At 41.4% G+C, this 119,385-nt stretch overlaps 1 protein-coding gene, 1 long non-coding RNA gene and 1 pseudogene across 4 annotated transcripts; 1 reads left to right on the forward strand and 2 right to left on the reverse strand.

The window, feature by feature from the left end:
• Positions 1–41,110: 41,110 nt before the first annotated feature.
• LOC148120985 (uncharacterized) lies at positions 41,111–59,811 on the reverse strand. 2 transcript variants are annotated; one of them, XR_015738883.1, is made up of 6 exons: positions 59,503–59,811; positions 58,361–58,440; positions 56,983–57,086; positions 52,695–52,839; positions 41,891–42,054; positions 41,111–41,799 (listed from the first exon to the last, which is right to left on the reverse strand). It is a non-coding gene; the product is annotated as an uncharacterized LOC148120985 (long non-coding RNA). The 2 variants fall into 2 exon arrangements; XR_015738882.1 differs by lacking the exon at positions 59,503–59,811 and having other exon boundaries at positions 58,361–58,998.
• Positions 59,210–113,512, forward strand: Cnot6 (CCR4-NOT transcription complex subunit 6). Of its 2 annotated transcripts, none has more exons than XM_048451286.3 (12): positions 59,210–59,385; positions 74,528–74,641; positions 96,914–97,100; positions 98,474–98,559; positions 99,881–99,985; positions 100,075–100,143; positions 101,599–101,756; positions 102,506–102,660; positions 103,356–103,510; positions 104,433–104,663; positions 106,376–106,578; positions 109,526–113,512. In XM_048451286.3, the coding sequence occupies exons 2-12, from the start codon at positions 74,530–74,532 to the stop codon at positions 109,736–109,738; spliced, it is 1,674 nt and encodes a 557-aa protein (XP_048307243.1). In that variant the 5' UTR covers positions 59,210–59,385; positions 74,528–74,529; the 3' UTR covers positions 109,739–113,512. The 2 variants fall into 2 exon arrangements, with proteins under 2 accessions (XP_048307243.1, XP_048307252.1); XM_048451295.3 differs by having other exon boundaries at positions 99,881–99,970.
• On the reverse strand, positions 76,662–76,994 carry LOC125411552 (protein BEX3-like; annotated as a pseudogene).
• Positions 113,513–119,385: the final 5,873 nt, after the last annotated feature.

Consider the following 119,385-nt stretch of genomic DNA (forward strand, 5'->3'; position numbering starts at 1 on the left):
TCCCATCAAACGTTCGTGGTGAAATCTGATTCCCATTGCAGAGGCCTTTAGAAATGGCAGGCAGTAAGAAGTGACAGGCAGTAAGAAGGACAAGCAAGGACCTTAAGAGTTCTGAGGTGAAGCTACCCCTTACTTTCTCTCTGCCACACCCACTCTCACCCTTCCATATTTTCACTGTGCTGCTGTGCAGCAAGGGACCCTCACCAGGTGGACTGCCTCATTTTCTTTTCTTTTTTTAAAATATTTATTTATTTATTTATTTATTTATTATATATACAATATTCTATGTGCATGCCTGAAGAGGGCACCAGGTCTCATTACAGATGGTTGTGAGCCATCATATGGTTGTTGGGAATTGAACTCAGGACCTTTGGAAGAGCAGGCAATGCTCTTAACCGCTGAGCCATCTCTCCAGCCCCTGACTGCCTCATTTTCAATGTCCAGCCTTCAGAACCATGGGATGAATAAACTTTTTTTTTTAAGGCATTCTGTTATGACAACAGAAACTGATGAATTCTTCAGGCAGGAGCCCTGATCTCTCAGGGACAGAGGGACCTAAGAAACTATGAGGTTTGATTGGATAGACACACCTCCCTTTTGAACATCATGGGGCCTGAAACCTGGGGCAGAAAGAATGAAGCCGGGATCAGATACTAGATATCGATTAGTAAAGAATGAATGAAGGTCACGTCCCTCTGACCCAGGGGCTCCAGAAGTAGCCTGTCCAAAGTGCGAGTGAGGCTCTGGGTCGGATTTTCAGTGCTGAAAAAGAAGAAAGAGGAGGAAAATGATGGGAAAGGAAGAAAAGGGAAGAGAGATCTGCTGTTGTCAGCATCCTACCAAAGGCTCCTAGAACGACACTTGCAGCCGAGACTGGGCTGCATCAAGAGAAAGTGAACACACAGGCCAGTGGACTTTGCAGATGTGAGATGGTGCTGGGTAAGGAAGGATTTGGGGTGTATAGGTGAGTTCTGGGCTGGGAGCTGGGAGGAAGCAGGGAGATGTCATGACAGCGTGCATATGCCACATTTAAATTATCCACCTATCCATCCATGGACACGTGGGTGACTTCCCTCCTTTATGCTGCTGTGAACACGGGTGTAAACATATCTCAAGGTCCTGTGTTTGATTCTTTGGGGTATATATCCAAATAAGAGGGGACTTTCTGGGTTGTGTGTTGGTTCACTTTTGAGCGTTTTCAGGAATTACCTTTCTGTTTTCCCATGGTGGCTATGCCATTGCTTCTTCCTATTAGCAATACATAAAGGCTCCCATTTTTCCTAGTCTTTGTTAACATTTCTTATTTTCTATTGTAAGTTGTGGTAAGTATTGCTCATTGTGGATTTCATTTGCATTTCTCTAGTGGTTAGTGATGCTGTACCTGTTGGCCCTTTAGATGTCTTTTGGGGAGAAATGTCTATTCCAGGCTGCCATTCATCCTGCGCTCAGGGTAGTCATTGTTTCTGAGTTGGACTTCCTTTGTTATATACTCTTCCTATGAATCCTTTGCCAGGCATTTGGTTGGTGCCCATTTCCTCTTATTCTGTGGGTTGCCTTTTTACTCTGCTGGTTGCGTTTCAATGTCTGTCAAAGGTTGTATATTTTGGAAGAAAATCATTATGTCCATCAGGCCCATAAAGCAAACTCCAGGACTTTCCTCATTCTCAGGTCCCCTAGGCAGAGATGAAGGATGAGGGTAAAGTTACCACTAATCAGCAAATGTAGGATGTCCTGAGAGGGGGACTGGGTTAGAGGTCAGCCACAGGACTATCAGCGGTGGGCATGATGGGAACACAGCCGACCAAAGGAACAGTCAGCTCAAAAGTGTAAGGGGTTTCCGCTTAGCTTAGGCTCCCTCTATTGTCTCCCTGGCAGCCTTCAGAGCAGACAGACTTACAGGAATTACATGACCATTCAGGGAAACCATAGTCTCTGTATTCCAGTTAGAAACCCAGGAAGTTGACCGGGAGAGGGGATTGGATGTGAGAAAATCTTGATGAGATCACATTGAGGAAGGGGCTAAAAAATAAAATCCACCCAACCCCCATAAGTCTGTGTCATAGCTCAGACTCACTCAGCTGTCCAAGCCTGGATCTGACACTAACATCAAATCAATGGTGTTAGATCTTCAGGGTAAAGACACCATGGATGCCCCAGATTAGACACTGGGTGGGACACCTTCAGCACACGGATGCCACCACGGATGGTACACCACCAACACATGGTGCCACCATGGATGGTACACCAACAGCACATAGGTGCCACCACAGATTGTACACTTACAGTTCATGGTACCACCATGGATGGTACACCTTCAGCCATGGGTGCCACCATGGATGGTACACCACCAACACATGGTGCCACCACGGATGGTACACCACCAACACAAGGTGCCACCACGGATGGTACACCACCAACACACGGTGCCACCATGGATGGTACACCACCAACACATGGTGCCACCACGGATGGTACACCTACAGTGCACAGTGCCACCACAGATGGTACACCTCCAGTGCACGGATGCCACCATGGATGGTACACCTCCAGCACACAGGTGCCACCACTGCAAAGGTTTTGAAACCTGAATTGACACCGAGGGGTAGAGAGGTGACTTGGGGTTAAGAGTTTACTGCTCTTGCAAAGGACCCAAGTTCATTTCCCAGCATCCACATCTGCCTGCCAGCTCACAACTCCAGCTCCAAGAGAACGTGAAGCCTCTAGCATCTGCTGGCACCCGCACTTACCTGTGCACATATCCACATGCAGACATATGCAGAGACACATAAAATTAATAAAAATAAATTGAAAAAAAAAACCGACTAGAGGTTGGAAATACAGCCTTCAGAAAGTGGATAGGAGCCAGCCGGGTACAGCACAAAACCTCAGGAGCCTCTGCAGCAGTGCTTCTCAATCTGTGGGTCAAGACCCCCTTGGGTCTGCATATCAGGTATTTACATTATGATTCATAGCAGTAGCAAAGTTACAGTTATGAAGTAGCAGTGAAATAATTTTATGGTTGGGTCGCCACCACATGAGGAACTGTATGAGGGGTGGCAGCATTAGGAGGGTTGAGAACCCCTGCTCTACAGGATATAAAGAAGACTCAGTTCCATGACACGATACTCAAAACGTCCTAGAGGTAATAGGTATTGGTCTTACATATGAAGAACTCGGGAAAAACATCTCCTAAGTCTTAATTTCTAACTGGCATGTAAAGGCACAAATTATATGCAATAATGGGTAGTATTGTGATGTTTTGATACGTGCGTTGTGTACCGTTGGACTCAGTGTGAGCATGGCTGTCTTCAGTTGTCGGCTGTTTCTTTGTGCCGGAAGCTTGCACTGCCCTTTCTTAGGTAACAGTGCCCAGGGAAGAGTCAGCATGGGCACCCATCTGACTTCAGTGCCCATTCCGGTCACCTGTCCCCATCCCAGCCTCTCTGGAACTCTCACTACCTCGAGTAGCCACCACCCACTCTCGGCCTCGGTGAGACGACCTCTTTTGCTTTCCATTCCATGTGTGAATGAGATCGTTCCAGGCCTTGTACCTCCGTGCTGGGCTATTTCAACATCGCACAGTGATCTCTAGCTCCACCTTCTCGTCACAAATCACATCTCATTCTTTATGACAGATGGCCCAACTGGGAGAAGAAAGACGAAAGGAGCGAAGGGCTCGCCCTGTCTCAAGTGACTGCTAAGGAGCAGACCAGGTCTAGGCTAGCTTTGACAGAACAAACATTAATTATGGCCACCCACATGCTCTTAAGCACGCAACGAAAGTAGCTGAAGACTGAAATGATCTGACATTTTAAAAACAGCCCAGGAAACCTCATTCCACAGCTCCAGTCCAATTAAGATGTTGTGTGGGTGACTGTTCCTCACTAATCATTTTCTTCTTAAGAAAACCTGTTGCTGGGGCTGGAGAGATGGCTCAGTGGTTAAGAGTATTGCTTGCTCTTCCAAAGGTCCTGAGTTCAATTCCCAGTAACCATATGGTGGCTCACAACCATCTGAAATGAGATCTGATGCCCTCTTTTGGCCTGCAGGCAGACACACAGACAGAATATTGTATATGTAATAAGTTAATAAATAAATAAATATTTAAAAAAAGAAAACCTGTTGCTTAGGCTATCATAGCTTTTGCTTGTTTTATTTTCCCCCAGTTATATTTTTATAAAATTTGTGCATGTGTGTGCAATGTGGCGGCCAGAGAACAACTCTCCTAGAAGTCATTTCTCTCCTTCTACTCTGTGGGTCCTAGGTTGGGCTTGAACTCAGATCACCAGGCTTTGTAGCAAGCTCCTTTTCTGCTGAGCCCTCTTATAAGCCCCCTTATTTTGCTTTGTAGAAACTGATTTCTACAAACACTACAAAGCCTCCTCAGGACTAGAACCTAGACAAAGGGCTATTAGTTTAGGCTTACAAAGTGCCTGAAATCAAATCTTGGATTTATTGTTCTTTTTTTAAAAAATTATCTGACTTATTTACTTTCTGTGTATTAGTATTTTGCCTGCATATATGTATGTGTACCACATGCGTGCCTGGTGCCCACAAAGGTAAGAAGAAGACATTAGATGCCTTAGAACTGGAATTAAAGTTGGTTATAAGCCAGCATGTGAGTGCTGGGAATCAAAACTGGGTCCTCTATAAGGGAAACCAGAGATCTTAACCACTGAGCCATCTCTCCATCCCCCCTGGGGTCATCACTCTGGAGTCAAACGTTAGGGGGCAGAGGAGAAAAGCCAGGGAGCCCAACAAGGCTGACTTGACGCCCTTGTGAGCATGTTGAGGAATCCAATGGGCTCTGATTTGGACATTTTGACGTGTCTATTGATTTGGCTTCTCCTGGTTCTCTGCCTGGGGATTGAGTTCAAAGTTTTGCATATGCTCATGTCAGCTCCGGTGGAGCACTCTCTCTGCTCTAAATGTTCCAATTTCTGTCCGTCCTGGCTCTTGGCTTGCCTCTGGCCCTTCTCCCTCTGGTCTCTCTGTCTGGGGACCTACCTCGGACTTCATTCCTCACTTCACCTGGCTGTTACACATGTAGAACCAGCGAGCCTGCCCTTTGTAGAGGGCTCTTGGTCACCCAGGATGTGACCAGCACCCAGCTTCTCTCGGATCTCCCTCACCCCCCCCCCCCCCCCAAAGACGACGTCCACAAATCAGTCGGAAGCAGTCTTGAGAATTCGCCGCCCCAATTCCTTCAAACTGTAATGTCTAACCTACTTTTTATTATAAAAAGGATCCGGGAATGTTATTCCTTTGCGGTCACTTTAAGAATTAACCACGCCCACCCCAGCCACTTCTGACCGCCCTCATCGCCATCTTTTCTCTCTCTTGTGTTTGTCTCTTGTTGTGTGTACATGTGTCTTTGTTTTTCTCTACGCTTCTCTTATGTCTCTCTGTTTTCCTCTTCTTTAAGCAATAAATGTCTCCCTCTTCTTTAAATAATACTATGTGCTGTGAGCCTTTTATCCGCCGTAACCGCCCGCCTGACTCCCCCGGCCGCATGGCGCTGCCACCCTGGAGATCTTGCAGGAACCCACAGCCATCCTTGTTGGACTAGAAGCTGCTCTGCGGGCTGCCCAGGGCATCCCATCATCATATTCTTTTTAAAGAACAATAGTAACTTCCCAGTAGTAGAACTTATGGACCAACCCTTCAACACATAGACGTCTTCATACCCAAACTATAGCATAGGGTAACTTAGAATATGAAGAGGCTCATTTGGCTCCTGAGTCTGGTAACTATAAGGTTACAACACAGCGCGGGCTTTCTGAAGAGTCCTGAGAGATGGAAAGAATCTGCCAGGGGGAGGAGTAAGTGCACAGGCAAAGAAGCAAGAAAGTGAAGGGACGGAGCATGGTCTCATGGGAACTTGTCCACACTGAGCAGACCTGACCCACTACTAGGAGGCAGCGTGAATACGGTCATCAGGGTTGAGTCCATGACCCTCTTCCCACTAGACCCCACCTTTTAAAGATCCTGTCACCTCAACACCATCACCCCAGGGAACAAGCTTCCATGAACATCATACTGTTTCCCAGCAGTATCCCATTCTCTACTTTGGAACTGAGCACCCACCAGATTTTAATCACAAAGGTTATTTCTGTAAGGCTTGTGGATGATCCAGTCATTGGTTTCAAGTTTCCCAGCAGACATCTGGCTTGCTGTACACCTTCCTCTGCGTATTGCTCACCCTCCTAAAAGCCACAGGATGAGAGTCTACCCGCTGTCGTACTTTGACCGCCATAGGCTCATATGTTTGAATGCTTAGTCATCAGGGAGTGGTGTTAGGAGGTGTGGCCTTATTGGGATAGGTGTGGTCTTATTGGAGGAAGTGTGTCACTGGGGGTCAGCTTTGAGGTTTCAAGAGCCCAAGCCAGGTCCAGTAGTTCTCCTCTTTCTACTACCTGTGGACCTGGGTGTAGAACCCTCAGGTACTTCCCCAGCACCATGTCCGCCTGTTTTCCACCATGATGGTAATAGACTAAACCTCTGAAGTTGTAAGTCAGACTCAATTAAATGCTTATTTTCCTTCCTTCCTTCCTTCCTTTTTTCCCCTTCCTTTCTTCTTTTCTTTTCCTTCCTCCCTCCCTCCCTCCCTCCCTTCCTTCCTTTTGAGACAGGGTTTCTCTGTAGTTCTTGTCCTGGAACTCACTCTGTAGACAGGTTGGCCTCAAACTCACAGAGATCTGCCTGCCTCTGCCTCCTGAGTGCTGGGTTTAAAGGCATGTGCCACCACCAACCGGCTAAATGCTTCTTTTTGTTTTTTATTTTTATTAATTATAATTATTTTTTAAAGATTTTTTTATTTTATGTATGAGTGCCCTATCTGCATGTCCACCTTTATGCCAGAAGAGGGCATCAGATCACACTAGAGATGGTTGTGACCCACTACATGGTTGCTGGGACTAGAACTCAGGACCTTGGGAAGAGCAGTCTGTGCTCTTAACCACTGAGCCACCTCTCCAGCCCCCAAATGCTTCCTTTTATAAGAATCGTGGAGCCTCCTGTATTCGTCAGTGCTTAGGGCAGTAACCATATATTGGACCCAAAGGTCTCTCCAGCTTCCCTCTGTCCCTGGCGTGACTGTGAGCCTAGGAAACATCCAGGATGAGATGACAGCAGGAGCTGGCACACATTTCCTGAGCAGAGTCCTTCTCAGAGTCAATCATCCATTGGTATCAGTGGGCATTGGTTCTAAAATGCCCTACAAACACCACAATCTGCAAACACTCTAGTTCCTTGTAAAACAGCATGGTATTCATATGTACCCTATGCACTTTCTCCTCTATGCCGTTCCTCTGATGCCTTGCAATACCCAATGTCATGGAAATGCTATGCACATCATTGCTGTATTGTGCTGCTTTTATTTCTAATGTTTACTGTCCCTCAACCATTATTCTTATTGCTCTCCCCTCATAGTTTTTCAGTCTACTGTTGACTGAATCTGTCGGGGTGCAACCCATGATTACCATTATTGCTGACATAACCTGAAATATGCAAACCCATGAATATATGTGTCTGGATCCCCTGACCGCCTCCCCAAGTTCCACGCCCCAGAGAACACCTTGTTTCTCCCTGCAGGCCTTTCCTCTGCACTACGCCCACTTTGGCACACATGAGGCATCTCTGCTTATGTATCACGGATAGTGTAATCTGTTCGTGTTGATTTTCAGTTCAGTGTTTCTCACCATCCGCCTGCATGACTGAGGGATGCATACGTTGGTGTGTGGCTGCGGTGTTCCTCAGGACAGACAGTCTTGGGTAGTCTGTCTGCCGCTGGCAGCTCTGGGTAAGAGTCTGCAGCTCCATTCTGCTGTGGGCAGTGTGCGCATTTGCCCTAACACCTGTATTATGGGATGTAGTTTCCAGGAGGGTGATTTTAGGAGAGGATGTCTCTGAGAGGTGGTGGTGTTCTCATGAATGATGCTAATCCCCGTGTGGAGACCCCAGAGCACTTCCATGCCCACACCCTGACACATGAGGACACAGGAAAAAGATTGCCATGCATGGAGCAGGAAGCCGGCCTTTATCAGGCACCCACTGCATGTATCTTCCTAACCTGGACTTCCTAACTGCCAGAAGTGTGAACAATACATTTGTGTGGTTTAGAAACTACTCAGACTATCTTAGTCTGGACAGAGAAATGGACTAACACACCTTCCCTGGGGTCAGGTGGCTTCTTGTTGTGTGATGTTTTACTCTTTTGGGTTTTTGAGGGGACCACCACCCAGCTCCCAAATAAACCACACACAAAGGCTTATTCTTAGTTATGAATGCCTGGCCTTAGTGTGGCTTGTTCTTTGCCAGCTTCTTTTAACTTACATTATCCCAATTACCTTTTGCCTCTGGGGCTTTATCTTTCTCTATTTCTGTGTACCTTTCTTTACTTCTTTCTCCATGGCTTGCTGTCCCTCGATGTCCTCTTCTCCCTGTTCTCTTGCTCCTCCTCTCCTCAGTTCTCCTTCTATTTATACCCTCTGCCTGCCAGCCCCTGCCTTGCTATTGGCTGTTCAGCTCTTTATTAGAACATCAGGTGTTTTAGACAGGCAAAGAGTCACAGCTTCACAGAGTTAAACAAATGCAGCCTAAACAAAAGTCATACACCTCAAAATCATATTCCCCAACAGCTTCTCCTCCAACATTGTGAGCTGCCTCAAAGCCCCAGCTAGCCCTTTGCTTTGTCCACAGCCTAGCCATCTGCCCCTCTGCCTTGCCTTGCCTCTTTAGATCTCGGATCCCACAGCTCCGTCTCCAGCAGCCTTCATCTGGATACCTTGACTAAGTGGCCAGGCCTGCAGTCTGACCTCTGTGTTTTGCAAGGTATATTTATTGACTCAAGGACACTGTTGCATGTAACTATATCTTTCGGGAAGACACTTTAAAGGGCAGCCAGAGTCAGGTACATAGGTGCACTGCTCCTGTTTCTTGGTCACCACAGTCCTGAAAGCACAAGGCTAGCTGTGATTCAGCATAGAACTGAAAGACATGTTCAACAAGGCTAGCACTTGCCTTCACGTCCTGCTCTGCCTTCCCCTGGCTCTGTGCCCTCTAGCGGGCCAGGATCATAGCTGAGTCTTGATTTCCTCCCTGATAAGTGGGAGATAATGATACCACAAGGGTAGGACTGAATAAAGTGACAACTTCCAAATGGTACTGGCTGCTGTTTCTACTATAGACATGCCAGCTTTAGTTTTCTCCCACCACGTGTGGAAAGATTAGATACTGTCATGTGCATTACTTAGCGAAGAGGATAGATTCTAAGAAGTACATTGTTTCATTGTGGTATGAACATCACAGAGTACTTACACAAACCTAGACAGCATGATCTGTCACACACTGAGGGTATGTGGTGTGGAGAGACGATAGACAGAGGTGTGATGTAGCCCATTACTCCTAGAGCCATGATCAACTATACAACACTAGAGAAAAAGATGCAGTCATGGGGCACTACAAACACAGTGTAGAGGCTGTATGCTGGTTTAACCCAGCGTGCTGTTCCACAGGCACACCTAAAATCACAATAGAAAGTATAATGTCATAAATACATACACCTGTAACAGAGTCTATTATTATTATTATTATTACCATTATCATTATAAACTGCATAGTTTCATGTTCTATTCTTATGTCTTTCTTTTTTACATTTATTTACTTGATGAGACAGGATTTTTTTTTTTTTTGTAGCCCTGGCTATCCTAGAATTCACTCAGTAGACCAGGCTGGCCTTGAACTCAGAGATTTACCTACCTCTACTTCCTGAGTGCTGGGATTAAAGGCATGCGTTACCCCTGCCCAACAACCTCGGAGTTTAGCACCAAAAATTTTGGGCCTGAATCCAATGAATTTGCTTTAGAATTGATTTATGGCTTTGAGGATAAAGAGGAGATGGTGAATCCGGCTAAAGGATGTGCAAGGGTAGGTCAGACAAACGGGAAAGAGTCCTGGTGTCTAAGAACACTGGCTCAGTTAATGCGACAAGTCCATGGCAGAAGAGGGGGAAGATTAAAGGAGGATTAAAAAGTAGAACACACAATATTATGGGCATCCTTGGCTCCTAATTCTGTGTAAACAAGGTACACAGAGAGAACCCTTATCTTAGACACAGTTGGGAAAGCGGCTGTGAATTGGGCAAAGACTTTTTTATTATAGTTTTTCAAGACCGGGTTTCTCTGTAATTTTGGAGCCTGTCCTGGAACTAGCTCTTGTAGACCAGGCTGGCCTCAAACTCACAAAGATCCACCTGCTTCAGCCTCCCGAGTGCTGGGATTAAAGGTCTGCATCACCACCACCAGGCTGGGCAAAAGCTTCTTGATTATTTACGGTCATCATGGCATCGCAAAACCATAGGGGAAGTGTCCCTATGAAGTCTGTATAGAGGTGAAATAGTGTCTGGTTTTTTGAAACAGCCATGAGGGCAGATCAAAACTTTGGTTATTTGGTGTGTCTGTTTACCACTGGCTTTTCGATTAGTCTAAAGCATAAGAATGCTTTGCGAGCAATTCTCATTTCTAACAACGAAGAATGCAGTTACTTGCAAAATTTTTCAATTTAGTGATAAGAATCGGTGACAGTGATGCTGTCGTGAAACCACTGCGTTCCACTATTGATAATGAAATCATGTAAGCACACAGGAAAATAATCCGACAATGAGCAGTCTGAAACACAAAAAAATCCTATTTTCTAGTTCTAGAACTGGACTTCTGGGAATGTACTCTGACTTATTTTGAAAGGCAGGGGCGGGGGCTGGAAATGCTCTCTCTGCCTGGGAGTGGCTCTGTGAGTTACGTGTTTTGGCTTGATGGCCGCTTGACAGCAAAGTTCTAAGGACTGTGTTGCAACTTGGAAGCCTGAGCTACAAGCTGGGAAGTGCGTGTGCTGTGATTACAGCCAAGCAGAGGCATGTGTGTCTGGGACCCCCGCCAGTGGAGAGCCTGGAAATGAGAGCCGCTGAGGCTGGGGAGAGAGTGGGGCTGACCTGTGGGAGGCAGGGGATGGGGGAGAGAGGCCTGAGGCCCTTTTGAATCTCTAGAAAAGGTTAAAGCTGGAGCTACACCATCAGGGCTACAAGCAAGTGGGATCCAGTAGAAATGTGTGCAGTGACCCTTGACTGTTACCTGGTGAGAGGCAGGTGGTGAACTTGGTGCTTTTGGCGGTCCGGGAAGACTTGTCCTGACCTTCCTTGTGAGACTGTGCTCACACCGACAAGCTCTTCCTGACAGAGCCTTTCTCAGGGGACTGGGATGGGATTGTGAGAGTGAGTGGAGAGAGGGAAGGGGTGTGGAGTGGAAGAGAAAAGTTTTATTGGTTCCCCGTCTTCACATGCATTATCCCATGTCTCAAAACCTTTGGGGTGAAGCACAGTATACAACCTTTCTTTCCTGTTTCTTCACAGTTTTTGGTAATTCTTCTTAATCCTCTTCCTTATAATTCTGAGACGGGAGCTTGCTACGTAGCCCAGGCGGACCTCGAACTCAAAGTGATTCTCCTGTTTCAACCTCCATTGTGACTTTGGTTTTTACCCTTACAGCTTTTTTGCTTGTTTGGTTTTGGTTTTTGAGACAGAATTTCTGTGTGTAGCCCTGGCTGTCCTGGAATTTGCTCTGTAGTCCAGGCTGGTCTCAAACTCACAGAGATCTGCCCGTGGCTCTACCCTCACAATTTGAACAATGCCCTCTCATGAGCTGTCTGAAGGCATTCTGACCCTCTCGTACATTGCCTGGCCTTCAGACTTTTCTTTGAAATGTAGATGGAAGCTTCCAGGATCCCGACGTTCTTGCCTTTTGCATGCCTGCAAAGCAGGCTTCACGTGGGTAATGTCAAGGTCTTCCACCACCTTGAACTGTCGTATTCAGGGTCCTTTGGATTATGACCGCAGTGGCTTCCGTGTCTGGTGGCTTTCCAGGCTAAAGCTGAGGATAGCGAGCGGAATCCTAGGGAATCCATATGTGTCTTGGCATGGTGAAATGAGTTCTGGGGAATTCAGAGCTGGCCCATGAGAATTCATGAGCTGGGAAATTCATGAGAACCACAGAGTCCCATTCTTCTCATAAGAAAGTATTTCAGATGAGTTTCACACCCTTCACATCACAATGATGGGGTCTGATTTATTCCTAGATACCTACATGGCATTTTTTTTTTTTACTGTCCTGATGCAAATACTTGGCTTCTTTCTACTAGTGCTAATCTCTTCAGAAACTATTTCTACCCTGCCCCAATTTCCCCTCCAACTTCTTTACACTGGCCTCTTCCAATCAAACTGCAAGTTTCTCAACTCTTTCTGCTCTATTTTACCCATCACCCTCAGTGAAAACTCAGCTACAAGTATCTAGCAACAGCAATGCCAGGACCTGAATTCTGGGCTGTTTTGATACATCGTGAATCTGATTAGTTATTTTGTTCCCTTTTAACTTTTTCCATCTACTAATTCTTAGAATGGATAAAATATAGACAGGTTCTTTATACCAGAACAGAGCTTGAATGCTTTTATTTCAGCCCCCCACAGAGTTTTGGTTCCCATATGAAACACACAAACCACAGTTTTTACTCTAATCCTGTTAGCCTTGTGTTCTTTTGGGCTCCTGGAGTTGCTCACTAAACTGAGTTCACTGCATTCTAGGGCTTCTTTAGCCTGCATCTCCAAACCTTATTAAAGCCCTTCCACAAACAGCTCCAAAAGGCTTAAGTATCACATGGTCAGGTTTAATCATAACGGTGACTCTGCTTAGCTTTAACAAAAACACCTAGCAGAAATAACTTACGTCAGAAAGAGATGGGACTTATTCCAGCTCTCTGTTCCAAAAGTTTAGTCCATTGACTCTGGTGTCCGGTGAGGCAGAATGTCATGGTAGCAAGGGTGTGTGACAAAGGGTACTTACTTTATTGCATGAAAGAAGTAGGAGGTGGGGGAGAGAGGTGTGAGAGCCGAGACTCAAACTCAGGTCAGCAGGCTTTGCTTTGGGCACCTTTACCAGCTGAACCATCTCACTGGCCAGTGTCTAGAAAATTTTTGGTGTTATCTCTTCCATGGGGCTAGATTGCATGCTTTCATTACAAGAGTGTTGTATTTTGTTTATCTTAATGGTATCTCATCTGAATGACTGACATTCAGGAAGATACTTTGCCTTGAAGAGTTTATCTATTGCAGCAGGTGTGGACTCGAACCCCCATTTCCTCTACCAACAAGACCAGCGTTTTCTATCTCAGCAACAGTTTGTTGTTAAGGAAATTCTGGTCTGGGAGTTGGAATGAAAGCAGAACTTACAGCACTTGTTTTCCTTGTCTTGAAATAATCTCTGTGGTATTCATATATTTTCTACAATGTTGTTGTTGCCGAAGATAGGAAGATGAAGTCCAATATATACTTCTCTGTCATGGATGGATCTTTAAAATCCCCCCTTCTCTACTTCTCTTCAATAAATGTGAATGGACAGCTAAGAATCATCATGAACTGGAGGAAAGCTTTTTATGTTAAGTTCAGAGACTAAAAACTAAAACACAAACAAGCAAGTAAACCAGCAACTCGAAGGAGCAAAAGGCTTGCGTAGAAAAAAAATAACAAAAAACAAAGAAGTCTATTATTCATATCCTTAGGGAGACAGAACATCTGTGGCCCAAGAACAAACTTTTTATTTTAAAAGAATAAAAACAAAATCAGAAAAAAATGCTTTAGAAAATAAAAATATAACCCCAGAAATACAGAGCTCAATAAAGAAATGGAAAATATGAGGGGAGAAAAATAACCTAAAAAATTTGTAACTCAGTGCCAGAGAGCTGACGTTTAAAGAATTGAGGTATTTAAGGAATAGAGAAAACAGAGGAGACAAAGCTAAAAGATAATTCAATGAGTTTTCCAGAGAACAAAGCAGCCAGGGCTTTGTACACAGGATAAAGACAGCAATGCTGGACCTCAATGTTGGGAAGCTTCAGCACAGCAGAGAAAAGGCATATTTGTAGAAGGTCCTAGTTAGAAAGAAGGGAAGAGTTCTTTTTAAAATATCAACACTAAGAATCAAGGGAGAAAAACCAGTTTCACAATTTTGAGCCAAATTTGAAGCAAGTTTTAATTAAATACAGGCCAGGATGATGGGCTCTGGCCAGGACCATTCCTGAGTTCCCAGGAAATGGTGACTAGTCACATTTTGCTGAGGCTTAAAAAGGCAAAACTATAGGATACCTCCCACCCACATCCAAACAGGGGCAAGTGTCCATCCTGATCTAGTTCCAGCCCATGTACCACCGCCCCCCCGCACTGCCGAAGCACATCTTGTGCAGGTGAGTCAAACCAACACAGGACAAACAGGAACTTAATGTTAACTGTCTTTAATGCGATCAGAACTCTTCACCTACCAGGTGTATCTTTCCTGGTTTGGTCTCCTATTAACTTGCAAGTTGTATTGTTCTTGTTCCTGTATGTGTCTCACAATCTTTCAACAGCACCTCAGAATGATGGGGCTGAAACCCTCCAAGCTCAGATGCCAGCACTCAACAGAAGCAACAACCGCAGCAGAGTCTGGATTACATGCTTTTGGAATTCATATTTTCAAACTCTCACATGCTTCTAGTTTCTAAAGACTAATTTGCATCATGCTCAGAATATAAGGAAGAGAATAATGAAAAAGGCTCCACGGGCTCCAGGACTGAGTCTAAGCTGAGGGGAACCCCAGGAAGATGGCTCCTGGGTGAACACTGGGTCTAAGCACCAGGAACGTCCTTCACTTTGCAGTGGTTGCTCTCTGAGGAGTTGCCCTCAGAATTTTTTTTTTTTTTTGCAAAACTTTGCAGAATTGCTTCCTCTTTTTCCCACACCCAAATGATTAAGATGTCAACCGCTAAATACTCCTTTTTAGAACTGTAGTCCTTTGGATAGCATTACACTGTACGGCGCGCCTTGTCATTCTTTAATTCCGTCAGCTAACGCGTAGTATGTTAATTGCTATGATGCTTAACCTGCAGACGAGTAATATGATTGTAACTAGCATCAGAAGGTCAAGGTCAATTTTGAGGGTGAGGAAAAATAATGGAGATATGTACTAGATCAGTGCTTCTCAGCCTTCCTAATGCTGAAACTCTTTAATACAGTTCCTCATGTTGTGGTGACCCCCAACCATAAAATTATTTTGTTGCTACTTCATAACTGTAATTTTGCTGCTGTTATGAATCGTAATGTACATATCTGCTATGTGACCCCTGTGAAAGGGTTGTTCAGTCCCAAAGGGGTCACAACCCACAGATTGAGAACCACTGTTCTAGAAGATGCAGCTCCTGGCCAGCATGTAGCCTATACGTTTCCTGTGGTTGCCCCTATACATTCTCGCCTTCCCCATAGACACCTGTTTATGTACTTGAGTCCTCCAAGATATGGCTTTGAGGTTGATAGTTCTTGTGCCTTTCAAGGATGGCCCTTGGAAAAATCTATTTTTTCCATCAACTCCCAAGTATCAGCTTTGAAAAGTGATCTGTTTATTTATTATTTTACAAATTTGCATGTTTGACGGCATGCAACTAGACACACTGCATGCACACATGTTTGACGGTGTGCAACTAGACACACCGCATGCATGCAGTTCTGGAGGAGGTCAGAAGAAGGCTTTGGATTGCCTGCAACTGGAGTTACAGATGGTTGTGACCCACCACATGGTGCTGGCAACAGAGCCCTCGTCATCCTGAAGAATAACCAGTGCTCTTAACCCCCGCCCCAAGTACTGGCTTTCGAGAGATGAACATCTGGTTACAGGGCAAGCAACAAGACTGAAGCAGATCTTCAGCTCTAGGAGAAAGATTGGTGAGTTTAAGCTATAAATACATCTAAATGTGTTTTCGTAGAACCCGAAGCAATTTAACCAAGTGGGGAAAAGTTTGAGGATAAAATTAGGGATAAATATGGAGAAATGGATGCCAGTTGCAACCTCCAGTGCTAACGAAGAGCTGTTTTAGGAAAGAAAAGTAATTATGGCAATACATGGTCCAGCTGTGTAATTTACATAGCCACAATGGCATTGCTCCTGAATAGCAATCTAAGTCAAACAACAAGAAAACTGGAGTGCTAAGGGCGGTGTGAGGGTTTGGAGTGGAGAGAAAAGAGATAAAATTTTATGCATATTGTGGAAACGAAATAAGATTCAAAAGGAAGCCAACAAGAAGGAATCACATAAGCAGGGAATTTGGAAATATGAAAGTTAATGACAAAGGATCAATGAGACAGGTCTAAGAATAAATGGAGAGACTGCTGCTCTCGATACGATTTGTGCAGGGTTTTGTCTTTCCATTGAGCATATACATATATACATATATACATAGCTCAGTGCTGAACCTGAAATTTTTTTTTTTTTTTTTTGGTTTTTCAAGACAGGGTTTCTCTGTAGCTTTGGAGTCTATCCTGGAACTAGCTCTTGTAGACCAGGCTGGCCTTGAACTCACAGAGATCTGCCTGCCTCTGTCTCCCGAGTTCTGGGATTAAAGGCATTCGCCACCACCTCCCGGCTCCTGAAATTTAAATCCAGTTATACTGGGATGAGCACTTTATATGCCGAAAGGGTTTTTCCAGAGTCTGATCACATTTTCATGGTATTTGCTAGGCAAGTATTGGACCACTGAGCAACCTTCCCAGCGAAAGGTCCTGTCTCAAGGGACTAAGATGGAGAATGACAGTTTCCTGCTGAAAGACTACACTTCCCAGATTCCCTTTCGGACTACGGAAGTCGCTTCCACCCCCTATAAAGGGCAGCGTCCCATCTATGTAGACATTTTTTTTTTTTTTTTTTTTGGCCAGCCACACACGTGAATGGTAAAAGTGCCCCCTTGCCATGAATAAACATGGTCCTGCCTAAGGTCTGGCCAACCTTCTCTTTCTTTCCACCTTTTGTCTCTCTCTATATATATTCCTTTAATAATTTAACATATGGTGCAAAAACCTGAACTGAGAAAACTAGTGGCTGAAGCTCAGCTGTGGACAAACTTCCCTGGCTCTCATGTGCTCCCAGCTCCAGCCGAGAGGGCCTAGTAGGGCTTTTTTGTAGTTGTTTTGTTTTTTGGGGGGGTTTTAGTTTTTGGCTTTTTTTTTTTTTTTTTTTTTTTGAGACAGGGTTTCTCTGTGTAGCCCCTACTGTCCTGGAACTTGCTCTTAGACCAGACTAGTCTCAAACTCAGAGCTCAGCCTGCCTCTGCCTCCCAGAGTGCTGGGGTTTAAAACACATGCTACGCCCCCACCCCCATCTTGGGCTTTCAGGATGCCTTTTCTTTCACTTGCTTGCTCTGCCTTTTCTCTCTCACCTTACTGTCTTGCCCTGACACAGTCTGACCTTCTAAGCAGGAGGGCATGCAGCATTCAACCAGAATACGCCGTGCAGCATAGCAGAACACTGGTTCAAGGTAATCCATTGGCCTTAAGAGATGCCCTGGCTAGGTCTGGGAGCTCACTGGAGCTTCCTCTTGTCTGTTTTAAGACCTGCTCAGTCGAAGACACCACCATCTGTGAGAAAGTTTGGCTGAGAATTCTAGTTCTAGAAATTGTCCCCTGGCCTACCACTCAATTAACTGAAAGCCCTGAGAACCTTCCACCGGCCCTGTGATTTCTGAACCCTGGAACTGTAGAGGTTGGGGACCCCTCCCCCCTGCTTGCTTTCCAGGTGCATTTGGTTGTTTTGACACTTAGAAGACACTCTGCTTACCTGGATGTTGATTCCTGTTTTTACTTTGCTCTTGGGCCCTGCCATGTGTTTCAAATTTGGACAAACTGAATCATACAAAAAAAATTGTGATATTCTGTAAAGGTGCATTATACAAGGATTAGGAAAATAAGGTTCCCAGTCTCTCCAATGGACTATTTTTATGGTTTAAAGTTTTATTTTGATGCTAAAAAAGTCTTCAATTAAATCTCCAATTCTATTTTTTAAGGCTCAAACTTGACAGGAATAAAACCGTAAAAATTCTAATCTCATAAAAAGTACCAGTTTGTAAACTGTTGAAGATAATTTGGTTATTCTGTCAATGTCGCCTACAGATGATCAAACGTTTAATTGTGATCAGAACTATGCTTTTAGTCATGCTAAGGACAAATGTAATTTACTTACAGAGCAAGATTAGAGGGACAGACCAATTTATATCTCCCATTATACATACCTCTGTATATGTTGACAGAATTAAGCTTGAAACAACTCTGTCAAAATAAGTTTAAAGTAAACTTCAAATTTGTTTAACGTAAAATAATATTCAAAATCAGGCATGCTAAAAATTATTTATAAAAGATTTAATGCTTCAGCAAAATGGATTAAACTTATAATACACTAGTCTGGCAGGAAACCCCTAGGCTCAGTGTTCCCTTGGATGGAACATCTCATCCCACCAGAGTAAGTTGCAGGTTAGCCTCATGAAGAGACAAGGAGGTGTGGGAGGTAAGACCTGCCAGAAGCCTGCTGCTTTTACCTCTTCTTACGTGGGTCTGACCAGCTCCAGCCACATAGGCCAAATCAGAAAACAAGCCAAAACAAAAATGCTCCTATGTAAAGATGAATTACTCCTCATGTCTCCTATGAGTGGGGGATGGGTGCTCTTGCCCAATGGAAGACCTCACACCCACATCCTAAATGTCTCAGAGAGGCAAATAGCAATTACTCTGCCCTCAGTAGTTCCTGAACTGAGGATTCTGTACACAGAGGAACCTGGTACATAAGCCCAATAAGGGACCCGCATGCTAATTCAGTTGGTCAAGTCCTCTACCCTGGCATTCAGTTCTTCCTCTAAGCACGGGCGCATCCCAGGATCCACACCTTAATTACCCACGTTCCCTCATTAAAGGAGGATGCCAGGAACTCTGCCATCAAACTCACAACTTCGGAAATTTATTGAGACTATCCATGAGGTATCTTTGAAAGTGGGTTTCATATCTGTAGAGTCAATGATAATTCTATTAAGTGATATCCCAAGCTCTCGGGTTCTTCGGGAAGGAATGTCTTAGTTGAAGGAGATTCTCTCCGACTGGGCTCTCCTGTGGTGCCCTGACAATACAATCTAGTCTCCTCCCAGCTAGAGAGCTCCAGCCCACCGCCTGCACTCTCACCTTGAAGCCCACAAGGAATAGAGTTGTCTATAGGCTCCTTTGTTAGTTCGGTCCATGTTCTATGTAAGTTATTTATTACAGATTTGACAGGACTGACTGCCGTCATCTTTCATGTTGGTTGAGTGGATGGAATGAAAACACTGCAGATAATTTTTTAAAGGTTCTGTTAATAGGGTTAATTTAGAAAGCTTTGGAAAATGAATCATTTACTCCTGGCATGGGAGTGGCTGACTCAGGTAGTAACTAAGGAATTCTAGAGAGCAACTGTGTCCTGCTGACGAGAAGACAGGGCAGTCACTGTTCCTGGAAGTACTTTTAAATTGAAAATTAAAAATCATTTTTTTAATTTATCGACTCTTTGGGGATTACACATCATGCATTCCAATCCCGCTTATCTCCTTGTCTAAGAATCATTTCTTTTGGGAGATTACAACTGAGAATTAAATTGTCTTTTTATGTAGCCTGACAATATAAAATACATTTACTGTATATAGGTATAACAATTTGATATTAGCAAAAACATCTATTAAGTCATGTTCCCAAATACCGGATATGGTCATTTTCTGTAATAGTCCAAATTTTAAAAATTTTACTTTATCAAACTGTTTCTAACCAAATATTGTGTTTTACATGATATATTCTGATTTTGTTGATTAAATAATAATGGGTATTGCTAATATTAGAAATAAATATACAAAGTTCATCATAAATGACAGCAAGGGATATCACTTAGACACTTTCTGTTCAGAATCATTCCTTAGATACTAACTTTAACTGAATTCTCTTATAAGGCTTCGGGGTGCTTGCTCCTTTCACAGTTTCTAATGTAAACAAGCAGCTAATTATCGTATCCTACCAACTAGCTACTTCATCCTTCTACAGAACTCTGATACCTAGTCCAGCCAGTAGTACAATTGCATTTAACTTTACGTTAACTGTATAGTTAACCTTGTGTTATGTAAGATTTCCCTCGTTAACTTTGTCTCATAATGCTCCTCACAAAGTGGTTAACAGTTATTGACTTCGGACTTATGTTCAGAGTTTTTCCCAACTGTTAACGTTTTTTCATAGCCTGTCTTAGTCAGGGTTACCGGTGCTGTGATGAAATACCAAGGCCGAAAGCCCCTTGGGGAGGAAAGGGTTTACTTCACTCACAGTTCTGTGTAACAGTTCATCATCCAAAGCAACGAGGGCAGGAATTTAAAGAGGGCAGGAACCTGGAGGCAGAAGCTGATGCAGAGGCCACGGAGGGGTACTGCTTAGTGACTTGCTCTCCAAGGTTTATTCAGCCTGTTTTCTTATAGAATCCAGGACCACCAGCCCAGGGATAGTACCACCCACAATGGTCTCTTCCCTGATGAATCACTAATGAAGAAAATGTCCTACAGGCTTGCCTACCATCTGATCTTAGGGAGACAGTCTCTCAATTGAGGCTCCTTCCTCTCTGATGATTCTAGCTTGTGTCAAACTAGTCAATTCACGGCCCCTTGGAGGGACCCTCTTCTGAAGCATTCAACATGTTCTGTCAGCCATGATGCAGTTATAGGGATGGTCAGAGACCGAAACCCCTAAAAGTAGGTCAGGTGACCTGAAAAAAGGACTAATGGGCCTTGATTCAACTCATCCCCCCCTTCTTGCCACTCAGAACTAAAGAAGCTGGGCTGAAGCCTTCTTTGTAAGAACTAATCTGTCTTACCAGCTCAGATCAGCTTCCTATGTTTCAGAACAGGCTTGACCCGTTGATTGCCGCAGCACTCCACAATTTAAAAAAATTAGATCTGACTACAGTGATGGGATTGGTGCTCTCCTTTGAGAACATGCTGCTTCCAGGCCAACCAATCCTATCTAGTTTGAAATTGGGCCTAGAGACAGGGAGGGATCAGAAAAATTCAACCACAAGCTTCCAGCCTGTATAGGCTTCCGATTCCCGCAAACTCCCGCTCCTCCCCTGGAGCACGCCTCTCTTTCTTATTAGTCTCACACTTACGTTTTTACCCTGTCTTATAAATCTTGTACTTACTGAACTTCACGCTATACCCGAGCAAAATGTCCCACGTGAGCTCTCCCAGAGCTCTCACGCTACAGTGGCCCAGTTTGTTCCTGATACATCCGCAAAGAGACCTTGTGGATGCCCCAGAGAAACTCTAGGTGAGAGGGACCTTCATTGCTTTCCCCCGGGGCCAGGTACAGTTCTTTACGTTGGTCTCTTTTCATTACGTTTCCTTTACGTTATTTCTCTGGTTCCCCCCCCCCTTTTTTTTTAATGTTCTGTAGCTCCCTGCTACTTTTGCTAGCTCATTTTTTTTATAACAGCCCAGGTAATTGGGATAAAATTGCCGTCACCCTGAATCAATTCTGGGCCCACTTTCAGCAGTCCGCTCCTTCTCTCCTCCTCCGGCCCTTCTCCTCCCGCAACTTTCCCAGCAAATCATCTTCTTACAACCCTCTGATAATTATTTTCTAAGTCTTTTTAGGAAAAGAGGGTGGCAATCAGCTGGTCCACTGCAGCTGATGTAAGATAAGACTCTGCCCTCTGCCTTTGCAAGCTACACGACCAGCCGGCTCCTCTTCAATGGACCGAAAACTACTCCCTCCGAAAAAGAGCCTCCTGAGCAGAAAATAGCACTAGCCCTGCTCTGCATCTTTCTGTTACTGCAGAGCTAGGAGTGATCATTTCCTGCTGATAGCCTACACTTCCCAGTTTCCCTTGCAGACTATGGAAGTCATTTCCACCTCTGTAAGGGTCCACATCCCATCTTCTGTAGGCATTTTGAACATCTGCACATGTAGGTGATAAGAGTCCCTCCTTGCCGTGAATAAACATGGTCCCGCCTAAGGTCAGACTAAGTCTCTCTCTCTCTCTCTCTCTCTCTCTCTCTCTCTCTCTCTCTCACACACACACACACACACACACACACACACTTATGCACACACACACAATAAATAAACAAATAAATAGAATTGAGCATTGCTTTCAAAGGTTTTACTAAAACTGGAAGTTTTGAGCCAATTATACACAGTGTTTAAGGTTCTTGCCAGGCTCCTCTCTAGAGTTGTGTCAACTCCACTCTAAGCACTGTGCTATGACCTGGAGTTCTGCCACTTCCTGAGCACTGTGTTGGATTCAAAGCGACACTAGGAATTTAGCAACTCTGCTTCACAGGTCTTCGGGATTCCAGGATCCAGAGGGGGCCCTTGCAGAAGCTCCTGGGGTGTGTCTCTTTAAAACACTGACCCTCAAGCTGGACCTTAAAGAAGAAGGAAGAGTTTTCTGATGAAGAGAGGAATTTTCTGGTAGGAAGTAGAGAAAGTTATTGTGAGATTTTGTTTCTGTTTTTTTTTTTTAAACTATGATATTCATACTGAGAAAACGAGGGTTCCCTCTTGTGGTTTTCATTAATAAAGGAATTTACAAATGGACTCAAATGGAACCTTGCCAACAATATTATTAGAGTTTAAAAGAAAAATCCCAGGGCAGGCAAGCTGCAAATCCCAGCAGCTGCCTATAGGAGGGAGATAGAGAAGAAAGAGAAAAGGCCGTGCCATTTGAATTAAGCTGGCATGGACGCATGGTGGACACATGGTGGACAAGCAGCCACATGGTGGTAATGGGAGCTTTAGAGAAAGAATAAAAAGCCCGAAGTACCAGCAAAGTCATGCTTAGCCTCTGGCCAGTACTTAGAAAGACAGGCAGACCCAAAAGAACTTCATCATGGGCCTGAGGCAACAGAGCCAGGGGGTGGGAACTCTGGGTAGGAAATGTACATTATCTCATTAAAGAGTTTTTCCTTCCCGTCTCCTTAGCATGGCTTCAAGTGAACACGTCTTACTGAGGGTAGGCCCTTGGGCAGGTGATTGACCTGCCCAGTTGGATTAACTCTTGTGGGAGGAGGTGATAGTATGTCTCCACCCAGAGGAGGATTCCATTCCTTAGGCTCAGAGCTAATAGCTTTCCTTTAATGGGCCTTCAGTGCTGCAGTAACAGTGTCAGATATGTTCCCAAAAGGAAACACAAGAGAAGTCCAAGACCTACAAGTTCTAGACACAAGAAGACACAGCGTGCCTCGCAGGCCCAGGTGAGAAATACCAGATTTTCTGATTGAAGAATGGTACTAGAGACAGTAGTGTCACGATCACTGTGTGAAAGAAGCCAGCTGACAAAAAGACCAAAAACCCTTGAAAGTCCACTATATGTAAACATGAAGGAAGGCAGATGCTGGGGCTGGAGAGACGGCTCAGTGGCTTAGACCACATACTGGCCTTGCAGAGGACCTGGGTTCTATTCCCAGCACCTCCATTAGAAGGCTTATAACTGCCTCTAACTCCAGTTTCTGTATCTGATACCCCTCTGACCGCCTCCACACACACACATACTTACACACACACACATACACACACACACGTATACCACACATACACACACACAAGAGATGTAATAATTAAAATAAAGAAAATCGTTTTAAGAAAAGAGAAGGCAAATGCTATGTGACTAACCTATAAGTATCTTGAGGCTCCTGGCCAGGTTCTTTGGGCATATATCTCCCCTCAGCTCCTAGTCCACCCTGTTCTCAGGAGTACTTTCCCTTTCCTAATAAACAGCCTCTATTTTTATTTCTAACCATGTGTCCCTGGTGCAATTCTTTGTCCTGGGATGCAAGAGCCTGGGAAATCTCAGTACTCCCCCGCCCACACACACCAAGATAGAAGAAGTCAGTGAAAGTATGAACCAGAACCTTTATAGGTATGACCCTGAGAAAACTAAGGCAGGGCAGGTGGATGATTGAGGACAGGCTAGATCGACTGTCACTATTAGGATGGTCTCTAGTTGCCTGGTACCTGCCCTGCTTAGTGTTGCCACCTGAGGTATACAAGTCAGATAGAAGAACCGTGGCTTAGAGTTGTTTGCTTGCCTATGAGCTGTGTGCTTCTTGCTAAGCCTTTGCCACAGTTTTCTAGGGTCAGGCAAAGTGGCACATGCCTTTAATCCCAGCACCTGGGAGGCAGGGGTAGGCTCAGCCCTGTGTGATTGGAGTCAATCTGGCCTGCATAGGGAGTTCCAGGCCAGTCAGGGCTAGATGGTGAGACCCCATCTCAATTTAAAAAAGAAAAAAAAAGTGTGTTAGGACCCAGAACCAGTCTCTTTTGAGCCAGAAAGAGGTTTTGTTTTATCTTCCTTTGTATTATTTTGGGTTTTAGTTGGTTTTTATTTTGTTTTGTTTTAAAATGTCAAAACAAAATATGCAGAAAATTTTGGCAATATAAATAGCTTAAAAGCCAACTGGAATTAGCTGTAGTTTACACAGGAAGGGCAGAAAGAGGTCGGCCTTGAGGGAAGGCCACACTGCTCCCTCCTGCCTTTTCCAGACTGCTTTCTAAGTATGGGTTGACTTGGTTCTCCCAGACCAGCTTTTCCCTGAGGTGGGGAGATGCTGGAAGCTCTCAGCTCCAGCATTGAGGGAAAGTGGCTTCTTTTTCCCTCTGACTCTGAAGAGATCTCAGTACTTGTCTTGGGTTGAAAGTTCTCCCATCCATGCAGGCCAATCCCTGTGACCAGAACTGGACACTGATTGAGCCTGCAGGTGTCAAGGGCCTAGTCTATGGCTGGTGGGTGTGGCTTTCTAAGGCTGTAGCTCAGCACGGTCCTACTTCAGGCTTCTGACATTTCTCCTCAAATATCCCTTGCTCCTTGAAGCCTTCACTTACTTCACTTCACTGGTGGTCTTATGAAAATTAGGACCTTTGTTACCCACTAACCCAGTCTTTTGTTTCTCTGTGGCAAGCGCGCCATCTGGCTACCATATTTTTTTAAAAATATTTATTTATTTATTATGTATACAATATTCTGTGTGTATGTCTGCAGACCAGAAGAGGGCACCAGACCTCATTACAGATGGTTGTGAGCCACCATGTGGTTGCCGGGAATTGAACTCAGGACCTTTGGAAGAGCAGGCAACGCTTTTAACCACTGAGCCATCTCTCCAGCCCCCCGGCTACCATATTTTAAGAAGATAAACTTGGGCACTTAGGCAATGAGACACTTCAAGAGTTAACCCATGGTTGTATCTCTTCTTCTACGCTGGTAGAATTCCTTTAGGACTTTAAGTCCTGGTGTGGGATTCCCCTCTGTATGCTGTGAATACTACTGGTTAATAAAGATGCTGTTTTGGGCCTATGATAGGGCAAAGTAGAGCAAGGCATGGAAAACTAAACTGAATGCTGGGAGAAAGAAGGCAGAGTCAGGAAGCCATGGAGCCGCCAGAGGAGAAAGACGCGAGCCACCAGCTGGAACCTTGCTGGTAGGCCACAAGCCTCATGGTAAAATATAAAATAATGGAAATGGGTTAATTCTAGATGTAAAAGCGAGCTAACAATACACTTAAGCTGAACAGTATTGTGATTAATACAGATTTCTGTGTGATTATTTTGGGAGTCTAGGTGGCCAGGAAACAAACAAGCTGCCTCATATTACAGATTGGCACTCCAACATGTACTAGCTAAATCCACATAAAACCTGAGAGGGCGTGGAAAGGAATTCTAGACACTAAAAAACAAAGTTTAGCCTCATTTTGGGGGTGGGTGGGTTATGCTTGCTGGGAGTATGCTGCAGCCTCTCCTTTAAGAGAGGTCTTTCTGATTCAGTGGTAACAAAGCAAACAAACATGCAGTTTCAAAATGGCAGCTTCCTGGGCCATGCTGCCAGCATGAACTCTGGCTCTTTCAGGAGGCTCAGCACTTGAATGGGGTTTGTGGACAGTATGCAGCAAGTTACTTGGTGGCAGCATGGGCCAACTGGTTGCCAAAGTTGAGGTGATGGGCATGGCTCCCACCTGGCAATCTCAGAGGCACTGAATGAACTTCCACCATGTTGGACTGGGCAGAGCCAAAAAGCAAAGCAGTCTTAGTCTTAGTAATGATGGTTACCATTTTAGAAGCTCTCTAGGACAGAAAAGAATTACAGATACACAGTAGGACAGATATATCAGTAGGCAAATGATGAACTGCCATTACAAGGCAGAACAGATCTTCAGATTTCCCGCTTTATGGAAATCTAAATGAGACACAGTGTGTTTAAAAAATGTATGTTGGCTTGGGAGAGAGAAGAAATAGTAAAGAGACAATAAATGTAATATAAAAGAGTACAGACAGTCATAGAGTAAAGGAGTAAAGATAATAAAATAAATACTAAACTTGTAGAAAAAGTAATAGAGTAAGAAAAAATAAGCCATGTAAAGATGGAATATACACAGAGTCTGGATTATGTATATTATTGTGTTGTCTTTGTTTTTTTTTTTTTTTTTTTTGACTGTGAAGGAACTAAGTACAGAGAGACATTTCATTATGGGCTGCTAAATTAAACCAACCTATGTATTTTAAAGGTATCTTGATTCCAAAATTTGTGTCTAAGGATTTGTTACTTTGGAAAAGAGGTTCTGCTTTTGCTTCCACAGAAGATGAGAACCTGTGGATTAATTCCAGACCAATGTGGTTTGATGGACCAAGAGCCCCTGAAAGATCTCCATGAAAACCCCCCCAAAAGAAAATACTTCAGCCAACAAAAAGCAGGAAGCAGTTTGGAGAGAACTATGACCAAATTCCTTAAATGACTGGTTATAAATGTTTATTTACATTTAAAGGGGGATATGTTACAGAGATTTGCATTGATATGGATCTTGGTTTATTGATACAAATTTAAGATCAATTTTGTTATATGTATATTTCTGCTCTTGATTAAAGTATTGTGTTTGTGCAATTTATTTAAAAATGTAATGTATAATTAATAAATACAGGTTAATAGATAATCATCTATAATAGTCAAGCCTGTAGTTATGTTAGTTAGGTTTTCTAGATATATAGAAATATATATATAGTTAGATAGGTATTCTTTGAACCATTCAAAGACTACAGAATATAGAATTTAAAATGTTTAAGAATTTAGGACTTTTCATATTGTGAGACACATCTGATCCTGGCAGCACCAACCTACTTCAAGAGGACGATGGGCACCGAAGAGGCTCCTTATGGTGTTGGTTAGCCATTTGGGTAAGAAACTGCTCTTGCCTGGAGTGCTTGATGCTATGCAGTATGAACGGGACATGCAGGACCCACAGAGAAATGACTGCAGAACTTGCCTAAAGGTGAGATGGTCCTTTGGAGTTCCTGCTACATGAAAGAGTCTGCCAGACATTTTGCAGGACACAGAAGAAAGCAACTAATGGACTGCCATTACAAGGCAGAACAGATCTCAGATTTCCTGCTTCATGGAAAAGTCTGCTGGATACTATGGGTCTGTAGGAAGTTGCTTATAATGTACTTCCTGTTAACTTAGGTAACATCCTTCTGGAGCCTTTGATGGAGGTGAAGAATAGATAGTTATAGTTTTCCTTAGTTATGATAAAAGATAAAGTAGATATAAATATTGTAACTGTAATTCTTGCTTGATACCTGTCTTGTTATATGTAATTTTACTGTGTTAAAGTTAAAGCCTTTTTTTTTTATTTAAACAGAAAAGGGGAGGTGATGTGGGATTCCCCTCTGTATGCTGTGAATACCATTGGTTAATAAAGAAGCTGTTTTGGGCAAAGTAGAGCTAGGCGGGGAAGACTAAACAGAATGCTGGGAGAAAGAAGATGGAGTCAGGAGAAGCCATGGAGACACCACAGGAGAAAGATGCAATCTGCCAGCTGGAACCTTGCCTGTAGGCCACAAACCTCATGGTAAAATATAAAATAAAGGAAATAGGTTAATTCCAGATGTAAAGCTAGTTAACAATGCGATCAAGTGATTGGCCAAGCAGTGATTTAAATAATATAGTTTCTGTGTTATTATTTTGGGAGTCTGGGAGCCAGAAAACAAACAAGTGGCCTCATACTATAAAGTCCCACCTTCTCCTCAGGAGGCAGGCTTCTTCTACTTTTTCTTCCCCTTCCCAGGACAGAAACTAAAAAGCACCCCAAAAGGCCAAATGAATAGCACCAGAAAGACCAGTGGCTAAGCTTGTAGAAGGCACTAGAAGGCCAAAATGTGGGCACTCAGCTGGAGTCTGTAGTGAAGCCATGGCTTCTAGACTCAGACCTTGTCTGTGATATTCCTCTCTTGTGGACTTGAAGCTGGCCTTGTCCTCGACTGGGGACAAGATTATGGTGGGAAGGACATCTTAAGACTCAGAGCAGCCAAGAGAAAGATAGCTGAGATGACAGAGAAGCCCAGGTGCCCTGGGGAGCAGATCCTTGCTGGGGACGTGAGAGAGCAGGTAGAATCAAAGGAAGTGAATGACTTTGTTCTCTGTCCTCTGCCCTACTGCGTCCTCACAAAGACACGGGTAAATTTGTCGTTTTTCTCATTGTTATAACAAAGGGAACCCAAGGAAAGAAGGAATTATTTTAGCTTACAATTCCAGGGTGTAGTGCACCATAAAGGGAATGGCCTGACAGTGGGAGCCTGAGGGAGCTGCTCAGACAGCAGTCACAGGAAGCAGAGAGACAAATGCTGATACTCAGCTTTCATTCCCCTTTTTATTCAGTCCAAGATGCCACCAGCCCATAAGATAGTGCTACCCACATTTAAGGTGGGTATTCCCACTTGAACACAGTCTAGAAACTTCCTCATGGACACGCCAACAAGCTTGTCTTCTAGGAGAATTCAGATCGTATCAAGTGGCTAATTGCTGTTAGCTACCATGAAGGACTCGATCCTAACAGCTTTGTCCTCTGGAAGATCAGCTCCATGGTGACATAGTTTTGTCTTTTTGAGTCACAAGGTTGTCTCAAGTATCCCCAACAGTGTCTTCTTGTTTTTCTTTCAGCTTAGCACCCATACCTTAATCTACTGATATTTTAACTACTGCCTGTGACCACATGGCCCTCAGTGACAGCTCCCTGCCACTCAGACTGCGACCTGACTGACATTGGCTTGGCTGCAGCCACCAAGTGTAGGTTTTAACTAAGTCTCTATCATCGTATTTACCAATGTAGACTCGGGAGTCAGATGTTGGGGTGAAAACCTGCAAGATCAGGGAAGCTGAGAAGCAACCAGGTAACTGCTGACTTTCCTTTTTGGTCACAGACCCAGGAAGAGAAGCATCTCTCCACGCCTCCCAAACAAAAAAGGCAGTGAATCTCTAAGCTCCTCCCTACTCCTTACTGTGTGTATCTCTATCTGTATTCTTGGCTTCCTTGTCCTCTCTGTGGCTAATTCCTGTCAACTAGTCACTGGCTCTGCTCCCTGATCCAAAGTTAATTTTATTAATACAGTCTCGAAGTTTCACAGTGCAATCAAATATCCTGCAATACTGTCCGGCTTCTAGTAAGCCTTTTGTCAACATCTGTGGATCCATTGAGAGCATTAGCAACAGTCTAAGTAACCAACTTGAAGTGGCAGTTGTGTTTTCCTTGGGATGGCCAATGCAGCATCTTTACAGAGCACGTTTAAGCAGCAAGGCTAATCCACAGGATAAACACCTTGATGATAAGACCCAACCTTTAGGTGGAGGTGGACTTCAAGGAAGTTGTCTGCCTGAGTTAACAATGAGATTACTGAAGATCAGCCTCCAGGAGAATTGTGTAAGAAGCCTCCAGTTCCTACATCTACTTCTGTTTCCAGGGCTTCTTGATTTCTTCCTTTTTCTTTCTTCCTTTTCTTCTTTCTTCCTTTTCTTCTTTTTTCCTCTTCTTCTTCTTCTTCTTCTTCTTCTTCTTCTTCTTCTTCTTCTTCTTCTTCTTCTTCTTCATCATCATCATCTCCTCCTCCTTCTTTTTTTTCCTCCTTCTTTTTTTTGAGACAGGGTTTCTCTGTGTAACATTCCTGGCTATCCTAGAATTCACTCTGTAAGCCAAGCTGGCCTCGAACTCACTGAGATCCACTTACCTCTGCCTCTCAAGTGCTGGGATTAAAGGGATGCGCCACCACCAGCCAGCTTCTTCCTTCCTTCCTTCCTTCCTTCCTTTCTTTGTCTTCCTTCCTTCCTTCCTTTCTTTGTCTTTCTTTCTTCCTTCCTTCCTTCCTTCCTTTCTTTGTCTTCCTTCCTTCCTTCCTTTCTTTGTCTTTCTTTCTTCCTTCCTTCCTTCCTTCCTTCCTTTTTTTCTTTCTGGTTTTTCAGTACAGTTTTTCTATGTAACAGTCCTGACTGTCCTGGAACTCACTCTGTAGACCAGGCTGGCTTTGAACTCACAGAGATACACTTGTCTCTGCCTCCCAAGTAATGTGTTTAAGTTGTGCGCCACCATGTCCTGCAGGCTTTCTTTTTTAAAACATTCATTTTTAAATTTACATGTATGCATAGTTTGCCTGTATGTATGTGCGCTATGTGCCTGCCTCATGCCTGCCTAGACTAGCAAGGAGAGATCCCCTGGAGCCAGAGTTATGGATGGTTATGAGCACCACTAAGCTGCCTCTCCAGGCAGATTCAGGGCTTTCTTGTTTAAGCAATAGTTACTACTGTTCCTCTGAGACTGGTCTGTTCCACATGACCTCAAGGCCAGACATATCTTCAGGGATGAGGAAAGAACCCCTGGGTGTCAGAAGTGACCAAGATAGGGAGTGAAAGCTGGTACAGCCCCTTTGGATAGCAGTATGGTGATTTCTCAGAAAATTAGAAAACAACCTTCCTCAAGACCCAGCAATACCACTTTTGGGTATATACCCAAAGGTTGTTCAATCGTGCCACAAGGACATGTGCTCAACTATGTTCATAGCAGCTTTGTTTGTTATAGCCAGAATCTGGAAACAACTTAAAGGCCCCTTGACCAAAAAATGAATAAGGAAAATGTGGTACATTTATACAGTGGAGTACTACACAGCAGAAAAAAATAATGACATCTTGAAATTTGAAGGCAAATGGATGAAACTAGAAACCATCATACTGAGTGAGGTAACTCAGACCCAGAAAGACAAGTATCATATGTACTCACTCATAAGTGGTTTTTAAACATAAAGCAAAGAAAACCAGCCTACAAATCACAATCCTAGAGAACCTAGACAACAATGAGGTACCTAAGAGAGACATACATGGATCTAATCTACATGGGAAATAGTAAAAGACAAAATCTCCTGAGTAAATTGGGAGCATGGGGACCTTGGGAGAGGGTTGAAGGGAGCAGAGAAAAATGTATAACTCAATAAAATCAATAAAAAAAGAAGTGACCAATATAGTGACTCCCAAAGGGATTCCGAGGTTGATAGTTTTCCAATGCTGCCCATGTCTCCATAGCACCTGAGTCCTCTGGTGAACTTGACAAAGACCCAGAATCCCAAGCGTAAGATGCCGTACCTTTTGTGACGCTCATTCCTCCAAATGGAAGTGTTCCCACCTGGAGGAGACTCCTTTGGCTCTGGAAGCTCACAAAACTTACAAGACTCTGGCAACTTAGAAAGTCTCATGCGCCCCCATATAAGGTTCCATAAAAATAAACAAATAATTGCGAGGAGAGGAGAGCATTTGATAGAGTTGCACTAAAGTTAAGCAAGGAGTCTAGGGATGCAGTTTTCATCGCCTGTGCTGGGATAGGCCTTTTTGATGTAGCAGCCTTTCAGTTATGATCCAAGTAACCCCTCATCATCCTATAAGCAACCTCAACAAGCTTACCAAGATAGACTTGGCCGTTGTCATCTCTTTGGTCTGTTGTTGGTACTCCATCTGAGGTGAACGGACATTTCTACATATCTCCACAGTAAACTGAAGCAACAGCATTGCATAACCACCCCCTGACACTTTAGGAGAGTGAGAGTCCCATTCTTCAAGGCTCTGCATCAGGTGAAGTCATGTCCACTCACCACTGAGCCACACAACAGAGCCCAGAAGGGCCATATTGTTCAGGAAGCTCCTGGACTTCTCCAGCAGTGTGTGACATGGAGGCCTTCATTACTGACACTGAAGGGCTGTTGATTCCAGGGAGCTGCCTCTTCCCGGGAGCCCAAAGAGGAATTCCAGTCATGCTGCGGAATGCTCCCGGTTGAGGCCCAGAAGAGAATCTATGGCTGGTAGAATAAAGACCCCCCACATCTATTCAGTCCTAATCTTTGCAACCTGTACATCTTGCCTTGTATGGCTTAAAGTAATGTTTTTCAACCTTTGTATCGTGATCCCTTCGGGGGTCGAATGACCCTTTCACAGGGATCACCTAAGACAGCCTTGTATATCAGATATTTACATTACGATTCATAACAGTAGCAAAATTACAGTTATGAAGTAGCAATGAAAATAATTTTATGTCTGGGGGTCACCACAACATGAAAAACTGTATTAAAGGGTCATAACATTTGGGAGGTTGAGAACCACTCGTAAAGGGATTTTACCAACATGATTAAGATAAGGATCATGCTGGTTGGTTTTTGTCAACTTAGCACACAGTTGAGGCACCTGTAAAGAAAGGTTCTCAACTGAGGAAATGGCCTCATCACGTTGGCTTGTGGGTATGCCTGTGGTATGTTTTCTTAACTTACAATGTAGGTGGGAGGGCCCAGCACACTGTGGACAGTACTGCTCCTGGGCAGGTGGTCCATGACTGAGAAAGTCATGGGAAATAAACCAGTAACTTTTCTCCATAGTTTCTGCTCCAGCCTGAGTTCCTGCCTTGACTTCCCCTCAGTGATGGACTGTGAGCAGGATGTGTGAGCCAAATAAATTCTTCCCTAGTCAAGTTGCCTTTGTTCTGGTGTTTATCACAGTAACAGGAAGCAAACTATTACAAGGATCTCAAGATGGAAATGGTCTTAGACTTTGTAGGAAAGCCCTAAGTGAATCATAAGTGCCCTTTTAGGAAGGTGTTGGAGGGAGACGACATAGAGAAGAGAATGTGACCTCAGAGGTAGAAACTGTAGTGAGCTGGCCACAGGATGAGGATTGCTAGCAACCACCAGAAGCAGGCAGAGGCCTGGAACAGACTTTCTAGAATTTCCAGAAGGAAACAGACTTAGTTTTAGCTTTATGATATGTATTTTGAACTTCTTTTTTTATTATTATCTATTTATTTTACATCCCAACTGCAGTTTCTTTTCCCTCCTCTCCTCCTAGTCTCTCTCACCTCTCTTCTGCCCCTCCAACCATTCCTCTTTTGTTTCTATTCATAAAAGGGCAGAACTCCCATGGATATTGACAAAACACGGCATATCAAGTTACAGTAAGACTAAGCACCTGGCCTTGTGTTAAGATTGGGCAAGTCCACCCAATATGAGAAATGGGTTCCAAGCCAGTTAAAGAATCTACCTCAAGACCCAACTATACCACTCTTGGTCATATACCCAAAAGATGCTCAATAATACCACAAGGACGCTGTGCTCAACTATGTTCATAACAGCTTTGTTCATAATAGCCAGAACCTAAAAATAACCTAGATGCCCCTCAACTGAAGAATGTTTAAAGAAAATGTGGTGCATTTACACAAGGGAATATTACTCAGCTGTTAAAAGCAATGACATCATGAAATTCAAAGGCAAATGGATGGAACTGGAAAAAAAAATCATCCTGAATGAGGTAACCCGGTTCCAGAAAGACAAACATGACATGTACTCTCTCATAAGTGGATGTTAGCTGTAAAGTCCACAGATCTAGAGACGCTAGGTAATAAGGAGGGCCCAAGGTGGTGGTGGGGGGAGACCTTGGATCTCCCAGGGAAGGGAAAATAGAAGAGATTTCATGGGTTGACTGGGGGCGGGTGGAGATGGGAAGATGAAGGATCAGGTGGTGGTGGTGGGACGCAGCGTTCTGAAAGGACAACTGGAAAAGAAGCGTTTTGAGGTCAGGTAGAAACCTGGTGCAAGGAAATCTACAAGGATGAGCCCAGTTAAGACTCCTAGCAATTACAGACTACTACAGTAGTAGTCTGAACTGGCTATTTCCTGTGACCAGGCAAGACTTCCAGTGGAGAGATTGGGTCATCAACCCAGCCACATGACCTTCGACCTATAGCCTGTCTTGCCTGTGGGATGTGCTGGGGTAAGGGTAGCCCAGTGATTGTGAGAGTGACCAACCAATGACTGGTCCAGTCTGAGGCCCAGGCCACAAGAGCGAGCCCACTCCTGATACTGCTTGGAGTGCCAGGACCTGGGATAAAATCAAACACAACTTGAGGGGAAAAGATGTCAATGTAATGATATTCTGCTATACTCATAGATTGATACTAATAGTCATCAGAGAGGCTTCATCGGTGTCTTAGTGAGGGTTTCTATTGCTGTGATGAGATACTATGACCACGGGAACTCTTAGAAGGAAAACATTTAATTGGCCTGTCTTGATCATAGTTCAGAGGTTCAGTCCATTATCATCATGGAGGGACATGGTGATCTGCAGGCAGACCTAGTGCTGGAGAAGGAGCTGAGAGTCCTACATCTTACAGGCAACAGAAAGTGGTCTGAGACACTGGGTGGTATCTTGAGCATATATAAGACCTCCAAGGTCACCTCAACAGTTACACACTTCCTTCAACAAGAGCACACCACCTGCTCCAACAAAATCACACCTCCTAATATTGCCACTCTCTTTAGGGGCCATTTTCTTTCAAGCCACCATATCCAGCAACTGGTAGAAACAGATGTAGAAACCCAATAGTCAAACATCAGACCGAGGAAGAAATTCTGCTAAAGAAAGAGAGGAAATATTGTAGGAGTCGGAGGGGTCAAGAGCTTGGTCTTGTGGGGCTCCTAAGTGGGATCAGGGGCTGTCTCTGACTCTTTTTACTGGTTTTGAACTTCTGACCTCAATAACTGCAAGAGAATAATTTCATGTAAGTAACAAACGTGTGGCCATTTATTCTATCAGTCTTGGGGGCTGTGACCTGATGGCCTGGCTGCTCAACTGACCAGGAAAGGACTCCAGGAGAGGCCACAGAAAAATTATCAAATCAGTGGCCCTGTAAACCTCCAGCTCCCTCTCCACCCCCAGGCTGAAGCTTTGTCTACTGAGGGCTGTTGCTAGGTATCTTACAAGTTGCCCTCCTCCCAGATCTCCCAGAGCGAGTGTCTGCCTGTTGGTGTTGCTGGTTTCCAGATGCACTGGTGTCCCAGTTCCCCTGGGGTCCTCTTTGTGGTCTAACCTGGCCGGAAAGACTATTAAGATTCTAGGGAATGATTTAGAAGTGGGGTGGGAGGGTCACACACTGGTGTTCAGCATCCTTTTCCAGTCCAGGTCCAGTACGATATCCTCAGACCCAGACCCATCTGCCATGTCACCTTTCAGAATCTCCATATCTGTCCCTGGACTGTGCCTCCTGGAGGCAGACTGCCCTTTCTGCAGCAGGAGAAGTTGACTTTCATCTTGGGGTAGCCAGCTCCTGCACAGATTAAGATTAGATTATTTCGTGACTAAGTCTGAGAATTTATAGAGAAAACAGGTTGATTTGAATGACAGTTTGGGGGGTTGAAAACCAAAGATGAGGTGGGCCCATCTTTTCTGGGAGTTGGGGAGGATCCCCGTGGCTACATCACAGCATGATAGAGAGCAGAGAAACAGCCGCGTTAGGAAGAAGCCAATCATATGGTATTGCTTCACTTTGTAATGACTCACTAATGAGGTCTAAATTACTTTGACAGACCAGCATTAATCCCTTCTACCTGGCCCCCCTTTTAAAGATGCCACCAACTCTCAGTATTGCAACCCTTGGGGCCAAGCTTCTAGTACATGAATGCTTCGGGACATACTTAAATATTATCCAAATCGTAAAACCTAAACCATAAATCATAAAACCATAAAATCATAGAGCATACCTTGAACTCTGTTGGCAGGGACACGGGGTGGCTGGTGTGAGGACCAGACTGTCTCTTCTTTCCATTGTGATCTCTGGAGGACAAGGACAGAGCTGAGTCTGATCCAGCTTCTGTGTCCCCCATTACATTGGTTTAGGGGTACGCCTGCCTGAGAGTGTTGCATCGGGAGCATCTACAGTCCTTCAGAAAGCTGGTTCATGCAGGAAGTCAGAAGCACCATGTTCCTAGTCTGCTCCCTTCTCTGACCTGAGATTCTGCTTCATCTTCCTCCTCTGCCCACTGCAAGCTACAATTCCAGGCGGCAGGTGAGATGGAAACCTGTGCTTGGCACTGAAGAGCCCCTGGGCCTCCCTAGTACCTCTCCTTCATGCTCCCCGTTCTGACAACTCCCTTGGTTTTCTTGGCTCTGATTCCTGACTCTCTTGTCCCTTTGCACTAAAACCATTCTTCTATCCTCTTGGTCCATGTACAGCCTTCCTGTGGCTTCCCATGATGATGCTCCATTGGGACATGAGTCCCTGGGCTCTGGGCTTTAGTGAACTCCTCTCGGAAACCCAGTGAAAACTAAACTTCAGACAAAGACCCTGCATTGCTTGGGTTAGCAGAGACCCTCTGTGTATCCCAGGCAGCACTGACCGCTGTCTCCAACTTCCAACATGTGCGCTTTCCTCCAGGCCACCTGTCTCTTGGCTTTGAGGCTCTGTGCCTTCTCTACTCTTGTGCGGGCCCCAGCACTACATACAGGTTTCCTTCTGTGCTGTGTGCCTAGTTTACTAAACCCATGGGAAAGAACTCCCACAGTCCTTGATCCCTGCTGATCTGAACTCTGGCTCACTTCAGAGGCAACAGCCCTAGTTGATCGTAGAATTCTCAAGTCAGTGTTTGGGTCTTTTCTCTGTGCCTGGTGGGGGCTTCTGGGAGAGGCCATCTTGCTGGGAACCCCCTATGAAGACTGAGGCTGGGAAGATTCCTAAAGGAGATTGGATGCTGGGTTGGCAGGAAGAGCATGTACATCACAGATGACGCCTGACTCCACTGTGTCTCTTGTAGGCTGCCCAACCACACCCCACATCCCCACCGCTAACAGGCCATCAGGCATGCCTTCTGAGTTGTAGGGCTTCTTGGTTGCATTATCCCGATTGCCAGTTCCTGGTTCAACCACAGGCTGAGAGAGCGACAGCATGGCATGGGCATTCCCTCTTTCCTCAGCTGAAAGGGGCATTGAGAGTGTAAAGGAAGAGACTGTGCCTACTATGCAGTCTGGAGGTGTCCTGCAGCTCACACTGGAGTTCTGTCCTGATGAAAGCATCCGCGCGCACCTTCAGTGCACCCAAAGAAGCCGCTCAGCAACACAGCTGTGGCAGTTTGAATAAGACTGGCCCCATAGGCTCATAGGTTTGAATCTTGGTCAGGGGGTGGCACTACTTGAGAGGGATTAGGTGCAGCCTTGTTGGAGTAAGTGTGTTACTGGAGGTAGGCTTTGAGATTTTCTTTTTAAAGATTTATTTATTTTATGTATACCAGTGCCCTATCTGCATGTATGCCTTTATGCCAGAACAGGGCATTGGATCTCACTACCATCTTAGGATCTCTGGAAGAGCAGCCAGTGCTCCTAACCTCTGAGCCATCTCTCCAGCCCCAGGCTTTGAGATTTTCAAGGGCTCAAGAGTGTTTCTCTCTTTTCCTGTTGCCTGTGGATCCAGACGTAGGACTCTCAGCTCCTTCTCCAGCACCATGTCTGCCTGTGTGCTGCCATGCTCCCCACCATGATGATAATGGACTGAACCTCTGAACTGCAAGAGGTTCCAATTAAATGCTTTCCTTTATAAGAGTTGCCGTGGTCATGATTTCTCTTCGCAGCAATCGAGCACTGACCAAGGCGACAGAATATGAAGGAGTGCCGGTTCCTACTCCTCACTCTGGCCTTGCAGCTGTGGCCCACTGCCATTCCTCAGTGTCAAGAGATGAGTGTGTCTCATGTGGTTAGCCCAGGGAAAGGCCTTTATTCAAAACCCGAAATGTCCCTTCTACCAAATGGCTATTGCTTCCACATTGTAGAGAAGCAAAACATTCCTTAAGTAACGTCACTGCTGAGCTGGGGCCAGCCCAAGCAAAATGTGCAGATGTGAGCTGGTTGTGGATGCTCTGTCACTTGGAGGATGTGAATTGGATCAAGGTTCCCAGATGGACAGCTCTGGACTGAATTCTACCATACAGACCGAGGTGCCCACCTAACCTGTTTATTCTTGGCAAGGCACACCCTGGTGTGTGAAAGGCCATAGACAAATAGAGGGGTCGCTGGGGCTTAGGGTTGAGAGTTAGATAGAGACAAATTCACAACTGGCTCATCCCAGGAGCAATAATAGGCCCCTCTATGCCAAGCAACTCTCTCGGTGAACTTGTAACAACACCTTCTTTCCAGATAGCACTTGATAACCCCATTTGCAGAGTGACTTCTACCCCCTGCCCCCACCCCCCAGGTCTGGAAGGCCTAGGAATTTGCAGCAGTTTCTATGGACAATCAACCCTCTGCCTCAGATTCTGAACTTTAGGTCTTAACCACTTCCAGAGGAGTGAGGCTGGAGGATAGGGGGTTCCCAGACCCCTTCCTTAGCCACAGACACAAAGCATAATAGCTCTCACATATATCTGACCCTGTCTACTCAGGGGGCCTCTGGGAGGCTGCTCAGTATTCGGCTGAGCTTTCCCTTCTGTGTGTTGAGGGAGCATGGAAGGGGCATGTCATCCCCAGGCACCAGGGCAAACAATAAGGGGAGACCCTGCTCCCCACATAGCACTGACTCCATGAATGAAGTTGTGTGTAAGCTGGGCATTAGCCATTCCTGGGTTTGGGGTTTGTGGAGGAGGAGGCTGGGCCTGAGACCCAGACACCAACAGCAGAGGGTGCTTTCAGGTGGGCGAGGCTGCGGTGTTGTAGGGGAGGCAGGGTGTGGTGGTTTGGGCTGGGGCCCGTGATGAGTTTGGAATTCCCCAGGGCTTTCCAGAAGTCAGAGAACTGGGGTGGAGTGGGCTGTTTCTCCAGTCTTGTCCTCCTGTGCTGGCCACAGCGGGGAAGCCCTGGGCGGGTGCTACAGACAGCTGGTACGCCCTGTCTTCAGCAGAGAACTGAGCTGCACTAGGAAAACACTAAGGGGAAAGGAGAGGTATCCTGGGGCTCCAAGATGAGGTCATGCCTCCTCTGCACTCAAGATAAGAATCCAGGGGCTAGGAGCAGGATGGCTCAGTGGTTAAGAGTGCTTGCTGCTCTTGCCAAGACCCAGGTTCAAACCCCAGAACTTACATGGTGGTGCACAACCACCTGTCACTTCAGCTGGGCGCATATGTGTACATGTGCACACATACACATTCACTGTGTGTGTGTGTGTGTGTGTGTGTGTGTGTACACACAGAGAGAGAGAGAGAGCGCGCTAAAGGGATAGTGAGTCAGGAGCTACCTATCCAGCATGGCATTGGATAAAGGCTTGATCGGGTCATATAAGGCCCAGAGGTGACTGCTTTGTGGATATGGGACTTCTCCAGTTGGTCCTTATTCCCTACTGACCCAAAGGACCTGAAGGAGGGGAAGAAGAGGAATACATTTCACATGGTCAGAGAAGGAATGTTCTTTCCCCAGTTTCAGACACAAAAGCTGAGGTTCGGAGTAGGGTTAAAGCATCAGTAGGACGGGGCAAGTGGAAATAGACTTGGAGGAACTCAGGGTTCCCAACCACTGACTCCGGGCTGGAAGAAGGGATCAGCTCGTGTTGGGACAGGGAACAAGAGGGTGGAGAGTTCAGGAAGGTCACGGGGGTCAGAGCAGAGAGGCTGCCTGACCTGAAAAGGGCCCCTGAAGTTCATGTGTTAGAAATTTCATCTCCCAGACCAACCAGATGGCTCAACTAGTAGAGGCTAATCGTGTTTACCTGAGTTTGAGTCCTAGGACCTACATGGTAGAAGGAGAGAATTGACTTCCGCAAGTTGTCCTCTGGCCTCCATATGCATGTGTACATGGGAGTGCATGTTTGTGTACACACGCACACACACACACACACACATACAAATAAACAAATAAATGTTTCTTTTAAACCCCAAATCAAAATCTTTTGACTTCCATGCAGCAGTTTTGAGATGTGGGGTCTCTAGGATTAAGTCATAAAAGCTTGGCTTCCATATATGCATGGATGCCATTACCGCAGGTTGATTCATTATCTTTAGAATGGGCCTTGTATAAAAGCCAGCCCCACCCCCATAGGTTCCTTTGCCCCTCGGCCTTCTGCCATGGAATACAGCTAAAACCCTCATTAGACGTAGGTCTTTCCTACGTCACAGCCTCCAGAACTATTAGCTCTGTAAACGTCTGTTCACGAGAAATGATTCAACACTTGGTGTTCTGCTGGAGCGACACAAAAGGGGCTGCGGCAGAAGCAAGGGTGAGCTCAGACCTGGGTGGGTCCCAGCATGAGCCAAGCTGCAGCTGGCCCAGAGCGCAGGGTCAAGATCAGGGCATCAGAACCAGAGCTTAGGTAGTCCAACAGGACTGTGACTCTGCCCAGAGGCCTCTGAGGTCTCCTGGGTCCAGCCCCCTCCCCCTGACATTTGAGGCCTTCTGTGTTGATATGCCTGACCCCTGAAACCATTCCTGTGGCCTCGTTTTAGACGGTCCAGTCTCTCCTGTCTCCTATAAGCACGTGTCAGCCTCATCTCTCACACGTTACCCTGCCTGAAATAGTCTATTCTTACACAAAGCCAGTCCCTTCTCCAGCTTTATCTCAGGAAGGCCCTCCAGGAAGCTCTTTCTGAGCATTCCAGTCAGAGACACATGGAATGTCTCTGGAGCCTGGAACACATTGGCCAGTCACTCAACACAGGCATGTATTCCAGGATATGTCACCAGGCATCCTGGGGGACACTGGCATCTGCTGTCCTTGTTGCATGGAACTGAGGGTCACAGGGGAGAGACAGACAGTAGCCAGGAAAATGGTCAAACATACCGTCGCAATGCTGACACCTATGAAGATGGAAACACACTGGCCACTGATGTCCTAGAGATCGACTCTAGGACTCCAAATGAGACCCCTCCTCCAAGACTGTCCAGGCTCTGACCTCTCAGCCCACAGCCTGGCCCCTACTGGGTCTGAGCACCTCTCTCCTTGGGTTTGAGCTCATATTGGATTCTCTTGGTCCATTTGGTGCTGTGTGTCAGAATTTTCCTCCCAAATATTCAGATGCTCAAATCCCTCTTCTAAAATAGTGTAATTTTTACATATAACCTGTATGCATCCTTCATATCCTTTAAATTATCTCTACATGACTTATATCTAACACAATACAATGTCTTATAAGTTTTTAAATAAAAAATACACTTTATTTATTTGTGTGTGAGAGCGTATATCATGAGTGGGCACACATGTGCCATGGCATAAGTGTGGAGGTCGGAGGACAATTTGAGGGAGTCAGTTCTCTCCTTCCATCATGTGGGTCCTGGAGATTGAACTCAGGTCATCAGGCCTGTCGGCAAGCACCTTTACCTGCTGAGCCATCTTGTTGGCTTCATAAACAATTATTATATGGCATTATTTAGGAAACAGAGACAAGAAAATAATCTGTGTATGTTGGGGACAGACAAATATTTTGAACATTTTAAATCTAGGGTTGGCCTAATCCATGATGTAGAACTCAGTGTTCTTAGAGTAGGCAAGCCTCTGACTTGGGCACAGAAGGTGACCCAAGACACTTCGGAAATTCCTCAGCTGCAGAAAGCTGGCCCGGCTGGGATGGAGGCTGTTGGCCCAGGGGGAGCGGAAGGAGCTGCTCCACATCTCATGTGCTGAGGACCTGGTGACAAGTTTGAGCTGTGGTCTCAAAGCAGCAGGAGCCACCACTAGACCTGGGAGCATGTAGTCTCACAGCGGCACTGGGAGAACACCTCTCTGAGAGCGGCAGAGTGGGTTGAAGGAGTCAAGGCCGGATCCCAGGACGTCACTTTAGTTGAAGTGGTAATGAGAAGTGGGTGTATTCGAGGTGCAGCATCAACCAAGCTTGGGCGACAAGAAAGAGGAATGCCTAGGATCCTAGCGGAAGTGACCAGGTAGCAGGCAGGCCTAACTTTTTGATATGTTGAAACGTTACCTTCAAAGCAGGTTGGACATGCCTGATACAGCATGCAATCCGCTGAGGGAACCTAGGCAGCAGATGGGGCCGTGGGGGAGAAGTCCATGAGCTCCTTTGGGGATGGTAAGCACGAGATGCCAGTGGGTGACTCGCCGTGGGGTTTGGTAGCTCCGTGGAAGAACCTAGACGGAGCACACGGGTCACCAAGGACACAAGTAGGAAACGTAGCTTATCCTGAACTCCAAGTGTCCCCCATAGCCTCAGACTCTCCTCCTACCACCTCACTCCAAATATCTGCAACACATCTTCAGAATGTGCAATGGTCTGTGCACAGCATCAAGACTGAAAAGTTCTGGTCTAGTGGGATAACTAACCAGGATTCTGGCTGTTGTGAGTGGGTGGAACAACATCATCCATGATAGAGGACAGAGGAGAAGGAATGGGAACAGGTGCGTGTGTGCGTGTGTGTGTAACTATTGAATTCCCTTTAGACCTTTAGAACTCTGCAAGCTTAAGAGCACTCAGTTGCAATGTCTCAGAGGAACTAGGCACACGAAGAACCAGGGATCTGGTAGGAGGTACAGGCATCAGTGTAGCAATGGTAGAATTCTGTCACTGTGACAAACGCCCGAGATGATCAATGTGCGAAGAGAAGTTTATTATAGCATGGACTAGTGACATTTGTTAAAATATACATGCTCTATTGCACAAAATCATGACGAGGATAAATAATAGCGCATCACACACTTCAAAATTGCTAAAGGAGCAGGTTTTAAATGTTTTCAATTTAAAAAATGGTTAAGCATGTGAAGTGATGGATTTCGTAACTATCCCGCTTTAATCATTCCCCATTGTAAACATGCATCAAAGTGTCGGGCTGTACCCTGTAAACACTCAGTTATTATTTGGTAATTTTTAAAGTGTGCATGGCTTTGACACCAAAGACTTGGATTCTGCCTCCCGGGGGTGGGGTAGCCATCATTTTAAAACAAAACAGAAATGAGGCTTAAGCGGCATTAAGTCTGCTCCTTTGAGCATTGCTGGGCTTAGTCAAAGAGGCCAATAGCGCCACCTTGTGGCATTCATAGCGGTCACACCACCTTCCAAAAGGGAGATTTTTCCATTCTTGGACCCAGACTATCTCTTCTAAATCCCAACATTTCTGCAAGAAGACACTCTCACCTTCGTTTCATTCACGGGGAAGGCAAGACGCAAACCGTCAAGAGAACATCTCTAAATAAATCACACACTTGAGATGCTGAAGAGAACTAAATCCCAGCTCCGTTGTCTGTGCCAATGGCTTATAAATCTGGCTAATAAATAAAACCTTCCAGGCAGTCAGTCAGTCTTTGTGAACTGGTGGTGAGGCCCTTGGACCACTCACATGCATGTGGATTTTTGTCTTCCTAAGCAAGCATGTGTTTACCATAGATGAAGACTGGAAGAAGCTATCCAGGACAGGGAGTGACCTGGGATAGTCTCTAGACTTCCCTCCAGGCCTTAATTTTATTGTCATTATTCTATAAGCAATGTCCTACAACAATCAGTTACACAGCAATTACATTGTGTTGGGTACTGTGAGGAATCTAGAGATAACTTAAAGTCTATGGAAGGATATACATGAGCAAATGCATACACACACACACACACACACACACACACACACAAGAACTTACATGCCATTTTATAAAAGAGCTTAAGCATTCTTGGGCTTGGGTATCTGGGGGGTTCCTGTAGCCAATCCCCTACACTATGAAAGGATGAGTGTGCACTTTTGCACACACACAAACTTACAAGCATCAGCAAGACAGAGGGAGAAACACCAGAAATATCTGAAAGCCAGAAACAAACTCTTGAGTGCAACTGACTAGGCTGTGTGTACTGATTTTCTGCTGTTTTCTGAACATCTCACAGAAATGAAAAGTCCAGGCATAAAGGTCCTAGAACTCCTAACACGAAGGAAAGGGGATGCCAACAGTTAAAGGACCCACAGAGATGCGGGAAGTGGCAGCACCCTTGAGATCTTCAAGGCATCCAACCAAGGTCAGTTCTGGCCTCGCGCCCAGCTGCCTGGCAACGCCCCAAAGTGCCAGGGTGGGAGAAAGGTGTCTACTATCTGCAATCTTACTCTGCCCTGTACTGACACTTGTCAGTCAACGAGTCCTAGCCCTAACGTCCTGCTTCTTTCTTCCACATAAATATGAACAGGAGGAAGAGAACCAGCCATTAACACTTGAGGAAAACCAGCTTCCTGAAAAAGGAAGGCCAAAAAAAAGGGGGAGGAGACGGACTTAACGCCATGACCCTCACAGATATGGGGACAGATCCAAAAGTGGGAGAATCAATGGCAAGGAAAGCTAATTAGAGAAAAGCAGTGCCGACTATCCTGTTTAGCTAAGAGATGTCTGCACCTCAGTTTTTCTCTCAGCATTAGTCATGAGAGTTAATCATCAGCTAATTTGTTCCACATTTCCTTGGGTTCATGTTTCATCACATGCTGAAGGGCCTGCGAGTTGATTCTGGGTTCTTTCTGAGTGTTTATGTGTGTGCATATGATGCATGTGTGTCTGGGGGGCGTGCACATGTTGAGATCAGAAGACGACACCAGCTGTGCTGTTCTAGAACACTCTGCCTTATTCTCTTGAGACAGGGCCTCTCACTGGACTTGAAGTCAGCCTGGTAGGGAGCAGGCCCTAGCAAGCCTATCTCTCCCTCCCACAGCTCTGGGCCTACAGACATGTACTCAGTCACACCAGACTATTTATGTGTATCCTTGGGATGCGAATTCGGGTCCCCATGCTCGCACAGCAAGTCGTCTTACCCCTGAATCATTTCCCCAGCTCCCCAGCTCCCCAGCTTTGATTTTTGTTTGGTTTTGGTTCTGTTCAAAGTTACAAATGATGCTGAGATTACATTTAACTTCCTTGGACTTCTGTTTATGGATATTAGTTCTGTTTACAAATTGTTATACGTAAAATCAGGATGTATAATATATATTTATGATGTAGATTAAATGTAATTCATAGATATGAAATTTTAGAGCAGTACTGGTTCCCAAGTTGGGGTGATTCTGTACTCAGAGGACATCTGAAGATATTTCTGGATGGAAGAACTGATGGGGATGTTACCAGCATCCAGTAGGTTAGAGACCAAGGACGTTACTAAGCATTTCATGGTATACAGGGTAGCCCTACAAGAAAGACTTTCCAAAGCTCAAAAAGTGAGAGTGCATGACCCAATCAATAAGTGCAAGTCCTTGTTTCAAAGCTTGAATGAAAGTTCTTTCCTTTATTGTCTGCATAACATAGCGAGTCCCTCGAGACAATCATTCTCTTCAAATATGCATGAAGTTATTACCAAAAATCATTTTACTCAGCCACTGGGACATCTAAGTGAATTAAAAAATGTAGGAGTTATTCTATGTTTCCTTACCATGAAGCAAGAACTGAGAAATTAATACAAAATGTAGATTCCTCCTGCCCCATCCTTATCCTCCTGCTGCAGACCCACAATTCTAACACCGGTAAGAAATTTAAATTTCACAAATAACTTTCCTCCTTCTCTTTCTCCTTGTTGTTGTTTTGTTTTTCAAGACAGGGTTTCTCTCTGTAGCCCTGGCTGTCCTGGAACTAACTCTTGTAGACCAAGATGGCCTCAAACTCACAGAAATCTGCCTGCCTCTGCCTCCCAAGTGCTGGGATTAAAGGTGTGCGCCACCACCACCCAGCAAATAATAAATTTTTAAAGAAGAAACGGAAAGAAAACAATTATTCCTGAAATAATACCAATTAGAGTGTTGGATGTTCAAAGTTCTTGAGTACACTCAAATGAAAACTCAGAAAAAAAATAGTCTTGTGAACTTTTAAAAAATAAAGACAATTAAAAACAAAAGAGATGGATTTTCTTTTACTTGTTGAGAGAAAACAAGGAAGGCAATAGTTACCAAGACAGTAAGAGGAGAAATTTCATAATAATGAAATGAAACTAATGAAATACAAACCAAATGTGACCTCAATAAAGGCTTCTCTAAAATTCCAATAAAAATAAAAAAAAAAGGGAAAAACTCGGATTCATAGTTTGACTTTAAAGGGGGAGAAACATTAGAAACAGAAGTAAGAAATATTGGGGCAATTCATAATACATAAGTAATATGAGGGATGGACTATGAGCACAGGTGCACAGGAAAGGGTTGGGTGTAGAGTTCCGTGGTGGAGCACTTGGTTCTCGTAACAGGCCTGCGTGCCATCTACAGGTCTATAAAAGGATTCTTCAAATTCTGTTTAAGACGGTGTGTTGACTATACTGACCCAATTTCAGTTGTTCTTAAAAACCCCATGAAAAATACAATAAAAGAATCAAGACAGGAGAACAAGCCTCCCCCCAAATAGGGAGAATGCAAGGGGTGATAACAAAAATTTTAAGGCTAAAAAGTAGACACTTGAGTCGTAATTGACTTAGACTCCAGATCAAACAAACGAGCTGAACACTGAGATTAAAACTTCAGTATAGCCAGGCGGTGGTGGCGCACACCTTTGATCCTAGCACTTGGGAGACAGAGGCAGGCAGATCTCTGTGAGTTTGAGGCCAGCCTGGCCTACAAGAGCTAGTTCCAGGACAGCCAGGACTACACAGAGAAACCTTGTCTTGAAAAAAAATCAACCAAACAAAACCCAAAAACTTCAGTATATTGGGTCAAAGGCGATGTCTCAGTGGGTAAACATGAGGAGTATCTGAATCCCCAGCACCCATGGAGACAGCTGGGTGTGGTCATCCAACAGTCCACAACACCAGCACTTTGTGGGTCAGAGACATGGCATAAGGATCACTGGGGCTTGTTGGCTGCCACCCTGGCTCCAGGTTCAGTGACAGACCCTGTCTCAATGGATTATGGCCAAGAGCGAGAGAGAGGCCATCTGACACCCTCTTTTGACCTCTGAACTCACACGCCAAGCACAAATAACACACATATGCATGCACGCACACACAAACACGTATACATGCACACACATCTCTTCAAAATGCATCTATCTGCTGCACTACAGTCAGGACTATACAATCCACCTGCATCAGTAGAGTGGTGAAATCACTCACCATGCCAACTCTGGTTCTTTTGGGAGTGAGTAACGTCCTAAGTGAATGTGTACTGTTCCACAGGGCACAGCCATATCCAGGACTCCAGTGCCTCAGACCCATGGCAGTGGAAGAGCCTTCCCTGGGTGAGGCTAGAGAGACTGAGTGTGAATGCTGACAGTGTGTCGATCTGTATAACCCCGCCTCCTTGTTTAGCTGCACACAACAATCCTCCTCCATGTTCAGCTGTATACAACAGACATGCCGAGCTTCTGTCCTGTTGTGGCTCCTCTGTCAGCACAGCCCACCTGACCTGTTTTTCTGTGCCTGGGTCTGTGTGGCCATACCCTTCCTTCATTCTCTCATAACTCCCAGACAAGTTTCCAGGACCAAGCCATGTTAGGACATAGTACCACTGTTCCACAGTCAGGGCCCTGACTATTACACTATTTGAGGTCACTGTCTTTAGCAGCAATGGTAGCAAAACCTTGGCAGGTCCCAGACCCTACTCTACAGCCAGCCAGACCTGCGGTGGTGACATCAGTACAGCTCTGTGTCTTCTACCCTCCTTACGGTGGCATAAAGAGACCGCGGATTCTTCCTTTCTTTCCCTGAAAGGTCACTTAGGAAAAACAAAGTAGACAGGTGCCTTCTGCTGTCACAGACTATGAGAGCAGGAACGGAATGGGAGTGCGGAATATGAGGTGGCATGGTGGCATCAGAAAAACAAACGAGACCAGGAGGGTATTGCAAGAGCTCAAAAGTCAAATTATCGTCAGAGCTAACACTCACAAAGGAAGGCAGGATGCGCTAACCTGGGTGACTGAAATAAGAGACTTGGTTCAAGGTTCTCTCCTCCAATAACCAAAACAGGAAGGGTGCAGCAGAGAATCACTCACCATACCCAGAACCAGGGAAGCCACGATTTGCATTAGGAATGACCACCTCTGCCACTCCTGACGTGAACCAGATGTTGGGATGAGGTGACAAGGAATCTGAAGTACCCATCGGAAAGGGCATCAGTGGGCACTTACAGACTCTACTGAAACAAGTTTAAAAAAGAAGAAGAAGAAATCTCAGCAAAGAAAAAGCTCTAAAACAAAAAGGGAAATTATAAAACTGGGAAATGCAAGAATCACAACTTCAAGTCTTACAGGACAGACTTAGTCCCATGGAGATGACAAACACCTTGCGACTGGTTTCAGTCGCTCTCAAAACCCTGCACGGGTAACAGAAGACTCCTGAAGACAGACTGGAGGAAGTTACTCAGTCTGAAGAACAGAAGAAGACAGACTGAAAGGGAACAATGTGCTGAGACTTGAGGTACGGCGTCAGCCCTCCCTTCTCTGTGATTTCACTGCCCATGGTTTCGGCTGTCCATGGTCAAGGGCAGTCATTTTAGAGAAAGCGTCTTCAAGAAACAGTTCACAAGCAGGGCAGTGCTGGCGCACGCCTGTAATCCCAGCACTTGAAAGGCAGAGGCAGGCGGATCTCTGAGTTCGCGGCCAGCCTGGTCTACAAAAGCTAGCTTCAGGACAGGCTCCAAAAGCTATAGAGAAGCCCTGTCTCAGTTCACAACTTTTAAACCACGTGCCCCTCCAAGCGGCATGATGAAACCGCTTGCCGTCCTGGTCCAGACCATCCAGGATACAAAGCATCCCCTTTTCATGTCCTACCTGTCTGTTAGTCCCTTAGCAGACATCTTGGTTATCAGATGAACTGTTGTGGGATTGCAGTTCAGGTAACCCTTACATTAACTAATAATGGCTCCAATGTATAAGTTTGTATTATGATATTGTTATAATTGTCCAATTTTGTAGTTAGTTCTTTTATTTAACTCATGGTGCCTAATTAACATTTGACTTATTTATAAATTAAGCTTTACCATAGGAATGCATGTATAGGTGGGAAAACACAGTATATAAACTGTAGTTTTAAGCGTCCATGCTATAAGTCCTGTAATATAACTCTGAGGATAAGGAGAAACTGTATAGAAAAGAATTCATACCACAAGAATTCTGGAAGGCAAACAAGACCATAAAAATTCTCACCGAATGGCTATTTCCTTGGTGAAAGATATAAATCTATAGAACAGGGGTGACTCTCAAATAGGAGGCCAAAGAAATCCATAAGACACATCATAATTAAAATTCTCAAACCCAAACAACTTAAAAAATATTTAAAGCAGCTCAAGAAGAAAGGGCAATTACCTACAAAAGAACAATTAGACACTGGCAGGATTCCCGTCTGAAATGATGGGTAGGAGGAAGTGGCGTCCTTCAAGTTTCTGGACGAACCAAGACCCCCAGACTGTATAGCAGGTCAATCTGCTGTTAGGGAACTAAAGGGGAAGAGGAAACCCTGAGTAAAGGAAAATGAAGGAAAGGTGCTGCTGGCATGTTGGGGGCAAGAAGGTCCTTGTGCCCAGAGCACTTGGCAACCAGGAATGTTAACCACACATGGGCCTCTCTTCAACAGAGGAGATAAAACACCTGTTTTCCCATGCAGAAGGGTGGGAGTGGATATTGTTAATGACCTGGTGACCTTTTGACTCTCTGTGGAGGCAGACCTCATCCAAATCCCCCACAATGGTCATCCCAGATTCTCACTGCCTAGGCCATTATTTTAGCTTCCAGATAATAGAACCCATCCTTAGGGAAGATGCCACATGTACTTTATGGCTCGCTGATCTCTCTGCTCTCAGTCAGAGACCACACTAGACTCTAGGCCCTTCGCTCTCGAACCCATCTTCGTAGTCACATGGACTTTGTAAAGGAGTTTCTAAGGTGTCACACCTTAAGCTTTATTGTGCATCTGGAATTGGAATTGACTGTTGCCTGGAAACCTAGAATGGAACTGATTGTTGCCTGGAGACTTTTCCCAAACTGTACTGTACTGTGTTTTAAATGTGCTGACAATGATCTGCCAGGCATTAGACTCCCCGAAGTCTGATCCAGGTTGATAACACACAAATAAAGGCGAGCGGTGGTGGTGCACACCTTTAATCCCAGCACTCGGGAGGCAGAGGCAGATGAATCTCAGTGAGCTTGAAGCTAGCAGGGTCTACAAAGTGAGTTCCAGGACAGGCTCCAAAGCTACACAGAGAAAAAAAAAACCTGTCTTGAAAAACCAAAAGGGAAAAAAAAGACACACAAATAAAACTGTTACCATTTGAATATATGTCCTCCACAGGTTCCTGTAGTGGGGACTTGATGGCTGGTAGACTTCGGGGAAATACTTGAATCCTAAGGGCTCTCATCTAAGCAATGGGCTTATCTTTCATGGCTTCTCAATGTGACAACATTGTTGGGAGGTAGTAAAAAGCAGGCAGTGGGGTCTGGTTAGAGGAAGTAGGTCACTAAAAAGATATATCTTGGTCCCTTACTCTCTTACTGTCTTCTTAGTCACCACTAGGTGGACAGAGTCCTCTTCCGCATGCTCATGGTCGGCCTCATACCAGGCCCAAGCGATGGGACCTGTAGCCATGTACTGAAACCTTTGAAACCATGCGCCACCGTAAGTTACCTCAAGTATCTTCGTCATGGCAACAAAAACAGGCATAGTCAAGAAAGTAAAAAGATGTAAAAAGATAAGGAATCCCGAGCTGAGAAGGAGTACTTCACCAACTATAAGATCTGTTCCTCCAAATAGAAGAGGGAGTGCTTCACTGGTTTTTAGGGACTGGTTTGACTCTCATACAAAGATAGCACAAGAAAGAAAACCACAAATCTATATTGCTCCTAAACTTATGTAAATACACGCATGAAAACATTGGCAGATCGAATCCAAGAACGTACAAAAGGAATGACATTCCCGGACTAACTGGGCTCCGTCCCAGTTACACAAGATGTTGCAGTACTTGAAAATCAACAAGGAAAGTATATCAACCTAAGCAGAAGAGGCATTTGGCTGAAGACATCATGTATTTGTGATAAAACATTCATGATAAGAACTCTGTGTCAGGGCTGGAGAGATGGCTCAGTGGCTGGGAGCATTGGTTGCTCTTCCAGAGGACCTGGGTTCAATTTCCAGCACCCATATGGCAGCTCACAAATGTCTGTAACTCCAGTTCCAAGGGATCCAACACCCTCATACAGGCAAATCAATGTACAGAAAATAAAAATAAATAAATCTTTTTTTAAAAAAAAAAAAAAGAAGCAAAGGAACTTCCTAAAACCTTGACGGTACAATTCTCAATTTATTAAAAATAAAAACAAAACTCTGTGTCTGTGAGTTGGGCATGTAGCTCAGTTGGTTAAGCACAAGCTTACTGTATTAGTTAGGGCTCTGTAGAGGAACTGAATGGATGAATGAGTATATTAAAGATTTATTTAATTTTATGTGAATGAGTGCTTTGATTGAATGCATGTCTGTGTATTACATGTGTGCCTGGTACCCAAGGAAGTCAGAAGAGAGGGTTGGATCCTCTGGCACTGGAGTTGTGGGCAGTTGTGAGCCCTTGTGGATACTGGGAATTAAACCTGGATCCTCTGCAAGGATAAGTACTCTTAACTGCTGAGCCACCTTTTCAGTCCCAAATCAATCTCTCTCTTTCTCTATTATTAGAGTGGCTAACAAACCATGGTTCAGCCAGTCCAACAATAATTGTCTCCTGACAGAAAAACCTAGAATCTGGTAGTGGGTCAGTCCACAAGGCTGGATGTCTCAGCTGGTCTTTCAGTCTTCACTGGAATCCTGAAGTAGGTTTTACTACGAGCAAAGGAATGCCTCAGCATCGGGTTAGATGGATTTGCCAGAGAAAGCGAGGGCAAGCAGGCAAAAAACAAAACTTCATTCTTCCATGTTCTTTCTAAAAGTTGCCACAAGAAGGTGTCACCAAGATTTAGGGTGAATCTTCCTACTTCAAATGATCCAGATTTAGGGTGAGCCCACTTCAAAAATCCAATCAAGAAAATCCATGATAGGCATGTCCAGCTACTTGGGTTTTAGTTGGTTCCAGATGTAGTCAAGTTGACAATCAAGATTAGTCATCATGTTTAGCGTGCGTAAAGTTCTGAGCTTGAAACATGGAACCACATAAACCAGTGGTGCTGCATGCCTGTGCGCTGAGCACCCAGGAGGAGGAGTCAAGAGGATCAGGAGCTCAAGGTCCCAGCCTGCAAGACTGCTCAGTTGGTAAAGATACTTGTTACCAAGCCTGATGATCTGAGTTCAATCCCTGGGCCCCAGATGATGGAAGAAGAGAACCACCTCTCTCAGGTTGTCCTCTGACCTCCACACATACCCTGACACACACACACACACACACACACACACACACACACACACACAGAGTATAAATAAAAATGTGTGGTTAAAACTAATAACAAAAAGGAAGAGGGCTAGAGGGATGGTTCTGTGGTTGACTTTTTGATGACCCAAGTTTAGTTCCCAGTACCCATGTTAGGTACGACTTACATCTACCTGTAACTCCAGCCCCTGGGGGAATCTGATGTCCCCTCCTGGACTCTGCAGGCACATACATTCATATAGACAAACCTTTCTCTCTCATGAACATAATTTAAAATAAGATAAGATAGGTGTGGTGGTGCATTCCTTTAATCCCAGCCTACATAGCCAGTTCCAGTCAGCCAAGGCTATATAATGAGAACCTACCTAAAACAAGATAACAATAAAGATGTTCAAGACAATCTCTGGCTACACAGCAAGTCCACAGCTAGTCTGAGATACAGGAGACACCATCTTTTTTTTTTTAAAGACATGGGGGAGTCTCAGTGTGTGAAGAACTTACCTCAAAAGCACAAAGGGTCTGAGTTTGAATTCCCAGAAGCCACATAAACACTCAATGCAGTAGTGTTCTTCTGTAATCCAAGTGTTCTTAATGCAAGATGGGAGAAGACAAGAGAATCTCCAAGGTGTTCATGGGCCAGCTTGTCCTGCAGACACAGTGGAGAATAACACAGCTACTCTATCTCACACAAAGGAGAGAACCAATACTAGATGTGTTCTCCAACTTCAGTAACATGCTGTGGCAATCTCACACCCACATTCACACACACACACACACACACACACAAACACATTCCTCACACACCATTACATGTACACATGCCAAAATTAAAAGAAGAGTCTCTGGTAATAATGATTCATGCATGCACCCAGGCTGTCTGGAAGAACAATAAATGCTCTTAACCACTGGGCTATCTCTCCAGGTCCCAGTTGTACATTGAAATAGTGTAATCAGTAGTGAGTAATTTAGTGTGCCTAATGCCTGCTGTTTCACAGCAGTAAATGAGTTAAAGCAGTATTTTAAGACAACTCCAATGAATGTACTCTTCTATGGGATGGAAATGCTTTACAACTGGACAGAGGAGGAGGGTTTACAATATCGCAAGTACACCAAATGCCACTAAATTATACATTCTAAAGTGGTTAACTTTTACACAGTAAGACTCTTACCTTAGTAAGGAAATTGACGAATTGAATTATTTGAGGAGAAAAATGAGCTTCTCCACAACTGAATAGAAAATGAAAATACCTGTTTTGAATTTTCAGTGAGGATAGAGGTGCTGCTCAGCTTCCTGGGCTTGCTACCTGTTCCTAATTTCTGTTGTTGCTAACACTTCAGTTCACGGTTCCGGGTGATAGCCCATCACTGCAGGGAATTCACAGCAGCGGGAGCTTGAGACAGTTGGTCACACTGCACCCGCAGCAAGAAGCAGAGAGCAGTGGATGCATGCATATTGCTGCCTAGTCTGCTTCCCCATGGACAGAGTCCAGGATATATGTTAGGGGATGGTGCCACCCACAGTGGGCAGACTTTCCCACTTCAGTTAACCTAGTCAGGATAATCTATGGGCCTACCCAGATGCCCATCTCTAGAGTGATTTTAAATTTGGTCACGCTGACAATGAACACCAACGTCATTCTGTTCTATTTTTTCTTTTGCTAATGTCATAAAAAAAAGGCTGATTAAGTTATAAAGGGGAAATGTTTATTTCAAGTCATGCTTTAGATCATCTTTGAAGGACCATGTCTGAGAACAGCCTTCTTGATGCCAGAGTCCAAAGACATCTCATGTGTTACAGTTTGGAACTGATACATTCATCAAAAGCTCATGTGTTAAAAGGCTTGGTCACCAACTGGTGATGTTGATGGGAGGTGGTGAAGACTTTAGGACAGTGGTTCTCAATATATGGGTCGCAACCCCTATGAGGGTGCTGTGGGACAATGATCTGTACCCTGTCACTTGTATTTTAAATAAATGCTGATTGGCCAGTAGCTAGGCAGGAAGTATAGGCAGGGCAACCAGGCAGGAAATGGAGGTGGGGCGATGAGAACAGAAGGATTCTGGGAAGAGGAAAATGTCAGTCTGCAGTTGTGACCAGCAGCAGAGGATTCAAGATAAGAATGCCTCGCTGAAAAGGGACCAAGCCACATGGCTAATACAGACAAGAATTATGGGCTAATATAAGTAAAAAGAGTTACTAAGAAGCCTGAGCTAATAGGCCAATCAGTTTATGATTAATGTAGACCTCTGTGTGTTTTTTGGGGACTGAACGATTGTGGGACCTGGCAGGATAGAAACCCCATGAGGGGTCGAGCAAACTTACAGGGGTCAAATATTAGGTATCCTACATATCAGATACTTATATTAAAATTCATATACAGTAGCAAAATTTAGTTATGAAGTAGCAATGAGATAATTTTATGCTTGGGGATCACCACAATATGAGGAACTGAATTTAAGAGTACAGCATTAGGAATGTCCACTGCTGTAGGAGGTAGGGCCTCGTGGGAGAAAGTTAGGCTATTGGAGGCATGCCCTTCAGAAGGATATTGCAACCCCTGTGCCTTCCTGTCCCTCTTTCTACTTTCCACCCACCAAGAGTTAAGTAGCTTTCTGCACTGCATGTTCCCACCACCGGGTACCCTTCGTTTGCCTCTGACGCAAAGGCAACAGGGGAGGCAACATGAGCTGATGCCTCTAATAAACCTCTTTAAAATTTGGTCTGCATAATGAGTTCCAGGCCATCTAGAGCTGCATAGTGAGCTCCTGTCTCAAAACAAACAAATAGAAGGAAAAAAGAGTATTCTTCATAGAGACCTGCCATTTAATTGATTCCAGAGCCAGTCAAATTGACAAGCAAAGCTAATCATCACAGGATGCAGAATCCGTTCTAAGAAACTTAACAGGCTTGCTATCTGCCGGCAACAAAGTCCTTCTCTCAATGTTTAGGCCACTCTCTCCGGCAAACACACTTCAGACTCCCCAGTTCAGGCTCCTGCCATCATTCCACACCTCACATCTCATAACAAGAATGCACCTGGAAGTGCTCCTCCCCCAGGGGAGTATTGATGATTAATTGCTTGTAGGCGTTGGCATCTTACATTTGAGGTGGGAGGAATTGCCAGGCTTTTCCAGCATTGCCCAAACCAAACTCCAACCTCTGCCCTGCACATCCGAGCTGACACCAACGCACCTACCAGTTGCTGGGGCCAAAGCTCTGAAAGCCACACCTGATTGCCCTGTGTCTCTCACTCCACACCTCAAACCCTCAGACATTCCTGGGGGAACTACGGTAAATACTAGTCAGGGTGTGAGTTACACACGAGGAAGTCAGAAAGATGACGGACGTCCTGGTGCTTGCACAGGAAGTGCCCTTCCCCACTGAACCATCTCCCCCCCCTTCCCCCTCTGATATAAATTTACAGGCTCACGCACCTAAAATGGTATCTGGTACTGAAATAAAAACAAATGGGGCATAATATATGGAATGTGATTGACATACTTTTAAAACTTGTTTTAAGATATTCTCAGCACATATATTAAACCTTAGGACACAAAACCTTTAGGAGTTTGGACACCTCAGTGTGACTTCTCATCTAAGTACTTTTGCCTGGGGATAAGCTTGAGGTTTACCAATAATTAATCCAAATGCTCAGCTTTTCAGGGTGTGGCTGAGGTGGGAACCAGGGTGAGATATACTTTCGTCTTCATGCTTCTCTGGTTTTTTTGCTTGTTTGGTTGGTTGGTTGGTTTTTTTTAAGACAGGGTTTCTTTGTGTAGTCCTGGCTGTCCTAGAACTCACTTTGTAGACCAGGCTGGCCTCAAACTCATAGAAATCTACCTGCCCCTGTCTCTCGAATGCTGGGATTAAAAGCGTGTGCCAACGTAAACTGGCACTTTTCTGTTTTTTAAGTTTTTTTCTCTTCCTCAAATTCATGACTAACAATTTTTATTTATTTTCAGTGAGGATCCAAGCCAGAGCCTTGTGTACAATGGGCAAGTACCGCACCCCAAGGTGTCTTCCTCGTCCCTAATAATTTTTGTTTAGCAATGGAAAACTAGCTTCATTCTTTGAAACTGTGACATATATATAAAAAAAGCAGAAACAAACCTGCTGTCTTGACCGCTTCTGGTGGCTCCTTTAAGGTGAGTCCTCAGGGAGCACGTTGAGCTCAGAATGGAAGTTTATAAGGTTTCTAGTGTATTAGACATGGTGCTGGAGAAGTAGCTGAGAGCTCGACATCTTATGCAGGCACCAGGAAGTGATCTGAGACACTGGGAGGTGTCTTGAGCATATATACAAGACCTCATAGTCCACCTCTACAATGATACTCTTCTTCTAACAAGACCATACCCACTTCCACAAAGCCACACTTTGTAATAGTGCCATTCCCTATGAGTTTATGGGGGCCAATTACATTCAAACCACCACACCAACTACTTCCTTTCCTTTCTTTTTTTCTTAAAGCTGTTTGAACTTGATTTTTGAATCAAATGAAGTCTAATACACTAGACCTAGAGACAATAAAGAACATGAGGAAGATCTATGGAGACCTGTAACTTTATAATACCAGATTCTAACTAAAGAAAACTGGCCCTGAGCCCAGAGAAATGCAACACCCTTAGTATTACACAAGGAAAAAGAACTCAGGTTCTCAGTGACCATCCTTGGATACCAAGTCTCCAGTCCTACAGAGGACATGTCATACTTTCAGAGTTGACTAGCTAACCAGGGTCCATATTTCAGGATCACCAGTATCTGGTGTAGCTTGGTTTTCCCTGTGCTTACCCGCTAGAAGAACCATGAATCTTCTGTCACAAGCATTCTGGTTCCTTAGCAGTTCTGATTGTCAGGATCAGCTTTGATGAGCAGTCTTCATGGCAATTTTGTCACTGGAATCAGATGAACAGTATCATGCATTTCTGGGAACCCCAGTATTTGCAGGGTGTGTGCCTCCATGGCCCTGAATACGTCCACCACTCCCTCTGCGTGCACACAGCTATTCATTTGCTCCTGTCCTCTTTTAAACCCTCCCTGGGCTTGTGACTGCTTGGTGGATGAATACAGAGGAAGAGATATACTTCAGGAGACCTGAGCCCTGCTATTTCTTCCTCTTGGAGCCCTGAGTTACCCTGTTAGTGACCCAGGATGACCTCAGGGGGAGGAGAGCATCCGCAAAGTACTCCCAACACAGATGGATCTTTATTAAGGAACATGGAGGTGCCAGGGATCCAACATCCACCCACCTTTGCGAGGCATTGGCATGAAAGACCACAAGTGAGACCAGCAGAACTGTCTAGCTAAGCATCTGGTTCATGGACTCTAATAGAATTATTGCTTAATGAAGCCAAGGCGTTTGTTACACAGCCAGACTTCTTCTCCTTTGGGGGCATACAGTCACTCTCAAACAGGCAGTTCCCCTTGGGCAAATGAATTACAAAAAGGAACCATCTTCTCTAGGCGGGAGCACAGGTTGCCAGGGCACAGCAGTGGAATGGGAATGGCCCAGCGGGATCAGTGGCCCCTCAGCCTCCCCTTTGTATAAGATGCCTAGTGAACAACTTGAGTAGGTCAGGGCTTGGAGGTTATGGAGGAATATCTTCGGGTAGCTACTCTGCACCAGTGCTTACTAATACCTCATGGATGACGGGCACCTGCATTGCGTTAACTTTGTCTAGTGTCCCTTGGCACTAGAAGCCTAGACTGGCACTGCTATCCTGGTGGATGGCGGGCAATGATCATCTCAAGGCAATGCTGGAACCAAGCGTACACAAACTGCTTGTCTTGAACAGAACATCTGCTTCTGGGAAGGGCTTTTGTCCCTCAGTGCTTTGCCCTCCCAGCTCTCCTCAGCCTCAGGCAACAGCCACCCATTTCCCAGACTTCCCTGAGGGATGTGCATTTATTTCTTCCTTGTTAGTTCCTGGAAACCATTTCACCTCATCTTTTGGGCTGATTTGACACGAGGTACAGACAGCTATTGTCCTTCACACTACACCTTACATCAGCAGTGTATTTTGTCTGTCAAGATGTTACTCTTGCCCATACACCATCACGCTGACACAAGACAAGGTGGAGTCTGATTAATCCCTGTGCCCCAAATACCAGTCAACTATTATTCCCTGACGTAAACATCGTTAATCAGCCCATTTCTTTCCCGGTTTACCTGCAACCACAGTTTGCCCAGAATAGATAGACTGTGTAAGCCTTTGAATGCGGCTTTGGATCGTAACTTAAACCAGGATTCTGTAAAAACAAAACAAAAACTGCCTGCTGATTAATTTTTCTGCACAGTTAGGGCAGGAACAATTAGTCAACTATTCAAGATTGAACGTTCCTTCCCCCCCGCCCCCACCCCGGGCAGATCAAGATACTGGATAGGTTAAAAGTCTGAGAGCCTATCTGTGCTTCAAAGTGGCTGACAGGCCAAAGAAAAGAAAAGTGAATGGAGAGGAGGAAAAAAAAAATCAAGGGAAAAGTAGAGATAAAGGTGGACGACATAGACAGCAGCTGAAAGGCGGAGGAACGGCGTTTGGAAGAGGAGGAGCTAGGAAGCATGGAGAAGGCTAAGAGCAAAGAGAGCGGGAAGAGATGCAGGGAGGGCGGGTAGGAGCGCGCTGGGCCGGCTCATTGCTCCGCGACCGGGGGGGGAAGGAGACCGGGTTTAAGCGACGGCCCGCGAAGAGCCACCCCCTCCCGACGCGGAATGGTCGCGCCCAGCAGTATCAGCCAATGAGAAGCCAGGATGTTGGCGAGGCGGCGGTGAGCGGGGCGCTCGCTGGCTGGGGTGGGAGGGGGACGGCGGCCGCCGCCATGATGCTTGTTTGCTTTCAATGAAAACGAGGGGGGCGCGGAAGAGGAGGCGTCGGCGTCGGTGGCGGCGGCGTCGACGGCGCGGAGGCGAAGGCGAAGGCGGCGGCGGGCTCAGCAAGGAGGGCGAGGCCGGGGGCCGAGAGGGCGGCAGAGCGTAGCGGCGGCTCGTGGGGTCCGGGCGGCCGAGGCGGGCGGCTGAGGAGCGGCGCCTGAGGAGGGGGAAACAAAGAGCGGCGGCTGAGGCGGCTGAGGAGCGGCGGCGGCGGCGCTGCAGCAGCGGGCGGGACTGGTATGGTGGTTCCACAGGGCAGACCCCGCTGCACTCACCGGGAGGAGGAGGCGGCGGCAGCGGCGGAGGAAGGCGGCGCGGCTCGAGAGGTGAGCGCGGCCGGCTTAGCCGAGTCCCGCCGAGGCTCTGTTGCCTGCGCTCTCTCCCATCCCCCGGGGATTTGGGAGGGGGGGTTCGTGCCCTGGGGACCCCGAGCGCGCACTCACACACAACTTAGTAGTGCTCGGAGTGACGTTTTTCGGTCCCCCTCCTTGACACCCCGCAGTCTCGATCCCGTCGGTGCCCGGGCCGCGCCCCCGCGCGGAGTCCCCTGGGCTCGGTGTGTGTGTGTGGGGGGGGGTGTTGATTGACGGCAGGGCGACGGCGTCTGGAGGGACGGTGGCGTGAGCCCCAGCTCCTCGGACCCCCGGTTCTGGTCACGCGCGCCCGGAGACGAGCTGGTGTCCCGGGACTCGGGGCGAAGACCGGTGGCAACTTTGGTGAAGTGGCCGTGTGGAGTGGCGCTCTGTGCGGCGTGGAACTTGGCACTCCGTGGACAAACTTAGCGCTCACCTTTCTCCCCCCCCCCACCCCGAGTCTTGGAAAGTCAGTTTAAGGCAGATATTTATTGTTAGTGTGGAGCGGATTACGTGGCCAAAGAAGTAATTCTCAGATGTCGAGATTATCAGGATTTGGCGAACTAATTCCTCGAAGAAATTTTCCGTGGTTTAACCAAAGCTAACCTAGCCTTTTTCATGTTTCAGCAACACCGGTTATTTTCTTTGGTAACCCCCCCCCCCCTTGACTTTTTTCTGCGTTGACGTGATCTTCAGAGGCTGTTCCAAAGCAACTGTAATCTTTGCTTTTAACTGCAAATGACCAAATTGCGAGTGTCGTCTTGTTACCGAGTTGAAATAGTCAACTCGAATTTGAGTTCAGGCAGACCTGTTTTGCAGGTAGACTGCCTGTGTTTGGGATTTTTTTCCCTTGGGAGAAGAGCGGGACTATACATTAAGCGAAAACCAATTAGGTGTGTAATAGAACCACTTTCCACACTTCCTAGCCTTCTCCACCGTTCCACAACAGTTCTGTAGGCTAGTCAAAAGATTGTGAAAGCATAGTTAGCTGTTTGTAATTGCTTTTGAATTTGATGCTTTCTAGAATAAATTTTAGAGTTAAAGTTACGTGGAATTTGTGGTCTAGTCTAATTCTCTTACGATGCCACAAGGAAACTGAATCCTGAAAGAATTATTAGTTATGAGGGTAAATATCAGGCTTTGTGTGTTCATGAAGACATGTTAAGTGTGGCATAGTTATTAAGTGTTGGTTTTTAGAGAAGGAAGTGTTTTAACCAATAGATATTATTTAAGGTAGATAGATCATTGTAGCCGTTTCTCACTAGGTGGACAAGGTGCTTGCTAACATGGACAAAAAGTATGTGACAAAAAGACATTTTCTTGTGTGACTGGTGATATCTCCTTGGAAGTCAGTACTTGTGTAACTTAAATGTGTCTAGTTGCTGGGAATTTTCAGGTTTTTGTTTTGTTTTTTGATTGAACAGAGGTTGGAGTACAGAACTTGTTCCTGACTACAAATAAATACTATACATGCAGTTTTAACTAGTATTTTGGTTAATGTTTCGACATCCCATTGTACCCATGTTAACTTAAAAAAATAAAAAGTCAGGACTCTTAAGTCCCTGCTGTCCTGAAACTTAGAAGTCCTTCTGTCTCTGCCTCTGGAGGGCTAGGATTAAAAGTGTGCAGCACTTTGACTAAGTTTTTTCTTACAGTGCAGTCCAGAAAGGTAATATATATATAATACTGGAGTAAATGTTTGAGGTAGCTTATAGTTGTGTTCTTTGGTCCTTGTGTAGTGAGAGAGCAGTATCTTCAATACATTTGCAGCCCTCTGCTATGTGCAAGATCCACTGGTTAGGAAGCTCTGGCTTAAATCTTCCGTCACTTTGAGAATGCCCACATATAGTCACCTATCTGGTTTTAATTTTTTGAAACCTTATCTGCAAAATCTTTTGTTGATTTACATTTCTCCTTAATTGTACCCATTATCAGGCTATGAATGTAGCCATGTTACAATGAAATATGATTAATAAACACTACTTGTAAGTTAAGTGCTGACTAGACCCAAGTATAATCTATATATGCATAGCAGGTGTGCATTTGAGCACAGTGAAATGCAGTGGAGTTTGGTGTTTGAATAAGTAATTAAAGAAGAAAAGAATATTACTTGAATCTAAGATGGAGGCTGATTCAGGCTGCCTTAATTTTACCCTCTGGGCTTTACTTGTATTTTGTCCATGTATATTTTTCTGTTAAGCTGCACATCAAGGAATAGCATGATGGTCCTGAGGTAGATGATAATTCAGAGGTGACCAAATTCAGTTTCTGCCTTCCTGTCCTGCGTAGGAGTAATGGGTGCACAAAGTGCTCCAAGGAACAGAAGAATGATTAAACTTACAAAGGGTGTGGTGCCAGTTTAAAAAAAGTAACACTTGACTAGAAGCTTGCCAGGTTGGAGATGGGGATCATTCTAAACAAAGGGAACAGTGCGTGTGCTCAGGTATCAGGTTTGAGGGTAAGGCCAGTGGTAGGATGTTACTGAACACTGGAGTGACTTGAGAACAGCCTTACAAAGGTATGTCTAGCCTAGATTGTGAAGGGCTGTGCTTGCTAAGCTAAAAGTTTATTCCTTTCTTCTGTAGCAAAGGAGGGTCTAATTTCTTTTCTTTTTTTAAGCTAGGGACAGAGTGATTTAAAGGTAACTTGGCATCAGTGTGGGGAATAGAGACTGCAAGTAAAATTCAAATCATACTTAAAGTAATACTGAGTTAGTAACTAAGTGTGTTTTTTGACTTAGATGTAGTGTCTGTGGCTCCTTTTGTAATGGGCTTGAAGACTGCCCAATTGCTCTACAATAAAGGGCCTTGTAAAATCAGAATGGCAGTGTTTTGGAAAACGTTAAAAATAGTCAAAATGTGAAAGCCCTAAAATGATACACAGGAAACTTCAGGTTTGTGAACTTTGTTTCTTAGAGGCTCAGGCAGGCTAGAGAACTTAAATGGAACAGTCAACCCTGTGCTCAACTGGAAAATCAAAGCAATCAGGCTGTTGTTAGGATATAATAAGTATTTGTGAATTTTTGGGGGAAAGACAAGAGTTTTTCTTAAAATTCCTGAAAGTAGAATATTGAGACTGTGAAGCCTTAGTTTTTTGTTTTTTGTTTTTTAATTTAATTTAATTTTTTTTGGTTTGGTTATTCTAGAGAGTTACCAGGCTGGTCATGAACTCAGAGACCCACCTGCCTCTGCCTCCTGAGTGCTGGGATTTAAGATATGCGCCACCATTGCCCAATTATAGAACTTTTAATAAAGCTGTTGTTACAGGTTTTGTATGGAAATCGCGGGACTTGGGAGGAAGTGGAATTGGGGTATAAAACCCAAAACGTTAAGAAAACAGGAACATGATAAGACTGGTATAAGAATGATAGGATAAAAGGGTAGATTATTTAATCTACTTTTAAACTAAAAAGCAACTATTAATCTCAAATATTTTACATTGGTATGAATTTTTGTATATTAATAGAAATTTAAGGTTATTTTTGTTATGCTGTATATATGTTTGTACTCTTGTTTAAGGTATTATACCTCTACAGCTCATTTAAAAATGTAATATATAGTTCTAGTTCTTAAAAGCTTTATTACAAACTGTTTAGGATAATTAAGAAATACAGGTTAGCAGTTAGTCATCAAATTTACAGTCATGTTAGATAGGTTTTTAAGGTCAAACATATTTTAGATAGACAGGTGGTCTTCAAATTCTTGAGAGACCTATAGAATATGACATTTAAGATGTTTTAATAACATAAAGCTTTTTATAACAGTGAGACATGTCTGTTCCTGATAGCACCAGTCCACTTCAAAAAAGAATGATGGGCATCAAAAAACCTCCATGTGGAGTTTGCTTTCATTTGTGGCAAAGTTAGCCACTGGGCAAAGAAACTGCATTTACCTGACTACTGATAGTATGCTGTCCAAATTGGACAAACAGGACATAAAGGCAACTGCCTTACTTTGCCATGACAAGGTGAGACAGTCCTTCAAAATTCCTGCATCATAGAAGAGTCTGTCAGATATTTTAGGCCTGCAGGCCGAAGATGGGTACCCCAACGTTGCAGAGGAACCCTGGGGTGACTGTCCAGGTAGCCAAATGTCTCTGTTGATTCTTAGTTTTAGAAGTTGCTTGCTCTGCACTTCCTGTTTACCCAGGTAATATTATGTCCTTCTTGGACCTTTGATGGGGTTGAAGACTGGATAGTTGTAGTTACAGTTTTCCTTAGTAATAATAGAAAGTAAATTAGGTACAAAATTTTGGACTCATCAAGAGAGGATAGCTAATGGAATAGTTTCTCTTGAATTTGCAAAATACAAATGGACTGGACATTGTGAATGTAATTCTTACCTGATAATTGTTACTGTAGTTTTACTGTGTTAGAATTAAAACCCTTTCCATTTTATTTAGACAAAAAGGGGAAATATTGCAGAATATTTGTTTACACTGTGTGAAGAGGTGTCATTGTGATTAGTTTAATAAAGAGCTAAATGACCAATAGCTAGGCAGGAGAGAATAGGCAGAGAGAGGAACTCAGGATGAATCCAGACACATGGAGAGACACCAGCAAGACCCTGAAGAAGTTGGACATACAGTAAAGAGTAGAAGTAACCAAGCCATGTAGCACAACATAAATTAATAAAAGCAGGTTAATTTAAGTTATAAGAGCTAGTTGGGGGAAAGCCTAAGCTAAGCTGAGCTTTCATGGTTAATAATAAGTCTCTGTGTTGTTGTTGCTGGTGGCCCAAAGGAAAGTCGGACTACAATGGTAGCATTTTTTTCATGTTAAATGATTAAGAAGTAGATAAATATTATAATAACTGTGATGTTTAAAAGCCACCTGGTTTGTTTGAGTGGCTGGACATCCACAGAATTGCTGCTTTTAAGTTACTCTGAATTGCTAAGAGAGTTACCTAAAGCCTGAAAAGCTGTGACACCAGAATGAATAGGTGTGGTACACAACACAAGGAGGAGCCGACTTGCTGCTTAATCTTGCATCATATTTTTCTACAGCTCAGTTTCACCTGTGGCAGTTTTCTGTCTTTGTCTAGTGTTTTTTTTTTTTCCCCAAAAGATGAAATAGCACATAAACAAGCGAGAAATTTGCAGTGTGCTCAGGTTGTTCAGTATTAAGTCAGTCATGTTGGAATAAATTCACATTTTTCCAAATAAGTGTTATATAGAACTGTTTATATTTGAATGCAGTATTTGAAAGTAGTATTGTTCATTTCAAAGTGGGTTTTTACTAGTTCAGAGAGAAAGAAAAATGAAAATAAATATATGAGGTTATATGATAATTAGAAATATATAAAACAGTTTGTGTGTCCTTAAGACACACAAATCTAATTTTGCCTGGGAACTTGGAAGGAGTTACTTCAGAGATCCTTGGGCTGCAGTTAGAAGATGAGTAAGGGTGATCAGGCTGAATAGGGTATTTCAGAGAAAGCATCAGCATGTCCACAACTTGGACTATGCAGCATAGGTTGCCAGAATAAGAGCTAGGAGTAGAAGTCAGTAACAGCCTAGGCTGCTTTTCTTAGTGTTAGAACATCTTCCTGTATATGGTGGGAACCCACTGAATTGGGGTGGAGATATGTTGCATATGACATACTTAGGAAGTAGGTAGTAAAAATAGGAAGATTGGATGAAAGGGGTCAGGATATTGGGATTAGAGAGTTCATTTAGATCTTAATGAGAGGATATGAACATCAGCATAGAGGATAGAAAAGCTAGCATACTCTATAATAATTTTGAAAGTACTAGAATTAGTGATAGATAAGCAGTGAGCTGTGGTTCAGAAATTCTTTAACTTTACTGGAAGTATGTAACACTGGGCAAATGATTTATTTTAAACTCTTGTGTGTCAGTTCCCCAGGAAAAGACAGCTTTTATCTTGTGGATTGCTATGAGAATAAGATAATACAGATACCACATAGTGACTGTTTCTCATTTTCTAGATTTTTCTTTTTTGTATGTGTAGAATAATAATGTTGAGTGCCAAGGGCTAATTGTATCAAAGGCTAATCTTTTTTAAGATCTAAGAAAACTGTTTGTTTATATTTTTCCTTGGCTGGCCTGGAATTTGCTATGTAGTCCAGGCTGTCTCTCCTTGGTATTAGAGGCCTGCACCATCACACTTAACTTGAGGGTTACCATTTCAATGCATGCCAAGTGCCTGATAGCCCTGAAAAATAGTAAATGTGGGTGGTAGAGGGATACGGGTCCAACTCAGTTTTGCTATTATAGCTGTTGATGTTGCTTAGTTTGACTTTTTGCTTCTTATCCCAAGCTATCCTAGAAGCAGTATTCTGAGATCCCATGGACAGTGAGAAGGTTCTTTTGTCTGGTTTCGTTGGATTTTTGCCTTCACCACTTGAAGCCGAGATACTAAGTTTTTCATATTCCTTATGAAATAGACAGCAGCTTTTGTGTGTGTGTTTTAAAAACTACCACAACTTTTCCACTTGAATTCACATAAACATTGAGTATGAACTAACTACTCGGTGCTGGACATTTATATTTAAATATAAATAAATTACATGGAATGCTTCCTGTAATAGGTAGGTTTAAATTAAGGTGAGGTTAGTGAATAGAGCAGTAGACCAAATTTTCAGTGTTTATAGCGCGGAACAAGAGATAGTAAATTCCTGTACTTGGGAGGGATAATCGTCCTTTTGGAATTAGATATCTAGCTTGGCATTTGAGCAAAGTCTAGGGACCACATGGTATCTGGGGCATTTCAGACAGAAGCAGTAGCATGTGCAACAGCACAGAGGTTTCTTAGAGAGGTTAAGTGAGCAATGAGATCTGTGATGAGCCCAGAGGAAACAGGCAAGTTATAAATACATCTTACTCATTCTAACAATAAACCTGGCTATCTTTTCTTCATGGAGAGCATGCCTTCCATATCTGCAGACTTAAACCACAGACAGAAAATTAGGGGAAAAATACCTGAATTGAACATGTACAGATTGTTTTCTTGCCCTTATTAATTTTTAAATGCTTTTTGGGGGACAAGGTTTCTCTGTGTAACTGTCCTGGCTGTTTTGGAACTCTCTCTGTAGACCAGACTGGCCTCAAACTCAAAGGGATCTACCGGGCTCTTACTCTTATTCATTAGATGATATGTTGTAGCAACCATATAACACATTGTATTACATATTAGAAGTCATTAGGAGATGGTTTAAAGTGTGGTAAGATAGACGGATCTTGTTATATAAGGTACATCCTGGAATTTGTGTGTTCATTTGGGTTCCTGGAACCAGTTACTATCCCTGGCAGATACCTTGGGATAATTGTATTTAAGATTTTGTCTCAGGTTCACTGAGAGTCAAATGAAATGTTGTTTGGGGGCAGTCAACAAAGATGATACTTAGAATGGATGAAGGTAGGAGGAGAGTAGAACAAAGAAATAAATTTGAGACTGTACAAATGAGTTAGATAAGAACTGAAGGGCTTAAGGCAGAATTGATGAGAAATTTGTTAGCATTGGAGTCTGAAATACTCACTTTTGTCTTAGAAAACTTTTAGTGTCCCCAGTGCACTAAAAGTTCCACTGAGTACGACTCCTGCATGAGGTTTCTTATCTGTTAAGTATGTGATGGAAACCTGCCCAGAAAGAACAAATGTGATACTTTTTTTTCTCCTAAGACTGTCTCAGTTTCCTGGTTCTTTTGCCTCTACCTCTCAAGTGCTGGGAATACAGGCTTTCAGCACTGCATGGGGTAGTATGATGACTTTGAGAATCATGGTGATTTAGGTTTAAAGTCAGAGTAAAAGTGCATAACTAAGTTGAGGTTATAAATAAGTTAGACTGTCTTCCAAGACATCATCTTAATTTATAGAATACAACTAATATATATTAAAACAAGATAAATGTTTTTTCTTTTTTATTCTCATACAATATATCCTGACTGCCTTTCCGCCCTTCACTACTCTCAGTTGTCCCCCCCATCCCTTACTTCCCTTCTCCCCTGGGGTCCACTGCTCCTCAGAAAAGAGCAGGCCATCTAGAGACATTCACTGAACATGGCATAACAAGATGCAATAACACTAGACACAAACCCTCATATCAAGGTTGGATGAGGCAGCCCAGGAGGAGGAAAAGGGTTCTAAGAGCAGGCAAAAGAGTCAGCAATAACTCCACTTGCAGGAGTTCCACAAAATCCTCAAGCTAAACAAGCATAGCATGTATGCAGAGGACCTAGTGCAGACCCATGCAGGCTCCGTGGTTGCTGCTTCAGTCTCTGTTAGCCCCTATGAGCCCTGCTTAGTTGATTTTGTGAACCATGTTCTCTTGGTGTCCTAAACCCCACTGGCTCCTACAATCCTTCCTCACCCTCTTCTCCTGAGTTCCCTGAGCTCCACCTATCATTTGAGTATGGGTCTCAATATCTGCTAGAGGAATCCTCTCTGATGACGATTGGGCTAGGTACCAATCTGGTCTTCGAGCAGGCATGGCGTCTGTGGACAAGATAAAAAGGCATGTGGTAGGCCTGATATACCATAATTTTAATGCAGAATTCCATATTATTTCCATCTTAAAAAATAGTAAAATTCTTGCATTTCTGTGACATTTTTTAATTGTTTATGTCTTAGGAGAAACAATACAACAAATTAGTCTTCATTTTCACCTAAAAATTCTTAAGTGTACCTATGAATGAGTTATCTCTTGTTTGTATTATATTCCAAAAGAAATTAATTTGGGTTGTAGAATTTATAGCTTCAGAGTAGTGGCTTGGTGACTTTTTGTAATAATGAAAAGTGGGAAGTTTTCTTTTGATAAACAGTTAATTTACTTTATTTCTATTTTGCACTATCACTGTTTTGGGCTGGTTGTATAGTTCAGTGATAGAGTGGTTGCATAGCATGCACAAGACCTTAGGTTCCATTCCCCAACACTGTTACTGTCCCCCTATAAAAATTACTATTTCCCTACTTCTCCCATTGAAAGTATAGTTTAGGACTCATTTCTGTTCACCTATATTGAAATTCGTAAACTACTATTGAGTTCTCTTCCTACTGTAAGATAAAAGGCTATATGTAGTGCATTTGATAAGGAGTATTTGAAACATGAGTTATTGTATTCTATTCTCTTATGACACTATTCCAAATGGTCTTTGGAAGATGAATAAATCTTGAGACTGTTCATTGTGGTGGACTTTTTTAATCTCAGCATTTGGGAGGCAGAGTCAAATGGATCTCCGAGAGCTCAAGGCAATCTGGTCTGCATATTGAAGGTCCAGGCTAGCTAGGGCTATATAGTGAGAATCTGCCTACGAACAAATCGGGATGGAGAGCACTTGCTGTTCTTAGAGAGAACTAGGGTTTGGTTTCTAGCATCCATGTAGTAGCTCACAACTACCTATAGCTCCAGTTTGAGGGAATCCAGCACCTCCTTTCTCTGTAGGCACTTTTGTATACACATAAAATGAAAACAAATCTTTAGGAATGGTTTTTGAAGGACATTCAACAGAACTTTATTATTATTTTGTCTAATCTTGTTTAGTGAGTGTATTCATAGTTCTGTGTTGTGGGAAAACAGTTTGTGGTCCACCAGTTAGCCTTAAAGATAATAGCTAGAGTTTCAGTGTGCAGACGACAGAACTAATATTTTGGAGGTAAAAGCATCCGAAGCATGTCATTTTGTTTACTGGCTCTGTCAAAAAGTTTTTTTTTTTTTTTAAAAAAAGGTATTGGGACAGAAGTTGGAAAGATAGGGTAGCATACATCTTTAATCCCACTACTTGAGGGCGATCTCTGAGTTGGAGGACAGCTTGGTCTACAAAGTGAGTTCCAGGACAGCCAGGGCTACACAGAAAATCTTGTCTCAAAAAAACCACCACCACCACAAACAGGGAGAGGTAAGGAAGGAGGGGAGTAGGGAATTCTGAATGATAAACTATGGACTTTGAGTTTATTTATTTTTCTATGATTTATTTAACTTTATTTTATGTGAAGGTGTCAGATCCCCTGGAACTGGATTTTCAGGTAGTTGTGAGCTGCCATGTGAGTGCTGGGAATTGAACCTGGGTTCTCTGAAAGAGCAGTCTGTGCTCTTAACCATTGAGCCATCTCTCTAGCCCTGTTTGAGTTTATTTTTTATGAGAATAGAGATTTAGTTTTTTCTTTTTTTTTCAGTGCATAAGGTGGAATCCATACCTTTGTGTATGCTAAGTAGGTACTCTACTATAGAGCTATATTTCCATTCCAACAGATCAGAAAAAGGAGTAGAGGAAGTGCCATAGATTCTTAGTTTAAAGCTCACATAGGATCAGAGGTTAACTCTAGTTAAGCTTTGCCATTTTAGAGTCAGAAGTATGTGTGATGAAGGATGGCTCCTTAATGTAGTATAATTAGATAGAACTAAGCTGTAGGAAGAATGATTGAGTGGTTTATAGATCAATCATAATTCATATCACCTAGAAGAAATAAAGCAATAAAAATAAATGGCTAGAGTATGATTATATTGCTGTAACATTTTTGTTTTTCTCTGTAGGCTAAAGCTTTCTCATTTATTTTTCATTTCTAGACCTGACTCTGCTTGACACTAAAAATTCTCAGCAGATATTTCATGAATGGATTATTGTATATAGAACTCTCACTTAAGAAAGCTTAGTTTATTTGTATTAAATTGTTTTTGGATTCTGTAAAAATCTATTTCTGGGCCACAGGAAAAAAATAAATCTAGTTTCTCTTTGGTACGGGAGAATTGTCTGTATTCTGTCAATCATGTTTTAAATAAACGCTGATTGGCCAGGCAGGAAGTATAGGTGGGTAAACCAAATAGGAAGTAGAACAGGAGAATGCTGGGAGGGAGGAAGCCCATTCCTCCATTCCTGCCTAGACCACAGAGAAGCAAGATGTAACCTGCCCCGCTGGAAAAGGTACTGAGCTACGTGGCTAACACAGACAAGAATTATGGGTTACCGTAAGATGTAAGAATTAGTTAATAAGAAGCCTGAGCTAATGGGCCAATCAGTTTATAATCTTATGGAGTCCTGTGTGTGATTTTTTTTGAGTCTTGCTGGCTGTGGGGTACTGGGCAGGACAGAAACCCCAACAAGCAGGCCCCCTCATGTTACAGCTCTTGAGGTATTATCTGGCCAAATCCTTTCGTTTTCAGTCAAGGTAAACATTCATAGTTTATCACATTAAGTCACCTGAAGCCTAATTCTCTGCTATTAAGATTGCTATGATTGACAAGGAAGTGGGTAACAGTTTATTTCTCTGCTGAACATTTTTCTAGTTTATGCTCTAAAAGTAGCCCATGGTGTTATTATCTTAGCATTCTTCTTAGTGCTAATGGTTTTTTTAAAATATTTATTTATTTATTATGTGTACAATATTCTGTCTGTGTGGATGTCTGCAGGCCAGAAGAGGGCACCAGACCTCATTACAGATGGTTGTGAGCCACCATGTGGTTGCCGGGAATTGAACTCAGGACCTTTAGAAGAACACGCAATGATCTTAACCACTGAGCCATCTCTCCAGCCCCAGTGCTAATGGTTTTAACCTAGCTTATATTCCTTGCCTTAATAGTATTCATTAGGAGTTATAAAATTGCTATATCTTGTACATTATAGAATTGACTTTTAATTCTTTCATTTGTATTATTAGCTGTTTTGTCTATCTGAGGCAGGGTTTTCTATGTTACCTTGCTATTTTAATATGTATGGGTGTTTTGCCTTAATAAATATCTGTACACCACTTGTGTGTCTGGTAGCCTCAAGAGGCCAGAAAGGACCATTATGTTTGCTGCAGCAGGAGTTACAGACAGTTGTGAGCCACCATGAGGGTACTGGGTTTGAGCCCTGGTCCTCTGAAAGAACAGACGGGGATCTTAATCTTTGAACCATCTCTTTACTAGCCACAAAATCAGGCTCTGTTAGTTGTCGTTCTTTTGTGAAGTAGTGCTTTCCTTTAGCTGAGGTTTGATTTCTCTGTGCCCTTCCTTTCTGAAAGGATAACTAGATAAGCTTTTCTCTCTCTTTTTAAATTATTGTTTTTATTGAGCTGTATATTTTTCTCTGCTCTCCTCCTTTCCTCCCCATTCTCCTTCTACCCTCTCCCATGATCCCCCATGCTCCCAATTTACTTAGAAGATCTAGTTTTATTTACTTCTCATGTAGATTAGATCCATGTCTCTCTTAGGGTCCTCTTTGTTGTCTAGGTTCTCTGAGATTGTGAATTGTAGGCTGGTTTTTCTTTGCTTTATGTGTAAAAGCCACTTATGAGTGTGTGCATATTATATTTGTCTTTCTGGGTCTAGGTTACCTCACTCAATATGATGTTTTCTAGATCCACCCATTTGTCCACAGATTTCAAGGTGGTGTTATTTTTTTTTCCATCGTGTAGTACTCCATTGTGTAAAATGTACCACATTTTCTTTATCCATTCTTCTGTTGAGGGGCATTTAAGTTGTTTCTAGGTTCTGGCTATTGCAAATAATGCTGTTACAAACATAGTTGAGCACATGTCCTTGTGGTACGACTGAGCATTCTCTAGGTATATACCCAAAAGTGGTATTGCTGGGTCTTGAGGTAGGTTGTTTCCTAATTTTCTAAGAAACCGTCATACTGATTTCCAAAGTGGCTGTACCAGTTTGCACTCCCACCAGCAATGTAGAAGTGTTCCCTTTACCCCACAACCTCTCCAACATAAGTTGTCATCAGTGTTTTTGATTTTGGCCATTCTCACAGGTGTAAGATGGAATCTCAGAGTGGTTTTGATTTGCATGTCTCTGATGGCTAAGGATGTTAAACATTTTCTTAGTGTCTTTTAACCATTTCAGATTTGTCTGTTGAGAGTTCTCTGTTCAGGTCTGTACCCCATTTTAAGAAAACATATTCAACAAATAGTGCAGGCATAACTGGATATCAACATGTAGAAAAATGAAAATAGATCCATATCTTTCGTCATGCACAAAACTCAAGTCCACATGAATCAGAGACCTCAACATAAATCCAACAACACTGAACCTCATAGAAGAGAAAGTGGGAAGTACACTTGAACGCATTGGCACAGGAGACCACTTCCTAAATATAACCCCAGTAGCACAGACACTGAGAGCAACAATTAATAAATGGGACTTTCTGAAACTGAGGAGCTTCAGTAAAGCAAAGGACAGGCACGGTCAACAGAACAAAATGACAGCCCTAGAATGGGAAAAGATCTTCACCAACCCCACATCGGATAAGGGGCTGATCTCCAAAATATACGAAGAACCCAAGAAACTGATCATCAAAAGAACAAATAATCCAATAAGCCTTTCTCTTTAGGTTATCAGCTCTCTGGTTTTTCTACATCAGAGCGACTAGTTTGTATACTGGTCTCTCTGCTCCTTGCTCTCTCCCTCTTCTCCTTGCTTTGATGGTTATTATGGTAGTATCTCTGCTATTATTTCATCTACATTACGCTTTTCTGTAGGACATGTAACATCATGTTAATCCCTCTTAGCATTCTTTCTTTGAGGTACTCATATTTTATTGATTGTGCTTTAGTCTATTATAATTGTGATTTTTTTTGCTAAATTATCACTATGATCAATGAAACAGTTCCTTTAGATTTTGCTTTTTGACACTGAAAGATACACTAGATTTATGTATATTTCTTGTATCATATTTACATCTGTCTTTTTGTTTTTGGTAGTTTCTTTTTCTGAAATTTCAGTTGTCTGTGGTCATTATTACTTCAAAAATAATAAGTGGAAAATTACTGAAGTAAGCATAAACTCATAAGCTTTAGATAGCATGCCTAATACTTGTGCTTTCCCACACCCAAGAAATGAATCATGCAGCCGGGTGGTGGTGGTGCACACTTTTAATCCCAGCACTCGGGAGGCAGAGGCAGGTGGATATCTGTGAGTTCCAGGCCAGCCTGGTCTACAAGAACTAGTTCCAGGACAGGCTCCAAAGCTACAGAGAAACCCTGTCTTGAAAAACGAACGAACGAACGAAAGAAAGAAAGAAAGAAATCATGCATGCCTTTATCCCACGTATTCATACTGTATATATTACCAGCCCCTTAATCATTTGCTCTGGCATATTAAATGAACTATGATAGTACCACAGTGACTAGTGTTCAAGTAATTCTTATTTTACTCAGTGTCCCCAAGACAAAATAGTACAGATATTAGCAGTTTGGTGGATACACTGAAGAAAAGTGTAGTATAGAAGTTTGCCCCATATGATAGTGGAGTTTATTCTAAAATTCGCAGTGGATGCCTAAGACTTTAATGGTACCAAATCCTATGTATTGTATGATTACTCCTCATACACACTTATGTTTAATTTCTAAATTAAGCATGATGGATTAATAGCAGATTATGAATTTGCTTTTCTTAAGTTGAGAACTTCTATAAGTCAAAGAAAACACTTTGCTTTATCTCTTTGCTTACTAAATTCTGAGCATCACTGTTGTTGCTTCTTGAGATATTAGTAAATAAGATACTTAAATATAGGCACTATGATACCTTGACAATATATTCTAAATAATTGCTAAGGGACTAATGAACAGCCAGTGTATACAGTGTGGACATACTGTGTAAAAGCATGATTTCCTGGGTCCCACATGGTAGGAGAGAGTGTTTTCTGCAGTTTTCCCTCTGGCCTCTACATGTATGGCACCTGCAGTTTATATTGATTCAGTTGTAGTTACTCATGTGATGTTTAGATTTTCTTCTTTTGGGTCAATGGAACCCTTTTCAAGCTAACAGCTATGTTTTCTTCAATTATCTCATCTTTATTATCTTTCTGGGTTTAATCAGCTGTGTCCTGGCACTAAAAAAAATCGCTGTTTCTAGCCTGGCAGTGGTGGTGCATGCCTTTAACCCTAGTACTTGGGAGGCAGAGGCAGGTGTATTTCTGTGAGTTCAAGGCCAGCCTGGTCTATAAGAGCTAGTTCTAGGACAGGCTCCAAAACTACAGAGAAACCGTGTCTCAAAAGACAAACAAACAAAAAAATTGCCATTTTTACATGGAACTCCTAATTCCTTTTGGTAACAAATTGTATTTAATGAATGATCCTAATATAGGTGTCTGCTTTAAAAAAAAAATGATACTTTTATTTATTTGGTTTTTCAGTATGTACTGATCCGTTTTTTTTCTTCATTTTTTTTTAACAGGCATGCCCAAAGAAAAATACGAGCCCCCTGACCCTCGGAGGATGTATACAATTATGTCCTCTGAGGAAGCAGCAAATGGAAAGAAATCACATTGGGCAGAGCTTGAAATAAGTGGTAAGACATGGAAACATGGATTTATGTATAGAAACTAAAATTATGGTGAAAAGTTAGGTTTTGTAATACTAATATATAAAAACAGCACATATTTGAATCAGAATTTAAATCTCATTGGCTGCCCATTACTTCTACTTGTGTATGCTCTTCCTCTCACTTCCTTAAGATGTCATGAACTCTAAGGAGAGGGATTTTAGGGTTTTTATTAATATGTTCACTTTGTTGTCTTAGTCTGTAAGAGGTAAGCTTATATTTGGAAGCAGTCTAGTTGAAGTCTGAATGTTGAGACTGTTTTCATAGAGATGATTTAGCTTAAGTTTTCTCTTTTTCTTTTTTCCCTTTTTCTTTCCAAGACAGGGTTTCTCTGTGTGGCCCTGACTGTCCTAGAACTTGTTTTGTAGGCCAGACTGATCTCTACTCACAGAGATCCGTCTGCGATTGCCTCCCAAGTGCTGTAACTAAAGGCGTGCGCTACCACCACCTGGCTGGCATAAGTTTCTTAGAGACTATATTTAAAAGTTCTGTAGGAAGTTGGAGAGATGGCCCCATGGTTCCTAAGTATGTACTGCTTTTCCAGAGGACTACAGTTTGTTTGCCAACACTCATTTCAGGATCATACCAGTCCATCCTTGTAGTTTTTGGTTATATTTATTTAAACATTTAGAATAGTTCCTCTACTCTGTTTATCTAATCTTTCTTTATTACAGGTTCCTCCTTCAGATTTTCTTTTTCTTGCAGTTTATGTGTTGACAATCAAGCATTTTGTTTTCCCAACTTTTATTTTTTAGGTTGCATAGTCAAAATGAAGCTCAGTATGTTCTTCATTTTGAGTATTTTCTACAGATGGGCGCATGGGTCCAGAGTCTAGAACAGACCTGAGGTTTAAGCTTTTGGATAGGATTTAAGGTGATATCTCATAGGTGTCATCATGTAGATGGTGCAGTACCTTTCCTTCAGGAACAATGTTAAGACCCGAAAGCTTTCCTATTGCTGTTTCTTGGCCAAAGCCATTAATTCTTTGAGGATTGCAGTATGGATTCTTTTCTATAATTTTTTCATTAGCTGAAATATATTTATAAAAAGTGACATTCTTCTGTTTACCTATTATTGCCTGATTGTCCTAGTTAGGGTTTTTATTGCTGTAAAGAGACACTGTGACCACAGCAGCTCTTATAAAGGAAAATATTTAGTTCAGGTTTAGTCTACACTCAGGTAGACATAGTGCTGGAGAGGTGTCTATATCCAGATTGGTATGCAGCAGGAAGAGAGAAAGGTGCTGGGCCTGGATTGGGCATTTAAAACCCAAAACTGATCCCTCCTCCTCCATCAAGGCCATACTTCCTAATGCCACTCCCTAAACATTCAAATATGAGTCTTTGGGGTCATTCTCATTCAAACCACCACACTGATAAACATTTTGTATAGGAAGGAAAGCTGTCTGTCATTTTTATAGGTGTGTATGCCAGAGGTTGATAGTAGGTGTCTGCTCAGTTGCTCAGTTGTTCACCTTAGTTTTTGAGACTTTGTCTTTTGCTGAAAAACTTCCCAGCAAAACTGAATGTAAGTCTGTAGTTCCTATATTCCTGCCTGTAGCAGTCTTCTCCCATAGCTAACATCTTTTTTCAGTGATACATTTATTACAGCAATTAGTAAATTGACACATCATCATTCAAAGTCTGTAGTTTACGTTAGGGTTTCCTGTGATGTTCTGCATAATGGTATAGAGGGTATAGAGCAGCAGTTAGGGCCCCTTTGGGGTCATATTCCAGATATTTACATTATGATTTATAACAGTAGCAAAATTAGTTATAAAGTAATGAAACAGTTTTTTTTTTGCTGTTTATTTACTTTGTTTTTTCTTTGCAAATGGGCAGTACTGTACTGTTGACAGAAACTTAGACTGAGTGAGAAGGCAATCTCCAATTAGAAAGTGGCAACACAAGACTCACCACAAACATATCAGTAAAGGCATGTCAGGAGAATGCAAAGAAAAAGAATCCATTGGGATCACAGTATAATCTTATAGAAAATGGTGGAAGTCAAGGCATAAGCAGAATTCATCATGATGTTTATGGTGATGAGAAAAGTCCCCATAAGACTATGGGGATCAACGGTAGCTCTCTAAGTTTCCTCCTGATTTCTCTCATCTCTTCCATGAACATTTTCATATGATCTCCCTCTCCACCCAACACATCATTAATCTGCCTATTGGATATGACTCATCAAAAGTTAGGGGGAGGTCGACCAGCCTGTCCTCTTTGGTTCTGGTTGTTTACAACAGGCTGGAGGCAATAACCTCTTCCCTAAGGCTAGTCTTCTGTCAATTCTGCAGGGGCTGCTCCATTTCTTCATTTTTCTGGATCTCTTGCCTTGCCACATAGACTTCTCAATTCTCACTGTAAGATGCGCTGCCGCAACTCTCAGCAGACCTGCTCTGCTCAGTAAGGGCCTGATGCCAGCCCACCGTGTGCAGGGAAGCATGGAGCTGGTGGCCAGAAGCAAGTCTTAATGAAATAATTGTATGGTCAGAGGTCACCACAACATGAGGAACTGTTTTAAAGGATTGCAGCATTTGGAAGGTCGAGAGCCACTGGTATAGAGGCATGGATCCACCATTATAGTATTACACAGAATAGTTTTTCTTCTCAAGAAATTCTGTTTCAGAATATTCATTCTCCCATGCCTGGCAATCATGTTTCTGTTCTCATAGTTGCATTTTTTGTGAAGGTGGAATAATTGGAATCATACAGTATGTATTCTTTTCAGATCGGCTTTTTTTTTTTTTTTTTTTTTTACTGAATCCTATGCTTTTCATGACTCAGTTTCATTCTATTTAGTCCTGAATAATGCCACACTATCTGGAAGTACCATCATCTCTTGCTTACTCATGTCCTGAAGAATATCTTGTGTTCTTGCATGTTTTGGCATTTTTACATACTGCCACTCCAAACATGTGCCTGTGGATTTTGCTAAGGACCAAAGAAGCTCATATGCTAAGAGTATGCTTGGTTTTTACGAGAAACTACTCAAGTGTTTTCTGAAGTGCACCAGAGCGAACAAAAATTCCTATTTTACAGTCTCCTTAGAATTTCTTGTCCTCGGTGTTTTGAGTTTGGCCATCGTGATGGTGTGTGTTGCTTATCTCCTTTTAAATTCAGTTTCTTAATGACGTAGTATTATCTTTTCATATGCTTGTCATTGATATATTATCTTTGATAAAGTGTCTGTTCAGATCTTTTGACCATTTTAAATAAGTTTTTTCCTTTGTTGTTTAGCTTTTAATAGATCTCTATATAGCATAAATAACAGCTCTGTTGCAGTTTAAATGTGAAACGTCTGCCTTTAGGTTCCTGTGTTTAAATACTTGGTCTCTAGCTGATGGTGTGAGAGTTCTGTAGGCTTTAGGAGGTGGAGTCTTGGAGGAAGTGGGTCATTGGGGAAGGGCCTTGAGGCTATATCTGGCTTGGTTCCATTTTCTGTTCATTCTGTTTTCCTAAAAGTTGATGCTGTATTGGCTTCTTGGTTTTGCCAGCATGCCTTTTCTGCTTTCTACCTTTCTTGTCTTTCCTGCTGTACTGGAATGGAGGCCCTAGAATAGTGATTCTCAAGTTGTGGGTTGTGACCCCTTTGACAAACCTCTATCTCCAAAAATTTACATTATGATTCATAACAGTAGCAAAATTACAGTTATGAAGTAGCAGCAAATCAATTTTTGTTGTAGGGAGGGCTCTTGCTTGTTCCCAGCCGCCCAGACTCCTGCAATAATCACACAGAAACTATATTATTTGCAATACTGTTTGGCCAATAGCTTAAGCATATTGTTAGCTAGCTCTTTCATCTAGAATTAATCCATTTTCATTATTTTATATTTTACCACAATGTTTGTGGCCTACTTGCAAGGTTCCAACATGTTTGTCTCCAGTGGCAGCTCAACTCCTTCTTTCTCCTAGCATTTAGTTTAGGTTCCGCCCCCCCCCCCCCAAGCTCTACTCTACCCTATCAGGCCAAGCCAGTTTCTTTATTAACCAATGATATTCACAGCATGTAGAGGGGAATCCTATATCACCTCCCCTTTTCTGTTTAAATAAAAAAGGAAAGTTTTATGTTTAATATAGTAAAATTACATATAACAAAACAGTTATCAATTAAGAATTACAGTTACAACATTTACTCTACTTTTTCTTTTATCATAACTAAGGAAAACTATAATTATAACTATATATTCTTAACTCTGTCAAAGACTAGAGAAGGATATAATATTACCTAAGTAACAGAAAGTGCTTTGTAAGCAACTTCCAAATCTCTAGAATTGACAAAGACATCTTGCTACCTGGACAGTCACCCAAAGTTTTTCTATATTATTGGGTCATTTATCTTCAGCCCACAGGCCCATAGTATCCACCAGACTTTTTCATGAAGCAGAAAATTTCAGGCAGTTTTGCCTATATTGGCAGTTTGTCAGTAGCCCCACCAGAGACAGCGCCAGATGGAACTTTACCTGGTAAGCCACAGCCACGTGGCAATACACAGATTAGTAGAAATAGGTTAAATTAAGATGTAAGAGTTAGCCCATAAGAAACTAGAGCTAATGGGCCAAACAATGACTGAATTAATACAGTTTCTGTGTGGTTATTTTGGGATCTGGGCAGCTGGGAAACAAACAAGTGGCCTCCTACAACAGATTTTATGGCTGGGATCACCACAACATGAAGAACTGTATTAAAGGTTCATAGCGTTAGGGAGGTTGAGAGCCATTGGGTAGAACAATAGCCAGAACAAGCCCATTCTTCCCTTATTAGTTCTTGTTAACAACAAGAACTAATACACAAGAACTAATACAAGTCTTTAATCAGATCTCTTTCCCACTCTGTGTTTTCACTTTGGAGATGATGTCCAGGGCCTCATGCATGTTAAGTGTGTTCTTCTACAGAACTACATCTCCCAGATGTGCCCTTGTATAAATAGCTTCTTTCAGCCCGTGGCTTGTCTTCTTGATAGTCGAGGGCAGACTTTCTTATTTAAATGTTTTTCTTTCTTTTCTTTTTTTTTTTTAGGTTTTGAGTCTGTATATTAAGTTGGGAAGAGCTGAGATTTTTGGCAATATTCAGTCTTCCTAGCCATGAACATGGGCTGTCTTTTTACTTGTTCATTCTTACTTGATATCTTTTTATGGAATTTCATACTTTTCCTCATTTTGTATCTCTCCTTTTTCATAGTGCACATGTAAATGGTGTTTTTACTTTGAATTCCATTTATTCATTGCTGGCATATCAAACAGACAGACTTTAAGTCTTCCTTTATGATTTTTAAATTTTATCCTTGTATTCTAGTTCTAAGCCTCACTGTATGTTGGTAGTTTCATTAATAATATAATGAGAAATAAGTTGTTTTTGCCCACCTAGGTTTCCTAGTGTTCTTCAGTTTTATAAAGGCAAATTTGTGTTTCTTTTCTCCTTCTAACTGAAATACTTGTAATGAAAGTCTAGTGATAGGTTTTGTTTTTTTTTTTTTCTTCTTTCAGATTCTGGGTCATTGTGTTTTGCTATTTTGAAAGTTTTTTTGCTGGAGGAAGAATTCTTAGTTAATGGATTCTTCAATAAGGCTCACCTTTGTCTCTTGTTTATGTTGTTTTTCTTAAGTCTACAATCATTCCTATCATTGCTTCTGTTATGTCTGTCATTTTATGAAACAATTTTTAAGAGATTTTCGTCGTTTTTTAAAATATTTATTTATTTATTTATTATGTATACATAATTCTGTCTGCGTGTATGCCTGCAGGCCAGAAGAGGGCACCAGACCTCATTACAGATGGTTGTGAGCACATGTGGTTGCTGGGAATTGAACTCAGGACCTTTGGAAGAGCAGGCAATGCTCTTAACCACTGAGCCATCTCTCCAGCCCTGTCATTGGTTTAAGTACCATGATTATGATGTGTTTTTGTAGTATTCCCCACACATACACACTTTCTTTGGTGATTAGATTTTGTTAAACTTCTTAGATCTGTGGGTTTACAATTTACATTGTCGGATAATTTTGTTCTGCTTTCCTCCCCTGTCCCTTTAGGAGTGTGTGGTTAGTTGCATTTTAGCTTACTTAAATTGTCTTTTAGATTGGTTAGGCTTAATTTACTGTTACCTTTATTTTATTTTTATTTTGAACTAGTTTTCATTGCTATACCCTTAATTTCATTAATTTTACTTCAGTGTCATCTAATATTTTCATCACTAGAGGTTATGGGAATTTGTTTTCCTTGCCTTTACATTTTCCTCTTTCTCTTTCTCTCTTTTTAAAGCATATATCAAATATAACTTTATTATCTTTTTATTATCTTTGGGACTGTTTCTGTTTAAGGTTGGTTAAAGTCATTTTGTTTCTTCTTGTTTGCATGATTTTATAATTTTTGTTTGAATATGCAAAGTACAGAGGTTTACTTCTTGAGTTCTTGATAATTTTATATTCTTAGAAATACTCTTGAGCTTTGTTCTGAGATGGAGTTAAATATCTTGGCAACTGTTTGATTTCCTTGAAACTTGCTTTTAAGTAGTACTTTCCTAAGTATTCTCTGGTTAAAAGGTTTTTCATTCTGGCTGATGGAAGATCAAATTGTTCTGATCGTTGAGATCCCAAGGATTGCTTTCTCTGTTCTTATCAGTTTCTCTCTGCTCTCCTCTTCATGTCAGGGTTATTTCGTACATGAAAACTCATGGAGAACTTTCTTCACATCTTATGTAGCTCTCTATTTAGCACTCAGTTCTGTGAATGTCACCTGCCTTGGCCTCTCCGGACTCCAGCTTCATCTCAACTTAAATAGACCACCAGACTCTGCCTGGGTTCTGTCCTGTAGCATATTTTCAGGACACTGGGCAGAAGGCTGAAACGGTTATTTAGCTGACTTTATTTTCCACCTTTAACTGTTGCTGTGCTGCCTAGTGCCCACCATCTGAAAATGTCCCCTTCCTTCTGGGCCTCTTGGAGGTTTTGGTCTATTGTTTTTCTTTTTCTTTTTTTCTTTTCTTTCTTTTTTTTTTTTTCAGTTTTCAGTCCTTTGATAGTTTCTGGAAATGGAAATTTTATGACCTTTTTTTCTTTAGGAGTAAATCCACTTGTTTATTTTTAAGCTCATTATGGAGGAGTACTGATCTGACTTGAGCCAGATTTCACTGGTTGTGAGCATCTCTGCCTGTTGTTGAATCGTCCCTCTCTCATTTATAGCTCCCAGCTGGAATTTTGGTTTAATAGGCTCTTCTTCCTCAGGTTTCAGAGTTCCTCTCCTTGAATATATAAGATAGCTTAGATTCTGTTTGGCCTCAGCATCTGCTTTCAGTTTACTTCTCAGCTTCTGTTGGTGATTCTGCAGCTGGTACTCTTGGAGTGTATCCCCTTTCATACTTGTCTATGCTTCCCTGTCTCCAGGTTTCCTGTAATATCTTTGCTGCCTTTGTTTTCCCTAGTACAACAGTTGGCCAACAGCAGTGTTGTTGAACAAACAAGTGCTTTAAACTTAGTTTTATTTATTTTTAATTTTATATAATACATTTTGATCCTACTCACTCTCCACCCCAACTCCTCCCAGATCTTTTCCTACCTCCCTACCTGTCCAACTTCATGTTCTCTTTCTTTCTCTTAGCAAACAAATAAATAAAAGACATGGAGTCCAGTTTGTATTAGCCAATTACTTCTGAATATGAGGTATGTCCTGGAGTGTGGTTAATATTTCAAGTGTCACTCCATTGAAGAAAACTGACTTTTCCCTTACGTAACAGCAATCAAATGCCAATAGCTTCTTGACTGGGGGTGGTACTTTTTGCCCACTATAAACAAACTTTTGTCACAGGAATCTTGAAATTCTGCCTGAAGATGTCAACTTTCATATCTCTTTTGTACCTGTTTTAATGGGGAGGGGGTAGCTGTGATTACCTACTTTTGAAGTGCACTTGTAATATTCAACAGCTGTGTTTGTTCCAGGCCTTTTTGAGATACACCAGTGTAGGGCAGGAGGAAGTGTACTAACCAGAACTATATGCAGTTAACTTCCAGGAGATACAGGCTTGGCTCTGAACTTAGTGGCATTTACTGAAAGATTTTTGAAACGGGTGCTTTGCCTTTACGCCACACATTAGTTTTTATCTGTGACACTGTAACATTTGAGTTTATTGAGAAAGCTTTATTCAGATTTACTTTTCTGTGAAGAATAACATACTGTGACTAAAATATTGAATCAGTAACTTTCTATGATTTTTTTAAAACTATTATCTAAAGCTCTTTTGATAAGTATTAAGTGTAACTTGAGAGTCAAGTAGCCTTTATTTTTTCAGCTTAGTCTGCTCTCTCTCACCAATGCTTGTCTTATAGAAATTAAGAATAGGTCAGGCTAAAGTGAGAGAGGAAGAAACTCCAAGTAGAGAAAGCAGATGCTGAGTGGTAGTTTTAAATCGTCACTCACTTGTTAGAAATTATTTATATGCCATTCATTCCTTTCTGAACTGATGAGTAGGCAATTAAATATAAAGATTTCCAGAACTTTACAAACTGTAGGAGTTCCTGACATGATAGTTATGAAACTGTGATAAATAGAGAACACAAATTCTTGAAGTGTTATCTTTGAGAAGGTTTTACTAGCTTGACATGATTAAGGAAAACTTCTGAGATGATGATATAAGCCAAATAGAACTGAGATGAGGGAACTTTAGGAAGGGAAACACACAAAAAAAGTATTTTTTAAAAAGAACACAACAAGGCCAGATAGTCAGCCCTGCCCCTCACTGGCCCTGTGAGAACTGGCCTGTATGGCATGGGTACAGGAGAGGTGTGATCACAGGAGAGCTAGTTCCTCCCCTAGCCTGCTGCCAAAGTGATTCAGGCATGGAACAGCTGGCCCTGCCCCTCACTTTGGCAGGGGGCAGTCTTGGTAGACTAATATCTACTAGTTAGTTTACCTTTTGTTTGTGTGATAAATAAAGTCCTACTTTACTTGATTATTATATGCACAAACATACATTTGGTTAATATATGCATTTTATGTGCTAACAGGAATGTTCTTTGTCAATGCTGTGAACTTTTTCTTTTTTTCCTAAATCTTTGTAGATCTTTGGGTTAGTTAAAGCGCTTTGATTTTTTTGATAGGTTCACTATGCCTAAGTCCTTTAGATTGTTTGCAGGCAGGCCTTACTGAACTGCTGTGAATGTGTACATTAGGTAACTTCTTGTCTGCTTCTCACATATCTGAATGACTGACTTAGTGTTTGTGGGGGAATCAAAGCAGTACTAAACTAGGAAACAGTAAAGATCAACTGTAATTCTTGTTTCTTCTAGAATGTCAGTTAGATGTTTAGTTTATTTTTTCCAGAATCTTTATAAATGTATAGTTATTTGGATTTCTTGGTAGGTTTGTTAATTATGCACATAGTCTCAAAGTTGTTTTATAGTGTCAGAGTCTGGAGCAGTGGCTCTCAACTCTCCTATTCCTGTGACCCTTTAATATAGTTCCTCATGTTGTGGTGACCCCCAACCATAAAATTATTTGTGTTGCTACATCATAACTATAATTTTGCTACTGTTAAGAATCGTAATGTAAATGCCTAGTTTTTTTTTTCAGGGGTCTCAGGCGACTCTGAAAGGGTCGTTCGACCCCTAAGGGGGTCACAATTCACAGGTTGAGAACTATTGTTATAGAGACTGAGAAGGCTGAGATCAAAAGACTAGGTGAAAGCATGGCATGGCAGGAGAGTGTGAGAGAGAGGTTGAGAAGAGACTATAAACTTTAATAAATTTTTCCCATTATAACAACATCAGTCTGTTCATGAGAACAGAATGTGATAAACTGAACATGCGTCATGTCCTGCTGGCATTATATATATCAGATATATATATATATACATATATATATATATATATAGTATTCAAAGCTGTGTAAGTGCTTACTGTTAGCATTCCAGTGCTTGTTTGGAGCACTTACATCATCCAGTTCCTGCTTGGATAGCTAAATGGTTTTCCTGGTTTTGGAAATGGTTGTTAAAGCCACTATAAACTTCCGGGATTTCATTTCATGACCCATTTCTTTCCTTTTTCCACATGGTGCTGGAGATTGAACTCAGAGGCTTGTGGACTTTACCCCCAACAGAATGTGATTTGTTTGTTTGTTTTGAAGGCAGGGTCTCACCATTGTCTGTGCTGGCCTTAGACTCATATTTGTTTCTGGCTAGAGGTGTGTGTGTGTGTGTGTGTGTGTGTGTGTGTGTGTGTGTGTGTGTATTTTCACTTGTCAAAAGCACCAGCTGTTGGTTCATTGGTTTAATCTGTTCTCTTACTATTTCAGGTTTGGATTAAATTTCTTCTTTTCTAGTTTATTAATACAGAAGCCACATCCATTCCTTCATTGATTTGAAACTTAGTTTCTTTTCTTTCTGTATAGAATAGTTTCCAGTTAGTCTTTTAATTGTTCTGACCAATGAGGTAATTTCTAGCATTTTCTAGGTATCTACCGATTTCTAAATTTAATCCCAACATGATTTTGACAGAAAACATTTTTTATTGTAATCTCTTTGAGTTTATGGAGTCTTGTCTAGTAAGCATTCCATCTGCACTTGACGTAAGTTGTCTTTTGCTGCTGTTTTGTGGTCTTTTAAATTAGTGAAGTTAGGTTAGTCGAATTGTGGTATGTTCTATATCGTTTTTGTCTTGTTAATTGAGTGGAGGGTTCTGAAATCTCTTGATTGGATTTCTCTTTCTCTTCACAGTCTTACTTGGTTTTGCCAAAGTGTTTTCATGACTTTCTTACAAACAAGTTCCATAAATACCTAGGAGTCTGGATTCCTGATTAAGTTGACTTTATTATGGTAGGATTTAGTCATTTGGTTCCTTTGTCTGTTAGCAGCACAGTTACTCCAGCTTTCTTCTCACTGTATTAGATTATTTTTGTACTCTTGTCCCTATGTATTTAAAACTGGTAAATAAGTAGTTCATGTTATTGGGGTCTATTTAGACATTTTAGTGTGAATGTTAGACCTTAAACTCACCATCTTACTAATTTTTAATGACCCCATTCTGTTCTATATTTTGTTTTCTTACCTCTTTTTGAAATAAATGGATGAATGAATGTTTGACTTATTTTAGTGTACATTATCGTATGCCACTTTCTGTGTTGTGTTAGAACCTGACACTGCACTTTCTGATCTTTATGCTTTTGTCATATGTTATATTCATCTGCCCTAAATCTTGTAGTTTCTATTAGTTTTACTTTAAAATAGTCCATGTTTGTTCGTTTTGAGATAGTGTTATGTGTAGCCAGACTGGCCTTGAACTTAATACACCAAGTATGATCTTGAGTGCCTAACACTTGTGCCTAATCCTTCTGCCTTCATCTCTCAAATGACAGTATTGTAGGCTAATGCCATCACACCTGACATTAGTCACTTGTTTGGTTGGTTGGTTGGTTTTAGTTTTTTGAGACAGGGTTTCAAAAAACTGTCCTGAAACTTTTTTGTAGATCAGGCTGACCTCGAATTCAGAGATCCACCTGCCTCTGCCTCCCACGTGTGCCACTACTGCCTGATAAGTAAAAATTATAAGAAAAGGGTAGCTCTGCCAGCACAAGAAATACAATTAGGTCAAATCAACCCAAATCAAAATCCCATCATTTTATCAAGAATAACGCTCTCTTATTAAGAATGATGCTTGGGTGGCCAAGTGCATGGTGGGGAAATAGAACTGCAGGGAGCCCACGCAGACCAGAAAACCACGTGTTTCTCCTCTGGGGGAGCTCACTTAAATACCCTGTGGGAGTGGTCCTGACTCCCCCATCCCCCAGGGAGGGGTCAGGACCTGGCATGCTGGGATTTGGAGTCCAGAGCAATGCAATTCCCAGGCCAGGACCTGGGGGCCATGCTCCCAACTTAACACTGCCCAGCTAGTCAGTTGTTTTATAGAGAAATATAAAATATTTTTAAAAGTTTGTATGTTATATTTACTACAGATATTAACATTCCTACTCTGAAAGACCTGAGATCTAATACTTAATATCCATATTTTAAAATCTCAGATTTTGGAACATTTCAGATTATTAGATTAGGAATTTCACTGGTAATATCTATATGCCAATAATTCCAAATCTGAAAATCTCAGAAGTAGAGCTGTATAGCTTGTATTTCTAATAAATTTCCATCGGGTAATACTGTTTTTATACTACCTAAAGAATTTTCTACCTCATATAGCTACTGTTAATAAATTCTTTCAGCTTCCCTCTAACGAAAAACTTGCCTTCATTTGGAAATTTTTATTTACACTGCATTGGTAGGATCTTTCCCCCCAGAACGTTAAAGACTGTGCTTCAGTCATTTTTTATAACTAGACATCTACTGACATTTTATCTTTGTTCTTTATGAAATGTAATTTTCCCCATATGACTGCCTTTTACATTTTATTTATTTTAAGCCATAAATAATAATATATAAAATAAATATTTTATTTTGGTTACTGTGTATGTTCATATAGTTTTTTTCTGCAATTTTTTGTTAGAAATAATTTATCTGGCTAGAGAAATCTTGATAATTAATTTTCATTTATTATCAGTGACATAGATTCACTTTCCATAGTGAAGGACTTCCATGAAGGCATTTTCATTCATATTCTCCCTTCTGTCTCTCTTTCCTTCTTCCCAACTTCCCCTTCTTGCTGGTCTCCATGTTTGAATTTACTGAACTTTTGTGTCTGTTGGTGTATTAGATACATGTCTCATTGCTAGTTTAAAATACCTGACAAGCCTACAGGAAGGGAGGGTTTACTTTGACTCTCAGTTTCAGGAAATACAGTCTATGATTGGGAGCATATAGTGTCCGGAGCAGGAGACAGGCAAGAAGCAGAGGTGAATGCTAGTGCTCAGCCCATTTTTTTTTTTCCAGTCTGAAACCTTAAGGATAGAATCGTACCACCCACTCCCACCTCGGCTAACCTAATCTAGATAAATCCTTCAGAGACATGCCCAGATATTTGTTTCCATGTTGATTTTGAATTCCATCAGATTGACCATCAAGGTTAACTATCACACTGGATTAATAGTTTTCTTTGCATAAGTAACATTTTTTGTCTCCCTTTCTCTTTTTCTTATAACAGCTTGAAATATAATTCATACATCATATAGTTCATCAACCTAAAGTGAAGGTTTGGTGAATTTTGTATATTTACAGATTTATGCAGTGTTTATCTCAGTTTGAGAATGCTGTATTTACTAGCATCCGTTTTTGTTGTTGTTGTTGTTGTTGTTTTTCCCCGTTTCCCCATAGCATCCTTTCCAAGAAGTGTTACTTTTTCCTTTTGGTGGGTTTTTACTGTCCGGACATTACATGTAAGGGCATTCATATGATAGATGATATTTCATCACTAGCTCTTTCCCTTAACAAGTATTTTAACAAGTTGATCCTTGTTCTAGCACATATTTGTTTTGCATATAATATTGTATGGCAATAAGCATATCATTTTATTTAAATATTTATCAAGTCAGTTATCTGGATTGTTTGCAGTTTTGAGTCTTAAAACATTCTTCTGTAATTTTTTTTTTGTTGTTTGTTTTGTTTTTCGAGACAGGATTTCTTTGTGTAGCTTTGGAACCTGTCCTGTAACTTCCTCTGTAGACCAGGCTGACCTCGAACTCACAGAGATTCTTCTGCCTTCATCTCCTGAGTGTTGGGATTAAAGGTGGGCGCCACCACCGCCCAGCCTTCTGTAGTCATTTATGTGCACATATGAGAATATACTGAAGTGTTACCTGCCTGCCTGTATATTAATTCCATATTGAACTTTTTAAGAAACTGCCATGCTGATAATTGCCTGGGCCATTTTATGTTTTCACTAGCAGCACATAAATAAGGTTTGAGTTTTTCTGCTTATTGCCTCTGAGTATATTGATCCAAGTGGATTTGAAGTAGTTCATCGTTTTGATTTGGGTGGGCTACATTTCCATTTTCCTCATAGATAATGATATTAAGTGTCTTTTCATGTTGTTGTTGGCCCTTTGTGTATTTATTTGAAGAAAATATGTATTACACTTTTTTTCTTTGAGTGTTTTTGAGATCTCACTTTGTATGTAGCCCAAGCTGGTGTCAGGCTTGTGAGCTTTTTTCCTCCACCTCCCAAGTGCTGGGATTAAAAGGCAAACTACTACTCTAGTTGTACTCATTTTTTTTCTTTATTTTTTAAATTGTATGTGCGCGAGTGTGCCTTCATTTGTATGTAAATGCAAATACACAAGTGCTGCTGTGCTGTATGGAAGTCAGGACAGCCTTGGTGTACCCACCATTCAACCTTGTTTGAGACAGGGTCTCTTTTTTGTTTGTTTTCTGCATCTGCTGCCAGGACTACAAGTTTCTAAGCGCTTCTCTGGATTCTCTTTTCTCTGCCTCCCATCTCCCTGAGGACTCTGGGATTATAGATGCTCACACTGTCTGGTATTTAATGTAAATTCTGGGAATTGGAACTCAGGCCCTTATACTTGCCTAAGTGCTTTTACTCATTGAGCCAGCTCTCCATCCTCTCTTGAGTTTTAAGGATATAAATGACTTAGCAGATTTATGATTTGCAAATATTCTTCTATTCTCATGTTGTTCTTTAAAGCACATTTTTTTTTTCTTTTGTGTTTCCAGATAAGGTTTTTCTCTGTAACCCTGACTGTTGTAGAACTCACTCTGTAGACCAGGGTGAACTTGAACTCACAGAGCCACTTGCTTCTTCCTTCTGAGTGTTGGAAATAATGGTGTATAATACTACCACTACCCGTGACTTCAAAATACTTTAATTTTAATGAGTCACGGGTTGCTTGCTTGCTTATTTATTTGGTTTTTTTGAGACAGGATTTCTTAGTAGCTATGGAGCCAGCTCTTGTAGACCAGACTGGCCTCGAACTCAGAGTGGTCTGCCTGCCTCTGCCACCCGAGTGCTGGGATTAAAGGCGTGCACCACCACCGCCCGACTTTATTTTTTTGCTGTTACCGTGTTGTTGCGTAATCCATGACCATGTTGACTTTCAGTTATGTGTGTTTTCCTCACACACCAGGGATTAAATTCAGGGCTTACCACATTTTTGACATAGACTGTATCACTGAACTACATCTCAAATTTTGAGTTTTGTATATGGTATGCAGTAAAGGTCTGGGTTTTTTTGTTTTGTTTTTGTTTTTTACTTACTGAATTTGTATCTGCATATCACCACATGCTTGCCTGTGCCCAAGGAGTTCAGAAAAGGGCATCAGATTTTCTATTACTGGAACTTGGTTCTGATCTACTTTGTAAGTGATAGGAATTTAACCCAGATCCTTTGGAAGAGGAGCCAATGTTTTTTTAATGACTAAGCCATCGCGCTCAGCGCCCCATCTTCATTCTATCCAGTTGTATTTTCTATTATTTCTTAATTTTTTTATTTTCTGTCTACTGCATTTCTGTTTGGGGTCTCCAGTTCATATGCATTCCACTCTTATAAATTGTACCAGACATTTCTCTGCGTGCATGCGTGTGTGTGTGTGTGTGTGTGTGTGTGTGTGTCCTGCCTTCAAATAGAGTAATTGTCGAGGACTGGCCTTGACAAAAGTACTTTTTACTAGGGTAGGGGCGTGGGAATTGAAGAAATACAAGTAAAAAAAATGAAGACGCATTAAAAATAATAAGACAGAAAACATAGAAAGTATGGGGAAGGCATTCCAATGACAGAAATTAGGGTTAGTGTTTATTTTTCCACAGCTTTTATACCCAACATAAAAGGGTGGGGGGTAACAAATGACTTTATTTAAATGATACAAAAGGATAATTCACAGTCAGTGGCTTTATCACTCTGAGACATCAAATCATTAGCATTTTGTTGTCAAGGTGGCAAAGGTGCCTTAGGTCAAGTCTTCTGAAGACACCTTTCCCTAGGTAACCTCCTAGTTACTAAAGGAGCAAAAATACATTTGCATATCCTGACCACCTGTCAGAATGGCCTGGACTTACTAGAATGAGCTATTTTAATTTCAAAAGAACCAAGCAATCACCTCCTGAGTTAGGGCAGGCAACTATGCTTATCACATATCTAAACTCTCTGACTGTCAGACAAGGTGGAAATGGCCTCCACAAGTAATTTTCTTCAGTGTCTAATAGGCTGTTACTCTCATTTTGTCCACCTGCCCATTCTGAATCTTGATGTTAGTCATCTCATTGTTACTTTTTTAAGTTTTGATTGATTTTTCTCTTCATAGATTTTTACTTTCCTGTTTGTTTATATGCTTGGTAATTTTTTTTATTGGTGCCAGAAATTGAGGCTTTTCTTTGTTGGGTGATGCAATTTTTGGGTATTCCTCCAACTAACCTTGAATAATATTATGGGGTGCAGAGAAGTTACTGGAAAACAGTTAGACTCTTAAGCTTTTCTAGACAAAACCAGAGCAGTTGGAGTTGGATTTTGGTCCTATGCATTCTACTGAGTTGAAAGGATTTTGTTCTACCATCAGCAGCTGGGAACAGTATGACCTTGGCCATTTAGGTGTTTCCTCCTCTGGGTCAGGCAGTTTTTCACATTCAGTGCTTAAGGGTAACCCTCACATCCACAGATGACTTTGTTTCTCTGTACTGTCCCTTGAATTCTAACCACCGCAGTGTCAGTGCTCTTGTCTCCAGAGCTCAGGAGATTGCTCTGGTCTCTGATTGCCCCCGCCCTGATTTTTTGCAAATACTGCCCAGGAAGTACACTGAGATAACTATAAAAAACCACCTGTTTGTTTCCTATTACTCCTCCGAAACTTTACTACCTACCTTGGTTGGTGTCTGGTACATTTGTTTCTCGTAGAATAACAGATTGAGGCTTTATGCCCTATCTTGATTAGAAGTAAAGGTCTCAAGGTTGCTTTTTCAGCCATTAGACTGTAATCAGTTCTCAAAGGTTGGTGTATTTCCACTACATCTGTCTGTTTCATTCTTTCCCAGATTAGGCCTGAAACATTAAGGAGATTATGAAGAAAATTCTTATGGATTGTAGAAACTGTTGACCTCTTAATCAAGATATACTTGTTTAGGTTTAATACTGCATTGAAAGACTGTATTCTTAGTAACGAGTATAATGTATGTTGCTTGACTTAGTATCTGAAATGTTTCTGGGCAGATACTTTCTCTTTTTTTCAATTTCTCAAAAATTACATATTTATTCTAAATTGTACCCAAACATTAGTTGCATGTTCTTTTTAAAATTTTTTTATTGATTTTTATTGAGTTATACATTTTTCTCTGCTCCCCTCCCCTCCCTTCCCTTCTCTTCTACCCTCTCCCATGATCCCCATGCTCCAAGTTTACTCAGGAGATCTTGTCTTTTTCTACTTCCCATGTAGATTAGAGCCATATATGTTTCTCTTAGGGTCCTCATTATTATCTGGGTTTTCTAGGATTGTGAATTATAGGCTGGTTTTCTTTGCTTTATGTCTGAAAGCCACTTATGAGTGAGTACATATGATATTTGTCTTTCTGGGTCTGGGTTACCTTACTCAATATGATGTTTTCTAGCTCTATCCATTTGCCTGCAAATCTCAAGACGGCATTTTTTTCTGCTGTGTAGTACTCCATTGTGTAAATGTACCATATTTTCCTTATCCATTCTTCGGTCGAGGGACATTTAGATTGTTTCCAGGTTCTTGTCGGGGTCTGAGGCCCCAAGATAAACTATTTTTCCCTCTCTGGACCGGCATGGAAACACAGTTCACACAGCAATTTCAGAAGGGAGTCGGGCTCATTCAAATCCTGAAGATGACCTGCCTTTATTATCCAAACACCTTTCTCCCCCCCTCCCCAGGTAAACTAAAGTGGAACTTCATTAACATTCTGTTTCCAAGGTAGCAGGACTACAGTAGCATCCACAGCTCTGTCACTACCTTGGAATTAACACCTCTTCTCAGTCAATCTACATAATTACAAAAGAAAAGGAGTAGTAGCATATCCTGAGCTTTTGTTAGGGTAGGGACAGCCTGTCTGCTCAGGATACTAACCATGGCTGGAAAACTCGGCTGTCACACCATGTAGAAATATGGACCTACAGGTTCTGGCTGTGGCAAATACTGCTGCTATGAACATAGTTGAGCATATGTTCTTGTGGTACGATTGATCATCCATTGGGTATAGACCCAAAAGTGGTATTGCTGGGTCTTGAGGAAGGTTGTTTCCTAATTTTCTGAGAAATCGCCATACTGATACCTAAAGGAACTGTACCAGTTAGCTGTAACAGGAGGAGAGGGCTGCTTGTCCTGGCTGCCCGACTAGCTTACACCCGAAATAATCACACAGAAACTGTATTCATTTAAACATTGCCTGGCCCATTAGCTCTAACTTCTTATTGGCTAATTCTTATATCTTAATTTAACCCATTTCTATTACTCTATGTATTGCCACATGACTGTGGCTTACTGGCAAGATTCTAACCAGCATCAGTCTCAGGCAGGAGATTCATGGCGTCTCTCTCACTCTGCCCTTCTTCCCAGCATTCAGTTATGTCTATTCTGCCTACCTAAGTTCTGTCCTATCAACTAGGCCAAGGCAGTTTCTTTATTCATTATCCAATGAAAGCAACACACAAACAGAAAGAAATCCTACACCAGTTAACACTCTTACCAGCAATGCAGGAGTGTTTCCTTTACCCCTCAACCTCTCCAGCATAAGTTGTCATTGGTGTTTTTGATTTTGACCATTCTTACAGCTGTAATATGAAATTTCAGAGTTATTTTCATATGCATTTCTCTGATGGCTAAGGATGTTGAACATTTCCTTAAGTGTCTTTCAGCCATTTTAGATTTGTCTGTTGAGAGTTCTCTGTTTAGGTCTGTATCCTGTTTGTTTGTTTGTTTGTTTTTTAAACTGGATTATTTATTCTTTTGATGACCAATTTCTTGAGTTCTTTGCATATTTTGGAGATCAGCCCTCTGTCTGATGTGGGGTTGGTGAAGATCTTTTCCCATTTTGTAGGCTGCCATTTTGTCTTATTGACTGTGTCTTTTGCTTTACAGAAGCTTTTCAGTTTCGAGAGGTTCCATTTATTAATTGTTTCTCTCAGGGTCTGTGCTAATGGGGTTATATTTAGGAAGTGGTCTCCTGTGCCTATGTGTTTAACTCTACTTCACACTTTTTCTTCTGTGAGGTTCAGTGTGGTTGGCTTTATGTTGAGGTCTTTGATTCATTTGGACATGAGTTTTGTGTGTGGTTGAAAGACCCCCGATTTGGGGAAACTCTCACTCGAGCCTCGGGAAGACGCGAACCCCCCCCAGTAACTCACGAGAGACCGTCCTTGCTGCAATCACACGAGGTTTAATGACAAGACGACAAGATGGGGACCAGTGCACTGGGGCCGAGACTCATAACCCACGCAGGGGTAGAGTTCGACCTCGAGTGACCGGGAAAAGTAGTTTTTATAGGAAGAAACCACACAGCCCAGTAATCCGAAAGGGGGGCAGGGAGGGTGTCACAGAAAATTCCGAAAATTCCAGTGATGAATTTTCAAATTCAAAGGGGCAACTCCCTGCCTCTCAAGATCATTAATCAGAATTACTAGGGGGTGATAATTACTAGGGGGAATCTCTCTGTCTCTCAAGATTACTCTCAAGATTACAATCTACCTTTATCTTCAGCTAGTTCCTGGAACCCTGGAACTGGCTAATCCTAGATTTCTGATTCTTCTCTTCCTGCTAGATTTTTGGCTCTATTTTCCTGTTAGGGGGATCTGGATTTATCCAGGTCTTTTATGGTGATAGATATGGGTCTGTTTTCTTTCTTCTACATGTTGGTAGCCAGTTATGCCAGCACCATTGGTTGAATATGCTTTCTTTTTTCCATTTTATATTTTTTGCTTTTTCAAAAATCAGGTGGTTGTAAGTGTGTGGATTAATATCTGGGTTTTCGATTCAGTTCCATTGGTCCTCCTGTCTGTTTTTATGCCAATACTAGACTGCTTTCAGTACTGTAGCTTTGTAGTGGAGTTTGAAGACAGGGATGGTGATACCCCCAGAGGTTCCTTTATTGTACAGGATTATTTTGGCTGAATTTTTTGCCCTTTCATATGAAGTTGAGTACTGTTCTTTAGAGGTCTGTGAAGAATTTTGATGGGCATTGCATTGAATCTATAGATTGCTTTTGGTAAGATTGCCATTTTTACTATATTAATTCCACCTTTTCAATTTCTTTTTTCAAAGATTTAAAGTTCTTGTCATACAGGTCTTCCAGTTGTTTGGTTAGAGTTACTCAGATATTTTATGCTATTTGTAGCTATTGTGAAGAGTGGTGTTTCTCTGATTTCTTTCTCAGCCAGTTTATCATCTGTGTAAAGGGGGCTACTGATTTTTTTTTTTTTTTGCGTTAATCTTGTATCCTGCTACATTACCGAAAGTGTGTATGAGTTATTTCTCGGTAGAATTTTTGGGATCACTTATGTAAACTATCATATCAGGAAATAGTGAGAATTTGACTCTTTCTTTTCTAATTTGTATGCCCTTGATCTCCTTTTGTTGTCTTATTACCCTAGCTAGAACCTCAAGAACTATATTGAATAGATATGGAGAGAGTAGACCACCTTGTCTTGTTCCTGATTTTAGTGGGATAGCTTTGAATTTCTCTCCATTTAGTTTGATGTTGGCTGTTGACTTGCTATTTATTGTCTTTATTATGTTTGGGTATGTTCCTTGTATCCTTGCTTTCTCCAAGACCTTTATTATGAAGGGATGGTGTATTTTGTCAAAGGCATCTAATAAGATGATCATGCGGTTTTTATTTTTCAGTTTTTTATATGGTGGATTACGTTGATGTTGAACCATCCCTGCATCTCTGGGATGAAGCCGACTTGATCATGATGGATGATTTTTTTTGATGTGTTCTTGGATTTGATTTGCCAGTATTTTATTAAGTATTTTTGCATCAATGTTCATGAGTGAGATTGGCCTGTAATTAATTCTCTTTCTTAGTAACGTCTTTATGTGGTTTTTGTATCAGGGTACGATTATAGTCTCATAAAAAGAGATTGGCAGTGTTCCTTCTGTTTCTTTGTGTGGAACCATTTGAGAAGTATTGGTATTAGCTCTTTGAAAATCTTGTAGAACTCTGCTCTGAAACCATCTGATCCTGGGCTTTTTTTAGTTGGGAGACTTTTGATGACTGTTTCTATTTCTTTTAATTTGCTTATCTGGTCTTGATTTAATTTTGGTAATTGACATTTATCCAGAAATTTGTCCATTTCCTTGAAGTTTTCCAATTTTGTGGAATACAGGTATTTTAAATAGGACCTAATGATTCTCTGTATTTCATCCTCCGTGTCAGTTGTTATGTTCCACTTTTCATTTCTGATGTTGTTAATTTGGATATGCTCTCTTTTGGGTAGATATTTTCACTTGTGCATTAGCAGTATAGATTTTCTTCTCTCTTGTGTGTTTTGTTTTTTGAGACAAGATCTCACTGACCAGGCTAGCCTGGAACTCCCAGAGATCTGCTTGCCTTTGACTCTCTAGTGCTAGAATTAAAGGTTCACAGCACCACATCCAGTACTGCCTAAGAAGGTCCCACATGGGCTGGAGAGATGGCTCAGAGGTTAAGAGTATTGCCTGCTCTCCCTAAGGTCCTGAGTTCAATTCCCAGCAACCACATGGTGGCTCACAACCGTCTGTAATGAGGTCTGGTGCCCTCTTCTGGCCTGCAGGCATACACGCAGACAGAATATTGTATACATAATAAATAAATAAATATTTTTTAAAAAGGGCCCACGTGATACAGATTTTTTTTATATATGATGTGGTTATCACTGAGTAATTTGACTCTAATGTCAACTAATTTGAGAATACCTTTGCTTCCTTTAGGGGAGCAGAATTCCTATTTTTTGGTGTATAGAATGAATAGTTTTTCAGGCATTAGTATTTGATTTTGTCTTATATTTTGTAGTATCCAAATTCTAGATTTAGCATTTTAGCATTGCTGTGAATTATTGATGTTTTGTTTATCATATCTGAAGTCATTTAAAGGATTAATTCTTTGCAGTGTTCTCTTAAAATAAAGGTACCTTCAAGTATTGACACTTCACTTTAAAAGTTTAAATTTTAGTTTCCTTCTGCTAATTAAATTGTTCAGCGCATGCAGTAAATTGTTCTAAAATAGATTAAAATTTTCCTTGTTAAGCTTTCTCAAACTTTTTAAAAAAGTAAGTTAAGTACCTAATTGCAACGACTGAATTTTATTTAATACATGGGCCAAATTTTGGAGATCACTATTTAATCCTTTCCCCCTTTTTTTTCTGTCTTGCAGGAAAAGTAAGAAGCTTAAGCTCATCTTTGTGGTCACTAACTCACTTGACAGCTTTGCATCTGAGTGACAATTCCCTGTCCTGTATTCCTTCAGACATTGCCAAGCTTCACAATCTGCTATATCTGGACCTGTCCCATAACCAAATCCAGAGTTTACCGGCAGAACTCGGAAACATGGTATCACTCAGGTATGCAGACTCAGTTTTGGACATTTAGGTCCCCCCAAACAAAGGCAGTCATATGTCTTGTTAGGAAATAAAGCCGTTTTATATTTAAATAAAGAGGGCATCATAACTGTGTCTTTTGGTGAAATATTTTAGAAATAATTGAATGTCTAATAATAAAAATTAAATAGGCCCCTTGCTTGGTTTTGATGATGTTGCTGTTAATTTTTTTTTTTTTCTGAGATAGGGTTTTTCTGATTGTACTTGCTCTGTAGACTAGGCTGGCCTCAAACTCAGAGATTCACCTGCATCTGCCTTCCCAGTGCTGGGATTAAAGGAATGCACCACTACTTCCTGAACCAAAAAAAAAAATTTCTTAAACATAATTCTTATTTTATTCTTTGGGAATTTCACATCATACATTCCAGTCCTGCTCATCTCCCAGTCCCTCCTTATCCATCCCTCACCCTGTAGCATCCCCCCCCATTGATTATAAATGAAACAACAACAAAAAAACCACCCATCTCCCTCTGTCTTCCAGCACCTCTTTTTTCCTCCCAGTGGCATCGGGAGCTGTGGTGTGTCATGCAGTATTCCCTTTTGTCCAGTCAGCCTCACCCACAAAGTGTTCATTACAGTGAGTCACTGGTCTGAACCAAAAAATTTTAATCACTGTAAAGCACTATGCTGTACTTACCTATGGCCAGCAGTTGGTGCCACGCAAACACCCTTGATAACACTGGTCCTCAGAACCTGTTGCCTGTAGTAGGAAAGCCCTGGCATGAACCAAGCTAGAGTCAGTTACTGCGCTTAGAAGCCTTGTAGTCTCATGGTAGAATTTGTAGTGATGCTGTTCTTTGGCGTTTATAAATTATGTGGTCTTGAACAGGCTTCTTAGCCAGACGTTAGGGATGTTGACAGTGATGAGTAAACACAACTAACTCCGTCCAGTTTTAATGTTTCAGCAAATGATAATTGATGAGTATGCATTTGTTTGTTGTTTTTTTTAAACCTTTGAAGGTAGATAAATAAGATCTACATAAATACAAAGCCAAGCCCAGTGTACCTGCTCTTGAACAGTGGTTTTCATGGCTTCTAGTGTAAAGAATGGAGGTTTTTATGGATGTTTCTTTGTCTTTATTGCTCTTATACTAGATCAAAATATATTGCTCTTATACAAAAGATCTTATACTAGATCAAAGGTTTGATCTGTGGCAGTTTTGTTGCAGTTGTTGTTGTTTAACTACATAGGAAGGCCAAGGCTAGATAATGGAATATAATGTATAAAACTTTGTCACTCTTGGGTACATACTTTCCTAGAAATAACATTGTTGATTTTAGCTGTTAAGGTTAAGATTAACATGTCTTCTGACTTCCTGGAAATTTTTGATTAACAGGGAGCTCCATTTAAATTACAACCAGTTACGAGTTCTACCTTTTGAGCTGGGAAAACTGTTTCAGTTACAGACTTTAAGCCTGAAAGGTAGGATTTCTTCTTCTTCTTTTTTTTTTTTTTCCTTACAGTTTCAAAAAAGCTGCAAGAGTTCTTACTGGGATCTTTGGCAGGCAGTGTTGTTACCTCATGCTCTATTGCTTTAACTATGCTGCAGTTCTCTATTTCTGTGACTGTGTCTTCCAACCCCAGGCCATCTGTGTCTCTGTGCTCTCTTCTGCTCTCAGCCTCTCTGCTGTCTTGACCTGATGATACACGACTTATACCATGCTTTCTCATCATGTCGTAGATAGCTGTTCCTCATGTTCAAATCAGAGTGAAGCTTTCCATAAAGTAAGAGAAAATTTCCCCAGTAAATAGAAATTTTTGATTTAGTCCTGGTATTAAAAATTAGGCTTTTGAGGGTTTCTTTCTTTAAAAAAGAAGTTGATTTATGGATACTTAATTAGTGTTGGAAATGGGGAAGAGGGCACAAATAATGCAGGAACCATTGTAAAGTGCCGTAAGCCGGGAGTCAAAGTCAGATTTTTTACAGTGGGAAGACATGGGCATGTTTTATGATGTAATTGGTTCTTTACCAGTCTGGGCAGGTGTGGACAGACAGCTGTCTCCTGAAGGAAGGCCTTTGGATAAAGAGTTACATTCCTATTTCTAAAAGATAGGTACAGAATCAAGGTATATATCAGGTTATATTCTTATAAGTCCCTGTGGTATATCATAAGAACTATTTTATATAAATATAAAATAAAAATACACACTTACATATGTAATTTTTAGCAGCCATTAGCTTTACAAGTGGTTCAAATTCATTTCTTGCCAGAGAAAGCTGTTGTTTTATGTCCTTCCAGTTTAGAGCTGATACAGCTAAACTAAGCTGTATACCAACTAAGCTGGTATATTAACAGTAACCCATTAATCATCTTTTTGAGTATTTCTGTAAAACTGCAAATTTTGAGGCTGGAGAGATGACTCAGTTGTTAAGAGTCTTCCAGAGGACTCTAGTTCAATTTCCAGCACCCACATGGTGGTTCACAGCCATTTGTAACTCCAGTTTTAGGTGATACAGTTCCCTCTTCTGGCCTCAAAAGGCATAGGCATGCCTGTGATGCACAGACAAATGCAGGCAAAACATCCATACACATAAAACAAATCTTTAAAAAAAGAAAATTAAAAAACAGTGAAATTTTTATATGAAAATTTCAAAAGTAATATTTTTATTTGGTAAGTTTTTAGCAACTATAATGTAACAGTGTTGTAATATTTTTTTGTGGCATTAGGTGATTATTTTGCTAAATTTTTTAAAGTTTGAAACATTGTATTATCTTAATTTACCTACTTAAAATTGCCCCAGGAAATCCACTTACCCAAGATATATTGAACCTCTGTCTGGAGCCAGATGGAACAAGAAGGCTACTGAACTACTTGCTCGATAATTTGTCAGGTACTGCAAAAAGAAGTAAGTGACCGTTTGTTTAGACTTTTTATTAGGAAGACATGTAAGAATATCACTTAATTATTATTATTTTTATATATATATATACCCAGTTTCAACAGAACAACCACCTCCAAGATCGTGGATCATGTTACAAGAACCAGACAGAACAAGACCAACGGGTTGGTAGCTCTATTTTCTTTTTAACTATTAATGTCACCAGGTCTTGATAAATCTGAAAGTATTGTTGACATACTTTAGATTTTGAACAGTATTGAAGGCAGTGTGATTATAGGTTGATTTAGTTTGGGAAATAATGGTAAAGACTTAATTCTGTAATACATTGCTTCTCAGCCAGGAACAGTTTTTTGGGGGACGGGGACGGTGTTGAGATAGGATTTTTCTGTGTAGCTTTGGAACCTGTCCTGAAACTCACTCTGTAGGCCAGGCTAGTCTCAAACTCACAAAGATCCACTTGTCTCTGCCTCCCAAGTGCTGGGATTGAATTGAAGGCACGTGCCACCACCACCAGGCTAGCTAGGAGCAGTTTTATCTCTGGGAACATGTATCAATTTTGACAATTCTGATTGTTAAAAGTGGGAGAAATATTGCTGCAAGCTAGAGATTGAAGTCAGGAACACAGCTAAATACCCTGCAACATCTGATCTAGTCAGTCCCTCCTAGCCATACAGAATGTCAGTACTGACACTGTTGAGCACTTAACCTCTATTACATCAGGTTTGCTGAATAAATACACTAAAATTTTTCCACATGGGAGGGTTCCATGTGCTGATGTGTTCTAAAGGTGCTTGATATTATTAAAAGTCTAAGATAGTTTTCTTACTTGAGAGGAAAAACATTGAATTAATGGCCTCATCTATTTCAAAATAAGTTTTATAAAAATACTTTAATTCTCAAGGTATTTTTAACAGGATTTGCTTCTGCATAACTAAACACACAGGCTATCTTGTTTAATGTTGCTTTACATTATTTTACTTCATAGATAATTAAAATGTGTTGTGGGTTTTTGTTGCAACTCCATGTCAATAAAATCTACCATTGCCTTTTTTTCTGTAGCTCAGACAATAAAATTTTTTTTTTGGCAAAAAATATATATCTTAGTCTGTGTGTTTAAGACAGTGCTGTTCTATAGATTATAATGAAAAATTTTTTTGTGCTCCAGGAACCCAAAATTAACTGCTGTGATTTGCTTTGTTGAGTACTTACTATTTTAGTGTTCTGGAGCCAAACTCACAGTCCATCTTCAAGTTAGTCTGTAGTTGCTCTGTCAGAAAAAGAAAGTCGGGCAGCCTGTTATGGAAACTGCTTGTCAAGTTTCCACATCCTACGTTAACAATGGCGTAGAAAAATAAGGAGTCTTGGTTTATCGAATTAAGACTCAAGAACCTGTGTTAGCTTCTGTAGATACAAGCACATTGTATCCTAGTTGGTTTGTTTATTTGTACTTCCATTACTTATATTTCTTTCTTTCTCCTCAGCTGGCATAAAATAATAGCTTTTTGGTAACTATAGGTTGAGTGGTTGAAATCAGATTAAATATAGTGAGGACTATTGCTGAAGTAATTTTGGTTATTGGTCTTTTTCTGCCGTGTGTGAATCAGTTATCTTTCCTACAGCCTTGTTTTCTGTCATGTGCTATAATGTTCTTTGTGATAAATATGCGACCCGGCAGTTATACGGCTACTGTCCGTCATGGGCGTTAAACTGGGACTACAGGAAAAAGGCCATTATTCAAGAAATCTTGAGCTGCAATGCTGATATTATCAGTCTTCAGGTAAGTCATGCAAAAGACTCTGTGACCCTTCAAACCAGGACAAAACAAGAAACAATTATAGTAGAATATATTATTATGCTAATATATTTGAAATCTTAGCTTCAGTGGCTCTTAAAATCCTAGGCTTTTCTGGTTTAGGAGAATTCTGAGAACAGTAACTCTTGCTTTGCAGCCCTGTGCTGTCAGATAAAGCAAAACAGGTTTAACTAGGTTTTAAGAATTGACAGTAACTTTCCTCTTTCCTCCAGTGTCCCTGTATACTGCATTTGAATTGGATGGCAAAGTTACTAAAATTGTGGCTTTATCTGGATATATTCTTGTTTTACCAGCACTGTTACTAGAAATATTAGGGTGAAGTGGAAAAAAGATTGTACTGTCTGCATAGTAATGTGGGTTTTTTTTTTTAACCCAACTTACACAATAATAACTTACACAGTTTGAGTCAATTTGTTTCTCTTCATGGGTCTGGAATTAAAATATGTGACAACTGTAATTCCTTCTTGTATGCTTCTTGTTCCATCAGTTTTAAGACAAATCTATATGTCTTTCATTTTACTCCTAAACTACCTGGCATTGGCATCTGGTGCAATAAAGTATTCTAATTGGTTTTAGACAAATTATATTTTGAAAATGTTCTTTTCTTTAATATATTGTGATCTTTTGAGAAAATATTTCAGACTGTACACATGGGTTAATATATAGGACAGATTTTTGTCCTTGAAGTAACTTTTCTGGTTATGATTTTTCAGGAGGTCGAAACAGAACAGTATTACAGTTTTTTTCTGGTAGAACTGAAAGAACGTGGCTATAATGGATTCTTCAGTCCTAAGTCTAGAGCTAGGACGATGTCGGAACAAGAAAGAAAGCATGTTGATGGCTGTGCAATATTCTTCAAGACAGAAAAGTAAGCCTGTCTAATTTTTTGTTTTTTTTTTTAAGGTAGTGTCTTCAATATTTGAAGGGTGGGGCCAAGGATATCTCAGTTACTTAGCAAATAAGAGAATGAAGTGCTATATTATTCAAGAAAACACAACTGTTTAAAGTTTAAATGGTCTTTTTGTTTGAAATAACTTGTTTTGGGGGGGATACTGAAAGTGCTACTGTTTTTTAGGGTGGTTTACTAGGGCTTTTAATTCCAACTGCTTATTGAAATATATATAAGTAAAATTCCCTCTCGGAAACCTATGCTTTGGAAGATAATTGTTTAAAAATTATGAAATGAAATATTCCAACACTAATGGTAAGGATGACTGACTATACTATATTATATTGTAAAGGTATTTCCAGGTTTTATCAGGAACAGATTAAAAACAACTTTAAGGCCTGGCGGTATACATCAGTGTTTAGGATCAGTGGATATACATTAGTGGTAGAGGATTTGCCTAACATGCACAAGACCCTGGACTTGATGCTCAGTACCACAGAAGAAACAAGCCAAGTTAGACTAGAAACAACCTTCAATGAATATAGGAAGCTTGGTACTATGGAGGATTTCCCACAGTATGACTGAAGTGTCTTTATTTGGTAATGAAGTTTGGAAGAAAGACATTTCCCTTGGAACTAACACATTCCCAATTACATATTTGTGCTTCGTTTCAGATTTACTTTGGTTCAGAAACACACTGTTGAATTTAACCAACTAGCAATGGCGAATTCAGAAGGGTCTGAAGCTATGCTGAACAGAGTCATGACAAAAGATAACATTGGAGTTGCTGTACTGCTAGAACTTCGAAAGGAATTAATTGAAATGTCATGTGAGTGATTTTTTTTTCACTTCCTGTAAAATTGAGAGCCCCATCCCTACCAGTTTAGTAGTTCTGATAAGATATCTTCAAGCCGAAATCTCACTATACATTTAATGGTCTGATCTAACACGTAAAGAAAGTCAGTATTTTTCTTTTCTAAAATATCATACATCTTTTTCTTTAGTTCAAAGGTAAAGATGAAAAGTCATTGCCCAGAAAAGTTACTGCCTTGGAAAGGCATAAAGATAAAAAGATATTTGTGAGATATGGAGGTAAATAGTAATTGAAATAACTGTTCAGGGATAAGAATTCCATATGCTTCATGGTTTCATGTCAGCAAGGGTGTTTGGTAAAGCTAACGTTTTATGTCAGTCTTCCCGTGACTGATTTATACTAATTATGTTAAGGGTCTTGAATTTGAGGAAGGTGACTACTTTTTAAAAATTATTAGTATGTATATGGTGACTTGGATGCTGAGAACTGAAACTTCCATCACTTATTGTGGAATGTGGGATATTATTGTAAAGATAAAAATAAAAGATAAAACCTAGTGACTGGGAATTGTGTGCTAGTGCAGTACTTGCACAAAGCTGGACTCAGTCTTTTTAGTTCAACAGAAACCCCAAAAGCCAAAGAATTAGTAACTGCTAAAAAGTATATATCTAAGAGAATTTAGATTCAAATCTGAGAGATTTGTTTTAGGAGATCTAGAAATACCTCATGGACTGTCTCTGTCCAAGTAGGCTTTATTGCTGGATATATCAAATAGATTTAGAGATAGAATTCTTGGGATTCATTGATTGAGTAGGAAATCACTAGATACATTTTAGATTCTTTTGAGAAATTTCACGTACTTTCAGATGCTGCAAGAAACTATAGACCAATGCAGATTTTTTTGTTTGTTTATTTGTTTGTTTTTAAATCTACATAGCTGGAAAACCACATCTGGGAACAGAAAAACAACTTATTCTTGTGGCTAATGCTCATATGCATTGGGACCCTGAATATTCAGATGTGAAGTTGGTACAAACTATGATGTTCCTCTCCGAAGTGAAGAATATTATTGATAAAGCCTCTCGGAACCTCAAATCCAGTGTATTGGGAGAATGTGGAACTATTCCGCTTGTATTATGTGCAGATCTGAATTCTTTGCCAGACTCTGGTGAGAAAAGTAATATTTTATATGAAATCGCTACTTTTTAACTGAAGTTTTTCTGTGTTTTATAAACACTTAGTATAACTGCATGTATACTAAACACTTGCACAAATGTATGAGCATGTCAAAGTTTGCATGGGGATCAAAGAACAACTAAAGGGGAATTGATTCTCCCCTTACATGAGTTCAGAAGATAGAACTCAGGTAATCAGGCTTTCAGGACAAGAATCTGCACCAGCCCTGTAATGTATTCTTTTGATAATTCAGAATTTAGTCTAGAGGAAAATTGATTTTGTAGTGGCATCGGTGAATGGGTTTTACAATTTTTTTTTTTTTTAATAAGATGTGAAGGGGGAAGAGCATAGAAACCTAGGGGACTAATGATAGGCATTGCTCGTTTTTTCTGTGTTTTGTTTTAAATATGCCCAAAGACATTTATAATCCAGATGCTAAAAAGCTGTTAAGATAACTTCTTTGGGATTCCAACCTATGGTAATATAAGATCACAGTTAAATTTGACCAAAAATATGTTACAGAATCCCAAATTGTGTTTCTTCTGATGACTTTTATAAAAAGTACAAAGTACATCTGAGGTAGAAATTAGGACCTTTTATCAAAAGCCAGGCTCTTGATTTTTGCCATGAAGTAGAAGGATTTGGAAAGAAGGAATGGAAAGCCTGTTTGATTTTAAATGCTTTTCTATAGATAGTACAGAGAATAAACCAGAGCCCTGTCAGTAGCAAACTATATTCCATCTATATTCCAGCTCTTTGATTGTATTCTTAACACATGATGCTTTTGGACTTGCTTTCTTGCCTTGACTGTACACCATCATGTTGATAGTCGAATTTGATAATATATTATTACTATCTTAGTAGATAGAGCCATGAAGAAGAAACTTAAAATTTGTTTTCAAGGGCAGGAAAAAGTCCCTGAGATTGCCCCATGTCATCAAGCTGTCTGGGGATCACTGCTGCTGAACAGCTGAGGATTCTCTGGCAACTTCTCCATATGCTATTCTACCCTCTATCTGCAAAGTATTGGAGGGATGGGGGAAGATTTCTGATAGCATTGTGGGGAAATGTCCCATCTTGCTAAGTAATGTAATAATAATGTTTGTAGAGCCTACTTTATGATTGAGAATTTAAGAAAATAGTAAGGTTGCTCTCTCACTTGGTGGCATTCTGTTCCATAATTTGGTAGTGTGATAACACATAAAACCCAAAAGAGTTGCATAACCCTGTAGATAATTTAGGATATGAAGAATCCTGCATACTTTTTTGATTGTGATGTTATCTTTAACTCTTTTTTTAAAAAAAAAATATTTTTTATGGTTTATTTAACTTTATCTTATGTGCATTGGTGTGAAGGTGTCAGATCCCCTGCAACTGGATCTTTAGACAGTTGTGAGCTGCCATGTGGGTGCTGGGAATTGAACTCACGTCCTCTGGAAGAGCAGTCAGTGCTCTTAACCACTGAGCCATTTCTCCAGCCCCTTTAACTCTTTTTTGAAAAGTGGAAATAACCTAGAGTTTAGCAGTCATATTCCAGCCAACCGTTTATATAAAACCATTGAAGGATTTGGGAGGACACATCTATTTGTCAGATGGTTTTAAACAAACCAAAATTTAAATTTTTGGGTACTGAAATTATATAAAACTTATATTTTATTTGCTGTAATATGCTTGACAAATAAAAGTGCATTTCCGTTTGTTTAGGTGTTGTAGAGTATTTGAGCACTGGTGGGGTAGAGACAAATCATAAAGACTTTAAGGAACTGAGGTACAATGAAAGTCTTACAAACTTCAGCTGTAACGGGAAGAATGGTATGACCAATGGAAGGATCACTCATGGTTTCAAGTTAAAGAGTGCCTATGAGAATGGCCTGATGCCTTACACGAATTACACATTTGATTTCAAGGTATGTCTTGTTATTGGTAAGCTTTCAAAACCATTTTTATCAGCAAGTCTTCTCAAGTTGTAAACACCAGTGTATGTTCTGACTGGAACTGAGCAGCCTTAACTTACTAACAGAAAATGTCGTTGCTCTTCCATAGACAATCATGTGATTGGTGTTAGTCAAATGGTTTCCATAGTGAGAAGTTGGGTGAAATATGACAGCAAAGCAGTCCTTGGTTATTCTTTATCCTGGTGTTTATTTCTTAATTACTAAAACCTGGTACTGTAGTGTCTAGTTTGCTATCTCTGTTACACCTTAACTGAAACTTCTTTTTATGCCAAAATGAGGTTCATCTTAACCACTGTTAAACAGTACTTATTTTGTGTATATGTGGGTACTTATTATATATTTGGGTGCTTATGTTGCCACAGTGCTTGTGTTAGTGTTAGGGCAGCTTGGAGGAGTCAGTTCTCTCCTTCTATCATGTGGGTGGGCCCCTGGGGATTGGACGTAGGTTGTCATGCTTGGTGACAAATGCCTTTACCCACTGAGCCATCTTGCCAGCCCTGTAGTTGTAGGGGTTTGTTTGTTTGTTTGTTTTTGTTTTTTGGAGTGTGTGTGTGTGTGTGTGTGTGTGTGTGTGTGTGTGTTATGTGCTGGGAATTGAATCCAAGGTCTTGTGTTTACTAGGCAAGTGTTCTTCTAAGCTTGTTCCTAGCCCTGGTTTCCAAAGTATGTTATGTGCTGTCTTACACAGTTAACAGCTTGCAGCCACCTTTTCTCAGTGACTGTCATTTTTGTACTGATAATGGTTTAGATTCTTAGGCAGATTGATAAATAGGAAGATAAGGGTAGTGACCAACATAGAAAAGAAATTGTTTTCCCCCATTTCTGTTGCTGTTGCAAAGATAGACATTTGCTTATGCTTTAGTGTCTTAAGCAAAAACACTTGAGAAAGGAGGGTGAAGTTAATGGAGGAGAGACCACCAAATCAGCAGATTGATTCCTGTGTGCTAGATGTACCCTACACTTCTGAAGATGTGCAAAACAGACATAGCCCTGCACTTGATCAAATGGGAAAGACATTTTTTGTTTGAGACGGTCATGCCACATAACCCACACTTGCTCAAATTCTTAGTCTTCTTAGCCTTCTAAGTGATGGCATTACAGTATACATCACCACACTTAGCTTAAAAAAGCATACCTCATATCAGATAGCTTCATTAGTTTAACAGAATGCTTGTGATGATTATCTTGATTATCTTTTTTGTTTGTTTTTGGTTCTCGTTTTTAAAGGTTCTTGTGTATAATCAAGTTGTGCTCTAGCTGTGGGCCTCCGTACTAGGACAGAGGATCATAGTGGGAGCATTTGACAGCAAATTGTTCACCTCAGTTGCCAGCAAGGGAAAACTGATAAAGGAAGAGGAGAGCCTGGGCTTCCATAGTCTTCTTTAGGAGTGTGCTTCTGGTGACCTAAGGGCTTCCCAGAAGGTTCTACCTCCTGAAGGTTCTTGGCATCTCTCAGTAGTACTACTTGGGGGACCAAACCTTTTAACATCTTTGTGGGAACATTTAATAAGGTTATATAGTCAGTCTCAGCCATATAGGTGAGTATGTTCTTAACACCTTAGTGTGGGTGTTAGCAAGGGAAGAGAGCAGTGCTGGAGGTTATTAAGAAGTGACTGCAGGACTTAGGAGGGTTTGATGGTTGGTAAGGAGTTAGCCAGGTGACAGGAAGAACATGAATATATGTGTAGGTTGTTAGGAAAGAGCTTATTGAAACAGGACTGATGGTTGTGGGGTAGAATATTTAACTATATAAAAATGTGTTATATGATGGGGCGCGGTGCGATCGGTAATTAATGGTCCGCCAGACTAGCTTAATATAAAATATACAGCTTTAATAAACAGAAGGAAGACTTACACCAGAATCCCAACAATCCATCCAAATGCAGGAGCCAGGCGAGAAAGAACTAGGGGAAGTGCACCCGCCAGGTTTATAGGTAAATTTTTGCCTTAGGGCAACACACCCCATGGACAGAATGTGATTGGCTGAACTCCCCTATCATCTCCCCCTTTTTTCTAAAATAAGACAGAACAAAACCAAGTGCAACTATATACAATAGAAACAAATAATAAATATAAAATTACAAACAGTATTAAACAGAAAACATATAACAAAATGGCTGAACTCTCCTATCAGTTATATTTGTTTTAACTCTGTAAAGATATGTTGCATTTGTTTAATTATGAAAAGATATGTTGCTGTTTCACCTTGCCTGCCTAAGGCACCTGATTGGTCTAATAAAAAGCAGAACAACAAATAGCTAGACAGAGGAGGGATAGGTAGGGCTAGGAGGGGGAATCTATACTTGGGAGAGAAGGAGTGAGAGGGAGAAAAAGAGGGAGATGGCCAGGGGCCAGCCAGATATGGAGGAAGCAGGAAAATAGAACATACAGAATGAAAGAAGTAAAAAGTTCCGAGGCAAAACATAAAGAGAAACAGATTAGGTTAAGTTATAAGAGCTAGCTAGAAATGAGCATAAATTAAGGCCAAACACTCATAACTGTGTCGTGATTTGGGGGCTGGCAGTCTGAGAAAGCCTGCTGCAACTGGGTTGATTCTGTTGAGTTTGACTTTGACGGGTTTGTTTTCTGTTTATTTATTTATTTTTGGTTTTTCGAGGCAGGGTTTCTCTGAAATTTTGGAGCTGTCCTGGAACTAGCTCTTATAGACCAGGTTGGCCTCAAACCCACAGAGTTTAATTCCTGAGTGCTGGGGTTAAAGGCGTATGCCACAAGTGCCTGGCTGTTTTCTGGTTTTTGTGTGGTGCTGGGGCTTGTTTCTTCAAGCTAGCAAATTGTTTTTGTTTACCAAATATGACTTCTAAGGATATGTCTTTGGAAAAAGTTGTGATTTTCGTGTTTTTATGCTTAGGCCTTAACCGTTTTTATCGTTGTTTTTCAGGGTATAATTGACTACATCTTCTATTCTAAACCTCAGCTGAATACTTTGGCCATCCTGGGACCTCTGGACCACCATTGGCTAGTTGAAAATAATATCAGCGGCTGCCCACATCCACTTATTCCCTCCGACCACTTCTCACTTTTTGCACAATTGGAGCTCTTACTGCCTTTCCTGCCCCAAGTTAATGGCATTCACCTTCCTGGCAGGAGGTAGTCAAGTACTTTCAGAAGACCTCAGATTTACTTGTAAACTCATGAAAATCTGAATATAGGGGAGTGAGGTATGGCCAATAGGGATTTTTCTCAATGATCATTTGAATTTTCAGTCTGATTATTTGATAAAGGATATAGTATGAAAGCCAGGTGCTAGCAACAGACAAATTCTGAGCCCAGTATGCTTTATATACTGCTAGACAGGGACTGGTGTGTTTACACCTATCTTTTAATTTGTTACCAGTAATTTTCCTGTTTCTTCTCTCCAATGTATATTGTCATGCCTTGAAATAGGATTTGTGAGCAGTGTGCTGTTTGCACAGAAATCACAGCACTGTTGTCTGAGGCCAGTAGTCATACCCGAGACCACTCTTCCAGACTGTACTCCTTTTTTTTTTTTTCAGACTTGTTTGTAAAATGATAGTTTGAATTTAGTCTTTATGATTGTATATGATCCACAGAAGACATGATTTATGAAATTTTGTACTTAAAAAAATTGAAAACAGTTGTAAGCTAAGGTTTTTTTGTTTTTGTTTTTTGTTTTGTTTTGTTTTTTTTTAACCTGTGTCCTATGTTCTGAAAGCCAGCTGGTAACAAAGTTGCAACAGACTTTCTCTGCAGTGATTTGCACTGTTAGGGTTTTGTTAGCCCTTTTGTACTACTTTATTTTTAAATTGAGAACATTACTCTTTAAATGTAAGTTTGCTTAGACCTTGGGATATTTTCTTGGACCAGAGGCAACTTATGTATGAATTCCTGGATTTCTATGGAAACTTCCTACCAGGACAGATGAGCTGATCTGTGGGCAGTTGTGGACTGAATAGGATAGTTGACAGATGTACATTTTGGTATTTTTAAATCTTTAACTTTTTAAGTTAAAAATTTACAGCTGTTTAGGTACAGCTTCTAAGTTCTTCCTGAGACATTTTCTGTTCTGTCTCCACTGTGCCTGCCTAAATTTGTTCTCACCAAGCACTGCCTGTGCATGCAGAGAAAATCTGTGCATCTTTTATATTTTTTAAAAACTAACATTTGTGAGACTTTTATGAAAATGCTTTTGTATGAGCTGTGGCTTTTCCTCGTTGTGAAGCGTTGGATAGCACATTCTGGAACATGTTCTTGGGTCCTGGGTCTTTGCTCACAGACCCAAGCACTGCTTCTTGGTGCCATTGCACCCAGAGTACCACTATCATGTGTATTCCTTATTTTCTTATGTTTTAAAAAATCATTCCTTTTTTAAAAGAAGAGTAATTTTCTGTTTATGAAGCAGTATAAATTAGTTGCATTTTCAAAACAGGTTCCCTAAGACAATTGTTTGGATCATTTTTAAAGTGACTAAGGAATTATAATATGTCAACCAAGATGAAAGTTATACTGTACCCTATATTTTGCCCATAGTGCCATTAGTAGATTAGAAATTAAAGTCACCTTTAACTTTACAAAGTTAACTTGTATATGTTCTGTTCTCAGTCATTGGTTCTCTCAAAATCAAATGAATTCAGAGGGAACTTGTCTGGCTGCTTTTGTTTCAACTGCAGGCAGTGGAGCAGAAGGACGCCGTGTGGCACTAAAATGAACTGTTGAGTAGTAACAGTTTTATACAGAGACTGAGCCATTTTGGATGACTCAAAATTTTATGAGAAAACATTTAATTGCTTATGCTGTTTTTAAGAGGAAATAAAATTACATACTGTTTAAATAAATGAATTTTTTCTTTTTAAGAAATTCTGTAAAAGGTCTTGATCTTGAATCTGCCTTGGACCTTTCCTTTAAGGGTTTTTTTTTGTTTTGTTTAATCTTAATTATGATGGTGGGTTTGTTTGTTTGTTTGTGGGTTTTCTCTTTGTTCAAGTTGTGCTGGCACCAAACACATCTAGTTTGTAATCAACACTGGTATAGAACCAGTACATACTTCTAATGGCTTTTTATTCGTATTCTCTCTCTCTCTCTCTCTCTCTCTCTCTCTCTCCTTCTAATGGCTTTTTATTCATATTCTCTCTCTCTCTCTCTCTCTCTCTCTCTCTCTCTCTCTCTGAGTGTGAACATAGGATGTGTTGACTTGATTTTCATAAACACTGTGTTGGTAGTGCACATCATGACAGTTTCCAGGGAGGATGAACTAGAGATGGCTGGATTGATGACGCTGAGGAAGCCACTTTCCCTCTGACCTGCTTAGAGAATCACAGGTCCAGAGTGTGTGTGGTGGGAGGAGCCGAGAGGAGCACTTACTCATTTTTGCATTTGTTAGTGAAAGATGTATTCTTTCCATGGATGCTGGAACTAGAATGCACTTGTTAGATGCTAAAGGTTTGAGCTTTATACAGAAAGTTTCATCTGTATTCATTACTGTCTACAATATATTTACATTTGGGGGCAGCATAGTAAGATATAATTGCCTATTATGTCTTGAAGTGCTTGTTTTGCCTCTTGGGGGCATACTGCATTCTGTGGGTCAGTTTGGACATTTCCACCTTGTTTGATAGTGATAAGTTGACCGAGAGTGTAGATTTACAAATATAACTTTCAAAAGAAAAATATTCTGAGTCTATAGAGAATAAATGTTCACACCAAAATATACTGATACTTTTGTTAAGCAAGGTTTTATGTTTTAAATGCTTTGTGTCCAGAATAATTTCCAAGAACATATATTCCTTAAAATGCTTAAAACTAGTCTGTTTTCATAATGTAGATTATTTTTTAAAAATTCTGTAATAAATATATGTAATGTTTTGCTATAATGTAATTTCAGTGTTCTTGCTGATAAATACATCTTAGGAGTGTTTTACAAAATATTTGGAATATGTTTCCTATTCTAAAGATGAGAAGATTGGACGCACTCAAATTCTTGTAAATCTTTGAAGCACACTTTACAGTATTGGTGGTAATTATTTATGCTTTGAGAATTTAAATAATGTTCATTGAAATTAATTTATGGCATAGTATAAATTGAAACTGTAAAAGTAAATTGTTGATTGCAACTTTAATAATCCCAGAACACAGGCAGAAGAACATCTCTGAGAAATTTGTTTTTGTTTGTACTTTGATTTGGTGACAACTAGGGAAGCTTGTTTTGTATTAGCACTTTGAAACCTAAAGACATAATTAAATTGGGTAGAATGCACTTCTAAATCTTTAAATTATAGTTGAACTCTCTTAAGATTCCATTTTCCAATAATGACATTCATGGTTTAGAGTTTTACTTTTTCACTGTTTTAGACTACAGAACTCATTTCCATCATGACTTTTAAGTTTGGTGGTTATGTCATAGGACAAAATCAACCCAGGCAAGACAATTACAGGAGATGGTCAGTCACAGTATCCAGTACAGGTGTTGCAGAGAATTCAGAGGACATAAGCAAGTGTCCTCTGACCGTAAGCAGTATTTTAAGATGTTCACTTTGTTCCTTTTGGTTACATAAATCCTAAAAACTGGTATGTTGATGTAGAGTCTAAAATAGAGTAGTCTTTATTCACAGTACCTGATATTGTGTAATGCACTGGACTAACTCTTGTTTTCCATTCGTGTCACAAAACCCAGCACACTGCACTAAGCTCAAGAATGTCACATCCACCTAGGCAGCTCTTCGATAAGGGTGATGAAAAGCTGAATTTACACCATATAGACTGGTGGTAACAAGGGCTTTTACTGTTCTTTTCAGTGGAATCTTGGTCAAATTGTAACTAGCTAGTATTATATTTATATACAGGGTCTTTTTTCCTTACCGATGTATTTTCCTACTCATAGCCAAACAATAAATTCAATATCTGTTTCAAATATTTTAAAAGTGTAATTTGTACAGCTGTAGCACTGAGACTTCAAAGCAGGTATTAACCAGGAGACCACACATTACAGTTCAGAGTCCTCTGGGGCAGGGGAGGAATGAGTAGGGACAGGGCATGGTGCAGCACAGCGGTGTGGACACCTTTCCTCACTGGCTGTGTAGTGCTTATCTTTGCCAAAGTTCAGTTTCCTATCTAGGTTGTAAATGGTCCTTTGGCATTTAAGGTTCTTGTTGTTACCATATACCTCATGATATAAAAACGGGCTCGTGTTATGGAAGGACGTTGACATATATTTTAAATAAATGCTTTTAAATACAGTAGCAGACATTGTGTTGGGGTTATGATAATTATTAAAGGTCTTATTGTTACATCTCTAAATTTCATTGCATGTATAACCTTTAAAAAGTTTGATTTCCCACATTTTCATATGTGGGCTTATAGTCTAAAACCAAAACATTGATTTCCTTTTCAGAATTTACACAGTTCTATTTCCATTCTTAGGAGGCTGAGGCAGGAGGAGATGGATTCCAGTCTTCTTTCTTCAAAAAGAGGAAGGACTACTTTTATAAACTTTATGTACATGTTGGAAAAAATGTTTAAAATCAGAAAACTGCAGAGAAAACAATCTTAGGTTCTTAGAGTAAGCACACGCCACATAAATCTGATGTCTCATATTTGCTAAAATTGATAAATATTTGCTAAATGCACTTATTGCTAAAAACAAATAAGTGTCAAAGTTAAGTATGCTTTATAAGTTCTATCTAGTGATATAGGAAGCAGTTATCTAAAATATGAGCTGAAAATATAACGTTTTCAACTTTTAGGTAGCAGTGTTAATGTATATCCCAGATTCAGATTTAAATTGATTTTAAGATAAGCTGTTAGAAATACTACAGAGGCTTTCTTTAGAGATCCTGTGATCTGCCTCTGACTTCCTCTGGAGTGACGGGGTTAAAGGTGTTCTCTAACACTCCAAGTTTAACCTAACACATATTAGAGAATATGTGTTGCAAAAGACAGTTCTTACTAGAGGATTGTGGGTTTTTTGTTTGGTTGAACATTTGTCCCAAATCAGGTTCTGAGTTTTCTGAATGAGTATAACCTGTGGGTCTGTCTGTACCTAGGAAATGTGGAGACTGCTGGGTAATGGTGATGTCAGAACTCCGTCTCCAGGCTCTTCAGCACTTCTAATCACGTGAACGAGATGTCAGTGTTCTCGTTTTGTTTTGAGCTGCACACTTAAATCATTCTGTAATCTATCCCATAGCTATTAAATTTATTTTGGACCTGTCTGGGCAAACTGCTTTTTCTGTCAACTGTGACCTGGTGCAGACTAAAACAGCCCTTATTGCCGCTGTTCTCCAGCCTGTGGACAGAGTGAGTCTAAGCCTTTGGGCTCAGATTCAGTAAGAAGAGTAGGGAGGACTCTGTTTTACTGATAGATCTTGATGAATGATGGGGGTTAAGCCATTTTTCGTTGCATCAATGAATACTCATTCTGAATTGCAGGTGTTAAACCTAGTTTGGAAATAGATTTACAGGCACAGTCTCTGTACTTTGTTGGTCCTTATAACCTGTTGCAGTAAAAGCCACACATACACCAAGGAGCAACTGCCTATATGGCTCAAGTGGTGAATTTATGGCTATATCTTAAAGGACTGAGAACTTGTTTCCCAGAGAACAACAGAAGTTATATTAAAAACCTTTATGGACTGTCTATGGCCACAATGGATGGAGTTGGCATATGATGTGGCCCAAGCTCATGGAGTGCACTAGCAAAGTATCTAGGACATGGCATCTTTGGAAGTTTGAACATCCTATGAGTGATGTAAGGAGCCACATGAAGGTTTGAATGGGGAATAGTGTTGCCAGACTCAAATATTCTGGAAACATTGCTGTAAGCATCTCTGTGGAGGAGAGATGAAAGCAATGAGACTAGTGACTAAGTATGGTTCATTGCAAGATTATGAGTAAATGTCCACACTATGCATATACATACACAGAAAATCAAACCATCAAAGTAGAGCAGCCCTTCCATCAAAGTAGAGCAGCCCTTTGAAGATTGAAGCAATCCAAGAATTTTAAATGCACTTTCTTCTGCAAGGGATTAGCTCTTGGCCTTAGTCACCCATGTCTTTGAAGTTCCTGAAACTTTATTCTGCACCTGAAATCTGACTCTGATAGGCACCATGAAGTATGTTTCTTTATTTATGAAGCTTGGCTTTTTAATTAAAAATTTATGCTGGGCAGTGGTGGTGCACACCTTTAATCCCAGCATTTGGGAAGTAGAGGTTGGTGGATCTCTCTGAGGCCAGTTTGGTCTACAGAACAAGTTCTAGGACAGCAAGGGCTGTTAGTGTTAGAGAAACCCTGTCTCGAAAAACCAGAATTAAAAATTAAAGGTAGGTGTGTGTGTGTGTGTGTGTGTGTGTGGGTGGGTGGGTGGTGGTGGTGGTGGTGGTGGTTACTGACAAAGAAGCAAGTGCTCCTGAACTGCTTGGCTATCTCTGGCCTGTTGGGTCATCTTTATGGGACTCCTTGCATTGTGCAAAGTAGGGAACTGCCATGTTGGTCTATATTACACACAAACATCCCATTAGTCAGTCTTAAATTGAATTCTAGGTATGTATTGCAACTAGCCAAAGCACTGTAAAGTTGATTTGAGTATTTTGTACAGGAGGCACTGGAAATATCTAGTAAAGGAAAGTATAAAGTATAGTAGTATCTATGTATATTTGTATTAAGAAGTCTTTTGATTTATAAGTGTGGGCAAGTTAGAATCGGTTCTAATATAGAACTTGGGTATACAGAGCTAATAATTACAGCAGGAATAGTGAAAACTAGGTGTGTCACAAAATTCTGCATGGATCACACTAGCGGAGTAAAAGAAAAGGCTTTGTTGTATAAAATGGTAGAATTACAGACAGTAATGTGAACAGTATTGCTATCTTACCCAAAATGTGTATTATAATACTTTATTGGTCAAGAAGATCATACAGGGCAGTGGTGACCCATGCCTTTAATCCCACACCTTAATCCTAGGCAGAGGCAGGTGGATCTCTGAGTTTGAGGCCAACCTGGTCTGCATATTAAGTTCTAGGTCAGCTAGGCCTGCATAGATAAACCCTGTCTTAGAAAAAAATCTGAAGATATGCGCCTTTTTTTTTTTTGAGTCGGCCAACGGCTCATATTGCACTGGAGGAAGATGGTGTGTTAGGTGGAAAACAATTTGTTAGGGAAATTTTTGTGACAAAATTATGAAAAGACAAAGTTTCTTATGAAAGTGCAAGGTTTGCAGTTAGCCCAGCAGTGTCCTGTAGAGCACAAGACTCCTTGTGCCACAGGTCCTTTGATTGAAGGACTGGAGAGATGGTTTAGCAATTAGGGGTCTTGGAGATGACCTGGTTTTAACCTCCATTGCACACATGGTTTACTTGCTGCCCAATTTATACTTTATTCTGTCTTTAAAAAGATCTTCAGGTTAAAAATGAATTCATAACCTAAAAAAAGCAAAACTTGGCTGGGGAGATGACTTGGCAAGTAAAGCACTTGCTGTCCAAGCCTGAGGATCTGAGTTCAGATTCTCAGCATCCACATAATTATATGCTGTCTACAGAAAATGCTTTAGGTTAAGAGGTGCAAGGAGGTTGGCAATAAGCATTTTAAATATGTCATGTACACATAAGTTGCAAATGGCCATGCCAATCAGACAACAGAAGCTTAAATTATTATTCGAAAATAAGGGTTTGCTTGTAATGATGAGCACACCAGACCACAGAGTTCCAAACTCATGAACTAAAGCCAACACGATGGAGAAGTCATACTTGACAGCTCAAGTGCTGGACTGGCACACCCCCAGTTACTGAAGCATAGCGAGGCTCCATGTCAAAACAAAACTGGGCAGAATATAAAAGGTAGTGGGAAATTGAGCAGTGCTGTAGCCCAACTAGATTTAATAAATGCATAATAGAGTGCTTGCCTTTTTTACTGTACAGGGATGTTTTGAATTAATACAAAATTTAAGCTCTAGTTAGTGACATAAAATTAAATTGGAAAATTTAAGAGTAAGTGGAACTTAACACCAAAATAGCCCATGGATCAAAGAAAAGGGAAAGCAACATTGAAGCAAGCAGTGAGGGTAAATGCACAGAGGGACGTTACAGTGAAGACATTAAAGGAGAAAGGTTCTAGTAACAGGCAAACAGCGGGAAGGAATGGGGAGTAGAGCAGAGAGTTAGGGAATAGAAAGTGGAAAATAAAGATTGGCCTTTGCTGTGTCTTAAAGGTGAGTGAAATTCATGAATGCCCAAGTCAGGAGAAGAGAAAAAGTTAATAAAATTAGGTACTAAAGGAACATTACTACCAACCTCACAGGACAGAGACATCTAGTGTTATTTAAAAAATAAAATTTTTAAAAATCTATTTTATGTACCAATCCCAATTCCCTCTCCTCCTGTTTCTTCCACTTCCCCCCATTCCCCATCCATTCCTCAGAGGGTGAGGCCTCCCATCACTTGAGGCAAGACCAAGGCCTTCCTCCCTGTATCTAGGTTGGTATCCCTCCATAGGGAATGAACTCCAAAAAGCCAGTTCCTGCACTAGAGATAAATACAGGTTCTACGGCCAGTGACCCCACAAACTGCCCAAGCCACACAACTGTCATCTACAATCAGAGGGTCTTCTTCAGTCTTACGCAGGTTGTCCAGCTGTCAATCCAGAGTCAGTGAGCTCTCACTAGCTCAGGTCAGCTGTTTCTGTGGGTTTTCCCATCATAGTCTAGAACCTTTCTTTTATTCGTTTTCAAAATAAAAATAAGTTTCCCTGCATCCTTTGGCAAAAGGTTATCTAATAAGCCATTATTTGCCCAAGGTATCAAGAATGGATTTAAAGGCACTGGGTGGGGTATATTTGTTCCAGCAATACTGTTAACATTCATGATCTCTGGCCCATGTGTTGTTGAGGTTGTCCTGGTAGTCGTTGGTAATTTCCTGTCTAATCTGAAAAGCTGATTCTTTTATGCTTGCTGCAGCAGGCCTCTACTTAACTATTAATTCAAAGAGTTCTGGTTCTTAAAGCAGGAAATTGCATCTAAAGACCAAAATGAGAATTTCCCCCAGAGAAAATAGATCTGTGGTGTTTTGAAAGAGAAGTGTTCCCTATAGTCTTGGACATTTGGATACTTGGTTGCAAGTTTGTGGTGCTGTTTGGGGCAGCTTAGGTGTGGCCTTGTTGGAGGAGGCGTGTCACTGCCAACCTGCTTTTAAGTTTCAAAGACCCAGGCCATCCCAGTTAGCTCTCTCTCTGCTGGTGCTTGCTGCTCATGCTGTGAGCTCTGAGCTTCTGCTCCTGCTGGTCTGCAGCCATACTGCTCCATCACAGTGGACTCTTAGGCCTTTGGAATCGGAAACCCTTCTATAGGTCATCTTGGTCTTAGTTATGTAATTAATATGTTAAACGTTGACTGTCCTACTTCAGTTTTCATTTGAGCCAGAAGGTTTTTACTTAAGTCAGTGGCCAGAAAAAAACTTGGGTTTCGATTACACCCAAAAAATTGATTTTTTTTTTTTTAAATAAAGATCCTTTCATCCCCAGTACTGGGACTGGGATCTAAAGCCTTGTGCATGCTAGGTCAGTACTCTACCTCTGAGCTGTATTCCCAGCTCTTAATTATCCATGTAATTTAGAGTGTGCTACAGATGGCCTCAGGATAGCAATGCCTCGACCAGGAAAAATCTAATGTTATTTAGGCGATTCTTGTCCTTAAAGCCTGCCCACTTCCACACCAGGTTGGAATTTAACTGTCATCTTTTTCTATTATATGGATTACCTCTATTGTTATCTTCAGAAAATTAGATTTTCTTTTTA

The sequence above is a fragment of the Myodes glareolus genome, chromosome 9 (genome assembly GCF_982192425.1).
Source record: "Myodes glareolus chromosome 9, mMyoGla1.1, whole genome shotgun sequence".
Taxonomy (NCBI): Eukaryota; Metazoa; Chordata; class Mammalia; order Rodentia; family Cricetidae; genus Myodes; species Myodes glareolus.

What these genes read in the sequence shown, in the direction of transcription:
- Cnot6 (XM_048451286.3), top strand. Translation starts at nt 74,530, where the DNA reads ATGCCCAAAGAAAAATACGAGCCCCCTGACCCTCGGAGGATGTATACA. An exon ending in GGCAGAGCTTGAAATAAGTG is followed by an intron (nt 74,642 to 96,913) that starts GTAAGACATGGA and finishes TCTGTCTTGCAG; the next exon opens with GAAAAGTAAGAAGCTTAAGC. An exon ending in GGAAACATGGTATCACTCAG is followed by an intron (nt 97,101 to 98,473) that starts GTATGCAGACTC and finishes TTTGATTAACAG; the next exon opens with GGAGCTCCATTTAAATTACA.